General features: G+C 37.3%; 3 protein-coding genes and 1 long non-coding RNA gene across 11 annotated transcripts in view; 2 read left to right on the top strand and 2 right to left on the bottom strand.

Moving 5' to 3' along the window:
• The first annotated feature begins 2,033 nt into the window (after window positions 1-2,033).
• Window positions 2,034-47,184, top strand: LOC104684213 (neuroendocrine protein 7B2). 5 transcript variants are annotated; one of them, XM_039551975.1, is made up of 14 exons: window positions 2,077-2,275; window positions 4,680-4,750; window positions 5,079-5,175; window positions 5,687-5,937; window positions 6,382-6,542; window positions 6,650-6,796; window positions 8,688-8,762; window positions 9,412-9,579; window positions 10,809-10,944; window positions 18,323-18,555; window positions 32,534-32,683; window positions 35,637-35,749; window positions 40,492-40,545; window positions 44,137-47,184. In XM_039551975.1, the coding sequence occupies exons 1-14, from the start codon at window positions 2,147-2,149 to the stop codon at window positions 44,230-44,232; spliced, it is 1,881 nt and encodes a 626-aa protein (XP_039407909.1). In that variant the 5' UTR covers window positions 2,077-2,146; the 3' UTR covers window positions 44,233-47,184. The 5 variants fall into 5 exon arrangements, with proteins under 5 accessions (XP_019138944.1, XP_019138948.1, XP_039407909.1 ...); XM_019283399.3 differs by lacking the exons at window positions 18,323-18,555; window positions 32,534-32,683; window positions 35,637-35,749; window positions 40,492-40,545; window positions 44,137-47,184 and adding exons at window positions 11,261-11,369; window positions 12,152-12,299; window positions 12,691-15,346 and having other exon boundaries at window positions 2,034-2,275; XM_019283403.3 differs by lacking the exons at window positions 8,688-8,762; window positions 18,323-18,555; window positions 32,534-32,683; ... (1 more) ...; window positions 40,492-40,545; window positions 44,137-47,184 and adding exons at window positions 11,261-11,369; window positions 12,152-12,299; window positions 12,691-15,346 and having other exon boundaries at window positions 2,034-2,275.
• LOC109144080 lies at window positions 41,556-61,551 on the bottom strand. The gene is made up of 3 exons (XR_005601917.1): window positions 61,291-61,551; window positions 43,773-43,845; window positions 41,556-43,660 (listed from the first exon to the last, which is right to left on the bottom strand). It is a non-coding gene; the product is annotated as an uncharacterized LOC109144080 (long non-coding RNA).
• On the top strand, window positions 60,863-71,475 carry GREM1 (gremlin 1, DAN family BMP antagonist). Its single transcript, XM_039551976.1, has 2 exons — window positions 60,863-61,165; window positions 67,778-71,475. The coding sequence occupies exon 2, from the start codon at window positions 67,779-67,781 to the stop codon at window positions 68,331-68,333; it is 555 nt and encodes a 184-aa protein (XP_039407910.1). The 5' UTR covers window positions 60,863-61,165; window position 67,778; the 3' UTR covers window positions 68,334-71,475.
• A 12,154-nt stretch (window positions 71,476-83,629) lies between these two features.
• FMN1 (formin 1) overlaps window positions 83,630-144,179 on the bottom strand; it is a 188,556-nt gene continuing 128,006 nt past the window's right edge. For all 4 annotated transcript variants that reach the window (XM_010391382.4, XM_010391389.4, XM_010391377.4 and 1 more), the window contains 6 exons: window positions 142,741-142,861; window positions 129,395-129,487; window positions 106,578-106,629; window positions 103,323-103,472; window positions 94,174-94,258; window positions 83,630-93,117 (listed from right to left, as the gene is read on the bottom strand). In XM_010391382.4, coding sequence (XP_010389684.3) covers window positions 93,073-93,117; window positions 94,174-94,258; window positions 103,323-103,472; window positions 106,578-106,629; window positions 129,395-129,487; window positions 142,741-142,861 — 546 coding nt within the window. In that variant the 3' untranslated portion in view covers window positions 83,630-93,072. The remainder of the gene's footprint in view (window positions 93,118-94,173; window positions 94,259-103,322; window positions 103,473-106,577; window positions 106,630-129,394; window positions 129,488-142,740; window positions 142,862-144,179) is intronic.

The raw sequence follows: 144,179 nt of genomic DNA on the forward strand, positions 1-144,179 counted from the left end.
TATGTGAATTCTGAACAGAAAATACTTGGCATGAAAAGTTCTGATATAATTATCCGATCACAGCTCCCTCTTGTGTAATTCATAATTACTACAAAAAACTAAGTTGGAATAGAGATTGTTTAAATTAAATTTTATGGTAACTATTTACTTGATTCCTTTACTTTTATTTTTCTCATACTTAGAGAAATCTAGTGATGTTTTGTATTGAAATTTTGTTTTTCAGTTTTGTTGAAATTTTGTATTTTCATGCCATTTCAATGCCAGGACGAATAATAATACTTACAGTAAGGTTACACTAAAACCACATTTAGAGAAATATTGTTTTTGTACAATGACAGGATTTTGACATCCATAATCAAAATCATGGGGGTTTGCTTAAGAAAATTCATATCTAATGTGCTTTTTAATACTGCTGCTAGGTCTTTCTTCTATACAATTTGTTAGAGGGTTTTTTTCTGTTTCCATTTTGCTGACATTTGGAAAAATTCTAGCTATTCTCTTTTTATTCTCTAGTTTTTGGGTCCATAGGTGTTCAGAGCACTGTAATGACCTTGTTATCATTCTGTGTCTAAGCTTTGTGGTAATCTTTGTCTTTCTCTCAGTGAAGTAAGACTCGCTTTAGAACTAGTAACAGAATGCTCATAAAGGAAAAGCTGGAAAGCTTATTTTTGGTATGGTTTTTTTCTGACTACACAGAAAGACTGCATTTGGTTAACTGTAGTGTTGTTGGCACTTGAAGAGTTACTTCGGAATAGAAAATTTTTTAAAAAAAGCAAAGAAAAGAAAAAAGGAAGGAGTTCTTCCTATTATAACAGAGTGCAAAGCCCAGAATGACCCTGCTGGAAGAGTTGTCTGAGTTCACTGTACGGAACGGGTAAGGGAACCAAAATTTAGAAAGTACAAGCAAGCTTGGTGCTAATGGTTCAAGTGGTTAAATTGCAGAGTGTGGCTTTGTCTACAGAAAATGATGGAAAAGATGGATCCCCTCAGGCAGACCTGCACAGAGCCCGGTTAATGGCGGGGAAAGCAAGGCCGCTGGCGGAAGCAGATGGGAAGAACCTCGACCTTTCTTCTATGCCGATACGCAACACCCTGACCACCAGGTACAGTGGAGTCCAGTTTACCCACAAAACTGTGGTGGGCAGCTGTTTTTATTTGAAACTTATTTTCGGAGAAAGAGACGCTTGTTTCCAAGTAATCAACCAACCAAACCACTGACCCAACACCTGTGGGGTGAGGGGCGGGCACGTGTTGGGGATCACACCATCACACAATCACAGAATGAACTAGGTTGGAAAAGACCTTTAAGATCGTCTAGTCCAACCTATGACCTAACACCTCCTCATCAACTAAACCATGGCACTGAGTGCCACGTCCGGTCTTTTTTACAACACGTTCAGGGATGGTGACTCCACCACCTCCCTGGGCAAACGATTCCAGCGCGCAATCACTCTTTCCGTGAAGAATTTTTTTCTAACGTCTAACCTAAAATTCCCTTGGTGCAGCTTAAGACTGTGTCCTCTCATTCTGTCAGTTGTTGCCTGACCGACCCCCACCTGACTACAACCACCTTTCATGTAGTTGTAGAGAGTGATAAGGTCACCCCTGAGTCTCCTTTTCTCCAGACTAAATAACCCCAGCTCCCTCAGCCGTTCTTCAAAGGGCTTGCGTTCCAAGCCCTTCACCAGCCTTGTTGCGCTCCTCTGGACACGTTCAAGCATCTCAACGTCCTTCCTAAACTGTGGGGCCCAGAACCGGACACAGTACTCAAGTAGGAGGGGGTATGGGCTGGGGGGGATGATGGAGATGTGGGGACTGGGGGAGGAAGCCGCTCGCAATGTTCCACCCCTCCTAGCGCTTAGGCAGCCAGCGCGATCGCCCGAGGGCGGCGCGCGGGGGCCTTGGCCGGGCTCGGCTGAGAGGCGGCGCACGGAGGCAGGCGCGGCGGGACAGCCCCGCGTGGCCGTTGGGCGGCCGGGGCCTGATTTCGAACGGCAAACGGCCCAATCAGAGGCGCGGGCGGGGCCGCGCGCTGGGTTTGAGCCGGGCGGTGAGCGGGGCCGCGATGGCGGCCGGCGGCGTCTGAGGGGCGGCGGGGCCGCGCCGCGCTGAGCAGGGCAAGGCAAAGAGGGTGGGGGGCGCAGGGATGGCGGAGCAGAGGCGGAGGCTGATGCGGCTGGCGGTGCTGGAGGAGCTCCGGGCTTCGTACGGGATCAAGGTGAAGAGTGGGAGCTGCCTGGCGGTGGCCAAGGCGCCGGGAGCGGCGGCGGCGGAGGTGAGCGGGGCGAGGTAGCTCGGAGGGCTCCGGCTTCCCGGGCAGGGCAGAGCCAAAGCTCACATGGGTCCAGGGACTGGTCCTGTCGCCGGGAGCGCCGGGTGCGGTAGCAGTGCCATTCCCGTAATCCTAACAGGGCATCACCTCCTGCAGTGGGGAAAAGAGCTTTTTTTTTCCCTTTCCCTCAGCGTGCAAGTGTTCCATGGGGCCGTCATACAGCCGTGTTGTGACTGGAGAAGGTAATGACTCGGTGGCGCTGGATGCCCCGCCCCCGGCAGTTTGGGACTCGCGTGTTGCCGCGCGGGCCAGATGGCGAACGGGATGTGTTCCTCTTTTGTCCGTGGACTTGCTGGCCACTGAAACACACCAGCTCGCTCTGATCCGTGCAAGAGCTTTTTATGCTTCACTGTGATTGATGTCACTCACTACGGAATTCCAATCTTAGTAATTGTATTATTTCTTGGAATATAGCTACGGTGTTGTTTCTAAAAGCTCTATGTATTTTTCTTGTTTTCTTAGATTTTTGTTTTATTTGAAGGGCTTTATTTGCCCTTTTCTTAGTATAAGGCATAACTAAGTATTTTGGCAAAGACAGCTCTGGCCTTGATATGCCAGTGGTCCAAGAATGAAATCTGTCCTATTACCTTAAATACCTGTTTTGAGTTTGATGAAGGAAAAAAGTGTTTTCTGTCTCAGGGCTCTTATTTAAAACTGAAGTATTATAGTGGATGCCAGCACTGAAGTCCAATCCAGAGCACTGATCTTCTGGTAGACTCTTTTAATTTCAGAAGTGTGGACCACTCTCAAGTTCTAAACAAGATCTCTGTGCAACTGAACTTCCTCAGACAGCTTTCTGTAAGGCTGAGAAGATATTACACAATGCTGCAGTAATCCTTGGTCAATATAAGCCAAAGAAGTTGGGAAAACATGTACTTGAGTTCGGTTGTTTGGAAAGGGAGAAAGCAAGAGTAAAGTTAGAATTAGTTTTCTTCCCCTTGTCAATATCAAACATATAGTTCTAGACTTTCCCTTCTTTTTCCATTCGAAGGGAAGACAATGAGAACTGTGAACAACGTATGTATGTCTTGATAAAAGATGTCTGCGTTGCTGTCTGTAGTGCTTAAATTGTATGCAAGGAAGAAAATCTGTACTTAAGTAACTACTGAGCAAGGTAGGAAAAACTACAGAATAACATTTGTTTTGCCAAGGGATGTCTTATTTCTGCTGTGAGGGAACAGCAGAAATATTACTAGCTTTATTATTTCTTAATAAGAAATTAAATAACAACTTCTGATACTTCAAACAAAACCTAGTGAGGTGAGCATATCAGTTAAGAATTTTAAGTGTTGCATTCCAAACCGCTGGAATTTTCTAGTATGTAATCTTGTACATACAGAAAAAACATTTTCTCTTGGAGTTAATTTTCTTTTTGTAGTTTTAGTAGCAACCTGGAGCACAAGGACAGATGTGTTGCTTCTTTTTCTGACTCTGTAATATTTGCTTTCTGTAGGACAGATTAGATTGTGGTCTAATGGGTTAGTTACTGATTAACTGTTTTCCTAACATGGACAGCACGTTGAATTTCAGCTATGAATAACTAAGAGTTAGCATTCATCTCTAAGAACAAGTTGGGCATGATCCCAGTCCTCTTCTGGTTGGGAGAGGGACTGGCTTGCATGTTCTGTAAATATGAATTTAAAAAAAAATAAAAGTATAAGGTGTTACACAGGAATGTGGGCTTTTATAACTGACAGAACTGTGTAGCAACCTCAGATAAACATTTTAAAAAATTCTGTAGGTGAACATCAGTAATGACTGAGATTTGCTTATTTTCTAATATGTAATACACTTTAATGTCTTACTGTTAGGCAGTAGAAATAACAGTTTTTTAAGTACAAATGCTAAATATGAGGTTCAGAACAGTTTTCTAGATTGTTCTGTGGAGTTTAATCCTTCCCAAAAGAGCAGTCTTGAGTCTGAGATGAAGAAAAAGATTTTTTTAAAAAAAGTTATTTCAATTGTCTCATGTTGATTTTTAAGAAAAAGATTTTAGTCAATTGGAAAAGCTAAGGTGAGATTCCAAAACAATCTGGTTAATATCCTTACTGATTTGGGAGTCCTATAAGAAAACTAACTTCTTGTAAAATAAGAAGTGTAAAATGTACTGCAGAAAACCTTTCTACTCTTTCACAATCATCTAGGGTGTTACCTGGTAACTAGAATTAGCATAGTTTTAGATCTTTAGAGATCACAGTGCTTTTCCAGACAATATCTCTTATCTGAAAGACTTTGTTTTTTGTCTTAACTACCTTTATGTTTACTTGTTGCATGTGCGCTTTTTTCTAAGATGTAGTTGATAATTATATCAACTTTCAAGTAACATTATTTGAATTTTGTATTTTAGGGTAAAATCTTTGGAATATCTTTTCATGCGTTGCCACAATCACTTGTGCCAGAATATGGTTATATTCCAAGGTAAATTAACAATGTATATTTAGATTTTGTGCTTACTTTGCTCTCTTTCTAGTATTGAACCCTTGTCAGAAGGAGTGTAGTATTTGTTCCATGCCTGCTAGAGCTTCTGGGGGATATAAGAGTAGTTCCATCTGGGAAAGGAGGGATGCAGAAGTTAGATGGGGAATTCAGCACCACAGCTCTCATTCAGTTGTATTTCTTTATATTCTTCTCATTGGGGGAAATTATTCTATGTATTAAGTTTTACAAAAAATGGTGAAATAGTTTTTCTGGGAAAAACCCCAGCTTTATTGTGTGCATCAGAAGTATGTTTCTGTTCTTTTCTCAGCTTTCTTGTTGATACTTGTGAATATTTGGAAGAACATGTTCATACTGAGGGACTCTTCAGAAAGTCTGGATCTCTTGTTCGCTTAAAAGCTTTGAAGGTAATCTCTAAAGCTGTTATTTTTTTTCTTAATAAGCTGCATTTCACTTGAGCATGTTTTAATTTTTGGCCTCTTTTCAGTCATATTCAAGTTTTAATACTGGAAGTAGATTGGTAACATTGCCTCCTTTAGAAATGATAGGAGATCTAGTCCAGCAACTGACATGGTTCCCTTTTTTTTTTTTCTTTTAAATATTTCTCCTTCCAGGTGATGAGAATAGTTTGGGACTGAACAAACTCATTAGCAATTGTGCAAACTGGATGCTATGAGGATATTTGTTTAGCAATGCTCCCCTGGTGGAGGGAAGATGGGGAACCTGTAAATTAACACACATGGTCTGACAACATTGCCTGTGCCTCATTATAGATAATGTAGTTGGGTAAAACATGACTGAAACTAACAATGGGGAAGATGTGACTGTTGTGACATGGGCTAGAGCATTACTGCTTACATTTAGAAATCCGACAATATGTTGAAGACTTTAACTCATGTTTCTTATGAAAAATTTCAGAGTAAACTGGATCAAGGTGAAAACTGCCTCTCAGCTGCACTGCCATGTGATGTTGCAGGGCTTCTCAAACAGTTCTTCAGAGAGCTGCCTGAACCCATCCTTCCACCTCACCTGCAGGAAGGCCTTTTCAAAGCTCAGCAGCTTGGAAATGAGAAGAAAACTGCGACTGTGTTGCTGTCCTGTTTGATGGCTGACAGAACAATTGCAGCTTTGAGATACTTTTTCAACTTTCTGAGAACTGTGTCCTTAAGGTCAGTGTAAAGGGCATGCTTGTAATTCCCTTAACCACTTCTCTGTCCAGGCAAGTGCTGTACCTTCCTGTGAGTAGTTTGCAATTTTAACTTTCACATCTGCAGATACTCACTAAATTCAGTTGTGGTCCTTTATTTCATAAATCCAAGGTTTTCTTTATGAAACCTTAATTAACTGGAGACTTGACTTTGTTCAAGCTTTGTAAAGCAGAATTACCATACCTTGCATTCCCTAAAACTGAGGGGATTTGTAACTTCTTGATTTCAGTAACATAGTTGTGAAATTATCTGGCCTGGAATGCATAAATCTATACATTAATCTTGTTATGTAAGCACTCCAGTGAATGAATCCATTTTTATTTTTCTAACTGCATTTGTCTTATTTGGTCTTCTTCTCTGCTTATGTTGTGATAATTTGATTTTAAAAACCCTTTTCTTGTAAAGATCCAAGGAAAACAGAATGGATAGCAGTAATCTGGCAGTGATTTTTGCTCCCAACCTCTTGCACTCAAATGAAAATGAAAAGATGTCAGCTAGTACAGAAAAAAAAATTCGCTTGCAAGCTGCAGTCGTGGAAACACTTATTGACCATGCGGCAGAAATCGGTAAGATGATAAATGCTTATCAGCATGTCTCGTTGCACTGACCTGTCTACGGCTTTTCTTTTCAACTTTTAAGAATAATCAAAAAAAATACTTCTCGACTATTCCAGGACAAGTACCAGAATTTATATTGGAAAAGATTCCTTCAATGCTAGGTGTTGATGTCTTTCAATCGACACCCTCACTGTGGGGCCATGAAGACAGTGAGAATGAATCTCCCAGTGAATGTAAGAGGAGGAGGCACCGAAGTGTTGGGGGTAGGTGTGCTTTGTGAAACTTTCAAAACCAAAAATGGAATTGCAACTTCAGGTAGTCTGATCCTAAGCACTTGCTTCTTCCAGAAGCAGAACAGATGTTTGCAAAATTGATTTGGTTTGATCTGCAGGATCTATATAAGACTTCAGTAATCACATTATTGTATATTTACTCAGAGTTTTCTAGTCTCTTGTCTACTAAAGAAGCTATTTTGGTTTTGTTTGGATTTGTGTAGCCAAATTAATATTCTAGCTTTTTCTGGAGTCAGCTTCAGAGGGCTGTTCCAGAGGGCTAAAGGGGTTTTTTGGGGGGTTTTTTGGGTTTTTGTGGGGGTTTGTTTGTTTTGGGGTTGTTTTTTGTTTTTTTTTTTTTTTTGTTAATTTTGAAATGATACTTTAATATATACTTTGATAAGTCAGGTAATGAGAAAGCAGGGATGCAAATGGCAGGTGTGTTTTGAATTAGAGTAGTTAACTTGTGGTTTGAAGTGTAAATCTAAATTGGATGTTATTGGATACTGTGTGCTCTGGTAGCATGGATCTGGGATTTGGGGTGAGGCTTTTTTCAGTTTTCAACAGGGCTGAGTTGGAGTTTCTTGCCAGATACAGACAATCAAATGGTATCATCTCATTTCTGCACTCTCTTACAGGAAATACTATGGTTACATATATGCTTGATTGATTCAAATCCACTGCAAAGTGATCTTTTATGCATTGGTATAAAAACATAGGTACTTATTTAGCTCATGTACCTGGAGTATTAAACCTGACAGTAGTTTAAATTAAAGCTGTGTGATTGTATGTTTAGCCATGGCATGGTTTTTTTGTGTACTGAGCTCCTCTGCTCTGAAGAAGAGAGACCATCCCAGAGTTGCAAAGTGATAAACATGAAAGTCAACATCTTGAGGAGAAACAGTTAGAACTTGGTAGTCCTGTAGAATAGGTTTTGATAGTAGGCAGAGTCTTGTCTTTCTCCTGATGTAGATTACTATACTTGATCTGTTTTCAAATATGTCTTTAAGAACTATGTGATATCCATGAGACACCATAAAATAAGTACTACCACCTTGTATTTTGCTAAGCTTCACTGCAAACACATGCAAATACAACTGTAGGTTGCAAAACACTTGATAAAAATACTTTAATTTTGTACTTTGAAAAGCAGGAAAACTAGTAAAGTTTCATGTGTATACTCTGCTGTGTTTAATTTTATTTTTAAAAAAAACAAATCAACTCCCCCAAAAAAGCACATAGTTCACAGAAAAGTTTTACATTATTTCTTTGTAAGACCAAAATCTCATACTTTTTTGGACCTAACTTCAAAGCTCTAAAAGCTTTACAGCTTCAAGTTGTCTGTCCATTAGTCCATTAAAGTGAGGGTCTCTGAGACTTTGTAAGATCTCAATGGGTACTGTCTAGGTTTGCCTACAAGAAATCAGAAGGCATATACTTTTATAATGACCAGTAGACTTTTCTACAAGAAACTTCTGTTGTCTGTGCAGAATGGCTTTTTGTTGTTGTTTTGGGGTGGTGGTGTTGTTGTTGTTGTTTTGGGGGGAGGGGGTTGTTGTTGTTGTTGTTGGGGGGGTTGTTGTTGTTTTGGGGGGTGTTGTTGTTTTGGTTTTTTGGGGGGGTTCTTTTGTTTGTTGGGTTTTTAGTTTGTTTTTTTTTAATAATTTTTATATTAAGGAAAATAGATTTTTCAGCTATTGTGAAAGCAATAAAAACTATGTTGGTGGGAAGATCTGGGCTATGATTTTCTGTACATAAAACCCATTTAAACTGATTTGCTTTGTTTCTCCCTGAAAAGAAATACAAGTTAAACTTGAGTTGAAAACAGAGCAAGACAAGCTTCACATTTAAATTTGATTGCTCGGTGTGTCTTGCATTTCAGATATTGTTAGTGGAGCATTGAATAAATTTAAATCTAACAGAACACCCTCCACTACACCTCAACAAGACAGAAGCGGTAGGTATTGGTGTATTTGTACTGAGTAAAGCCCATGCAGTACCCTCTGGATTTGTTAACTGTAGTCAACAATTTTTTAAACTGAAGAATTAGAACTTATTTGAAGATAAGTGATTAAATTTAAATGGTTTAAAATGGAATATAGATACATATTTATTGAGGATACTGCATTTACTGTAATTCTTGGAGCAGCTACAATGACTGCAGTAGTGGGCTGTGTGGTTTAGCTCTGTGGGGATTGCACAACCAGATTTGCACTTTTTAGTTAAGGCTTCAGTGCAGTAGTGCAGCATTTTATCATCTTGGGAATGAATCTGCGAGGACTAAAATTCTTTCATGCTTACTGTTTCTAAAACTTAGGGAAGATCACTATACATTTACTTCCTCCTAATTACCTGTATTGTTTTGTTAATGTATGGGTTTGGATTTTCCTTTCTGGTACTCTAAACTTGCAAAAAAACCCAACAAAATGAAAAACCAAACCCTAAGCTATACTGATTGCTTTGCCTCTTCAAAATGCATGCACTTTGGCTAAGCTTTTGCAACAAGTTTCTTTCAGAGTTAAAAAAAACCACCGAAACAACCATTTACTTTAGTAAACTCTCTACCTTTTAAGCTGTTACTGCAAGTTTGGTTTTCTTAATTTCAGTCCTTTCATCAGTGACTCCGGTGGTTCTTACTCCAAGCACCAAGCGTAAACTTCCAACTGATTGCTCTCAGGGCTTGTCCAGCAAGAAGAGACGATCTTTTAAGCATAGTTTTGCGTTTGAGTTTTTACCAAGTAGCATTTTTAACAGCAGCTCAACACCAGCATCAGGTACAGTGCCATCACTTTTTCCTTGCTGCTTGAAGTGATTGTTGGCTTTTAATTTAAGAGTAGAGCCTTTTGTTCTTGCTAGACAGTCATTGATGCTCATTACTGAAGTGTTCCTGGCACTACTTCCCCATCTTGGTAAATTGTGTATGTTTATAGTCTTTGGTGACTCATGTTACATGGATTGAGCAAAAGCCGAATTCTTTCTTGTTTTCTGTTCTGTTAATCTCTCATACTTGCAATTCTGATGTTCTTTTATCTTTTTTGCTCCCTATGTATCAGTCAGGTTATACTCCTGTTTCTATCTTGGTGCACAAATCCGTGAAGACTGCCTATGCTTCCAATCTTTTGAAAGTTGTAGCCTTCTGTCTCCTAAATGCTTAAATAGCTGATCTCAGCTCTGTGAAATGTAGTTGTTGCTTTTATAAAGCTTCTTTCTTGTGTCCCATCACCCCTTGTTTTTTCTCTAGATGCTAAATTTCAAAACTCTAGAGAAAATTTTACTTTTGTTTGACAGGGCTTTAGCACCACTGTATTCTACTTGAGTGCTTCCAACCATCAGGCTATTCTGAAAATCCTGTCTTTTTTTCATTTGGTTCTTTAATATGGTGCCAACTAAGTTAGAATGAAAGGAAATTTCTAGATTGGCTGTTTTGCTAGATTCCCCCCCCCGCCCCCCCCCCCCCCAAGGGAGTGTTATAAAACTTAATGCTTTTTTTGTTAAATCATTTCATGTTCTCCATGAAATACTTGTTTCTACAGATAAGCAAACCAAGGCAACGATGTTTTATAAAGATAGCAGTGATGCATGTGTTTCATAAAATGTCCAGTAGTAAAAAAAGCAACTCTTTTCTTCATTGTTGCTTTAGCTTTTCTGGCTAGGTATGTAAAAAAAACCACACTGCAAATAATAATGAGACTGACTAATTTTTCTTCTTGAACTCTTAAATTTGAGGAATTGATCTGATGATAACAGTGTGGAAACTTATTTGAGGTAGTCATATCTGTAGCATGTAATTAATTGCATTCCAGCCACTTTTATGGATGCTACAAGCAATAGCTTTGTTTAATTTTAAAGTGGAAGTCAAAATAATTTCAAGCTAGCACTCCACAAAATAAGCAAAAAAATTGTGCTGTTTAAAAACATGTTCTTTATTGTGTTAACTCTTAAGTCTTTATCTGAAAAAATGTGACTATTTTAAGTTCATAAAAATATAATTTTGTCCCTGTAGTTCAGTTTGAAGCAAGTCCTTGTGTCTGTCTTGAGTCATCACAAACCTCACTATCTCCTTCAACCATGGGTGAAAATCATGTGTCCAGTTCGGGTAATAGAAGAAGCAAAAGACTTGCAAGCAAAAAGCTATACAGGTAATTAACTTTCAAAACCTAAAGATAAATTGGAAAGATGGGTCTAGACCCCTTGAATGATGACCTCTATCTGTATCTAAAATTATTGGTTTTGGTAAATTTTTGTAATCTTAAAATCGCCAGGTCTTCTGATGTTGCAAAATGGAGCTCAAAACAAAATAAGATCTGGTATAGTAGCTTCCTGTGTCTATTAAAAAAAGGTTACCAGGAAGGCAATAAAATAAGTAAAACTGGAGGAAGTAACTGTAAACAAGTATCAGGCTGTTTTCATTGCCCTCCTAAAAAGTTTGTCCCTTCTTCCCTTCTGTCCTTCCAGGGCTGAATCAGGAAAGACAGGTTGTTTTTCTCCAAAGATAAGCCGAAAAGAAATGGTTCGTAGGTCTTTACGCTTGAAATTTGGTTTGGGGAAAAGCAATAGAGAAATGGTAAGTACCCAGTCCTGTAGTTAGAGTGCAGATTTTAATCCAAAGTTTTGGGCACTACTTTTCAGTATCAGGAAGCACATACTTGTAAAGGAGGAATCCCAGGATTAACTGGACCTGCTTGCTGTCACGTACAAGAAACCTGAGGTTTATTTGCATAGCAGTAACTGATCAGCTTGTAATGTGTTTGGCTGGCATGGGGCATGCGGCTGAGGGGAGGGAACAGCTGATCTGAATTGACCAAGGAGCAATTCCATGCCATGTAATGTTAAGCTCACCAGTAAAACTGGGACAGGGATAATTTATGGAAAGTTGCCACTGCTCAGAGGCTTGCTGAGAATTGTTCTGCTTGTTGTAAGTGACCTTTGCATCATGTCTGGGTTTGGGGTTTTTTGTCTGTGGTGTGTGTGTGTGTCCCTTTTTCCATTTCACCTTTCCAATTCTCTTCCTCATCCTGCTGGGGAATGGGGAAAGTGGGCATGTGGCTGGGTGGGAGCTTGCCTGCTTGTTGGGATCAACCCACCACACTTGTGCTCAGTGGGTCTCACAGTTCCTGAGCTTCTGACCTTGCAGAGCCTGTGCACAGTCACTCTGTTCAGAGTGTGATTAACTGCAGGGAGGCTGTTCCCTATCTAGGTCTACAGAGAATCAAGGCAAGATGAAGTATGGCCAAGAAAAGGCTGCTGTGGCTGATTTGCATAGCAGTTTCCTGAAAGTTCCTCTGTAAAAGAGATTCCAAATTACAAGTTTATATAAAAGCAATTAACACTTTTTGTTTGTTCAAGAATATTGTATCAGGATGTACAGTTGGCAATAGATCAGAAAATATTGGAAGGCGTCTTGCAAGTCAGCAAGGTTTGGAAAGCAGAACTGAATGTGCAAAAAGAGATGTACTCTTCAGCCCATATGTCAATGAAAAGTTCCCTAAGAAAGGTAACTACCTAACTAAATATATTAGATGGGGGAAAGGTCTACTTTTTTTAACTTTGCAAATGCAACTTTATAAAAGCAATTGGATTAAAAGTATGCTTGTAGATAAGTCAAAAGTACCTTGTATGTTAGTGGCTTCTGGGGAAAAAGAATTGGTTTAGAACAAGCTTTTTGTGTTTCTAATATATTTTAGTAGTTCTCTTTTGTAAGTTAAGTGAGAGGAGATGCACGATTTCACTTATAATATAACCTTTTTTCACATTTCTGAAATTAAGGGCATAACAGCATCTTTAAATTCAGTGTTGCTTTGGTAATTATTTTCTAGTAAGAATTTTGTCTATAATTATTAAAATCACAATAAATTATTCTTACACACTGTGGTATTTATTTTAAGGTTCCAGGAATGTAAGCAAATCAGAAGAAAACTTGCTAACTCCAAAATGTCACAATAAAGTAGATCACCGAATGTCATGGAGTAGTCCTGCTGTTACTGATTCTCAGGTGATCAACAAGAATGAGCAAATGCTGCCAGGACACACTGAAATGGGAGTCAGCTCTTCAGAACCTGTTTTGGTGTTTGGAAAGCCACCAGTTACTCCAGATGAATTCAAATCTGCAACTGTAAGCAAACAAGACAACAACCTGGAGCTTGTACTTTGTGAAGACGAAAGCAATTCAACTGCAGAAACATTATTGAAAGTTAAGCAAGCCTTCTCTGCATCTGGGAGTATTCTTCACAATTTGATAGGTGATAAAAAATCATCCCTCTCAGTTGTAGCAAGTGAAGTATTAAATGAAAGTCCATGTCCCACAGGGCTCAGTTCAGCAAAAGAATCGTTAGTGGAAGAAGTTTCTGAAAATCTAGTAAATGTAAAATCCAGAGAGCTGTTGCACCAATTTAATCAATCTTCTGCTGCTGATAAACAGCAATCAAAAAAAGAGGAATTTGAAGTTTTGGAGAAAAGAAACTTCAAAACTTCTATTGAGATTGAACTTCAGGTCCCAAAAACAGATATAAAAAAAGGAAAAGAACTTCCTATGCCTCAAGTACTAGCCAAGGAAGATAAGTTGACTGTTGAGAACAGTTCAACACAAGATGACTTACACCAATTAGATTGCTCTGGAAGAAAAGAGAAAATAGAATTAATACACTCACAAACAGCTGAAAGCTGTATGGTAAAGTGCTGTGATTTGGAAGAGGGTACTGCTAAACCTTCTTTGGCAGGACAGCTTCCTGCTTCGCAATTGCCTAAATCACAAAATGAAATAGGCAACCAGTACTTGAAAGCTGAAAATTTGGATAAAGCTTTAACTAAAACATTGACTGTTTCTGACCACGGAAAGGTTTCTGACCACATACAGTGGTTCAACCAGCTTTCATTAAATGATCCAAATTCTGCAAGCAAAGCGAAACCACCTCTGAAGTTTCAACGTACTCCAGTTAGACAGTCTGTAAGAAGAATGAATTCCCTTTTGGAGGCTAACAGACAATCTGTAAGCTCTCAGGCGGTTAAATCAAGCAGTGTTGGTTCACCACTTGTTAAATCTTTGAGCTATGATTCTGCACTATTCCCCTGCACAGAAAAGCCCTCGAAGAATTCCGTGCGTTTGCCGCGCAGGAGTGAAAGCACGTGTAACCAAGTTTCTGTAGCTCATAAGCAGCTAGACTTAACTTCTAAATCATGTTGCAGGCCATTAAATCCATCAGAAAAGCCTGATGTTTCTGTCAGAACTGTTGGGATCCATGAACAAAAAGTTCATCCATCAAAGTCTGTTCTAGAAGATCTAACCAATCATGAAATGGTTAAATCCAGTTTGAAAGTTAATGCAAATATAAATATTCCAGGTGCTGCCTCAGAAAAATCTATGATTGCAAGAAGTGCTCCAGGAAAAGAAAGAGCTCGTTACAGAGGCTCCCCAAAGAATCCAATATCTGAAGTAAAACTACTGCCAACTGCAAAGCCAGTAGACTTATAAGATCAAATGTGACGGCTAAATGGGTTCTTCGCAACTTGGTTAACCTTTGGAAAAATCTAAATTTGTATGACTATTTTTTTAGCTCTTCTTATTTGTAATTTTTCATTTATTTTAAATGAATGAGTTGTGAAGATGTACAAATAGAAATTCGTTTTATATTGAGGTTTTCTTCATTTACTGAAACTTCTGTAAATGCTAGTCAGTTCAACTAAATTAATTTGACTTATAAAACAAAAATAATCTGTTTCTACAAATGTTTGTGCTAGATCTCAAGTTTTGATTATCTCAGCTTTTAAAAACATGCTTCATCTCCAAAACAGTTCTTGCAGTATTTTGATAAAGTATCAAGTTTAAAAACAGCTTCTCGAATGTTTAATATAAAACTAACGGACATATGAAAGGAAGTGTTTTGATGCTGCGTATTAGTAGTTAAATTTACTTTTTAGTTTTAAGTGTATTGTAGCACCCCTTGATACTACTAAGTTGGACCTCATATGAGCTCTATTTCTTTTGAGACAATGTTTCTTATTTTTACTGGAGTAAATTGGGAGCATATTTTCCTTGTTGAGTAGGTAAATATCAAAATACAATTCATGTGTGCACACACACTGGAGAATTATTAGAACACATGGAAAACAAATGTGCCGTTTATTCAATAATTGAAAAGTCTTACAACTTCATCCAGCGATGTGTTCTGCAGTAGGTACTAAGTATTTTCAGTTGTGAGTAGTAAAATGTTTTATCTTAATATGAGAGGGGAGTTTTAACTTATTTTTAGAGCTGTAGAATTATGTTAACTAAGCGGTGCAGAAGCTGGGTTTATATGCTGAAAGTGTTGCAAGAGACAAATGTAAGAAGCCATAGTATGTTAAAGGTTGATTTGCACAAGCAAATGTTTACATCTTTTGGAATGAAAACTGTTTGTCTGTCATCAGTTGTAAAATTATTTAAGAGTAAACACTTGAAACTGTTCGTTAGCTTTTTATATGTGTGAATTGCTTATTGGCAAAAGGTTAGAGCTGAGGCACTGGATACTTTTGGTTTTAATAAAACCATCGTTTTTTCCCCTTTTCTGAGCTTGTTCTTCTATAATGACTTGGAAGGTTAGAATGTGCTGTTACTTGCAGACTGTAGACACCAAAATTAGTAAGTCTGAAAATACTGAAGCCAGAAGTAAATCTGTTCTGGCTGTCCTTTTTGTTGATCTTAGATGCATGTTGGTGATTCTCACAACTAGCAAAAGGCATGGTGCAACATAGTTTACCGGCAGTAGTCTGAACTTCTTAAAATGGTATGTTAATCAAAAGAATAGTTCTTTTCTGCTCCCTGCCTCCTTCCCCATGTATCCAACAACTTGCAAGTTTAATTGGTTCAGCTGGTTGATCTGGTGGAAACCTCCTCATTCTTGGTACATTACTGTAAAATCTAATACCAGGGAGCCAGCCATGAGGAGATCTTAATAGGATTGCTTGGTATTGTGGTTAAGGATGGGAAGCTTCAGTTTCATGAAGGAGTGAATATATATGGCAATTCACCACCATCCAAAGAGGAAGCTCCTGTTCTTGGCACTGTACTCCTACCCTCTGCCTTCAGCTGGTGCTGGCAGATCCCTAAATAGGCTAAATGCAGACACCAGAGCACCATGTTCTGGATCATCTCACCGAGGTAGATAAGGATCAGCAAAACAACTTCCAGCTGTCCTGGCTGATGTAAGGAGGTAGGAGCTAGAAATAAGACAGGAGCTAAAGGCAATGTCAGGAAGAAAATGAGGTCTGACTCCTGTAATAGTGAGGTGTCATGTTGATTTTTGCTTGGAAGAGTAAGACTTGAGATTATTAATATGTACCAACTGTTTCAAATGCCAATGCAGCTTTGACAATGTTGATATGTTGATAACGATGCTCCTGTATGGAGCAGTAAGCTACTTTTGATCATCAATGGGAGCTAGTCTTGAAACATCTAAACTTAGATTCTTAGGGGGAATTTGCTAGGGCCCTGACAAAGAAACCTGTAGCAGAAAAAAAAAAAGTCAAAGTTTAGGTTGTTTTTAGAGGTTTTGCAGAACAGTTTGGACACACATCCCTTTATATAAAGTTGATTATGTTCTGCAGAAAGAAACAGTAGATGCCAACTGGAAGTTCCTACTGCTTAATCCTGCAAGTTACAGCTTGTATAATGTACCAGAGACCAGCAAAAAGAGAGTAATCTACATGTGCAAGTGTAGTTCATGGGACTGTTGTGGTCTTTGGGGTATAATCTCAGAGTTTTTCTGGGGATAGCTATACTAAACTGGGATGTGACACATTCCTGTCAGTAGCAGTGAAGATGTGATAGATAGAATAGCCTTTAGAGGCTACCGTTTTGCCAAGTGCTGTGTTAGATGAGAGACTTCATTTAGCAAGATCCTTTTGTAGTTGTCTTCTTAGTAACCTCTGCTCTGGATGATGTGTCTGGATTTGCATAATCTGGAGACATTTACCTGCAAATCCTTGGAGATGGTTGCCATGTTGCTACTCTGTAAACCTGCAGCTAGGTAACACTATCATCCCATAAGTAAACCATTGATCGTATTATTCCGGAGACAGGAATCACAGCAGGAAGATGGATACTCTCCCACGAATATGTAGTATCTTACTTCTGTAACAGTTAATCCATCCAATCCCTTCAGGTTTATTTTTAGAGTGTGAAATTAAAAAGGGAGGTTTATAATATCCCTCCAAGCTTTGTGTCTTTGTGTCTTTATCGGCCCAGCAGCTCCCGGCCGCGGGGGAAGGGGGGTGAGAGGCCGTGGCTGCGCACGGAGGATGCGCGGCCGCGGAGCCGCCGCACCCGCAGAGCCGCGCTGGGAGCGGGAGGTGAGCGGGGCGCTCCGGCCCGGGGGCTCCGCGCTGCTGCCGAGCTGCCCCGGGGGCCGGGAGGAGGGAAGGGAGCACGGCCCAGCCGGGCAGGGGCGCGGCGGTGCGGGCGGCGGAGGGCAGGGGAATGGTGCGTAGAAAGCAGATTTTTTCCCTCGAAACGGAGGCTGCAGAGGTTGATGGAGCGGGAGGGCTGCGGGGGGAGCGTGGTGCGGTGGGGGAGCCGCGCACAGGCGTAGCAGGGAATATTCCCAGCACTGGGGATTTCAGCCATTTTTGCCTCAAAGTCGTTTCCAGGTGCCTTGCGCCGGCGGCTGGAGCATTGGAGCATCTTTAAACCTCTGGCGTGGAGAAATCAGGCAGCTGTGGGTGTGTTAAGGAAGACAAGGGCAACTCGAGGGGCTTTTGTTTATCCAGGCGACTGGAAGTGATGCGTTTTAATTAGTCTCTGATGTGAGAGAGAAAGGAGCTTTAAGAAAACAAGCATTCTGACTAAAATTCAGCCTCTCAGAGGACAGTAAGTGGTACTTGCTTATTGGTTTGGGGTTTTTTTGTTGTTGTTGTTGGCTTTGGGGTTGGTTTTTTTTTTTCCTAATTAAACTAAACTGTGCAGCCATTTAGTGAAAGGGATTCAAGGAAATAAATAAAACCTATTTGCTTCAGGTGGGAAAGATGATGCATATAAAGTCGGAAGCCTTTTGTCTTTAAGTGCAAACAAAATATATCTAGGTTGTTTAGCAGCTTCTCATTATTGATTTTTCAGGCAATGCCAGAATAGAGCTTGGAAAACACAGTTCCTAGCTGAAGAATTCTCGGCTTTTAGACCAGAGCTTTATAAAATAGTATAATAAATGTGGAGGGGTGGATGGTGTAGTGGATGATGTATTCTCATCAAATGAAAAAGTGGATTCATTTTGTTTGCAGTGACTGTTAAATAATGTTATAGGAAAATGCAAATCAGAAAATTGATTTCTGAAGTTTGCTGCTTAATATTTCTTTTAGAAGAGAAGAATATATCCACCCTACTCCCTCCCCGGCTCCCCCTGCCCAGCTGGCTAGACTGTCAGCTGCCTCTAGAACCTGTGGTAGTAAACTATAGAGTCCAATAGTAAGATCATATGTTATTTCCACCACGTATAAAGGACTTTTTTTCCCCCACTATAGTTTATATTCAAATGCCTTTCTTTTTCACAGGATAAAAGTCGCTACCACTATGATAACTACCTTGCTTTGCAACATGATACTTCTGCTGGCGTTTGGATTGGCTTCAGCTTTTAGCCATAGCCCTAGGACACCTGACAGGGTAACTGAAGCAGATATTCAGAGGCTCCTCCATGGGGTTATGGAGCAATTGGGCATTGCCAGACCCCGGGTAGAATATCCAGCACACCAGGCTACAAATCTTGTTGGTCCACAGAGCATTGAAGGTAGCTAATTTCTATTTTGAGTAATGATGAATTTATTAGTATGCTTTGGTAATAATTTATGTTTTGTTTATAGATGCAGAAAGAATATCCTGAGCATAAAATCATAGACTTCTTCACCAGGTTGTTGCTTGATCTTTGTTTTTAAATCACCATCCATCTTCCACCTTTCTTAATGTAAAGTTTTTGGAAGAAGTAGTGGGGTTTTTTAATGTACAGGCTTTGCAGAAAAAGTTATGTTGTCTTTGCATTGTCTGATCTGCAGTGCCTCAAAACAATGCGTTTACTAAATTATTCGTGAATCTTGTGTATAAATATATTACATATATATTTCACATGAAACAGATGTGATCTGTAGAGCCCAGGTTTCATGGATTTTTAGAAACATCTGCAAACCAGAAGAGATTAAGTGTTTGTGGTGCCATGTGAGATAAAGGGATAAACCTTACACTGGGGGTGCTCCTCACCCTGTATCCATGAGTAGCATCTCAAAACCGTGTTGCAGGGATGAATGCTCTGGGCTCAGCTTCATTTTTTTTGGCCAACACCTCTGATCTCACACTGTGTAAGTTTTCCTTGGAATCAGTCTTTTACAGCTATATAAATAATCTGAATTATCTGGCTCAAATGTTAGGATATTGGGATAAAATTTCAGTGTGTTGCTATTTTAACTGAGCAAATCAGCTTTTATTTTGGCATGACAGCAAGAGGTTGAAGGTATGAAACTCCAAAAATTATTGTTTATGTGTGAACATCAAAACAGGGCAGAAGCCCCCAACCTTCCTCTCAGAATTAAATCAGACACAGTACAGTAAGACTGCACAGGCCATAAGTCTCTGTTCTCTATTTTATCCTCATTCTGATCTACATGCTATCCTAGCCAAACAGATACAATTGCTTTAATGGAGGCTGAGGAACAGATTAAAGCTGAATAGGCATTTCTACCAGATAATTGCAGACCTAAGTTTGTATATTTTCCAAAGAAACTTTGATGGACACATGTTTTTCTGCAAACTTAAATAACAGAGACTAAGTTTAAAGAGCATAATTTGGTCTGTACCCTCTTCTCCTTTGTGAGTGTTCATATGTAGAGAAACTTGGACAGATGGTAGAAGTGAGTAATTTTACTCTCCATTTTCCTATTTTCCCTAGATATATTTTAAAAAGAGAAACCTTAGAAAATATAAGCAAATCTGAATCTCTGGCAAATATTTAATCTCAGCTGTTTGCTGTCACTTTCTAATTACAATGTTAGGAAAATCAGACTATGCACCTCTTTGTCCAAGTATCAAAAGTTTTCTAGTGTTTGTGAGACTGAAGTAATGCTAGTTTTCCAGTCATCCATACAGTCTTCCACAAACAGCAGGTTGGACAAACATTTTTTTGCTGCTCCTTTTTTTTTTTAATAAAAGAAAGCATCTGTGTATGTAACAGAGTAAAACAGAAAGGTAATAAATCCAGTTGATTTATTTCCCCTCTTGCTCAGATGAGGATGACTCTCTTTTTTTTTTTTTTTCTTTCAATCCTACCACGGATATTTAACAGCTCATTGAGAAATTTCTGCAAAAGCAGAATGGTCTTGTGAGGTGAACACTATCAGTCAGTGTAGAAATAGACAAGTAAATCAGACCTTTGTATCAAATGTTGCTTTTTATAGTGTTCTGCAGTGAGTTTTTCAGATAGTAATCGCTTGCTCTTTCTTTGGTTTCTTGTGGTGATATGTGTCTATTTATAGATAGGTATGTCTAAAAGTATCTGATTAGAAACTTCAACCTAAGAAAGTGTTATTTGCAGTTTCAAGGCTAGTGTTGTCTTACATCACTGAACACAATATTTTCTCATACTGCTTTTTTAAAAAAGTACATATAATTCAGTCAATTTTCACCATGAGTTTATTTTTAAATATAGACCACGAATTATAGTATAGCTAATCCATCAAAACTTGCAATTCATTCTGAAAAAATAAAGTTCATATGTTTTTAAATAACATCAGTACCAGGTTTTGCATTCTGAAGAATTCACCCATGGGCTTCCCACAACATATTCACACTGTTACCACTGGCTAGTAATTCCGTGTGCAAGTGCTTAAAAAATTATACATTATAATAGAAAGGAAAAGTAAGGGGGAATGGAAGAAAGAGGCTTAACAATTATTAGAATGTGTCACAGCAAAATAGGGATTTCATCTTAAATACCGTCATAGCAAAGTGGTAATTCACTAACAACTCTTCTGTTTTCATTGGGATTTTTTTCCTGAAAGTAATGGACAGTAAAATTTGGCATGAAATGCTTATGATTTATCAGAAATTCTGAGCTGCCAAAAGTGTTGACTTCCAGCCATTTGTCAGACTGCAGGTTTCAGTGACCAATGTAAACATTTTAAAACCTGTTTCATTCCATGCCTGCATCCTCATCATTAAGGCCCTGACTGCTCTGGGGTGCATTTGTTTCTCATTTTTACTAGATACTGCATCTCAACATAAAAACAACCTTTCATCAATTAGACCTTAATAAATTTAGTATGATCCTACAGAAAACTGTTTTACTTAACAAAACTTTTTTGTCAGAACTGGCCGCAGCAGCACAGACCCACAGCAGTGTTGGTAGCTGTCACTGCCATCAGCTTCAGCTGAACCACAGTTCCAGAGGTACCACTGATTTTCAAAAGGCCAGGATTTCACCCAATATATGTGTACACTTGCAAGAAACATACTGTCAGGAAAAATTAAATTTTGTGGCTTTGGAATTTGGAAACAAATTTAAGCTGCCATAATATAAACAAGTTTACTCTTGCAACCTGATAATAATGAAATGTTTGCAAATTTGAGTGATGATTATAATAACATTTTCCATGTTATTATTATTTCCACAAATAAGAGCTTAATAATTTAACACGCAACACAAATATCATTGCTCTTAGTTCACAAGCAGATTTCCTGATCATGCTCATTTTCCATCTCAGCTTTCTAAATTTTTTTTCTGGTGTTAATCATTCTATTTTAACTTTGAAATGCTAAAAACCAGAAGGCGGATATGTTGCAAGGAATTGTTCATGATCATTCCCATCCTTACCTTCACACCCACCCTATCCCTTCCCCCCCCCAAAAAAGTTTAGGGCTGACTTGGCTGTAGAACATGCAGTCACAAACATATCCTATACCGAAGAAAACTAAAAGATAGACACTTTTCAGAAAATACATTTAGTAGCATATGTTCTCTTTTTGAAGTGACCAGATAGTTTTCTTGTTGATGGATAGAAAAAAAAATGTACAGCTTGTTAATTGAAAGGAATTTCTGCCTTTTATTGTGTTGAAATCTATAAAAGTATGGCTTTTTATTTTTCTTCTCCTTCCCTTTGCCTATGTCAATTTACTGTTACTTCAGGTCAGGCTGCTAAAATAGGAGTAGTGTCTACAAAATGCCTGATAAAAAGTTTAATTTACGGGGAAATTACTGAGAAGTTCAGGGAGCTGCAGAGGCAGTGTGAGCACTCTTCCTTTGCTAGGGCTCTGTGAGTTAAGTAGAATAGGACAGATATGTCACAGAAACGGGAATTTGCTGGCTGATTCCCTGGGCTCATGTACCGCAGCCAGCAGATGGTGCATGGCACGGCAGGAGCCAAACAGATCCTGCATGATGAATGTCAAGTGAAAATGGTTTTAGTATCTGAAAGGGGTGTCTTAGGAGCAGCTGGTTTTTGCTGGCCACTTAATAGATTTTTCTTTCTGTACATCCCCTGATTCCTAAAAGTAATAAACTCATATTAAGTACTCTAATTTCTCTAACAATATTCCCTCTCCTTGTTAATCCATCTTATCAGAAAGCTATATTGGAGTCACTTAGCAACATCTATAAAAAGAGTGGAAAACACAGAAAAGCAAAATAGGAATTTTTAATGAGTGGCTGTGTTTCTGTACTTACTGTTCTGCTTATCAATTAAATACTATGCAAGCCCTACGGGGATATAGTCAAGCTTTTATGGATAAGAAGAGGGCTGTATCTACATTAAAAGAGAACAAAAGGGTAAAATAAAGAAATGCATTCAACATTTCAAAATCACAGAAATTATTTTTTTCTGCCTGGCAGGGAGTTTATGAAGTAAGGAGGCCACACTTTTTTTCCTTTCCTTGCATGCTTTCAATTTTGTGCCAATATTTAAGGGGGTTTTTTTGTTAGTTATTGTTTGGTTTTCTATTGTTTTCCTTTTTCCTGAGGAGTGGAAGAGAATAAGTGTACAATGTAAATTTCAGGCCTATTACACCCTGCATAGGAGAACAGTAGAAATCCCACTTAAACACACGGGGGCACCAGTAGCTCATCTTGAGCAGTTTATAGCACTTCATAATTGGAAATGTGAAGTCTCATTTTCCTTTTGCAAATATCATTGCCTACCATAAATTCAATACAACAGAAAGCTTCCTGTGTGGTTTTTTTTGTTTGTGTTTGATTTAGTTGTTTTTATTTCTTGAAACCACTTCCAATGAAATGATTGTTGGTAAAGATGCTGGCATGACAGCCCAGAGTCTGAAGTTTTCAGTCTGCAGAGGAGGCAGAATGCTGTCAACCTCAGTGACGACATTAAACAATGTCTCTTAAATTGTGATCGTTTGTAGGTATAAGAAAAAATAAAAAATAGATGCCTCTTAGGGAGCCTTTTGATTCTCCTGCAGAGACTCCTCATAGCTATTGGAAACAGGCTGGAGTTTAGTTGATTATTTTGAAAGGAAATAAGCACATGCTTATTGTTTAAGAAAAATGTAGTTACTGTTTGTCAGGTTGAGATGATAAAACTCAAGAGAGTGTGGAACATTATGCAAATATGTCTACTAACAACTGGTAATTAATGGTTTGTCAGCACAGACTCTGTACAAATAACAGTCTAAATGAAACCTACTGTCCATAAAATTATGCAGATTACGCATGTTAATAGTGTCTATTTTGTTTACATTTTACTAATAAGAAAACAAAAGGTTTTCTTATTAGTAAATAAGTGTATTACTTTGCTGTCTGTTCTGTATCATGCCTGCAAGACAGGTACTTGTTTCCTACAAGAACAGAAAAACCTTTGTATTAGAAAGTTGCAAAAACTTTTGCTGATGAATTCTCTCAGTGAAACCAGTGCAGAAATGACCTTTGCACTCATTCACTTTCGGGCTAATGTGTGCTATGCTTATACCCCCAATATATTTGGGCTTCCTTGGGTGACTAGAGGTAATACCCATGTGGCTGTTGTGCTGTAGCTGGGGGTCAGCGAGCAGGGCAGCGCGGTGGCCGCGCCCCCTTTGCTGCAGTCGATGCGCTGCGCGCCAGCAGCCGCGGGGGCGGAGCGCGGGGCCGGCCGCACCCGGCCGAGCTGCGGCACATCCCGCAGCCAGCGGGGCGAGTGGGGCTGCTTCGTGCCATCAGCTCACTGCAAAGAGTCCACACCACCGCCTGGGACTTGGCTTATCGTACCTGTTCTACAGAGAAAGTCCTGCTGCAGTTAAAGCATAAAGTGCATTCACACTGCGACTGTTCTGCCGAAGCGCGCATGACTTTAACCAAACACTGCTATGGGCCTGACGTGTAACAAACTCAAATCCCAACCTCACTCCACTAGGCTCTGCTTCCAGGTTTTGTTTGTTGTTGTGGTTTTGGGTTTGGTGGTTTTTTTCCAAATTATCTAAATAGCCCAGAAAATATGATTTCAAAATTTAATATGGGTGTCTCAAATTTTTAAGATAAAAAGGAAGTGGCAAACCTACAGTTTTTCATACATTAATATGTAAATATCTGGATTTGTATAGATTTGAATAAAAATACCTATTTTCTTTGCATTTTATTCCACAAATTGTAGTTATTAAGTGTAACCAGAATTTGAGTATCAGGCAGTGATGCATGTCATAAGAGAGGTGCCTTAGAATGCTAATTTCTGAATTTAAAAGCTAATGACAGTGACGAATGACAGCAGTGGCTTACAGTGGATTTTCTTTGTCTGAGTGATATGGCACAGGTCTATGAAGAAATTGCACATAAAATGTTTATACCTCTAACTCCACAAACAGGAAAATGATGAGGTGGTGTGCCTTTATTTTTATTAAGGAAAAGTCTTTGAAAATTTGGCCTGTAATATCTTTGATTCCATATGAATTTATAAGCCATGACCAACAGTGAATAAGAAAGCCAAGCTGGTGTTTGTGCTGCTGTATGGAGGTCATACCAGGTTACCTCAATGTGTTTCACAACTTTCCCTCTTGAGAAGCAAGGGCAGGATCCAGCAAAGTTGGTAGGTGTTACCACTATGAGCTCTGCCAGGACTGAACTTTGGGAACTGCCCTTTCTCAATGCCCCAGAGCTGTGGGAGGGGTGCAGGCACTGCTCCTGTGTTCTCAGCGTGGCTGGGAACATGCAGGGGAAATTCTTAAATCTAGTGTGCTTGTCAGAGAAGTCAGTCAATGGAGAACACAAGAAGAAAAGAGTATTAATCCCTGTTTCTCTCTAGATCTCTGTTATTTGCATGTGGATCTGACTGAGGAACCTATTTAGATTTGAGGCTTTGAAACCTTTTCTTGAAACATCCTCCTCTCGTGATTGCAGAAGGGTGTGCAGGCATCACAAAGCTCTGCTGAGGAACCAAGAAAATAAAGTGACTCCAACTCTTAAAACCTCCTACTAACTACTGTTATGTGGTACAGACTACTGCTGCTATTCATAAAGTCATCTTTAAAAGGTGCCACCAAAGGAGAAAGAGTCCCATCTCAAGCAGCTTTCGGGAAAGAAAGATGGCAGGTCTGTAGGGATTTAGAATTAAGTAGATTGTCATGTATCTAAAGATAATTAATCTATTAGAGTGGGATTTGTAGCCACAATTATTTTTTTGTACATGTTAGTAGAGGGAAAAATCTGGTAGGAGCAGTAAGAAACCTGAAGAGGAGAGGGAGTATGATAGCTTCTGTATTGTCTGATGCTTTATAGTAACTGTATTTTCTAATATTGGCAGATGGTATAGAGAAATTTAATACAAATCTGTAAAATTCCATCTAACCTTGGAATATGATCCCAAAGTATTTAAAAAAATCTATCAGTGAAGATTGGCCAAATTATTATGAGCTCTTGTTTTCAAAGATTTTTTTTCCCTGCTTATCTCTCATGAGGAACCTGAGGGGAGACCTCATTGCAGTTACAACTTCTTCATGAGGGGAAGAAGAGGGGCAGGCACTGATTTTTCCTCTGCGGTGAGCAGTGACAGGGCCCACGGGAATGGCCTTAGGTTGTCAACAGGTTGGATATTAGGGAAAGGTTCTTCACCCAGAGGGTGTTTGGGCACTGAACAGGCTCCCCAGGGACATGGTCACAGCATCGGCCTGACAGAGTTCAAGAAGCATTTGGACAATGCCCTCAGGCACAGGGTGTAATTCTTGGGGTGTCCTGTGCAGATCCAGGAGTTGGACTTGATCCCTGTAGGTCCCTTCCCACGCTGCATATTCTGTGATTCTGTGAGCATGTTATGATTTTTACCTTTCTGCACTGGTTCTCAAAATCAGCTGCATTTCCCATGCTCCCACCTGAACTTTAAATTAAATTGCAGTAAGAAAATACTTTAAAGTTTATTTGGTTCCATGAAGAGATATTTCAGAAATCTAGACAAAGAAGAGACTCTTACTCTTCTTGATTTTGGCGTTGTGCCAGGAGATAGGATCTCTGGCACTCTCCAAAGGTTTCCAGAGCTTTTTTCTCCGTGCTTGTCATGGTGTGTGTGCTCAGCAGTGCTCTCAGCTGCAGGGATGAATGAGAAGAAGAATGTTGTCAGCTGAAGAAGCTGGTTCCTCCCCTTGGGATGCTTCAGTACATCAAGTTGGCTGAGTCCCTTTTGCAGCACCAAAGAGCAGCATTGGGCCTGGTCTCACCCTCTAGGGCTCTTCATCTCCCCACTCTGTTGCATCCTTGTTGTGTGCCAATGCTTTTATCCAAGTGCACAAGAAGCCTCATCTTGATGGGCAGTTTTGCATGGAAGAGCCTCTGCTTTTGGAGTTCTGAGGTATTACTGGCTCACCAAGGTGGAGGCCAGAGCCTTGTAGCTCCGCACTGGGAATGATCACAAGGAGGTCGTTTGGGGCAGTTGGGAAATCTGCCTGGTAGCAGCTGTCAGACAGGCATGGGAAGGTTTTAAACCTGCTGGAGAACCAGCTGGGACCTTGAGCCATATGCATGGAAAATGGAATTGGATGAATATGAATGGGGAAATGAACACGAAAATTTTCTGGAAGTTCAGTGGAGCGCTAGAGACAAAACCTGGATGTTCTGGATGTTTCTGGTCCATCCAGGCTTCACATTATAGGAGTGAAAGGAGTATTTTTCTATGAATGTGTTGACACTGATGGAGCATTTGGACTTCTCATGCAGCTGGTGTCAATGCCAGTGAAAAAAGTGTTCCAGTCTTTTGTTGGCACATTTACATTTATAGGATAGAAATAGTGTCCCATCCCTCATGGGATAAAGGAGGTCATTATTTTCCTTTAGTTGCCCTCCTTCCCACAGCCACATGCTGCACACGTGTTCAGTAGTGAGGCTTTGCTGTGGCAGTGACAGGAGGGTGCTCTTTGCTGGCTTTGGGTTTCTTTTTCACTCTGGTGTGTGGTGGCCGCAAGGCAGAGTGGCAGAGGAGCCCATGGCTCTGTGCTGCACGACGCACTGCCTGTGTAAAAAGGGTGAGCTTATCCATATGGTGAAGTGCAAAAGCCCCTGTTCAGCTGAAGGACAAGTTAAGAGAGGACTGTTCAACCAAGGCAGGCATAAGAGATTGCTTTTTTTTGCTTTGTCAGCAAGTGGGCTGCTGGATTTTTTTATTGTGTATACAATTTGAATAATAATGACATATAAGCTACTGTTATAAATTTATTGAGAGAGGCATGGACATTACTTTGGTCCTAACCATTTCACATTAAAAGCCTTTCATATCTTAAATATTTGTACTGTTTGTAATTAAAATATGGGATAAAATTGAATTATTTGCTGAAAGCAAGGTCAGTAATTGTATGATGTGTGTGCTTAAGGCTTTAGAAAAATTTATCCCTCTGCACAGAGAAAGAAAATGAGTCTTTATAGCTTTAAGAAACTTTGTGTCATTAAAGAGAAGACAAGCTGACTCTGGAATCTGGGATGCCTGAGCATGTATAGCTGTAGTGTTTTTGGGTTTCCCGAGGCATGCTCTTGAATGGTTAAGGAAGTTGGCTAGGTTTGCATTTTTCCATTCTTTGTTCTCCTATGCCTTTTCTTCTTCCCTATTCTCTTATTTAGTGGCTTCTGTGGAATAGACAAAATGTGATAATTTATAAGTCTTTCAGTTCCTCTCACTTCCCGTGCTTAATCAATCTCAGCAACCAGGACTCTCTAGGATGAAGCTAGTTGAAGAGGAACAAAGCAAATGGCATTGGGGCAGTAAACCCTTTAGAAGTGTTAGAAAGGGTAAGGAAAATGTAAATGCATTTTTTGCATTCGGGATTTTTTGAGAGCTTACATGGTGGAGAGTCCTGCAGATAATAAAGGAAAAGCATAAGTAAGTTAGTGGATGGTGTCTCAGTTTAACACATAAGAGCACTGGGAAGCATTCTGTCAAACCTGCCTTTGATTAGGGAAATGTTCCTTTTGAATGTCACAATAACACAACAAATGTAGATATGGCAAGATGACTAGGGATGAAAGTGCAGGCTAGTATGGGAAGCTGTCACTGTGAAAGGAAAAAGATGCATATCTGATTCATCGAGGAGACACTGTACACAATCTTGAAGATTTTTCCCAGTGATAAGAACAAATAGTCCAGATTAACAAAAGATTTTGCAAAGTAGGAAATATGTTATTGCATCTCTGATTAGTATCTATTTGCTCTCTTGGGAACCTTGGGCAAATGGGATAAGGTATACCAGGCTTCCCTTGCAGCTCATGTTTGCTTGGAGTTTGTACAGGTCAAGATAAAGAGATTCCATTTTTGCTCAGGGGGAAGATTCCCCTGTGAATCTGTGAGGGGCTTGGACACTGACTGAGGCATCTAGTATGACTCTCTAAGTAAAGGGCTTTAACTTGGGATTTGGGATTTATTTATTCACAACAGATACTCATGATCCTTCCTATTTTGTAACTCCTTGCTAAGATTGGCCCGACTACCACTTTTCTGAATTTGTAATTGGGGTAACTCTATCTTTACTGTGACACAGGAAATGGTTTCAATGAGACTGAAAAGCAAATTTGTCTTATTATTTCTCTTTAAATGTTCTGCAATAATATTTCACTTTTGAAAATCCATTCTCATTGACTTTCTTAAACTGACTCTTCTGGGGGACAGCACTGCCTGTTTATATTTGATATGGAGGATTGCTCCCCACAGATTAGTTCCAGCTGTGCTTTACACTACCAGTAGATGGCTAGCAGCAGCTAAAACTTCAGTGGACTAACAGCATTTCCACTGGATGTGTTTGATCAGGGAAATAGTCAATACTTGCAAGAAATTAGTTGCTCTTGGTGTTTCTTTTCCTGTTTTTTTTTTCCTCCAAGAACAGAGTGGTTATGTTGTCTGCATGGGTGGGAGACCCATACAGACAGTACTGCTCTTACAAAGAAATGAGCTGAAATGTATGCACTTCAAACTTTTAATCATTCCAAGGCTCTCTAATTGAAATGATACCAGCAGCTGATGAGCTGGTAGAATACTTTTCCAGAATTATAATAATGGTGAGAGGCATTGTTCTTTTTTTGTTTTCCACCCTGCAACAGTTCAAGACTAGTGCTAGATGACTACATATATGCATGTATTTTAAATAAAATTCAAAACTTAGGACAATACTGACCTTAGCTCAAGAGACCTAAACCTCTAGTTTATCCTGTAGGAATGTAAAATACCTAATAATAAATGCTCACAGAAATTCTGCATGTGAAAGGGAGCTGATTGTTTTGGGGTGGTTTTTTTGCTAGTATGTGGCACAGAAATCCTGTTCATATAAGTAAGGAGATAAGGGAAAAACATAGATTTATCTAGCTCATCCTTTCTCAGTACAAGGGTGCTGTCTCTACTATTCTGGATTTTTGATAGTCCAGGTTCAAATAATTTAACAATGGTGTCTCTCATAGTTCCTTTGGATAGGAAATTATGAAAAGTTTCTCAATATTTAGTTGCCTTTTCTTTTTCTTTCAGACTCTGCCTCAAGGTTCAAGAAACCAATCTTGTGCTATTTCTGTAGCTGACTGTGTATGTTTGTATCCCAATATTTTGACTTGGTAGCTGCAGTGTATTTAATCCTAATATGTTTCTTCAAACCAGTAATGTTATAATAACCAAAACTAATGCAACTAATGAGAGTTACTGTACATAATGCCCCTCCTTCATATATTCATAGCATTTCATTTTTATTATTGTAGTCTTTGCTGAGTGCACTATTTATCAGTTTATAAGGAATGAGCTTTGCTGATGCTATTAAATCACTCAAGTGTGCTAAATTATGGCACCAGAGCAGGTGCTATTGTCTGCACCTCTTTTGGAAAGAAAGGAAAAACCCTCAAATGATCCTGGACATTTATACCTAAAGGAAACAATCCTTTATATTAATATAAAAAGATTGGTTTGTACTCAGTCAAGGGAATTCTTGGCAGTCAGTTTAAACTTACATGTATATATAGCACACTGGAGCCTGCTAAGTACCTCTGTTTTCTTTATGGATGGAACTTTGGTGCCAAGAGGTCTGCACCACATGCAAGCACAGATAGGCTTCTATCTGATGGATTGTCCCATAGTGAACCACATTGTATACAGGAGGTTCAAACACGTATTGATTATGTGGTTCTGTAGTTTACAGCACAATCATAACCTGATGCTTTTAAGTACATACATGTAATCAATCTTCATGTGAAGGAACTCAGGACAAAAGAAGTATTTTATGCTGTACATTAGACATTATAGTAAATTACATTCGATTAAATGTATGTTAGACATTTTTTTAACCTCATAGCCATAACATTATTGTCATTTTTGTGTGGACTATGGACTGTAAAGGTATAATAAAGTCAGAGTGGCTAAAATGCTATTCTGGTTTTAGTATCAGGTCTTGTGGTCAGCTACAAGCAAAACCCCATATAACAGAGATACAATTTTTTTATAGGGGTAGTTTTATGTTCATTACATATCTGTAAAACTTTTCTGCAACACTGATACAGAATAAGAGACTTGTACTTAAGGGAGAGAATTACCACATTGATTAGATTTTAGTCTATTGTGTAAATAAAATGGAAATATATGTGCTTACAGACTAACTTGCTTCTAGTACTAGAATGCCAACATCCAACTGATCATTTGCAAAATTCATTTGCAAAATTTGCCTCAACTGTCACTTCTAAATGTAGAAATGAATACAAAATTTGTATTTTGTATTTGAAGGTCTTCTGTTAGCAATTTTTGCAAGTGATTATGTTAGCTTATAATGTTTGGCTGTATAAGAGATGATTTAGGCTGGTAATGTTCATTTGTAATTTGGGACAGGAGTACTTTAATGATCCTTTTGGAGCAGCTTTCATGTTCAGAGGCTTTATTCACAACTCTGGATCTATGAAAAATATATAAATTGAAAATAAGACTATTTGGTGATAATATGGTGATTTTGCTATTTACCCGACCAGTTGTGTCTGCATTCACTCTTTAACTCATATTTTCCAATTGTTCAGATGCCTTTTCCTCTCAATTCATTGTTAGTAGAATTTATATGTTGACTGTATGTTGTTATCCCTCATTATATACGGTTTAAAAAAAATATTGCTTTGCTGTCACACAACCATCTCAGCTGCTGCAGTGTGTGTGGTGGCTGGCTTTGTCAGGGAAAAAGAACATGCTCAAAACTAACTACTTATTTGTCTGAAATTCAAAAGAATAGTGTACAATAGTATTTTAAAAACTCCACAAGCAGTTGGGGTTTAGCCTGTGGTTGTATTTGGCCAGTAAGGCATGCAGAAAAGATCTGGGACAGATAATTATTAGTAGAGAGGCATAGAGACAGAGAGTGGCCTGAGCTTGGTTCCCAAATCGTTAGTGGAAGACCCTGCTTGTCAAAGGCAAGGCACCCAGCTGAGGCGTGTGGGAGAAGGCCACAGCACACCAGTTTTGGGTGCAGCTGCCCAAGAACAGCAGGCCCATCATTGTGTCCTCTGCCACTGAGTTACAAAACCTGCTGCATACTGCTGCTGTGACCCTGCAGTGATGGTGCTCTGGGTCCCACAGGGAAAAGGTAATCTTGTATGTAAAGGTGTAGAAGTCACTGACTGGGATGTTTTGTAACACGTTGACTACTGTGGAGGTGTATGTGAACAAGAATCCCCATCAACAACAGGGACTCTTCACCACTTTTCATCATTACAGCAGGAAATGCAAATCTACATTTAAGAATTGGTGTGATTTAAAAATATTTTTTCTAGGTGTACACAACCGAATTTGCTAGAATACCCTGGGTTCCCAAGGACCTTAATACCCCTTGGGACTTAATTTGTTAATATATTTCTAGGCTGTGCAGGTAGTATTTCTTTCCACAGTGTCATTAACTTTGTCTTCCTGCCACGATGCTGTCTTGCCATATCTTCTATTGTTAGTTGCTACAATGAACAGTATCAGTGAAGATGATTGTGCTTTAAATGTATCAGGTCTCATTACTGTCTCATGTTTCTTTTTCTTTGCATTTTCTTGCCTAAAACTTTCATAGTCAAGTTAAAAAACAGCCCTAAGATTAGTAATATGTGGTCGATTTTGTTTCCTGGTTTCATTTTTAATTATCTATTAAAAGTTACTGGATTTAGGTCACATGGTTATGTTTCTAAAAGAGATGCTTGAAATCTAAACTTGGATTTGTCTCTAAAACAATTATATATATATATAGATACTATATTTTAAATTGAAGTCTAGAGTACTTGCACCAGCTAAAGTACTTACACTTTTAACCTTGTAAAAAGACTGTGCATAAATTGTCTTTGCTAGGTGGTGCACACGAGGGTCTCCAGCACTTGGGTCCTTATGGCAATATCCCAAACATTGTGGCTGAGCTGACAGGAGATAACGTACCAAAGGATTTCAGTGAAGATCAAGGATATCCTGACCCTCCAAATCCCTGCCCTATTGGAAAAACAGGTAATTCAGCTGTAGCCTTTGTACCTCTGTCTTCATTGTACATCTTCCAGTCTTTCAGCACTGTACAACCCTTGATCAGCAATGGGGGTTTTTTTCATTCTCTACTCCAGGAGAAGAACTGTTGAGAAATTGGGTGTTTTAGTGTTTCAGATGAGGGTTTGGGTTTTTTTCTTAATATGTGCATCTTCTGTATTGCTATATAACTGCCAGAAAAGGTCACGTGGAAGAAATCATCTTGACCTCAGATTAGCAGATAGTGATATTTATGAAAGCATCTTGTTCCCGAGGGAGTTCATTTTTAAGCTGACCCCTGAAAAAAGTTATTCTGTACAGATGAGATTCACCCTTATTTTAGAGACTTTCATTGTGCCAAGAGGAATGAAACTGTCTGCCCTGATCTCCAACTCAGACCATGAGTCAATATTTAAGATACCTTGGCTCCAATCCATGTGTCTTTATAGCTCACTGAGGGTGCACCTATGCCAAGAAGTGGAGAACTACATGGATGTACCCCAAGGCATTACATGCAAGCTCACTCTGGCAGAGGGGCAGTGCAGCCTCAGAGAGCCAGACCAGGGCCCAGGTCTGGTGTCAGGTGTCCCTCAGCCTGCAAATGTGCAGGTAGTGAGCCCTGTGGGGGCTGTGCTGAGGGGTCACTAAAGCTGCCCTGCATGTGCATGATATACACATAACCTGAGAGAATGGATCTTTTTCCTGTTATTTGAGCCAAGGAATGACTTCCAGTACTGAAAGCAGTAGTAAAACACCCATTGGCTGCCTTGGGAACTGGAACTGGGAATGAGCACTCTATTTTTCTCTCATTTTTTATTTGTGAGCTAAGAGATCCTTTCAAAATGTTTTCTGTTTAGTCTTCTTTTATGTTATTTGGATAATGCGGAACAGTTGTCCGTATTCTTATTTAAAAATGTTCTAACTAGCTTAGAATTCATCAAAAAATAATATTTGTTATGAAAAGTTTTGTGAAGTGTTTTTGCATTTCGTTCAAAAATTTGACAAAATCTCAAATAGTCCTCTCTTACTGTTTTCTATTACAGCCCGTTTGGTGATGATGCCTGCATCTCTTGTGAAATAATGCCTCATCTTCCAATTTGTTCACTATAGCTGTTGTCTGACAAGTTGCAAATATGGGTTTAGATTTTCTCACACACACAAGCAAACACACGGACCTTCTATCTTCTGTGCTTGCCCATTAGACTTCTGTTCATGATTAGATAAATCAATTAAAAACATGGCTTCCAGGGAAATGCCTTTGAAAATCCCTTCAATTTTTCTTTCTTAGGTGAAATAAAAGTTGTTAGCTAAGCTAATACAGTCAGATCTGAACAAGAGGGAATTCGTAGGGAAGTGCAGCCTGCTCAGATAAATGGCTCTGTCATAGGTATGCTGTGAGTGAAGATAGTATCTACTAGGATTAGAGCAAAATGTTTTTCAGAGCCTTAAATGGAAATTCAAGTGGTGACTGTATTATGCATACAAATTACCAGAGGCCTTCCTCAATCAGGTCTGTGGATTTGCTTAATGGAAAACAATTTTTCCAGTCACTGTCTACATATGCACATTCCACAGTAGGAATACATAAGCCTGGAGCACTTGAGCTGAAGACTTCAGGATTAGCAGTCATAGAGGACACCCATATGTCCAGCTGCCCTTTGTGTTTTCTACCAAGAGGCACAAATGCTCTGAGGTCTACCACACTTCTGTTGTCACTTGTTTCTCTCTTGATAAAACCTTGTTCCTGCTGAGACTGAAATGATTTCTAAGTGTTTTAATAGTTTCTGAGTTACTTAGCCAGTATGAAGAGTTTTCCCCTATTTTCTATTGGCAATTTTATTTTTTCCCCATCCCAAGGAGAAAGGAGAGAAAGCTGGATCTGTTGGACTCAGAATAACCTCCTCAGGTCATTGAATCAACTCAATTTTAAGTCAAGTCTTTACTGTTTCCCACATCTAAGGGAAAAAGATAATCCATCTGCAAATTTTTTTACATGATGACACACAAGGACAGAAGGCAAAGTCCACAGGTGTGTGCTCTGGAGTGCCTGTGTTCTGGCAGATGTAGCTGTTTGAATGCCCAGTGTCATGCCCTGGCTGGTAGGATCTCCTTGGGTATGTTTAAGAGGAACTTGGACTGCAAGCTCCACATGCTGGCAAAGCAGTGAAAGCTCCAGGAGCAGACTCCATCCAAAAAGCTACTCTGGCTCAAGTTGCTGAAACTTTGTTTGAGCTAAAGATGACTTATTTTGGTAAAAAAAAAAAAGAAAAAAAAAAAGTTGATTTTTAAAAGGATATTATCTTGATGTGACACTGTCTACAAAACCATCCATTGTGGTCAAAGGAGGTTTCTGGACCAATCAGATTAGTTACAATCTACAGAAATGTCTTCATCATAAAACTTCTGCTACATAGTATTTTTATGAGATCTTATGATGCAGAAATGATTTTCAGCCAATTTGAACAAAGTAGCAAACCAGAAATGGAGCTCCAGGAAGAGCTACACAGTGAAAGAAATTCTGTCTTTGCTCACAGCACTGTTTTACCATGACCTTCAAAAGGACTGCCTTGCCAATTTTTAAAACTACCTGTGAGTGTTTAAAAAAGAAAAGAATATCCCTTTTGAATCAGAACAGGATGCAGTTCTAGGAAAAATCAAGTGCAATAATTAAAACAAAACATGAAGGAGAGGAACAGCTTGGAAAAGAAATTTCTTCGGTTTTGAAGTTTCATTAAGTTGTGAGGGTTTGTTTGTTTGTTTGTTTTAATAAATACATTCTGACAAACTCATTTCCAAAGAAAAAAAAACCTGGTATTTTCTAGTCATCCAGTTGTTTGGTTTTTTTTTTTAATTGCATGATTGCATTGAAGAAGTTTGCTGACTAATGTGGCACATATTGTGTGTTTCAAAGCTACTAAGCACTCAGTGCTTTCCTTTGCAGTTGATGATGGGTGTCTAGAAAATACCCCGGACACAGCAGAGTTCAGCAGGGAATACCAACTGCACCAACACCTTTTTGATCCAGAGCATGACTATCCCAACATGGGCAAGTGGGTGAGTACGTGCTTCTTGCTTATTTTTGTTGCATGTGGAACTGGGTATTGTCTGCTGTGTGGGATGCTATGAAACCATGAGGACAATATTGTCCTTAATGCTGGAAAAATTACCACTCTAAGGAAAATTTCTCAAAAAAGGTGAACTTGCCCCGAAAAATAGAAATAGTGCTTGTGCTTGACGAACAGCCCAGGAAAACCGAAAGTAGAAATCCTTGTTCTATTACCTGTCCCAAAGCATGATAGCTATGTATGTGCTTAATAAAAGCAAAAAACCACATTTCAAACTAGAGTGAACATGTAGCCAAAATTAGTGCAGATCTTAGGACAAGATTTCTAAACATAAAATGGCCCTAATCTCAAAGAATATCCAGGTTCAGTGACTATTCATTGTTCAGCTACTTAGATAAAAAATAGAAAGAAAACACAAATAGATGGAGTGCAGCAGCTTAAAACATCTTAAAAAAAATCAACGGTCAGACAACTTGCTTTAAGGAATCCTTTCTGCCTTAAGGATTTTGGAGGACTTGATGCTGCTTCTTCCTCTAGTCAGGTTATGCACTGTATTATATTGGAAACCTATCTGACACATCACATATAATAAACACAGTGAGCTACACTAAGGGCAAAAATCTTGCTCTGAGCATACAAGGACTTTAATAACTGCAGCTAGACTGTTTCTGCAAGCTAGAGGCTCCAACGAAAGCTCTGCCACTTAATCTTGGATTACATCAGTTAAAATGTCCAATCCCAAATCCATTTTCAGGCGCCAGGAAAACAGTAACAGTGATCATAATTTATGCTTGTAGAGCAAATAATGAAATCTCATTTTACATTGTTATAACACTTCACTTAAGATTGCACTAAACCAGTGTTCTGTAAGCATATATCGATAAATGGACATGTTTGGCAGTCTCTTCTCCTGCTGTAATTTTGAGACAATGATTCATCTTCATCATCAAACCAGTTTAAGATTTATAGTCTTAATTACTTATGTGAGTGCTAAATTTCTGGAGAGAATCATGCCAAAAATCCAAATTTTGGAAACTTGTTGCACTCTAAGTAATTACCATCAAAGGTTTTCATTTAAAAAACACCAGATGGTGAACTTTCTTATTTATGCCAGATAAGGCTGTTAGTTTTCTTATTATTCATAAGTACTTTATTTTCATAATACCATTCTGAAGACTACAAAAGCACTTCTGTAAATCTTTGGCCTATAGCAATATTTCAGAATCAAGCATACATACTGTGTTGTCATCAGCAACGTATATATTTAATAAATGATACTGAATCATTAGTGAATCCTGGACTTTTTTTGTATCTCCATCCATCACTACTAATTCAGGGAAAAAAGCTGCTCATGTATGGATTAAAACAATCTTAGGTAGTAAACAGCAATCCTATCTAGCTGCAGCTTAGCCAACCCCAGATCTTTTTAATTAGATATGAAACAGCTGGTCGTTTGCATGAGCAAATGTTCTGCCGAGATCCAGGAGAACAGCCCCAACCATCTCCTAATTACATGCTACTACATGGTAAAAATATAAATACAGTGGTATCTTTTTGTGGCTGGCTTTGTTATTTTTAATTATTTGGAAAAATAAGGTAAGTGCTCTAAAAATCAGCTGTTTGAGACCTTATAAAGGAGAGCTAAAGTAGATCAGACCTTTTAGGGCACTCACTGTTGTCTGCATTAAGTTGTAAATGACCACAGCTGGCTGTGGGCTGCCCAGCAGGTAACTGTGTGCATCCTCATCCTCCCACTGCCCCCAGCCCCTAAAATTCCCACTGTCCACAGCAGTTTGTTCCTGCTTCCCCTGTCGAAGAGCCCAGGACCAGATGCCCAGGGGCTGTGACAGCTGTGTGCTTACAGACTGTGTTTCCACCAGCTCCTGTCAGCTGTGTGGGCACTAGGCTGTCACCACCAGCTGCAGCCCTTGCAGCTGGCATGTCCTGGACCTGTGGAAGTTGGCATGTGCTCCCAGCTCATGGGGGAGCTTCTCCCCAGCCTTTTCCTACCACTGTGTGGTTGAGGAAGTGTTGCAGTTCCCAGTGACTTGTCCTTTCCAAGAACCAACATGTACTCCTTAGTGTAACCACAGAAAAACCCAAATTATATAAGCAGGTCAGAAAAAAAGGACCAGCTTGTCCTAATGGGACAGAAACAGGTTGGTTGGCTTGTTTTGGTGACAGTCATGCTTGCAAAGCTGTGGGACCTCTGCAGTATCCTGTGAACAACAGACACATTTTATAAGGGTCAAGCAAGTCTAGAAGCTGTCTCATGCAGCAAAGTGTACGGGTATGTAGATGCTAAATATTATGTGTAAATACTGCTAATATGTCTGCAGATACAAATATCTAAATCATAATAAATATATACTGGGTTAGGAGTGGGAAGTAAGAGGAAGAATTTTTCTGTCTTTGGGAAAACTCCCCCATATATCAATATGCTGACCTGTGGTAAGTCTCAGTAACAGACTCTGTTTACAGAGTGAGACCCACGGCTTATACTCTCCTCCCTTCTCCTCATATGTGGAAAACATAGAGAGGACAGTGGAAATAGCAGGACGAGTGACTTTTGGAGTTTTCTATCCATATGTACAACTACAGTTTCTAAGATTTCAGGGTTTTTTCCCCAGTTCAAACTTTTCCTTACAGGACACAGATACTTTCTGAGTGTGCCTTTCTTGCATCTTGTAAATTGGCCCTTTAGATGGTTTGAAGAAGTGTTGTTGGCATCCAGAAAGACTCGCACAAAGATAATTTACAATTTACAACCAAATCTAAAAACCACTTATATATTTTCTTGGTTGTAAGCATTTTAAGTTCCAATATTTTTCCACCCAAATCCCAACCTGCAGTCCTCTAATCCAAGTAGCCAAGGGGATGCAAAGGAAGCTCCAGGAGTGAGGGAAAAGTAGCAAATCACATGCAGCATGTCTCTACAAGAGGTGTATCTTTAACTGAAGAAACTCTGTGCCTTCATTCCTAACAACCTCTCAGTGAAGGATGAACACTTCATGGGCAAATTTTGGTGGCTGATGAGGTCAGGTTGTTACGCAGTGGAACAAATTTTCAGGATTGCTATTATCATACAAATATGTTCTTAGCTCATGCTCCATAACCATACTTGCTTTGTACTCCACATAATGCTACAGTAGTACTTAGGGTCTTAAAACATTCCCAAGCAGACTAAACAAAATATAATTTCTTTGAGCAGGAACAGTTCAATTGTAAGGAATTTTTCAGAATGACAGAAATAGTAGCTCCAGTAGTCCATGGAGTTCTTTTTATTTCAGAAGCACTCCTTTTCCTCTCATGAAAGTGTAAGGTCGAATAGTTTTTACAAAGAGAGGCTTTGGTGGTGCTTTGTTTCCCAAGGAGAATAATTCAAGCATCCTTGAGTTTCTTTAAAATGTTACATTTAGGTTTTCCTGAAGTGAGCTCGCATAAATGATTAGCCAAGAATGTCCCCCTTGGCCAGCTTCATCTCTGTTCCCTTTTGGAACAACTCAGACAAAATAACTGAGGTTGGACAAGAGATAGGCCTTGTGAATTTGAAGTTTAATGAACACAAGAAGTACAAAACATACAATTTTGGCAGATTTCATTGTAACACTTGAAAATGTTTGTTTTTTCTCATATCAAGGCTGCAGAGAAAGTTAGAAGTGTTTGGTGAATTTGTCTCGTGCTAGAATTACACTTTCTATTTATATAATCAATGTTCGGTCAGTTGTTTATAGCAGAATTAATGGCCTTGTTTATATAGTCTTCTGCTTTTATACATGTAATTCTTCTCTCCTTCCATTTTCAGGTTAGGGTTTGGTTTTGGTTTTCTTCATAACACAGAATTGAAACAAAATGTGTTGAACATGTGTGTGTTATTCCAGACTTTATTAGAATTCACTACTTATAAGAAATACAACAATATGTGGATGCACTTATGTAAACTATGGTCAGAGGGGGTTTTTGGTGTTGGTTTTTTTTTCTTTTTTCTTTTCTCATCATAACTTTCTCTTCTGCCAAGATGTTTCTGGCAGTTTTTAAAAGGTCTGCCATTAAAAATGTTATAGACCAAATGGTTTTTAGAAACTTTATAGAGGGCACTACTTAAACAAAGGAAGAGTTGGCGCTGAACTCCTTTCAGCAGAACTTTGCACTGGGAAGTGTTGATATCTGGAAGGGAATAAGCAAAGACAACAAAACAGTAGGAATGACGCCTATTTCTGTATTTAAAAGAAATTAGAAAATCCCTTGTAAAGCAAATATTTTTTGCTCCTATTCTTGTGTCACCTCAAACATATAGAAAGATATACCAGAGGCAGGACTCCTGCTACCTATCCCTCACATTCTTGTTTTTCTTTTTCCTTCTGCCTTTTCTTAAAAAAAAAAAAAAAAAAAAAAAAAAAAAAAAAATCTATCTATATATATATGTATTTATACCATGTATCACATGACGGGAACATCCAGACTGTATCAGCACATACTTGAAACACTTCCTGCCTAAACAGGGGGGATAACTTAGTGGAAAATTACTGGCTTTTAAATTATTGATAAGGCTGTGACTGCTCCTGAAGAACTGCAAATGTTAGCAGGAATATACAAATACCTATTTGTGGTTTATTTCTCCTGTAATACTACACACTCCTCTAGACTTGCTAATATTTAACAGCAAAAGCAGTATTTTAAAAGAAGAGTGTAATGGATTTGATGGCTGTGTTGGTTTTGTTTCCCTTACAGAGCAAGAGTTTACTCTTTGAGAAAATCAATGGTGGTCCAAAAAGAAGAAAGAGGGTAACTATCAGAATATTTTATAGCCCCTATATAATCTAGAGACCTAATAAAAATTAAAATTATATTCCTGAAGAGTTAGTCTAATGCATTCATATTATACTTTAGATTATGTGTTAAGTCAGGGACTCTCTGTGATAAACTACTATAGCCAGCTTCAGGACTGAACACTGGGTACAAGATTTATTTCTCTAAATAGCCTCTTACTTTCAGAAGATGCCCTTAAGTGTAGAACACTATAAAACTTCATATTATCTGTGTTTTAAAATTGATCCTATTTGCTTAAAACCATTTAAAATTATGTAAGTATCTCTAGAACAGCATTTGAAATTTCCTACTAAAAATATTAGTAAATTTAATTACCACTATTATGCATGTGAATATGGTTTTGGGTGTAAATAACACTAGAGGTGGTTCTTTAGCTGATCTACCTCGGATGAAACTCCAATCTCTGTGCCCCACTTGCTTGAAAGACAAAGATGGATGCGTTCTCATTGTTCTGCTCCTGTAACAAGGAAGGCAGTCCACACAGAGAGTTTCTGCACAGTCTGCCTCACTAATCTCTCTTTTTTGGTAGTGTCAGCCTTTCTTGTATGAAAAAAAAAAATCACTTTCACTGTGGCAGGGTCTACATCTTTAGTTTTGCTGCTGGTATATTATTTTTACAAAAAGGAAAAGTCTAGCTCTCTGCCAGAAAGTAGCTTCTCAAAATATGCAGCACCATTTATATTGTAGATGAAGTAAGTATAATTTAAAATAACATGTATAAGTGAAGATGATTTATTTATTTAACTCTCAAAATTTAAGTCTTTGCTAGAAAGGGAGAAGATGAGTTGATTTATTCCTGATTCAGACATCATTGGCAGTTGATGCTTCGACCATAAGCTAATGATCTGACCTAAGCTTAGCATCTGCCTCGTGCTTACATTTGATTTTTGAGTTTGTTAGTTGAAAAGGAAAAAAGGGCAGGCACCTGACTTTAATTTTTAAGTAAGTAGAATTTACTCTGGAAATAGTTCAGCAGAGTATTTATTAATAGCTAGAACAGCATGTTAAAGTGGAATTCATGCAAAATATACATGAGGAAAAAAAAATAGAACACTTTGTCTGTGAGCTGACAGACATTATTGGATACAAAAGAAGTACTAACTGGAAACACTTGACAGCTACATGGCCAGGGGTAGCCCAGAATTTTGAAGGTGAATTGCCTTACAGCAGATTTATTCTTCTAGCAGCGACATGTTACCTAATGCTAAATTCATTAGAATTTAAATTATTTTAGAGTAATACTGCAATGATTACTAATGCTTTAACAAACAATTCAGAATTTTCACTTTATCAGCAGAAGGTTAACCTAGAGCTGCTGGCAGTGGAGTGTCTTTTTCAAGAAAAATTCCCTTCCTGCCTTTTTTGCTCCCTGCCACTCCTCCATGCCTTTCTGCACACACAGAGTTTTGGGATCTGGGAACAGACTGATCTTCTGCATTTGAATGTCCCCATTTGAGGTTACAACAAGTCCTGTGTAACAGTGTACGCAGTAACCCTGTTATATACAGGGCTATAGTGACACAGTCACAGAGGCACTACTGGAGTCCAGAAAACCACATACTCTAAGCATGTGTGTATATTCATATATGTACCTATCTAAGCACATGTGCAAGCATACATACACATAATCAGTGCATATAGCAGAGGCATGTATTCACCATCTGCTGCTGTGCTAGTTTCCTTGCAGCATTTGCAGTGCAAGAAAAGGAGGTTTACAGTGACGTCTAATTTTAATGAACAATTCTCCTATTTTTAAAATTCTACGCTTGCAGACAGCCTGTTCCAGAAGTGTCAAGACTACTTCTGTGATCACTGAGTTGCTGTGGGCTCAGAGCTGTGCATGAAGGTGCTCGGGAACTTTCATTACTTCGAATTCTGCACAGCTGCACAGGATTAAACATATTTTAGTCAAATCAGCCAAAGTATTTTACATAATATTTTGTGCTTTCCTTTGATGGTTAAGAAGGATTAAAAATTTTATGTAGTCTCATTCTCTTCTACTTTATTTAAAAAAGTAGCAAGCAAGTACCATTCCAAAAAAAGGACCAATGAATCTTCCTAGGAATCTTCAAATAATTCCTAGAAGTTTATGCAACAGTTGAATTTGACTAAATTAACATTAAACAGAATTCTTTAAACAAACAAAAGCAAATCATTTACATATGTCTTATTTCTAACAATTTAAAGCATTGCAGTTAGTTTATTTTCAAAGATTTTTCCACATTCATTTCTGGTTCTTAATATTTTTATGTTCTTGCTTGCAGCAGGCAAAACACCCAAAACCCAACAGAAGTAAGCGAAAGGGCTGCTCTGTGCTATGATTAAGTATTAATAATAGCACCCACAAATCTGGAGAAACCCAAGGCCTTAAACTTGAAGACAGATAAACCCCAAATATTTTCCAGGGATTCGACAAATACTTGGGATAGCTGAAAAATAAATACGCCCATTCTGAAAGCCTTTTTTTTTTTTTTTTTTTATTTCTTAAGTTTTGGTGAAAGAAGCACAAAAATGTCTTAAGGAAAGTAATTTCTGTGATGCAGTCAGCCTGACAAGAATCAGGAGATACTGGAAAATTCGCATTCCTCCAAAGTTTGTCCTTAGGCAAACAATTTTCATTAGCATCTTCACACTAGAATTTTTGTCTGTATCTGTGTGAAGGAGACAATATATACTTGAATTTTGCTTACACTGACACTGTAACAGACCAGAAAGCAGGTGCAAATGATACTTAATACTGAAGCTCCACTAAACTGCTTGCCACTTCCAAATACAGTAAATACATTTTATCCCATTGGTATAGATAAAATTCAAGTATATGCTCTCTATGGTACTCCATCTACGATCTCCAAGCAGTTTTGAGACAGGATCTGTTCATCTTCAGCCTCACATTGTACTGCCTGCATGGTGCAAAGTGAAGTTAAACCCTCTCCAGGAATCTTCTTTCCAGCATTCCCTTGTTCTGGCAGTGGTACGAGAGCTATTTTCTATGCCAAAACCTTGTTTGGCTCTGATTCTTTGCCAGCAGTCTTTTATCTCAGCATCAAGAGAGGAAGCAAGGAGGGGTTTCCTGGAGAGGAGACAGGGTGAAGAAGAGGCTTTGGTCAAAATAGTATTGTGGTCTCTAATCTGTATCCCAGCACTATGTACATCAGGGACTAGTGATTTAAGCTGAAGCTTACCTGTACTTCTCTAGCAAGTTCTGTCCTGCCTCAAGAATTCGGGAGTTAGAACTGCTGCTGCTTCTCTGCTGAACTGAGAAAAGAACGAGTAGAGCAAAAAGGTAGTGTTTAATTCAGATTGTTTTATATTCTTGCTAGTTCACTTGTATTCCTTTCAGTGGGTTGAATAAAATTATTGCTCAAAAAAAAATATTAGAAACAAAACACTGACTGACTTTTAGATTTAATCCCTGGAAGCAATTTTTTTTCTCAAGTCTGCAAATGTCTGACAGATAAAAAATACATAAATATGTTCACTAATCCTAGTTACCTTTTATCTGTTTCCCTGTTTCTAATAAGTTTAAATAATTTTTAACTTTTGCAGAGTGTGAACCCGTATCTGCAAGGACAGCGACTGGATAATGTTGTAGCGAAGAAGTCTGTTCCACAATTTTCAGATGAAGACAAAGATCCTAAATAAGTACAATAAAAAGGAAAGATAAAAACTCATGCCATCCTCTTCTAGACCATGATATTGCTTATATATAATCATCTACTAAAATCCTGGTGAATGGCAGCATGCTTATTATTTATATAATTGTAGATGAAAAACAGCTGTATTTATAACAGTATGTTCTCCTAGATGATAAAAATACAGTTCTGCTTTTTGTTAAGTTACAGTAAAAGGACATTTCTGTTGTTTTTATTTTAGTCATGGAGCAAACTTTAAAAATGTTAGTCATTTTGATAGCTAATGTGAGGTAAATGGTCTTAATGAGAAGCTTGTAAATAGGAAGATGAAAAAAAATGCCAAGTCTGACTCCAACATTTCATCTTAAATGTTACTATGTTTGACACATGAAAGTTATAGTTTTATGTTTTGTTCACAAATATTGTTACTTAGCAAAGACAAAGTATTTATTTTACGCAGAGAATTTTGGCTTTTGGTCCATTTTAATAAACACTTAAGCAATCTACAAGGTTTGCAAAGTGACATTTTCCAAAATATTTCAGAGGCTCATTTGTCTCTGTTATTGCGGTGCAAATTTAAAAAGGAAAGAACTGCTTTTTGACCCTATTCATTGGACTATTTTTCTGTTAGTTTTAATCATTCCACACCCACAGCTTTCCTGAACACTTGAACATCTTCCTTATCAATGGAACTGTTATGTGAAAATTAATCTCCCCTGCTGTTCTTTGTCTTAGTAACTGAAGCATTTGTGCATTATAGTGTTGTTAAATTATGCTTCTGGGGCATATTATAAGTGAAGATGGAGACATTTGACTGTGTTAATAAGGTAGTGTCAACAACCTCTGAATCTAAATCCAGGATATGAAGGTCATTACAGTTGATCTTCTGAAAACCTATGCTACTCTAATAACACAGGTAGCTATCATTGCTCTTGAAGTTGTTCTGGGAAGCTTAAATTGCCTTCTTGCCCCTAGGAGACTGAAGAACTTTATATTCCAGGGTTCTCCTTTTCTGAATGATGAGAATATACCTGAATCTTTCAAGCCATGTGAATGGAGCATTGGAATTATGGAAAACAGCATTAGCTTACAGATAATATTACAAATCAATAGGAAAAAAAATAGTTTCCTTTCCCATCCTATAGAAAGACACAGTAAAATAATGACGACCTCTTAGAAAAAAGAAAAAAACAGTAAGAAACGAAAGTTTCTAGCTACATAAAATGAAAGTTGACAGGATGGCACATATATGACTGTCAATGGCATTTGCTTTTTTTGTCCCACCACTGAGTAATCTGTAATAAATTATGTATATAGAGAATTGGCCCTCTCATGCCATTTAGGGGTAGATTGAAAAATTCTTAACATTTTGGAATGGACTGTTGTGTCTTTCATCATATTTCCTTTTTTAAACAAATCTTGAAAAGAAAACTGAATAGTATGTCATGAGGTGGGGTTTATACTCACACATGACACAAAAATGAGGAATTTCTATGAATCACAGAGCTCCCTTGGCTTCCAGTGGCTGGAACAGGATGGGAGCAATCTAGCTGTTCATGGGACAGAACTTGTATTCTCTGAGTCTTAAGCTTACTCTTTTTCTCTGCACTGCTGCTTAGTCTTCACACAGGTATTGAAAGCTGCAAAATTACAAAGGTTGCTCCAGAACCAAGAAAGAGTCCATACATCTGTGCATAAATCTGGTGTTAAAACCTACTGATGCCCAGTGGCTCAGAGTGTGTCAAATGGTCATTCCTTCCATCTAACCCTGCTGCCAGCCACTGGTGTAGCTACAAAGCTTCCAGGTGTTTGGAGGCTAGATTGCCATTCCTAAGAAATTGCATGTTTCTTCAGACACTTGACTGTTTTATCAATACTTCTAAAGTAATCTGAGCTACATTCTGTCCTTATAGCTCCAGTAAAATCCATTTTATTCACAAAAATGAAACAACCGTGACGGCAACTTACTTTTTTAAGCTCTCATTAAGGACCAGTGCATAATAAAAGGAGGTGTGTGCAGTAAATAGGGGGCTTGAAAAGGGAGGGGCAAAGAAGCATTGCTTGTTTAATAGTATCAGTAATCCCATATGTAATTTTGTGAAGCACTTCAGGTCACTACAACCCTGTGTGGGGATGTGAAATCCAGCACTGCAAACTGGCCAGAACAGGGACACCTGGCAGGCTGCCTGTGGACTGCATCGGGCCAGAGAGGCTGCCCTCCTGTGTATGACAGATCTGCACAGTGCAGACAAAGGAAAAATATCAGAATTCAGACCTGGTTATGTCCTTAAATGCAGGAAAAGAAAAAAAAAATCTTTAAACTGCACAAAACAATGATGAGTCTTACAGGAACTGTCTGCTGGAACAAGTCAAGCGCGTGGTGGTGAGCAGCTGTCTGCTGAGTTCATCAGGCAGCTTGAGTGTTTCATCAGGAAGACTCAGCAGTACTACTGTGAAATTTTAATAAAATATGGCTATTGCACCATGATAATGATATTCATTATTCTAATTTCAGTTTCATAGTAGAACTGTCTTTCTGTATTGGGACTGGCTAGTCCCATATTGATTAAAAAAAAAAAAAGAAAAATCAAGCAAAAATCCTTGTCCCTCCTACTGCTCCAACAACAGTCCAAATATGTATATGTAGTTTTTTAAAAAGAATCATCAGAGTGCTGGTCTCTCAGAATCAATGAACAAAGATACCAACTATCCCACTCACTCAGAGTTCACCAAACCAGTATTTACAAGAATGTAAACAGCTGCACAGGTGTAATTGCCCTTTTACCTTTATGATGCATGTGAATTAAGGAGCATGTATATTGATACTGTTGTTTAGGATTTTCATCAAATTAAAATCTTTTAGAGTATTTTAAAATTTGCAAGTGTGTTAATTACCTTTAATGCATTAGAGACACAATGTGCTTAAAGGAAGCTATACAAAATAAAGTGTATTGCCCTGAAACATTGGTTTTGTCTGGTAAAGAAATATTTATGACTCTAGTTTAAAAAAAGCACTGTGTAACTGATTAGAGTATTTGAGTTGTGACACAAAACTTACTCTGAGGGTGCATGTGCATACACACACACGCTAATACACTTTTTAGAAGATAATACAGTCTGATAATAAACTCATTAGTAAAGAATATAAAGATGTTAACCCACAGAAGAAAGTAATATAAAAATGCTTAGTGAACTGCTAAGGAGGGGAAATAGTGATACGCTTCTAATTATGGGCACATTTGCATTCACCAAATGCAATAAAACCACACTGCTATCTATTCAGCAGCTCAGGAGCAATCCAAAGAAACTGGGTACTAGTTCTCTGATGTCAGAGTCCCAAGAGTCACTTACAGGACTGCAAGTAAAGCTGACCTGAAGCTTGTTTTATCAAAATGTGATGAAGCCTGTCTTCATCTGTTAAACTGAGGAAGGGCACAGGCAGAAAGATGACTACCAAGTCAATTAAATTTTTGGCTTTGTTGTCGACAGAGTAACACTCAAGCCCCTTTGTTTCCAAATGTCAGTAGTTGGGGAAGAAGACAAGTAGCTTTTTGACAATGAAGAGGAGACTTGCCTTCAAATCAGACCTCTAAACAGTAGCTCTAAGGAAGTGTTGAAAAGGCTTTTTTTTCATTTTCATGGTGTACAAAAAACTAATTTTTGAACATTTAAATTTTTTGGAAAAAGCCTATAACAACATCAACCCAAAACAAACTTGGAATCTTCTGGCCTGTTTGCTGGTAAGCTCACTAAACCAGTTCTCACCTCATCTGTAATGCTCTATTACTTGTAATGTGATATAATTTTTATGCAATTACTTATTTTTTGACACGCAAATAGACAACACTTGGATCTGTAGGACAAAGAGCCTAAAGACAACTTTTCAGATTTCGAAGTCACACACTCAGACTTATGGAGGGAGAAGGGCAAGGTAGGGAGATTCAGAAGATGCTACCACAACCCCACGAAAATTTAAAATGTCCAAGGAAAGTACACTTCCACATGATCCACAAGGGACATGAGTATGTCCACTATTTTATTAGCCAAGTGTCACTATCTGTAGGATTAAAGGCAGCTCGCCATCCAAGCCAGAAGCTATCAAGGCTGTCAGGGAGAGGACATTATCTCCAATTTTGAGACACCTGAATCCAACATTTCAGGCTAATGGACAATTTGATTAAATTATATTTCTGCCATGCTTGACACAAATAGGATGGCAATCCAATATGCCCTAAAGAAAAGACAGCAACAACAAAAACCCAACAGAACACATGGACTCCATTGCCATATGGATACATATGCGTACACTTAAAAATTCAGTTTTGTTTGAAGGCATGCAATTACCTTCAATACTCTTTAAAAAGAATAATATTCAGGAACTATCTCAAATAAGAAGTGTACTTTTAAAATACAGAATTACTGTGTCCCTTAAAAGGTCTGCCAGTTTATCGGGCCTAGGGTCAATGGCAGACTCCAACCATGAAGGCCACTGACAATGACTTGCTTACATGCAAACTAAATAAAAACTAAAAAGAAATGTAAGCAAAGGATGTGGAATTGCCATCATAAAGGTCCCTATCACTCACAAATGTGGCTGACTACCACAGGATTGGGAAATAGGCCAAGATTTTCAAATACAAGACAATGAAAAGGTCAAATGAACCATTTTCCGAGTGCACTCATGGTCCAGGTCTACCATGCTCAAGCCTTTTGCTGTTGAGTGAAGAAAGGCATTGAGCTCCAGTTCATCGTCCTAGTTTACCAGGAGAAGGAAATACGCAGTTTAAGTTGTCATGTTTGCTTTATTTATGATGCTGACTGCTTTGCTGTGATTACATGAATCCTGATGGTTGGGAGAGCTGCTAACCATGTGTTCAACACATGAGAGCGTAACAAACATTAAATACAAGTGTCATGAGAGTAGCATTATCAATTGGAACTAAAAGAGCTTTAAAAAAAATCCTATTTTATTAATGAGGTCAGTATTTGTATGTGGGGCAGAGGTAGAGATGATAGGAATTGAGAATGGCTTCAGACTTTAAAGATTAGGTAGACCTGAAACACCTCTTTTTAATTTTCTTCTGTAGTTCCTGTTACCAAAACACACAGAATGCAGCTCCTAATGCAATGCATGGTTGTCTTTTACATTTAATCACTTCATTTCTTTATCCTACTCTCTTCTAGAAAAACAGTGGTGGGTGTCAGTGGCTGAATTTCATGGTAAGCTGAGTGAGACAAAGAAGGAAGCACAGAGAAAAATAATGTGCTATTTGTTACTAGTCTCAAACTTTCCCTCATTCCCTAACCTGTGTCATTAAGTTAGAGACCATTAAATGTATAAACAGACTCCTTTTACTCCAGATCTTTGTTCCTAACCTAACCACCATATGACAATGTTACTTTCCTGGGAACCACCAAAGATCTCCATTACCGATGACAGGGATTTTTGGGTCTGGGCATATTTGCTAGATCACAGAAGGTGCATATGGCTTTGACGCTGAATTCAGTCTTGACAGCTTTTAATTCTTTATTCTGAGAAACAAAAAAAACCCCAAACCCTAGCAGTTCTTTCAGTGCAGTATCTATATTCCAATGCCCCAAGTCTTCTAAAAGTGGCTGAAATTCAAGTGGGGTAGCCTGTATGGGGAAATGTGGTTCTGATTCTTCAACTTGATAGAGAACACCTTTCTACACTGGAAATACAAAATACCACACTGTGACATTTTATATTTCTAAATGGACAAAACAGACGTATGAAAGAGCAAGTTAGGCCATCCAGAGAAGCACTCATACTTCACCATTGGTTATTTTTTCCCTTTCTTTAAACAATGCTGCAGTGACTAAGAGAATTGCAAAACTTTGATTCCAATGGATAGTGCAATGGCTGTAAGATTTATGGGCTTGAAAGCTGTGTTACGGCAACTGAAGAAACCTATTTTTAATGCTGCATAAACCATTGATCAAATAAAAAAATAGGATTTAAGTAAATTCTTTCCAAGGCATTGTTATAACAATGACAGCATGGCTGTCATAGTTTATGCATAGACCCTGGCTATTGGTTGAATTCCCAAACCCTATGACTGAGCAGCCACAGGACTCTGTGCATGCGTGGGTAACATATGTGTCCACAGTTAAAAAAGCAGAAAAGTATGTCCTGCTTCTGATTCTTTATAGCTTCATCCTGCTAATCCCACAGTGTCTCCAGCTTTGCTGCAGCCTTTCTGATGGTTACTGCTCTGAAGTTATGGTATCTTGGAAGATACCGTTTTCATGGACTCTCTTGAGTGCGAAGTTATCCAGTAGGCAAGCAATGTGCGCCATAATGATACACATTTCTTTCAGTTAAAAATACATTAATTATTTTCTGCTTTAGTAGTTGAGGCTATTTTCTAACTTCTAGTCATATTGGCTATTTTCTGCTGTGTTCTTACATTCTCAGCAGCAATCTCTAAGCCTTTAAAAGAACAAGAACCATCCACAAACTTGAAGATAAGGCCTTCATAAATCTCTCCTAAAGTATCAGCTGCTTGTTAAAAACACTTCGTGTCTATTTTGTTGTGCATCTGGACGTTCTTGATCTGGAGGTTTACAAAACTGGGAATGATTTCCAATTAAAAGATGGGTCAAAAGTTGCAAAGAAGTTAAGTGCTGGCTCCAGTAAAGGCCTAAGTATCCACAGCTGGATTTGTGTCCAACACAAATACCAAAGCCCAAGAACAGGCTCCTCAAACCTTGCCTCTCTTTCCTGATTCCTTAGGCACCTAAAGGCTATACACAACTATGTTTTCTTGTAATCATGCACCCCAGGTGACTGAGCTCCTACTTCTGTATACACCTAGGACTGTTTGAGACTCGGTGAACCTGCACAGCTCTATATCTATATGAGTCCTAAACCCAGCCTGAATCCACAAACTTGGCAATTCTTCCCCTATATTCCCTGAGGGAGCAAGCCTGGCAATGGCTCATCTCACATATGTCTACAGGACCAGGCATTGCACAAAATACCACAGCAGACATAGACAGTTTAATTAAAAAAAAAAGGTGTCTGTAAAAGTTACGGCAAAAGAATCAAAGCTCTAATGACACCAGAGAAGGCAATCAAGAAATGAACACAAATTTGTCATCTAGTGGCTCATAGGACAGGCTGAACACGAGGAAGGACAGGGTAGCTGCGTTCTAGCTAGTCCTAAAGGAGTGTTTGGGTAGCTAGGCTAAAAAACACAAGAGTAGTCTGAGAGCATGGCAAAGCCAAGTCAACCACCCACCCCCATCCTCCTGAGCAGACGGCTAATTTTGGCTCCTTGTCTTAATCTAATTGTTTCCTGAATTGTTTAACAGCCTCAGCAGGATAGGTGCAGGTCTCACACAAACAGGCTGCAGCCTCATGGCCAAGAGGCTGCACCTCTGGAGGTGCCGGTTTGAATGCCTCCAGTGAGTAGGTAGACAACACCACCTTTTCTTTTCTGATTCCTGAAACACCACCAGCCTCCTTCCACTCACTTTTTATGGGTTGTTTTTTTTTCTTTTTTTTGGGAAAGTTAGATGTATTTAGCTGCTACCCAGATTCTTGGAAGAATGTTACATTTAGCAAGACTTGGAAACTAGCAAGAGTTCATTTGCTTGACTGTGCATTCTTCTAGCAACTTTCAAAATATCTTTAGATCATTTTGCATCTGTTGAAAAGAAGAATTTATAAACTCCACTTCCTTACTCACTATTAGCATTCCAGTGACAAATTTAATCTTGCAATCATTGTAATGTATGGGATTTGCTGACCAAGAGCTCCAGTGAGCCTACGGGATCCTGTTAGTGTTGCTAACATGACATGTCTTTATACCAAGATGTGTCTTATTATAAGCATTTTCAACACTGAAGTTAAGACAAAATATGTTTATTCACACCAGCATCAATAATTCTCTTCAAGGTGGTTTCAGGTGGAATTTGCCCTATTAAAATACGCAGGTCCAAGTACTGAATGGGTTTTCAAAGCTTTTACATAAGCTGGTGGCAATATACTCAAAGCAAGAGGGATCTGAACTCTAGATCAAACTAATAATTTGATTGGAAAGACTACACTATAAAAGTACTTGGTTTTACAAAGTACTTCTCTAAATTAGAAACAAACAAATCACATTTGGTTATGGTGATTTTTTTCACCTGGGAAGGCGGTTTTGTTACACCTGATTACAGCAGTCACCTCCCCTCCTAATGCACAGAAGGCTTTCTAAACAAGTTGTCCTATCTCCACAGGATATGAAAATGATTTCTGCCTCCAGACAGCCTGTGCCCTCATCTGGATTTATCTCAATTACTAATTACATCAAGATAAAAACCACTATACTTTGTTCCTTGTATGTTTTTACATCATAGCTTTCTTAATGTAAAAACTTCAGCCTATAAGAAAGGCATAGCCAAAAGAATCCATAAACTCTGAATCCAAGAATTTAACTATATTAAAAAGGAGGGTTTCTTCTTTGCCTCGCAGCATAGGAGAATATCCTATCCATTTATGTACTCTCTTTTGCCAGATCAGAAGAATATTAAATGGCTAAGATGATTTTTTTAGTGTGTCTGATAACTTTTAGTGACATCAGCTCCCAAGGATTCTTTCCTCCAAGTGTTCTAGTATATTTAAAAAAAAAAAAAAAGTAATTTTTTTACTATGAATTCCTATGTTCCTTTTGAAACTCTGACAAGAAATAATAGCACCTCCTTCACAAGAAGTCTAGTCCCGTCTGGTTGAGAACCAAAAAGCCCTGCCACAGTCTGATCTGAAGTGTAACTGATTTGATCACTTGCAATTTAACTTCTTTGCTTACGTCTTTAGTGCATTAAGACTTCCTGGGGAGGGGAAAGAAAACTGTTTACATTTTTAGACTTTTTACAAGTGCATCCAAAAGCTCCAAGCGTTTGGTGCCTGATTAATTACAAACACCTAGAGGACTGCTCCCAGTCCTATTTACAGAATCTCTCCTAACATCAAGTGACTTAACACTTTTCCAGGCACTTTGAATCACATGGTACTTGTGACAGGGGAAAAAAATCATTCAATCAAACTGCCAATGAAAGCAGCTAGTAGAGAACTGCTGGGCAGTGTGGTTAGTCCCAGAATGTAAGATGACAGCTCTTTCATGGTTCTGAACAGCTCTACACAAATGGAAGATTGATCTCTGTTGTAGGTATGTTTGGAGAGTAAAGTAATAGGACTTGAAAAACTCTAATTAGAATTCAAGATAATGCAAGAAAGGAGAGATCAATGAATAAATATCCAACTGCCCTTAGCCAAACAAGATAAACAGGATAATTCTGACAAGGAAACGGACGAAGCAAAACAGAGCAGTTGTTGGAAATATCAAGAAAAAAGATTTGGCCCTAGGCTTGTGTGTGTAGTTTCCCAGAAGTGATTTTTTTTTGGCAATTTTTGAAAGAGTACATTTTTGGTAACCATACAGATTTGAAAAATAGACTATTTTTGTATTTTATTATTATTGTATTTTTAATTCTCAAGTCCATAAAGTTTAGCATTCTAATATGCTCACTAACTAGAAAGTCCTTTAACAGGGGAAAGAGGTATATATAAATTATTTCTGGGTCTTTTAGCAAGGCTCACCTGGCTCGAGTCTCTTGTTGTTTGTGCTTCACATAATACACCCTGAATAGATCCACTGAAAACAAAGTCAAGCATCTGGCAAGCCCCTGCAGAATTCAGGTCTGAATCTAAGTTCAGCAAAAAAGAGAAGTATGTGCACAAATCCACCTTTCTTACCAAAGCACTTAACTATCAGTTTGCATTTATGTATATAGTAAAAATATTATATAGGTCAACCAGCAGTTCTTTTAGGAAACGACAACTGGTTAAACGATTCTTTGTCTGCCTTTAAACATTTTTTTGTCCATGACAGTGAAAACTTGGCTTATTCATTGGAAATATCCTTTTCCTTTTTTTTTTTTTTTTTGGGGGGGGGGGGGGGGGGAGACTTACAGAAGTTAAAAGGCCTTCCCTATTAAAAGCATTTAGAAATTTCAAAATGGATGTATTCAAGCACACAGACACAAAGTATGTGGAAGCTGAAAAAAGTATGTTTTATCTTTCCAGATTAAGCTGAACTCTCAACTCCTCTTATAAATCACTTTTTTCGCAAGAAGTTTGGTACCCTATCAGCCTTAAGGATTTATGCCAAAATTATTCCTTTGAAAACTCTGCTCCTTGCTGCAGTTTTACAGGTGGGGAAATGGAGTCAAGAGGAAATTGGTGTGAGTGAAACAAGGTAAAGGATGAAGGTCGGAGGGGTGGTGGTGGTGGTGAACTTGTGCCTCTTATAGCTCTTCTTCTTGACAGAAAGACCATCTCAATGAAAAATAGCAGTGAGGAAGAGTTTTCTTTCTTCCTACCTGCATTAGTATTCTCTCTGGGAAGTGAAGCAACTGATGCTGCAGCAGTACAACCGTTTAACAGAGTTCTTTCTTTCCTGTAACATAGCAGCCATTTTTTGTGACACTGGATTTCAAGTATAAAATGCAGAAATTCTAAGTTGCTGTCTCAGACCAAAAAAAAAAGCTTCAGCTCTTTCATTCCTGCAAAGCGACATTTTTTTTATCTGGTATTCTGTTTATATGTGGTTATTTCCAGAAAAAGCAAAAAGAACAGATAAGATTTCAATTTTGAAAGGAGGGCAATGGGATAGTAAAAAAAAAAAACCAAAACCAAACCAACCCACAACAAAACAAACCAAAATAAAAGCCTTGCAAATCTCCTTACATAATAAAATACCTAAAATAGCTTTCCTGCCTCTCTTACTCTTCTTTTTGTTTCACCACAGACATAAGTGGCAGAGTCAGGAAAATGCCTACATCTCTTGACTTCCCATTACCTACCCTACCTGCCAGACTGACACTGTGTGCTCCACAGGTGTAGCACAGAACCTCCCACAGGTAACACCCTGGAACACAGGTGGTCACACAACAAGCTGCCTTTCATCACAGCAAGAAAAAAGTAAAAGGGACTATTTTGCCAGAACTGGGCATGAGATACCTATTCATGTCTTAAAAGTGTATGCAATCTGTCCAAGATGTTGGGACGCAGTAAGGTTTGGAAAGGGAGTTTTTCAGTTTTGCAGCATAACTGGAAATTATATTTCATGGCTTCATATAGTGAATTATGTATGTAAATAATACACTGAGCTCCTTAGATGGCTCTTTTCGTAATTCCCAGTTACAGCTTCATACTGTAGGGGCTTCTTATGTTCATACAAACCCAGTTTGCTTAGCTGAGTCACTTGTATCACATTGCTCCAGAGGTGCCCTGAAAGCAAAGCATGTCAGGAAACACCTCCTACAGCTTCAGGAGACAGAAGAAAAAGAAAAGCAAATCCATGAGAGCAGAGGAATTTTATGCCTTTCATTTTCTTGGCAAATTCTTTTATAGTCAACAAATACGTAAGATGCATCAAAAAAATTGTGAAAAGAGTTATAAAAAGTTTAGCTTGACAAATTATATTTCTTCATTTGGCATGAAAGTTTGTATTTGCTTAGCATCAAACTTCATCCTAATAAAATAAGCTTTTCTAAACCACTTTTGAAAAATAGTCACATATGGATTGTATTATGTATGTAGGTGTTTTGAGGCCAGAAAACATATTTTTTGTTCTCTGTCTGCAGCACATAGTGGAGTGGAATGCTGGTGGGTGACCATGGCTCCTAGGTGTGGAGATCATTACAAGCCCACAACCTGACCCTACATGCAGTATATGCTGAACAAGAAAGCTTTTCAAGCATACCAGGATACCATACTTTTCAGAGCAGAACCCAAGACTTTTAAATTATTTAGGTGATTAAAGCTTTTCTCTTGCACTCATTTATTCTTTTGATTTCTAATGTCCTATTTCTGAGGATTTTGAAATTATTCCAAGATCAAGCAATATTTTGAAAGTAAAAAAACCTAAAATACTTCATTTTCAAAAAAAGCCCTGCCCCAACGTAAGCACTTTTCCCTAATTAATTTTCTCTCATTCAGCTGATGGGAATCTATGTTAGAAAGTTGATGTTCTGTCAACACAAATCTAAAATACTGCTTTTTCAATAAGTACAGTATTTTCCAACCTCCATCATATAGTCATTAATTCTAAAACTCAGAAAGAGAAAGATTAAAATTCTTTAATTAAACAGAATTTTGCCAAAGTGAAGCACAGTCTTAAACTTGATTTTCTAGTACATTTTATGAGAAATTTAACTCAATTCAGAACAACCTCAGCCTTTTCTGGTACTACTTTATAAGGCTTGATATGAAGCACAATGCTACTTAAATTAGAGGGTTTTTCCATAAAGCAATCTGCGGTAGAAAAAACAGTAGAGTACCTGCAAAAGAATCACAGGCCTGGTGTATTAGTATGCTGTCTTAAAACCAACATGCACATCTCCTTCCCTCACCTAATGCCAGCTATTAACTGTTTGCCTACTTAGGTTTAAAACAACAAGCAAAAACCTGTTTTTAGTCCTTTACTTTTGGATATATCTAAAATGCACAGGAAACTGGATTCCTTGAGTATAAATTCTTTTCTATGACAGAACACAGAGTGTTCCTCCCATGTACAGCAAAGAAGCTCACACACCTCAGCAGGAATGTAATGATGGACATTTCCATGCATGGCCCACACAACACACACTACATAATATCTTGCTCAAGCCCCAAGTAATGAATCACTTCTGAGACACGGCTGATCTTACCCATCAAGTCAGGAAGAGAGCAGTGTACACCACCAGAAACTCAACAATATCCCACAGTGCAAAGACATCTCATCTGTGGGACTGAGTGTATGTCCCACAAAATTATTTACTAAAACCAGACATCTCTGCAATGCACACATCTTTTGCCTCATCAAACAGCTAACAGATAACAACTGTGCCAAGCTTCATAGCCTCACACCTCCACTGGTCAGCTTCAAATGCCCCCAGGACAGCAGGTGGCGGGCAGCAGACTGCAGTGTAAGTCAGTGCTTCGTTCTAGACTCGTTACAGCCCAGTTAGAAAAGTTACTGCTGTGTTGCTGAGACAAACCAAGCTCCTTTCTCTCCTTAACAGCAGAGTTCAAAATACCAAGCAAAGCAGTTCAGATGTGCCCTGTCTCTGCTGGACAGCTCACCTTACTCCGACCTGGAGGAACATGACTAGGAGTGAGAGATACTGGCTTTCTAGGTATAGCAGGCCCAGGTTCTCAGCTGTCACAGATCACCTGCATCTGCCTGAGTCATTAAAAACTATTCCAATTTACTCAAGAACAGGCTCTAGCCCCTCTGAGTTTTGGCCTCTCTGCAAAGGCTTTTAATAAGGTGCCAACTGTTCTGGCAGTAAGGATACTTTGAGTAGCGCTCAAAGTTAGCAGTAGCAGACAGGAGCTCAGCCCAATAACATTTTCCTCTGCAAGAATTAAGTACAGCACTTATTTTAAGCTTACGCAATTCTTACTGTTCCACTAAAACAAAGAACAACTCATGCAGTGAATACCAGCAAGAAAAGGGAGAGGAAATTTAAAAAAAAAAAAAAAAAAAGAAGCAAAAGAAACTCCAACCCAAACAATAGCAAGCAGGTAGTTGTAATCAGTCAGGTTCACAGTACACACCACTACCATCCTATGACATTAAAGCTCTTTATCGTTATACCTACAGCACAAAAACGTGCAGATTTCCATAGGCCTCTGTAATACTAAATAATTAAACAACATTTCCCCATCAGTATTCCAGCTCCAATTAGCAGCCGTGATGAGATACAACAGAATTTCAAGTGTGGGTATGGTAGGAGGAAGAAGTACTTCCCTTTCAGCACTGGGTGCCTTTTAACCAGTCTTTGGTTGGGATCTGACCAGCACAGCTGAAGCTTTGGAGCAAACCCAGGGAATGTTTTGTTAAAGATTCCAGCAGAAATAAAGAAATCTTCCAAGCTGGAAATTATTCCAAACACCTGAAAGAATGATGAGGGGAAAAGACATCTTTTCCCCACCTCCCTCAATCTCAAAGAAATAAAAAGAGACATAATTTTTATGTTCCTTTTAAATTTTTTTTTAAATTTCTACCTTCATTCAGTCCAGATGCAGCTGCAATTATTTATTTTGTTGGTACCCAAATTTATTTTTGCATTTCTGTGAATGAGTAAGCAAATACTTGCAGGAATAATTCTACTTTCCAACTGTCAAAGAAATCTGGATGCTAGTGCATACTTGGAACACTGCGGATTAAGCTAAGAGAAAGAAACCAGATGAGAAGATATGGTATAGAATACTCAACTGCAAGAAAGGAAGATGGATCTTGAGGAGGGAACACAACTTCTCCACCAGGAGCTGCTCCCTAAAGTGTTTCTTAGTGTGCTCTAGGTCAGAGTGAGATCTACCCCAGATCACCAACTCCGGCTAGATGCCTGAATGCAGTAAGGCGTTAAGTGGACATACCTGCTCTGCAATTGTTGCCCAGAAGTATCATCTAGGAAAGGCAATGCCAGAGTGGCATGTAAATGACTTGCCAGAAAAATACAGCAGAGAGGCAGCTTGCCTGCAGCAGTGCCTGGGAGCGTACGCAGTGGCAGTGCCATCATCAGCATCAACAGGAGCTCAGAGCAACTGCAGAAAGCACCTTCTCCAGCAACACTCGAAGGGTTGGACTGGCCCCAGAGCAGCTCCCCAGCCTGTCTCTGGGGCTGGTAATCACACTGAGAGAGACAGAGCAGAAGAGGCGTGAACAGACCCTTCCATATCAATACAACTGCTTAAGAGAAGAAAATGGAAAGGAGCATAAAGTCTGTCAACATACTGAGAGGTGGGAATTGTGACCTCTTCTTTGGATTCACGAAGGAAGGACCCCAATTAGTTAAAAACTCATAAAATAAAATAAAAATAATAGCACTTTTATGAGTAAAAAACCAGAAAATCCTAAAAATTCCCTAGGCCTCTCCTACCCATCTAGATGTCATATTCTGTAATTCTTTGCCAGTAATCCTGCCCCAATAATTGTTTCAGAATTTCAGTGGCTCCCGCAGACCAATTCATTTTCTCTCTCATGCTGCCACCTACCACTGCACTACGGCCACTTGCCCTGTGACTGAAGTGATTCTTTTTTTAACAAGCTGTCGCTAAACGTGTGTGAATTATTGTAATGGGCCTAATTCACTACCTTGCTAAGCACTCAGGCACTAAGTGAAGCCATGCTTTGGTCGTAGCAAAGAGCAGGCCACTGCTAAGTACTGTGAAAAGTCAGAAACTTGGCATCTTGCCTAGCTCTGGCATCCCTAATGTAGCAAATACTTCCATTTTAATTTGTCTTCCCCATCTGCAAAACCAGGGACAACAAAACTACCTCTTTGTCAGGTGAGATCCGGGCCTGTCTGAGGTCCAAGGTGGGCGCTGACTGCCGGTGACCGAGGAGCAGGGCTGGTTTGATTCACGGGCAGTAACTTGTGCCCAGCATCAAGGAGAGCACAGACCCATCGGTACCACCTACAGCGCTCGTGTCCCTGGCAGAGCTTTCCTCAGCTTTACTTTCTGCTGGGTGACGCTCGCAGCAGGAAGTGGCAACTGACAAACGCCTCCGTTTAATTAGCAAGCCCAAAAGTCAGCCCGTGGTTCAGAGGCTGCTCCTGCCCGTAATGACTCCGGGTAGCACTTCGTGCCTCCCTGGTATGAAGTCCGCAAGGGACGAGCGGCGGCACTGGCGCGCTTGGAGGACGGGGCGGCCGGTAGCACTGGAAGAAGTGCAGGCTTCTTTGCGGAGCTGTGGGGTCCTTCTACCCACCCAGGACTCTCCCCCTCGATGCCCCCAGCCCGACGCTGTCTGCAGATTCAGGGTACGCTTCGGGCAGCTGCAGCGCAGGGAGATGTTCCTGGCCACTGCTGGGAAGGGCTCGGTCCGCAAAACACTCAGCCCCGCCGCTTTCTGCCTATTTGCGAGCGACCCCTGGGTCTCCGCGGGGGCTGGCTCGGCCCGCTCCTGCTCGGCGTTGCGCTGCCCTGCGGCCGCCCGACGGTCGGGCGGCTCCGGCCCGCTCTGCGCTCAGCCTCGGCGGGACGCGCCGCTCCTTCGCCGTCCCTGCCCCTCGCGGGAGGCTGGAGGAGCCCGCCGCCCACCGAGAAACCTAGTGACGGGACACCCGAGGTGTCTCGTCTCTTGCGGGACAGACAAAAAAAAAAAAAAAAGACAACTCCCCAAACAAACCCTCACTGATACAGAGCCGTGAGCCTGTGAGCGCGGGGCTGCGGATCGGAAGCCACGTTTTTAACGCCCTCGGCACACAGATATTACCACAGAGGTTTTTTTCCAAAGCTGCGAAACTCTCAGCATACTGCAGAAAGTCAATTTGTAAGAGGGAGGGCCGCAAAGGTGGCTGCCTTCCTCCCGGCCAAGGCTCCTCGCAGCGGTCCCACTCACCCGGCCGGCTCACGGGCAGGGAAGCGCCCAGCCTGCAAGGAAGGGCGGTGGAGGCGGTGGGAGGGGGTAGGATTTAATTCTTCTTAACTGTCATACTTTAATGGGGATGGAAAATGTGAATTTTCTGTGCATTCCAGGAACAATTCCTTGGGGTGGTGACCTTTAGCACCGATTCTCTGAAGACAGGAAAGTAGTCGAGTGTTTATCTGGATGACTGAAAGCTTTCCCTGGTGGAAGTTTATGGAAGTGTTAAAAGGGGCGGATAACACGCGCTTTGGAGGCGCTTGTCCAATGATCTGGAGGGGCTTGGAGAGCAGATCTCAGCTGGCAGACATTTAAATGGGAGACAGCCCGGCGCTGCTGCAATTTATAGGCAGGATCCGAGACTCTCTCTCTATGGACTCCCGGGCAACTCCGGACTCCTACGCCACCCTCTGCACCGAGTGACCCGCCGGGCAGAGCCCCGAAGAGCCCCAGGGCCCGCCGAGGAGCCACCGCCACCGAGCCGAGCCCCGCCGAGGAGCCGCCGCCGCGCAGGTGAGCCGGGACGCGCCGGGACGCACCGCGCTGCGCGCACTCACAGCGGGGGCACAGACGGGTCCGCCAGCTGCGGAGTTCGGCCAGTCTCTGTGGGAGGCAAAATTTTAAGCTCTCTATCCTACCTTCAGGGAGGGGCAAGGGAAGGAGCCGTTCACCGGTGTCTAGCAAAACTCCGGGGCGTCCCTCCCGTCAGCGGGAGTGACGCGCGCCGACCTTGCCGCCGCAGTGCTGGGGATTAGGGCGCCGTTACATCTCTTTCCCCTGACAAGCACGGGGACTGCAAAAGCCCCGTTAGCTCTGCCTCTCATCTCCGCCTACAGCATCACTCCCGACAAATTGGATTCGGCGCCCACCCGAGACACGGAAAAATCCCGGCCCGGCCTCTGCACGGAGCGGGGCGGGGGCAGATCCCCAGGTGCCAGCCCCATCCCATCTCATCCCGTCCTGTCCCGTCCCGCCGAGCTGCCCTCTACGAGGCCCGCTCAGCCCCCGGCTCTGTCCTGGCCCGCCTCTCGGAGGATCGTGCTCCTGGTACCCCAGGAGCTCCCGGGGCGGGGTGCATGCCGCCCGGGAGACTCGGTGTGTGCCAGCGGGGCAGGGTCCCTTGGGCAGCGCCGCGCGTCCCTCACCGCGCCGCCTCGGGCGGGACCGGACCGGACGGAAAGCGGCTCCACCGCTGCGCTCGGCGACCTCCACCGCCTCTCCGCCCGGCCCGCCCACCTGACTCGGAGCCGCGGTAGTTCTGTCGAGCCGACGGCTCCGTGCTTCCATCGGCCACCGCTCCCTTACCCGCGCTGACAGGCTCCTCGGCCCGGCCGCGGTGACCTCCCTGCAGCGCGCCGGCCCGTGCGGCTCCGCGGGCGGGCCGCGCTCCTCTCGGCCCGGGGCCAGCGGCGCGACTTGGCGTAGGGCTTTTCCCTCCTGGAGGCGCCTGCTTGCTTGCCCCGTCCGTTTCAATACGATCCCCCGGGGGCTTGGCAGTCACTTCAGAGAGTTCGTGGGGTTAACCTGGACGGCGGCCGTGCCCCGTGGGAAGAGCCGGTCGGTGCCGCCAGCCGCTGCGAGGAGCGTCCGCGCCCCCGGGAAGCCGGGCCCAGTCGCTCCCGGCCCATGCCAAGCCAGACCAAGCCTGCGGCCTCTCCGCCCCTACGGCCGCCGGCGATCCCCGCGGCACAGCCAGGCTGCACTCAGCCACAGCCCCGTTTTACCTCGTCGGCTTGGGCGGCGCGGCGGGGCCCTCCTGCCGCCGTGCGGGGCTGGGAAGGTGTACAGTCTCCGACCCGCTGTGCTGACCCATAACGTCCCTCCCCGGCCAGCAGCTGCAGCCTCGCTCCTGGTGTCCCACTCGTGGCTCCTCTCGCTGAAAGAATGGCAAGCGAAGCCCGTTTCGGTCATCACGGCTGAGATGCAGCGCTGGGGAAGCCTCCTTTTGCATAGATGGGGGCTCTGAGGCACCAGCGTGCCTTTGGCTCTCCCTGCTGCTGACAGGACGCGGGGTTTAGTCACGCGTTTTGTGAGCGGCGACTTCTGGGTGCAGTGCCAGTGGCCCCCCAACCTCGGCTATCTCTAAGCCCATCCCGGTGGCCCGTGAGCTGTAGAAGCGCTTTGCTCCTGCCCCGCTCCTCTCTGCGCCCCGCAAGCCCGGGAATAACCAACGAGCGTGCGCTGGGTCTGTGTGTAAGTGACAAAAGGCACCAATGCCCGTAGGTCTCTGCTCTTCTTTAGCATTCAGGGCCAAGCTATGCTAAAACATTTATGTTGTTCTCTCGGCAATGCTACCCAGAAGTGCGTAGCTTCTGCTGAGGACTCTCTCCTTTTCAGCACGCACGACAGTGCAGAGAGAGGAGCAAAGCTGTTCCGGTTGTTTTAGGGCTCCGTGAACAAATGTGTCTGAGGGGAGTTTCGCGCTGGGAAGCTGGGAGCTGTCAGGCTGTGTGGGTGTCTTCAAGCAAGGCAAACTCGGGTTTGGTACCAGCCATGCCCACCATGATGTTCAGCTTCCTTGGAATCCCATAGGATGTCCTGCAGAAAAATACTTTCTTAAACGGGAAATTATCAAGGTTTCAAGGGTTTGTTTGTTTTAAAATTGCTGCGTACACTCATTGTATGTCTCAAAACCCCCATCCCTATGACTCTCAAGAAGAAATTTTCTGAAATGTAAATGTATCCAAATTCCATGAAACACAGATGTTAGTTTTGCTGTCTTGATTTCAGAAAAAAAAATACAGTTCTCTGGGAACTGTCATTACCATGCTTTTCTTTAATATTTAAAAATACAGATCTATGAACTATGAAAACATTACATAAGAGTGTTTTTGTAATTCAGATGTAATATGTGAGGCATAAAATTATTCTGATCTTTGGGGACATAAACCACTTCTGTTCTCGCAGCAGTCAAAGGGATTGTGTTTTGTGTCTTTTTTTGGCTTGTATTTGAAGTCCACCAGATAATAGTTGGGTTTTTTTTTTTAGTTCTAGTTTAGATTATTTTTCTTGTTTTCTGTGAAGGACAGGAGTCCATGGCTCATCATAATATTTTCCTAGTAAAAGTGGTTTACAGATGAAGTTACAGGCCTGTGACAATTTTGCTGTATATTTCAACCAGGTTTCCATCCAGATCTTTTAAACAAGTGGTTGCTTGTGCTAAAAATGTCAGTAGTAACATTCTGACTCTGCCTGTGAACTCACAGGGAAATTCTGTCTATGAACTGACATGTGGAGATCCTTAATTCATAGCAGAAAATGTATAAACGAAAAAAATACAGCTTAATTGTATGAAATAGTAAACCTGAAAGCATTTATATTTCTCTCTCAATAGTTGCTAGTACTAATCCACAAATTTCTTAATGTCCTTAATTTCTTAGATGATGAGATCTCAGGGTCTAGATAAACCACATGTAAAGTGATATGAATGTTAGGGCCCAATTCTGCTCCTGTTTGAAGTCAGCAATAAAACTTCTTTTGGCTTTAGGACTAAGAGCTTACAGATGATGAAAAGTGGAACTCAGCAGTGAAATATGGAAAGAATAGCGTTTTGGAATATCGTGGTATTTTAAAAAGTAAATATTAATTCTATTGTATCTCTCTGGATCTGAATGAAATAAGAGGGAATTGATCATTTTGGTTATGGTAATCTGTTTGTTCAAAGGATTCTCAAATGAATTTTCAAAGGGATTTCTGGTTACACCAATGTAAGAGCCAGTTAATCAAAAAATGAAAATTTTTCAGAAATGTGGAATACAAGTTTGTAGAGCTTGATCCTCACAGCTCCAGAGCTATTACTTCTGCAGAATTATGACTGTAATGAGGAGAAAAAGCATTTATTTCAGGAGAGATTTCTCTTCAGTAAAACTTTGGATGTGGTAACACTGATTTTAGTTAATTCTACTGTTCTCTTCTGTGTTCTACTTCTTTCAGTAATAAAAAACCCTGTTAAGGAAACATTGACAACTGCTAACTCATAGATAGATGAACCAATTCACCTCCTAATGTAAGCAAAGGTGTCATCTTCTTTTTTAAGCAGATGCATTGCCCTGGCACCAGAGGTGGTACAAGGTGCGCACAGTGCATTTCATTGCTTTCCTTCCTGAGGCATACCACCTCATTTTCCTTTGTATTTTGCATGTAAAAAATTAAAATCTTAATTTTTAAATAAATGTTTAAACAGTTATTATTAAAAAAGGATCCTGCTTAGCTGCTCTGTGGGGATCTTGAAGTCCACACAGCCCCTTCTGTATTTAACCTGTATTTATCCCTAAATGATTGGATTACTTTTACTTTTAGATGTGTGTTTTGGAGGTGACCATAACAAATGTTTCTGCTGAGTGGCTAATTTTCATTTGAGTTACAATTTCTTTTATGAGCATGTAATGCAGCTTCCACCTTTAAGGCTGGAAACCGACCCAGTGAAAAATTGCCTTTCTCCCAGTTTAGGATTACATTGAAGCACATGCTTGCATTTCGTTACGGATAAGCATGTGCTTAATAAAGTTGCATGAGTCTGGGACACAGACCTTACAATAGTGAGTATTACCATGAAATTTCCCCCAAATTCCCATGCCAAAGTACACCTCATTTTCATAGGACTAGACCTTGTTATGTCATCAATTGCACATCTATGGGGGAAAAAAAAAAGAAAACAATGTGGATGTAATCAGTTTTAAAAATAAAAGTAGTCTAGGAATATTCATGTTGGTGGAACCTCATCCAAGTTGTGGGACACTAAATAAAATAAACACCTGAAGTTTTCTGGCACTGCTTACCACCTAGCCATTTATTTTCAACTTCATGCAATTACTTTTTTTTTTTCTTTTAAGACTCTGGCACCATGTTGAGTAAATAAAGTGCATATTAAAATACTGGTGACTAGACAGTCGCCAGAGAAATAGGAATAGTTTTGAAAGAAATCATTCTGATCTCTTGAGGAAATAAGCAATAGTTTATAATTCTTTTAAAACTTACTTTTAAGACAAAATTTAAATTAAAATGAAACATGTTTAGATAACATTCAGGTTGTAATAGAGATGAGGAAAAACCAGCAAATGTGAAGACCAGGCTGACACGTGAAATTATGCTGCATTATTCTTTAATTGGAATTCCCAACTCATTTTTTTCTATGTCAAAGCCTTATGGTTATTAAAATTGTGTGTTCCATACCATATTTCATTTAGATACTATCAGCAGCCCTTCCAAATTTTCTGTTGGAGTCAGCAATAGTGTCATTCTTACACCCCTTCCTTGAAGCATGAAGCTTCTGCCAAACATAGGACATGCTGGTACACAAACATAAATTACTGAAATGAATGCTGAATGATATATCAGGAATTCTAGGTGCTCTAACACTTGGTTGACAAACACTAAAAGTATTAGGTCCACAAGCAACTCCTTGAATATAGTGGAACCCCCTATGACACTTTTCTACTTCAGGAATTCCTCTCCCAATCCATTTGATGAGAAAGGCTGTTTGAACAGCCTAACACTTATTTTCTCCATGTGGCTGAAAAGACCTAATAACTGAGAAATTTGCAGTTATGTTTTATAGCAAATGGTACTTACCCTGAGCCTCTTCTGAGTCTCTAGGTGGCCCTCACAGCACTGGCATTTGGCTGCTTTCCTGCCTAGTTGTGTGGTCTCAGGCAGAGCGGATAAAGCCGTCCAGGACAGTGCCCTTGGTTTCACATGTTTCTCGGGTAGTAACACAAGCAGGACTCTTCAATTCAAACACTAATTTTTTCCATACTGATAAAGCAAGTCAAATAAGGGATACAACTGCAGCACTCCAAGCAGGTAGAAAACACTGAGTTCCTCAGCATTGTTTTTCACAGTCCTTTCCCTTTTTAATGCCTGTGCTTCTTCATAATTTTAGTGTTTTACAGGGTTTTTTTTGCAAGGAGTTGTTCATTTCTGGTGCCGTCTTCCAAGCTCCCATGGGGAGGGTCCCTCAGAGACTTATTCCCTCATCTGTCTGTCGTGCTACTACATAGCTCCTTTCGGAAAATACTCAGAGACCACGGTACTTCTGGAACAGGGAAGTGTGATGCTGATGAGTTTCTTCCGTGCTGGTTGGTGGTTTGAGCTGACTGAATAGCCTCAAGAACTCAGAGATTTGGGAGGCAGCAGAAATGGTAGAATAAGGGAGGAAAGAAAGGCTTTTCCTATGCAATAATTAGGTTTGGAGCAGCCATACAGTTTTTAAGGACTCCACTTAAATGCACTTCCTGAAGTGGTCTTTTTTTGTCTGCACAAGGTCTATGATATTTAATGTCATATACAAAATTCTGCTGTCCTCCTACAACATCATTCTGTGTAAAATGAATAAAATTTAGGGATCTGAAAAATTCTTAGCACTGTGATTTCATCTGCATTACCTCTATCAAGGATTCAGAATAACGTGCAAGAAAACATAGTTTGAAATGATAGATGCATCTCTTTTAACCTGTACCTAAATATTTTTTTATGTTAGTTGCCTGACTTGTTGCACATCTCTCATCTTAAGCATCATTACACTCAGATGTATTGGACCCCTTTAGAGGTGCAGTGTGACAGAGCTTGGGAAGCTGTAAAACAGGCAACAGGTGTAAACAGCATATACATTATATACTGGATGTACATTATACAAGAAGCTGTATAAAGTTTGTCAGTGCGATTAAGGAACAAAAATCTAGACAGCGTCTGCTGAGACAAAGACTTTAGCCCTCTGGTATTGTAGATAGCTGTGTCATACAAATGGATCCATGTGTAATGTAAAATTTGTTCTTCCACCATTGCAAGCCAGGAGCAATCTTCCTATATGTCAGTAAGCTATAAGAAGGGATTGAGAACTAAGGTAATGCACATGGAGAAAAGAGCTGGAAAAAGATGGAGGATACACAAACAAAATTCTGTCTTGGCTTATTTTAGCCTCTGACTTTCAATAACTCTATTTGAAAGCTTTATCACTTGCTAATTTGGGAACAGCTTTTCAGTTGGTACAGGCCTGAATGCTTATTTTTCATAAGTGTGTGTGTGCACACATTTCTTTTATAGAATTGAAAATTTACTGCATACCTGTCTTCTGTTGATATCTGAAATCCACAATTGTGCTTTATTTCCTCAACTTCCTTCATACAGGATGGTCCGCACACTGTATGCCATCGGTGCCTTGTTTCTTCTGATGGGATTTATGCTACCGACAACTGAAGGGAGAAAGAGGAATCGTGGATCTCAAGGTGCTATCCCTCCTCCTGTCAAGGATCAGCCCAATGATTCAGAGCAAATGCAGACACAGCAGCAGTCAGGCTCCAGGCATCGAGAGCGAGGAAAAGGCACCTCGATGCCTGCTGAAGAGGTGCTGGAGTCTAGTCAGGAGGCACTGCACATCACTGAGCGCAAGTACCTAAAGCGGGATTGGTGTAAAACCCAACCCCTCAAACAAACTATCCACGAAGAAGGCTGCAACAGTCGTACCATTATCAACAGGTTCTGCTATGGCCAGTGCAATTCTTTCTACATCCCCAGACATGTCCGTAAAGAAGAAGGCTCCTTCCAGTCTTGTTCCTTCTGCAAGCCCAAGAAATTCACCACCATGACTGTTACACTCAATTGCCCCGAGCTTCAGCCCCCAAGAAAGAAGAAAAGAATCACCCGAGTTAAGGAATGCCGGTGTATATCTATTGACTTGGACTAAACTGAGAAAAAGTAGCAATTGCACTCTGACTGTACACAATCACTGCCAGCACGAGAGTGAGTGGTATGAACTAGCCTACCTTCAAGGCTGGGCAAAACTGAAAGGGACCTAGTGAATTACCTAAAATAAGCAAAACCCCCTAAAAAGAAGGAAAAAATTCATGTTAGGAAAGGGCACACACTTGTGTGTGTGCATAAGGGAGAAAATAGATATGGATGAGCAAATACATGAATGTTCACTGAAAAAAAAAAAGTAACAGGGGTATGAGACATTAAAAAACCCTTAATTACCCACAGCATGAATTAGGTTTCCTAGTGTATATTCACATTTTTGCCGCTTGCTGGGAAAGTGGGGCTGTGGCTTTTGCGAATGTTCACCTTTGTGCTATTTGCTTTTACTGTATTATGTGAAACATCAAAGTGAGAGGACAATATATGTCAAAGCATGAATCTATTCTTATATAAGAAATAGAGAAAGAGCAATTTAAAGTGTAGCAAAGCCATCACTGAAAATAGAAGCTGTGTCAAGAGTTTCTAACATGCTTCTTCAAAAAAATAGCTGTAATCCAAAAGCCGTGTCTGGAGAACAATGGGGGGATGTGGGAGTGCTGAAAAGTCAATATAGGTGGATGGGAAACAGATCTACAGCAACTTAAAAAGCAAAAGGTCAAAGCAAGTAGACAGGGAGAGTACAAAAGGGAGTAGAAAAAGGAAAGATACATAAATAGGAAGACACAGAGGAAGAGATATTGTCTTCTATTTACGTTTTGCTTTAATTTATATACCTAGTCATATATTACATAAATTAAAAAGAAACTATATACAAGGCTATAAATATACTTCTGAATTCTAATGGCTCTCTAAACCAAACAAAACCCATTCTTAGGCCACTAGATCCATTTGATGTCTTCTATTTCTGGTATCATTTATTCTTCGTATCTACATATATATGTATATGCAGTATCTTTTAGGCAGTGGTATCTATACATACATGCAATGAGTATGCCTACTTCATTGTGTGTATCCAGACTCCTCTTTTTCACACAGATACATAACCACAGCACAAAAATGTTGCTAACCAAGATCAAGTACAGAATGGCAGTAATTTAGTACATAAAGAGCAGAGCAAAAATTAAAACAAGCATCATGTGACTGCAAATGCAATAACCACACAAGAGACAAAAGACATGACATTCATGACTAGTAAACATTGCATTGTTATTGTTATTTTAGCTTTGCCACAGGCACGCCGTTTGTTGAAACAGAGATGCAGAACTCTGCCAGCAATGATCCTCTTTTTGTATCTTTTACCACAGACTTGTATTTAAACTGGATTTGGAGTAAGTAAAGAGGATTTCCTGAAAACTTTGGGCTGGCTGCCCCTCTCATTTGGGGGGGAAAAAAACATAAAAGGGGACACACTACTTCCGACAGCTCAATGACTCTCACCTGTGAGGTTATCTTATTGTTTCTTTCCTTCAGGATTAGGAGTTTAAACTTGATCAGGGCTGTAAAGTTTGGCAAGAGCAGAGAAGGTCCAACAAAAGAAGTTAGTTTAATGAGACGTGACCAGAGAGGCAGCCCATCCATGCATGTTGCCCTTGCTTTCCCGAACACTCGATGGGAAGCCTGAGGGTATCTTGGGTTCTGCCCTTGCAAGGGCACTTTCCAGCTGGGTGCTGAAGAGCTTTCAAGGTGCTGCACAACTCCCTGCCTGTGCCTGTGCCTGCGCTCTGTCCGTGCCCGTGCTGTGCCTGTGGGGCCTTGAGAGCCGGTCCTGTCAAGCAAAGGCATGTTCCTGTGCAAGAGTCAGGACCAGGCCTGAAGCCAACCTCGACATCACAGATACGAGTGAAATGGGAGTCAAGTCCACACTTACTGTATGATGAGTCTTTGAGAGTGCAGGACTCAGTTTCCCCACTCAGCAACAATATTCTCTAGCATCCACTATCAGTGTAACTGTTCTCTCTCACACTAGATGCTTCTCTCAGCCATAAGGTGATTATTTTGACATCATTTCTTGCCATAGAATGTTGAGGAAGATAATTCTGCCCTTAGTAACGTGCCCAAAGGGAAAGATATATGATGAGTGGCATGTAACAGATGCATCCTATGTGGCCTCATTTTATCAGTTGTCCCACCTGTTATATAGTGTATCACACATTTATTGGTGATATCCTGCATCTCTACAACTAATCTAGTTTTTCTGTAAAATCCACTGCTGTGAGGTTTGTGTTTGTAAAATTGATTGCAACTCATTTATTGGTACTATTAAAAATGCATTTCATTCGGTGTACTCTCACTCAGCAGTTTGACACATTTCTTCATGGATTTTAAAATCCAGTTTTAAAATCTGGAATTACAGAAAGTAGGTTTCCACTGTGTGGAATGTGAATAGTTAAACAGAAAGATATGGATATTTAATGTTTTTATTAATACAAATTCTCTTTCACTGATAATAGGCAGGGAATGTTTTCCTTTAAATTACTTTTAAAATTTTTTCCATAGGAAAGGGTCAACCTCAGTCATTGCTGGACTAAATTTTATACTAGCTTGGGTTTGTGTTCAATAAATGGGAACACCTTATGAATGATTTTTTCTTCATGTAAAGTTGACAGCAGAATTCCCATTTTCTTTGACAGTGACTGCTATGTCCCTAAACCCTTAGCTGTTAAGCAAAGCTTCAAACATTACTGACTCCTTTAAGTTTTGGCTAGAATTCTCAAGTAAAACTGATAAAAGTATTCCAGATCTTTATGTTCTAAAACTGCCTGTGCATAGATCATGATGGAACTCCCCTTGAGGCAGATCCCCTCCTCACCCATGTAAATTTTACACAAAGAACCTCTATGAATTGCTAGTTATTGCCTGAGAGTAAGAAAGTTCTGCTAACTTACAATTATATGAGATATTTAATATCAACCACAATATGTATTTAAATGTCTGCTTTATTCTAAAAACAATGGACTATATAACCTAAGGCTGCAGTATTTTCATGCTCGGTCTCACAAAGCAAAACTTGGTTTAAAATGAAGTTTTAATTATTTTGTAACTGAATAGAATTGGAGTTTTTTCTTCCCAGCATTTTGTACGTCATTTTAACTACTAGTAACAAATAAATAAAATATCTTCTCCAGCCTGTGCCTATTGTTGTTTGGCTTTTTGGTTTTTTTGGGGTTTTTTTTGGGTTTTTTTGGGGGTTTTTTGGTGGGTTTTTTTTTGTGTGTGGTTGGTTTTTTTTTTTTTTTTTTTTTTTTTTGTTTGGTTTTCTTTTTTTTCTTCCTTAAGTTTCCAGCTCTTTCTGGATCTGTTGTACTTTATCCTGACTTCTGTGGTTTCTTCTAATTATAAAAGGCTTTACATTATGACAATAAGACAGAGAGACAAGCAATGGCACCATCATTCAACACGGCTACTTCAATAAGGTTTTTAAATGAGATCTGTCACTTCCTCCTCACCCTTCCACAATTTATAGAAGGAAAATCTCAATCTTTGCTCACACTTTTCCCCTCGTAAACCATATAGTGACAGTTCAAAATATAAATCAGCCTTGAATTGTTGTAGAGTTAAAGTTGGAGTTGGCCTGCCTGCCTGCCTATCTCAGTTTCATGTCTAGCTAGTTTTAGAAAAAAAGAGTAAGGAACACCTTTACAATACACCACATTACAAGCTGCAAATAGGGACAGAGGAGATGAAAAACAATTATAAAAGAGAACAGGAAGATTTGTCCCTGCTGGCAGCACATGTGCAAGGCCAGGGTTGAGGAAGGACTGCAACCAGAGAGAACAGATTTCTTCAAACTTTCCACCCCTTTTAGTTTAGTCTTCCTTCACGTCTAGCTTTGTCATGCTTCTAAAAGTTACTGAAAAGATAATAAAATTAGCTAAGAATCATTGTTTTTGCAAGGTGATTGACTTTTCCTGGTCTGAGATACGGGCACAGTAGAGCAGAGTAAGTTTCCTTGAAAAGTTGTGTATATATATATATCTTTATTTGAATATTTAAACCAGATAAAAACCTCCTGGGCTTAGCTTTCTAGTACTCCCTGGTACCGAGGTCTCATTATTTATATATTAACATATCATTTCATTATAATTTATATTTTTCCTGCGTACCAGCTTTGAATTGAAGATACCTCCCATGTGCTTTATAGTTAAGTTACACTGTTCAAAAGAAGGTAAGAGAGAGAGAATTCACACACCTTTATCTGCTGTCAGGGATGCAGATAGAAACAAGACCATCCTTTTCTCTGTCCCCAGTGAGACAGGCTGGATCTCTGCTGGGGGTTTCTGTGTGTGCTCTGTCATCCATGTGCTGTGCCATTAATTCACGCCCGCATTGTCAGACTGAGGCACCAACAGAACGCTGCATTTGCCGAGCGTGTGCTTCCATGTGAGCAGCAGATGTGCACAGTAGGTGCACTTGGGTCAGCTGGACAGACAGCACCGTGGCTCTGCTCCAGCTGCCTGGCACCAGCAGTGCCTGGCTGGGAACAGGGACCTTGCCTTTGCAAAAATTATGTGGTAACTTCACCTTGTAATTTACCTTCTGCTGAGTGGAAAAAACCCCAATCCAAACAAAAAAACCCCCAAACCTAAACCAAATAAAAAACTCACCACCAAAACAAAATGAAAAACCCAACCCAAACAAAAAAAACCAAAAAGGAGAATTAGAACTGCACCCTTGGGGCTGATGTTCTTTTTCCACTGTAGATGTAAACCTACAGGTTTTAGTTACCATAGGTTTCCTGAAGAAGAACAACCAAATGAAAAATGATTAGATCTTATTCACTCCAAATAACTCAAACCTGCCTCAGAAACCACTTCCTTAATTACTGAGATACAACAGTCAATTTTTGCAGAAGAATGCCCAAAATTTTTTCTGAGTTGTCCTGCTTACCTGAATGGTTGCAATGCACTAATCAAAGGGGAGAGCTGCATCATCTAAATTTTAAGGGAGTGAAAATTTAATGTGTATTTGTATTTAGCCAAAACAATGGAGATATCACTGGTACATATTTTTAATAACCATCAGATTTATCTTTTTTTTTTATCAGCTGAGACTGAAACCAGAAATTCCCAGCAATGCACAAGTATCCCAAGGAATCCCATTGCAGATTTTTGATGCTACCTTGCAATGCACCTACATAAAAACATCTGAAGCCTGTCTGCACTGCCTGCCTGGGAATGTAGCTGACGACTTTAAGGTGCCCTTTGACAATGTGTGGCTTCTGGCTGCCTGAATTCTTTCTCTAGGTTTCACGGGTCTGGGTGCAGGAGAACAGAAACTTTAAGTGTCACTTGCTCCCTTTCCTATTATTTTCCAGAAGTTTTGAAAATAAAATTCATAATCCACTTTTTTTTTTGAATAATCAAGGAGCAAGCTATGAGAATCAAAGTCTATACTGATGTAAAAAAAACCTATTTGGGATTGCATTAGAACCCCCCAAACTTCTAGGTTGTGATAAGCAATAACTCCTCCTTGCTGTGGTACAGATGTAAATCACATAGCTTGGGGATGGGTCAATGGAAAAATTACACTGACTCACAATAAAAGTTCTGCAAAGAAAATTTGAACTTGGTACATTTGCATTTCTTTTTTAAAGAATGCCTTGTGCAAAAAAGTAGTATTTGAGTTCATATTACATGAGCACAAAATAACAAAGGTTAAAAAAATCTCTTTCTCTTTCCAGGATATTTGAGAGCTGTATCTTACCTTTCTGCCTAGTAATACCAATAAGGTTTCTGTCAATAAAGCAATTGGAAAGAATTAATGTGTAATTTACAGCTCATATGGGACAGAATACTCAAATTCATTAATCATAATTTTATTGTATGGCATCACTACTGAGCACTGTTGAGATTTTTGATTCATATAATGATGAATTTTCAGACAATATTGTTTTCCTTTTAGTTCAACTTTTGTAATTCAGTTTTTGAGGCGTAAGGACACACTGCTTTCTGTATTTAAGAGAACAGACATACTGTCAATCTTAGCTTTGTATTAGTGCATTGTTCTATACAGAGAATTAAAAAATCATGCTATATAGATGTAACATAAATGTATTTATCTCTCTAAACAAAGGTGTAAAAGCCAAGGTGTGCATTAGATATATTTAGAAGTCTGAAAATGTATACTGGATAAGATTACATATAAAACTATCGGCCACTGTGCCAAGCTTCTTAACAACACACTTTAGGAGTGATTAATATGGAATAAAGTCAGCAATGACACTACTTACAAGAGTAGTCTCAAAGAATTTCATTTTTAAGGATGGGGACAGGGTTTTGTGCACTCAGTTAAGTTTATTCCTAGACAATTGCACTTAATGGATGAAGTCTTGCTGAACTTCTCTCTTTAGTATCTGAAGGACCTTGAACGTTCCTTCGGAAACAGAGGTTCATGAGGAACATGATTTCCATTTTTGTTGTTAATTTGTTTCAACTTCATATGAATGAAGAGGCTAGAATTTGGGTGTGAAGTTAGATTTAGCAAATAAAAAGGAGAAAGAAAACTATGAGTACAATGGAAAGAACTTACTGAATGGATCTAAATCCAATGGTAGGTAATTTGATCTAATTTTTGCAGAAAGGCAAATGCCAGATGTTTGCTCCACTTTGATCTTAATAACACTTTAGGCTGCAGACAATAAGATTGGTTTAAAATTTATTGTCTCTTTGATTTCTTCATTCTAATGCTTTTTAAATTCTTTACACAAGACAGATCTATATATAGGCAACTGGGGTGGCATCAGAAGCATTGTGTACTTAAGACATTCTTGAAAACCTCAGTATGGAACAGTGTTTGCTTTTTTATGCATCAAAACAAAGCCAGATTTTATACAAGCAACATTCAATTTTCATTTTATTATAATGTCTCTTTTTATTTTGTGTATGAAGTTCTGACTGTCGCATCTGTGGCACAGCTCCTTATATGCTTTTATCTTTCAATAACCTTATTAAAAGTCAAGACAATATATTAAATCAACATTAAACAGCAGGAGTTGAAAGTTAAGCTAATCCATTCCTTTGCATTGGGAGTGTAATCTATGTAGATCTCTAATTTCACCATTTGAGTTGCTTTTAGTGTTTTTTTTGTACAGAATATTCTTTCTAAAAGAACAGCTGCTGCTGAATGGACACCAGTGAAAGCTCCTGAGGAACCGTAACATCCAAGAGGTGTCCAACTTCCCTTCAGTCTGGATCTTAATGTTCAAGGAGAACATTGCTCTGTGAATGTGAGTTGAACTCAGAGCTATTTTTTAAGTGGTCTCAGGTCTCACAGGATATCTTGTGTATTCACTACTACTGAGAAATGGTGAAAAGCAAGTAAGACTCAAAACAAACAGTAGAGCAAGAACAATTGTTAAAAAGAAATAAATAGAAAAAGAAAGCAGGTTGAATGTCTTATCATGATTCTCTGGCATAGTTCAGACCCATCTGTCCCTTAGATCCATGCATGGTGTCTCAACAATTGGTTTCACTCTGCTCAGCTCAGTAGTGTGAAAGTTCAAAAAGTCAGTCAGTTTTTCTGTGAAGGAAATTCTGAACTTTGTCTGGTGATGAAAATGCCATCGCTCAGCCAACTGAGAGAACAGCTACCCTGGCAGGTCTTCTTAAGCTGTCAGCCTTGATGGACTATCAGAAGTCAGCAGGCTCCCTACTCCTGTATCACTAAGTTTAGTTCTTGCAACAAACTGCTTTGTAAGCCAAAAGAAAAATTCCTTAGTTCAGAACCAAATATTTTAGTTCATTACCAGGGAAAAAACATTATACACAGATGCCCAAAAAACCTGTTTGTCTCTTTCTATCAGGTGAGCATGATAAGCGAGATGACTTGCTGTTACATCACCTCAAGAGAGACACTGGGTAAAAAAAAAGACTCTTCCAATGAGAATTGTTCAAATGCATCTTCATATTTTTTCGTCCTTACCAGTGCTGTAACTACAGATGAAAAAATACCTTTATTTTTCACTATTACATTGAAATAGTGTGCATAATTCCAAGGCACATTTTGCCAATCTTCTCCTTGACATGATCTACCACCTTGTGCCATTTGAGAAGGGGCTGTTTGAAAAGACTGTACAACTAATTCACAAAACATAGGGAGGTTTAAATGGTATTTGATTTCAATCTGGAAGAAATGATTTCCTAAAAAGACACTGTTTTTCTATAAAGGCATGGTGTTATGAAACTGAAAATCTTTTGCAACACTGGCTTTTTTGTGTATCATAGCTGAAAAGCATACAAATGCTACACAATGAAATTTAATGGAAGCCACACAAGGAAAGATTTTAGCCTCGACATTTATCTTTACCAACACATGGAACCACCTTGATCTGTTTTACTGTTGGTGCAAAACAAAGGTAGTGTCTATTTCACAGCAGAGGATAGGAAGTAAGAGTCAGTGTGATGAATGGTGAAAAGAAACAGAGGGCAAGAGCGAAGAAATATGAGCGTCAGGTACTGATCTCAAAGATGGGGTCTAGTCTGCTGTCAGAATGTGTCTAAATAGCTTATTAATACCAGGAGAGGTGTATTGGCATTAGCATGAAAGAAGGAGTGTATTTAGTTTGTACTGCATTGTCAGAAGTAAGCCATCTGCATAGAGTACAGTTTATATTTGTGAGATACTAGATAAATAGACTACACAAATACAAATCAAGCACACATCAATTCCTGTGAAAATATACACTTATTTCAAGGCATTTATCCAGCAGATGACACAGCAAAAATCTCTACCATCTCTATCAAATCTGTCAAATTCATTCACAGGGGGCATAGCTGTACTTCAGTGCGGCATAGAAATCCCACAGAAGTTTTAACCTCATGAACTTGTTACAAGTAATAATTCAATTGCAAAATCTTGAAGTTTATTCTTTAATTGGTATTTGTCAATGGGTGAAACAAACCCCACTTTCTCCCACAGGGAAAAATGGGGGTTACCAGGGAAATCTTCTTTTAGTCTTCTGTAACGATTGTAAATGCACCAATTTAGATTGGTGTCATTTTGTCTCCCCAGTTCTCTTCCCATTTAACCTCTCAGTCCCAACAGCAGCTTGGTTTCCATCTGGGGCTGACATGCTGGGAAACTGAAGACCAAAATCACTTGGTCAGGTGACACTGAGGAGTTTATGCAAGGGGGAACTCCTGGAAAGTGGGGTACTTATATCTTACTCTTGCTGGCAAGGGATTGAATTAAGGGAGGCCTGCAGTATCAGAAATACATCTGCGGGGCACCCTTGACATGAGTTCAACAATTTGGTGCTGAAATCTCTCTCTATCAATGTCAGTACAACCAACATCTTCTGGGAAGTAACCTGATTTATTATTACATGCCAGGTATTTTACTGGTATTTAGGGAGTGCTTCATTCAATGTTGCAGGTCTTGCTTGATTTAGGCACCTATGTTTCATCTCCAGCAACTTGCAATAAGTAAGTTTTTATTTGATTTATTATTTCTTTTCCAAAAAAATTAGTATTTGGCAATACTAATTAGTTTTGGTTCTGGAGTTTTCAGATTTCAGAGGCTTCATTAATTCAATTTGCTGATAAACAACATACTGTCTGATAGCTACAGAAATAGGTTCTCCAATAACCTACGGATTGTGTCTCTAGGAATAAACTATTCAACTGAAATGCTACAAAGGAGCTACAGACTGTAACCTTCCCTCAGGGCTCAGTGTTGGTGCAATGATGTGAAGTGTATACCTACAGTATTCATTCAGGTCAAAACAGCCTGGAAGTTGGGGTGGCAGCTCTAAATTTTCCAGCTTCAGCCTTAGTCTGGCTTTGTAAAAACCCTAACCTTACAGCACAACCTGAGACAGGACTGGTTTCATGCAGAGGACACAAGTTGCCAAAGCCTGTATATAGGGCTGTGTTTGACTTCCATAAGGTAAGGCCTGGAGTGCAGATTTCCCTCTGAGCTGAGATCGGATGTTACACCCCGAGGCACAGGTCAGTGTGTCCATCATGCACAGACGAGATCGTCTGCACCTCTCGGTTGGAGAGGGATGTTATTTTCTTAAGGAGCAGGATGTTATTCCTAGAGGTCTGCCCCTTGGTAGGGTCAAGAGTAATATTTTATGGTTAATGTTTATGATTAATTTTGGCTGTGGCCTTTCCTTTCAGAATTTGTATGGTGTCAGTTCAAGTTGGTAAGGGGAAAGCTTGACAAGGTTAAGGCGTGAACCGTATACTCACTTTTCCTTCCAAAGTAAATACTACAACAACAATGCACATGGGAACAGAGCAGCACATGCCTAAATCAAACCAGAAGATTCATACAGGGAACTAAAACAGTAGGGTCCAAGAGAGTGGGTTTTGCCTTCTTGTTTTTTTAGTCCAAAGGATACATTTTCAGAAAGATGCCTTGGGAATTAGCTCAAAACAATCCCGTAAAGGGCAGTTTGGCATCAGATTTCTTGTGCTCACATTACTTAAAAATTAATATTGTCTTCACCCCTGTTCTTTCAAAAGCTCTGCTGAATAAGATAAGGTAACTGATTCTCAACTGTTTAATGCTGTTTCAAGGAAAAGAACACACTTGCTTCTCAATGTGATCCAAGTTTACACTGATTCTTACATTTGGAAAATATCCCAATCAGCTCCCTAACTTTGACTAGGATCTTTAGATTCATATGCAACTTGTTCTCTTTTTAAGAATGTAAACTCAGAAACTGTTTTCCTTTCATGTTTTTTATTAATGTCATAGTTTCACAACAGGCTTGCAGGTCGACTTGGTTTGATATTTTAGAAGACACTTAAGACCAGAAGAGATGGCAAACTTCTTTTAAGATCTCAAGGTGTTTTTGTTGTGGGGACATAGCATATGGTCCCAAAGCTTGCTTTCTGTGGCAGTGTCATATTGTGAAAACCTCCAAAAAGACACTATTGTATGTAAGCAATAAAGACAACTTCAGAAGCGTGTGCATGAAGCTGTCTCAGAAACCCATCTTGGATCTGCATCACCATTTTGGAGTGCTGGAATGCATCATCCAAGGGGTGTGGTGGGGAAGACCATTGTGTGAGACTTTCTGATGATGACTTTAAATCTGGAAGAGAGGACAAAATTCTGGCCTTGGGCTCGTCTCTTACTCATTCTTAGGAAATAATTTTTGTAATCAGAGAATACATTGCACATTGTGCTTTCCTTTAAAATTCTATTTAAATATCTTTCAAATCTTTAATATCACTGAACTTCAGACCCTACGGGTAGCAACGTGACCTATAATTAAGACCCTATCTTGAATGCATAGCCTTTTCAGAACATTTGCATTGCACCACTGCATTCTCAAAGACAGGAATGGCTACGGCTGCTCTGAATCACATATAAAATGAGCACTGTCAGCCTTCATCAACACTTCAATGGAAATCAAAGATTCTCAAAGTAAAAAACAAAGGGGCATAACACACTTGTGTGATTCAGAGTCAATCAACAGCCCCAAATACTGCTACAGATGCTGCAAGGGAGATATGCAAAGAAAACTTTAAAGCATCACAGTGTTTCCATTTTTGAGCATAATAAGAGAAGCAAAAGATAAAAAATATAGACCACAAAATTTAAAAACGTTTCCCTTGACTCACACACATGGTCCTTTGGAGCTCAATTTATGGCCATTTGTGGGTTAAGCTTTTTGTAACAAGCTGATTTCAAGTTTTACTGCTCAGCTACTTATATATTTGTAGAATTCTCAGTGGTTGATTTACACTATCTTGATTAGTTATGAATCATATGGTGGAGTTTTGTGCCTGACTCTGTGACTAATTGAATCTGAAATGAAAACTTGTAAGTACTAACAAAAATACTTACAAGTATGACCAAAAATCTGGCTGAGAAATTTAGAGATCAATTTCTGGAGCAATTTCAAATGGCTTAAACATTTCAGTCTTGGAATTTGCAGTTTGAATAAATCTTATTATTAGTAATGAACAAATATTGGAGCTGGATAAATGCACATGAATCTAGCAATGGTTTCTTAACCAGGGAGGGAGAAAGAGGAAGAAAAATTTACAAAGAGGAAACAATGCAAAAGGAAAAAAAAGAAAGAAGTCTTAGAAGTCTTATAACACACTGTGACTGAAAATATTATTCCTCACTCACCCCTCACATTCTTTTTAAGAAGCTGCAGAGGGTTTTCATGAAGGCCCAGCATGCCTAAACAAGTTTCACTCAGAAAGAATAAGTTGTAAAAGTTAAATCACCACTCATTTCTTTTGAGCCTGTCTTCAGCTGTGATCTGTGGAGCTTTAGTTTCTCTTTTCAGGGGTAGATAAAACAGTACTGTAAGACCAAACTTGAAAACCCCAAACTTTTTCCAAGTGTCTGGGAATTGCCTGTATAAGAACATCATTTCTTGAAGCACCAGTCCATATAGTAAATGACCTATATGCAACCCAGGAACTTCTGAAGCCCAAACACCTGTTCATCCACCATCTTACAGGAAAGAATGGCACATTAATGAGTGTGTCAAAGATTGTCTGTAAGAAGCAAAAAGCCCTACAGCAAACAGACACAATGAAATGTAACAATTATATAGAAAGCAAAACCAAGACTTGCAAACTGTTTTGAACATTTTTTGATCCTTCCCAAAAACCTAGCATGCCTTTAAAACCAGGTCTCCCATTTGGCTGGCTTTAGGGCTTGCACTTTTTTTGCATCTGGAATCGCTTGGTTTGTTGACTCACGGTAGTAGCACTCTCAAAGCAAGGACTGCTTTGTTTGACCTAGTGTATTCATCAATATTTGCATTGCTAATTTCATTATTTAGTAAAGGACCTTGGGATTTGTCTCATGAAAGAGGTTACACATAGAAATCCCCAGTCTGCTTTAAGTCTTCTGGCAAACACATCTCAAATGCTCATTTGCTTTTAAATTATTTCAATAACTACAGTTATCCAGCTTTTACTGTTGATTTTGCACTAACTGTCCTTTCCTGAACAACAGATGTATGAAAATTTCATTATATATTGCTGACATACAGATATTAGATCTACAACAGAATCAATTTCTTTTGTCATATCAATAGAATAGCTTCTATTAGAGGTATGTATGTATACATATTTTAAAAAATATACATATGCATATATATGTATCTGCATATTTATATAAAGTAACTTAAAAATGCCCGCTTTTATTTCCAGATTTAACCCCTGGATAAATGTCTGTGATACTTACAGACATGAAACTATGCATCTCTGAAATTATTTAATTGTATAGATCAAATCTGCCTATTAATTAGAGGCAGAAATTTGCTTTAGAATATTTTAAATCAGTATATCACAAATTAATTCTGTATTTATGAAGTAACATTTTCAATAGCCCCAGAGCTGAAATACATTAACAAATAATAAAGAATTGTGCAGCATAGAAAATAAGATTTATGTTTGATGAGAACTTTGTATGCTCAGAAGAGTAGCATTTATTTTAGACCTTCAGGATTGGTCTTACAAATTTGGACTTCTGTTCAACATGTATGTTATTATTCTTGGAAATAAATTCACTTTATCTGATGTTTTTTTTCCCTGCATGTCGTATTTTTCTCTCAGAATAACACAGGCACAGCTCTATGGCAAATACTGCTCTTTGGCTAGATATTGTATGTTGCTAAAAAAGTCCTGCATTCAAAGGAGCATAAAGAAAGTTCAAGAACTTTGGGCTCCATCACTCCTTTTGGACCTAAGGGCCAAATTCAGGTTCTTAATGAACTAAATTAGTTGTTAATGTGAATAAACCATCTGTCATCTGGCATCTTGGCATATTAGGATTCCAAGCAAAAGTGCTTTTATAAAGTCCATCTTTTCAGTAGCACACCTTTTTTTTTTTTTTTGTCTTAGAGGACTATGAAACTAAGTAAATAATATAAGAAGGAACAGAGAGCAACTGTCTAGAAGCTGGATTGCTTTGCTCAGCTACTTTTAATTAAGATGATGTAACTAATTACATACTTGTTTAACTGTTCAGTACCTATGTAGATATTTCTAACATGCTCATCATTGTGACATCTAGTATGTCTTTATGGACTCCCAGAATGGTTTGGGTTGGAAGGGACCTTAAAGATGATTTCATTCCAGCCCCCCTGCCATGGGCAGGGACACCTTCCACTAGACCAGGTTGGTCCCAGTTCTTACGTGTCCCCTTCTACAGAAAATTGATTGCAAACAGTTCTTCATATTTGGTTAATGTCTGCACCTTGGTGATTATTTTTATCTGTCAATTTATCTTCAGTTCATCTATGTGGCTGAAATCCTTGCTTAGACTCTTGTCTTCTCCAGTCTTTCTATGATGAGAAATGCAGCTTTTCAACCCAAAATCCATAGATCATGCTGCTGTAGATTTGCTGAGTTTCTCCCCTTCCTCTTTTATCCTGTTTTAACCTGTGATTTTCAAGGTCCTTCACAGAATACAGTTGCTCTTACTCTCTCTTGACATGATCACTCCAAACTCTGTTTGGCTAAGGATAAGGATTTTCAAAGAATTACATTAATAATGTTTCCAGAAACATCTAAAACCAAAGCACAGTCTTCTGGTTTTAAATTTATGTGATGTGTGATGCTAAATTCCCCCTCAAAACTGCCTAAAATATATCTGTCTTTGAAGAGTTACTGAGTATCCCAGTGAAGAGGCTTCCAGTTTCTGTACTCCCCAAAAAAGGTCAGTTGCAGAATGAAATCACAGCATAATTTTCTACTTAAATTGTAATTGTTTTCTATTCTGACTATAGGAAAACTGGAGAAGTATACACTAATGATAGTAAGGTTTCCTACACTATCAATATGGTTATACAAGTAACAGTAAAATATAGACAAAGTTAAAATTCAATTTATAGTTTTTTCTTTCCCTAGAAAACAGAATACAAATATTAATGTCTGAAGACATGGATGATACAAACCTCTGAGATACTATTTTGTTATGATTTTGTGGGCAGTATGGTCTGAGTTACTGAAAAGCTTTTCAATATTAGACATCTGGAAATGAGACAAGTAGCCAAAAGTGGGATGAGACCTAAAGGAAATCTACATCTTCAGACGTGTGCAAATTGTTACAGCTGCAACCCCCCCCGCCCAAAATACCTTCAAGAAATTGACATCAGTAAGGTAGATATTCAAATTCCTTGCAGATCTGAGAAATACTGTCTTTTCTAATGACCACAATGAACCTGGGATATTAACTGTATCAGTAAAGCAGTGTAAATAAGAGAAGTTATTTAGACAGAATTTTTCAAACAGAGAAACCTACAGTATCCCAGTAATATATTTTCCATACAAAAAAGACAATTGAAAAAATTATCAAAAATACTGAGGAGGAAAATATAGTCTTTTATTTACAGTCAACGTCTCCTTAAGGATTTAGTTTAAAAATAAATACTGCATCCCACTACAGTAACTTTTACAAAGTCAATCATAGCACATCTTGGTTTTGAGAAAATTATACTTTCAGATACACAGTAGAAACACACACACACACACACACACACACACATAATTACAATGTGGAGGGGGGAAAAAAGCACCTGAATCTATTTAGCTTATTCTTTTAAGACATTTATAAGATACTTAATCAAGAACTACTCAAAGGAGTTTAATTCCTGAAAACCAAAAAACATCTAAACCGTATTAATATTCCATTACTTTTGCTTTACATATTGTAGAATGATAAATGCAAAGTTGATTTAAATTCAAAGGGCAGCAAATATATAATCACTGAGTGTATTTGCAAACATTCAAGCAAAGCTATGATTTTATTAAAGCAAATCCCATATGGACATCAGAGACTTAAATGCTGTTATGTCTGTGAAACTTGCTAGGTACACATAGAACATTAACAGCATTGCAAGAGAATTTACCATTTTGCTACATCTTCAAAGAGAAGTTAGGCAGCCAAAGAAGCCTCTCTTTTGATGATTTTGAGTCATATGGAGAGAAGAGAGGGAAGAGTACCAACAATAATAATGTTCAACAGCGCAAATATTTAACTCAAAATTATTGGAAAAAAAAAAAAGAGTTAAATGAAAGCTGAAAATCATACTACAGTCCTACTAAAAACACTTTCCAGTGGTCAAGTCTTGATTTTTCACATAATATTATTTCTCCATTTTTGCCTCCTGTTAGTTCTGAATATGGCAAGGCTTTTAGTGCAGAGAGCAACAGTTAAGTACAATGGCAGGGCCCACTTTTGTTCTTGAGGCTGATATACCCCCCACCAAAAATAGTGTCATTATACATATATATTTCTTAAAATATATGGTTCTGTTATTTCTGGGGAACATATAGTCAGTTATCATCTGGGCATTCACAGCTTTGCTGAAAGCACCTACAAGAAACAGTGCTTTTATCAACTCTCTGTGCAGAGTTCTTATCCAGTCCCATCTGCCATGGAGCATGAGTCTTCCTTTGCAACGGGTATCACTGGTGTCAAAACTGATGCAATACGACAAGCACATTTAATTTGACATAGCTTTTCTGAACTTGACACCTAAAAATCTGTGAAATTTCCTTCTCAAGTCTCTCCCTTTTCTGAGCTATATGGAGATGAAAGTGTGTTGTTCAGTCTACATGCCTGATGAGCATGCACACAGATTATTTCACTTGACTATTGTAGCACTCAGGCCCCCTTAGAAGCTCGTCCAAGACAAGGCAGCTTGACTGTCTGATACAGTATCATCTTTTAATTAAACAGAGTCCAAACAAACCCAAAAGAACACTTTAATAGGAAGTTACATGAGGATGGACTTCTTCAAAAGCAAATCCACAAGGAAGATATAGTGAGGTTTAATACTGTTGTTTCAATGGCATTGCAACATTTGCATTCTAGCTATGTTTCTGAGTATTTTTACTTGGCCCCTGCATAAATAATGGAAAATATGTGTAAAACACAATGCCAAAACACTCAGATGCATCTCCCCTATCACACATCTGGTCTTCCATGAAGCAGAAGTCGATTATGTAACTAAATGCACAAGTTCTGTCTCTGACTACTTGGAGAGATGGGCTTCCTGCGTGTAAAATGCTACGTAACAGAAATGCATGAAAACACTGTATCAATTATTTAACTCTATGAAATGCCATCGTGTTCAACTCAGGTGAATTACAAAGGTTCAGCTTGTGTGTGATAAAGCCATACTGGTCTTTATTTTGGTTTGGAGGTTAATTGACTTCTTCTCACCCAATAAGTGATCTTTTTCTTAGACATTTAGCAACCAGACATTCGGTAACCACGTGACTTTACTTTGAATAAAAGAGGAAAATTGAGGAATTACATAACCTGGTGAGGAAAAATGGTGATAGGAGAGGAGTTCTCCATGCCAGTTTGCTGAATTTGAACTTTACAGGGAATCTTTAAGGAATGGTAATACTTGAACCTCCTAATGTCTTTTCATCCCTTCTAAAACACACTGGACTGTAACACAAAAGAAATAAATTAGTAGAATGAGAAAAAAGTGTTGTTTTTATGTGGAATGAAATCAGTTTTACTTATTCATCTTCCTGTCAGATACAAAAGAAATCTAGAATAGAACTGTTTTGATTAATTACAAAATGGTATCCTCCCATGTAAAATCTAGAAGATACCCACAGCACAAAAAATCACCCTGATAGAAAAGAAGAATTATAAGAAGAAGAACATGGCTTTTATCCAGTTTATAGTGATTAGCTGCTAATGGCAATACATCCCTAAAACTACAACTAAGAAGTATCAGGTGCTATACAGTATCTATGTTAATTTGCTGACTATTGGTGCTGCAAGCTGTAGGAAACAGTGCTATAGCCATAGACTGCTACCCAGTTTCTGCAATTTCTATAACATATTGTTTGTGGATAGCTGCTCAGGATGATCATTTGTTCGACGACAATGGAATGTATTTACAGCACGCCAAATGAGAAAGTAGAAGTACTGAACTACAAGCTTGGTCCCTCTGGGAGAAGTCAGAGAGAAAATATACCATTTAAAGTACTCAAATGCATAATTCAGAGATTGAAAAATCATCTTGTGGAAGATTAAAAAAAATTAAAGGAACATTATCAACCAGTGAACAGATATTACAGGTCCTTTTTCTAAAGTCACTTGAACTTCTCCTATGAGGATGCCATGTGTCGGTACCAATACAGGACATGAATCTCAGTCTGTCAGTACTCTTCAGGTCTTTGAGATTACCAAATACATTACAGTTTAATGTCTATCACAAAAACATCCTGACATTTTTAGTATTATTTTGTGCCCCAGTTAACTTCTAATTGCAGTGAAGACTATAGTTATCAGTGACGACAGAATTTTATCAGGCCCTATGACACAAGTACTAGTTTATGATTAAGAGAGGCTGAGAGGGCAGATCTCATGGCAGCTAAACTCATCTCTAGGAAAATAGGAATGTTCCTGCTAGGACAACAGTGGGAAACCTCAAACACAGCTGTCTGTCAGGACTCTGATGATGGACTGCTCTTTCAGTGGTTTTTGTAGTCAATACTTTACTGGTCACAGCAAAATAAAAGAGAATATATAAGGGATTCTGCTCATATCAAGTAATCATATGATCAGTAATAGGCACAGAATGATGTTCACATACATGAATGCAGCATTTCTGAAATCTGTAGAACCTAATGAGTAGATACATACAACTCTACAAAATTTTTGCTAGCTTTTAGCTTTTAGCTGCTAGCTTTGAACTTAATCTGGAAATACGGATATGATCTCTTTCCCTTTTGAAAATCAACCATTGACATTATTTTCCAGCCTCCCTTCCAGGAGTCCCCCAGGGCAATCTGTGCTCATGGAATTCTGCAGTGTTAAGTCCTGAAAAACATACTGTTAGAAATTGATGGCTAAAGCAAGGATGCCATGCCAACAGCCTTCTCCTTCCTCCAAAAGAACTCCAAAACTTTTGCAGGCAGATCCTACCACAGAAAAGAAATCATGTCCCAGACTGGGAGAGTTCAGTACAGTTTTCCTAACAGGATTCTAAAAGATTTTATCCAGTCCCATGACCCCACGGTGTTCTCTATGGATATTTTTTACTGTGTGGGCCAGAGGAATACATACGTAAGTAAAACTGCATGCATACATAAGCACTATCAGCCTCTATAAAAAGGCTTCTTATTAACTCAGTATTAGCTTGTTGAAGGTGAAATTGAGGTGAAATAGTATGAAATGAAATTAACCAGAAATATCTAATAAAAAAAAAAGAAAGTGCAGCCTTTAATTTAGTCTGAGATGACACCTGGTAGAAGGAAATCACAGGAAATGCAATGCTGTTCCACACTAGGCAAAGGTTATGTCACTTGATAATGTCCTCCCAGGAAGGTGGAGCACTCTGTCACTCTTCAGCATTTTTACTTCATTGCTGCTTAAAACATATATTATCTTATATACAGTGCCTAAATTTCACTAACAGGTCCTAATTTAAAAGCTTGAATTCTATGAGGTATCATATCAAAATCATTTCAATCCAGTTGAAGCTTGCAAAATTTTGTAAGATAGTATTGTTTAGGTGTACCACATTTTCAACAAGTGGAAAAGAATCAATTTTAGTAACGTTGTTAAAAAAATATTTTTAGATTGAGAAAGTTGTTTAAAAAAAACCACAAGAGAAAGATCTTGCAGGCATTTTGAAAAAAACTTGCAAACCCAAGTATTTTTGAAGAGTTCTACCAGTTTTGCTTGCACAACTTCTGAACTTTAGATCTCTAAAATAGTTGGATAAAATTCTTACGGTTTAAACCTTACTGAGCAGTGGAAATCTTTGGTAATGGTATCAGCAGGTCATATCTAATAATTCACTAACAGGAGAGACACTTATTTAAATCTGGCACCACGCTAACTGTACCCAGGGTAAAGTCTCTTGCATATGCTCAAACCTTTGACTACTAAGGAACTAGGGTTTCTATGATTCTGGAATTTCTCACTGTGGAATCCAAAATGCCAGTTTTCTCAGACCTAGCTTGGGAATCTCCAAAACGGTGTTGAATTTCAGAGCAAACAAGTCTGCTGTCTTGTTAATACTGTAAGATGCCTCCAACAAATGTTAATTATTAATAACTTGTAATATAAATATTTATAATTTGACAGTGGTTTCCTGCATTATGTTGTTCTACACCACACTATGTGCAGTATTTTAATTTCAAAATCACAACACAGAGCTCTTTCATCTTAGATAAGAATATTCCATTACTGATAGGAAAAATACTTTATTAAGTCTTTTACATACTTATTATTATGTTTTTCTGTCTAGAGGAACTATTGGAACAGGTGAATCAATGGATAGGGGATGCAACTTGGCTACACTTGAGCCAAATAAGCTATATTCGACTACACAGACCTTTCAGAAAAATGTTCCATCCTGATTTGGAAACATCAGAAAATGGAGAAACCACAGCTATCTTTGCTAACTTCTTCCAGTGGTTATCAGCCTCAATATTAATAGTTCATTGCTAATTTTATCTGATTTTTATACTGTTTTGTTATATTTTTCCTTGTTGGTGCAACGAAACATGTAGTTCCTGGTATTTTTCTCTCTTTGAAGTAACTTATTGACTATAATCAAGTTAACTTTCTTTTTTAATTTTCTTTATATTTATATGCAAATACATAGGCTTACCTTCAAATGAAGAATGCCAAAGAGAACTCTTCAGACTGGAAATCCTGAAATTCTCTAACTGGCATTAATAAATTCCAAAAGTGTTAAAGGAAGAAAAAAAAAAAAAAAAAAAAAAAGAAAAGCAAGATCCACAACAATATTGAACAAGACTGAGACAAGGCCAAGAAGGGGCAAAAACTAGGTGAACATGATTTTCTGAAATTGCATGCTCAGATGGGTGCCTAAACACAGATGGAGGAGATGAATATTTCTAAATTATACATTGTTTCTGAAATTCCACATTCACACAAGATTAAGGCACCCATTTTTAAGATAGTGAATTGAAGCAATGAAGAAATAGTATTACTAAATAAGTGTTACACAGTCTTCCACTGCCCCATGTTCAGCTGGGAAAGATATTCAGATCTAAGAAAAGAACTGCTGTCAATTTACTGGAAAATAAGGGTAATAAGAACCCTCTCCACCACATGGAAAACAAAATACTTTATTCATGTTTCATGCAGAGAAAAAGCCAGACTGGTCAGAGATAACCTGGCTGTTTATATCTGGTTGGAGGAGATATCCTCAGCAATTCAGAAAGGTTGAAATCTTACAAAAAATGTATCCTTCCTACAAGTGTTTAAGATCCTCAGTTATTTTTATCTCTGCTTACTGAATATTCCACCTATTCTACTTTAAATTTCTATATATATAAAAACTGAAGATCACAGTTTCTGTTTTAATGCAAAAAATTCTAAGTTAAATATAAAAGTCTAAAATTCAATCTATACATTTACAACCCTATGATAAAACACAAGGCAAAACAATTGCATGGGTTAGTCATGGCAAAACACCTGGGTAGTTTTCAAAGTTTAGTAAAATCATAATGAAAAAATAGTTTCTATTGTAAGATCTCGAAGACACTAAAAGGTCTTCCATTTTAAAACTAGCAAGTGGTAGTGTTGTAAATAATGTAAAGGGCACTTAGCAGATTATTATCTACTCACCTAGACAGAATTCTTCCTAATAATTCGATTTATAAATCAGTACTGTATATTATTTTTGTGGGTAATAAGCACCTAATGAGTAACATGGGTTTTAATAGTGCTTTGCTTTGCAGTCTTTGAGAAGCTTGGCAGTAACAGAAGAAATGAAAACAAAACAAAATTCCCCCTCTTAAGCTACATCTACTTCATGGTCACAGAAGAGACTTCTGTGAAGTGTTGAGGTATTTTAAGTTACATAGACCAGAAGATTGTACCTGTCTAGCTATTGCTGCTTGGCTTGAGTCCACTCTTCACTTTTACTTCCTTGACAGCAATTTAGGCATGTACCAGAGACTTCTGTTCTATTCCATCTTTATAGTTTCTTTCTTTTCTCCTTCTCTCCTTTTATTCTCCCCAAACTAGGAAGCTCAAGGTAAAGTGAGGCATCAAACTAAAGCTTAAAGCTTAAAACATAACATTTGGTGACACTTGGTGACCCCAAGATGAACGCTGGTTGAAGCATATTTGTTATGCCTGGAGCATCTACAGATTTCATAAATAAACAGGTTATGTATATATATCTGTAAATATCTCCTCTCCAATACAAAATTTTAGTTAAAGCCAGCAGATATACCATTGTGGCTTCAATCACTGTCTGAAGACCCTTGTGGGTATCACTAAGGGGGGTAAGTGTGATATTTAGCTGATGAATTCCATCCAGGAGTCTTAAAGTCTTAAGAGAATGAGTCAAACAGTCTAGGTGTATTCTTCTATTGATTTAAAAATAGTTTAACTAGCAGTAAAGGATTTAAGTCATGGGTGAAGCTGGAATCAGAAACTCTGACGAGAGGAAAATCAATAAAATTGAAAATTACGAAGAAACAAGGTCCTGTGCTATATAAGTTTTGAATCTTCTAAAAAATAGCCTTAATTCACAAAACCTACGCAAATTGATAATCTGAAAAAAGAATTATAAATCTGATCAAGGAATGCTTTAAATGAATAATTTTAATTTTAATCCCTTTTTATATACATTTTTCAACATTTTAAAATGAAGTCAATTTGAACTGAAAAATGAAAATTCACATTTAGAAATTTTGAAACAGGATATTTCAATAAGTTAAAACCTTTTTTCCACAATATACTTGTAATAGGAATTTTCAAGACCATCCTTTTTCACAAACAGTGCTGCTCTTGTTGAATGATACTTCAAGTAAAACACTACATTGAAAAATCCTCAGTCAAGTCAAATGGCAATATACACTATCTTCATGATAGATAGAAAACTATATCAAAAATAAACACTGTTTGCTTAAACACTCATCAGAATTGCCTTGCTTGCTATTGTTCTTTGGCTTTTAAAGGCATTATTGCTCCTCTTGTTTATCACTAATAGTATTTGAAAGAAATGTACTTCACCTAGTTAGTGGAAGACAGACTACTTAAATCTTTGGAATTTTTTTTCTCTGCAATGGGACTAGTCAAACTACAAATCAAATTATTTTTGCTGGCACAATATTGACTGCTTTCATAAGAATCATAAGATTCTTACACATCTTGAGTGTACCTGAAGCAGGTAGGAACTCCCAAACCTACAAGAGAATCTTGAGTCCTTTGTTTTTATTTATCCAGGAATGAGAGAGATACTAATTTAAGAAACCTGCAGTGAAATCTCAAGTTAATTTATGAATAGGTCTCCACAACTGCTATTTTCCTTAATATAAATGTACACTGCTAGGGATTACTTTGCCTAGGTTTCATCTCAGTCTCTCTATCAAATTTGCTGTACGATAACTGATGTCTGTCTCATGTATATTCCTTCCTGTTTCAAAGAAAAGGCCTAACGGTTTTCCCCTAATAGCTTTTTGCACCTTTTTGCTTCACCTAATTTCTCTTTGTAACCAACTTCATACACCATTATCATAAAGTCAGTTTCTCTCTTGTGGACAGCAAGCAGAATCACTTCTCTGTTTTACCTTAAATTAACTTTTGCTTCAAGATTTCTCCTCCTGAGAATCCAAATCCTTAAAATGCAGTAAAAATCTTCAAGTAATGGTAGATATTCAGCAGGGTTATTTTCAGGCTCTGCTACTTTATGGCAATGGTTATAATGTTACAGGAGGACAGTAAGACCCTGCTATTTCTTTCTCAAGTTTTACTTATTATATTATGTATATATATATAAGTATATATGTATATAAATATATAGGTATGCTGGACACATTCTTCATACAAATATAGGGGGACAAGAGCAGGCTGCATAATGTATTTTAGAGTGAGATATTTGCTGTTTAAAAGCAAGCTTTCAATGGAATTAAAAGTTAAATATTTAATGGCAAATGCGTAACTTCATGGAGAGATATTATTGTATCTTAATGAATAATGACCTATTAGCTCATCACTTTATGGAATTGATATTTGCAATATATACTGAAATAAAAATATACATTTTATCATTTTTTCTTTTGAAGCTCAAAATTTAGGAAATATTAGATTAAAACCATAAAAATAATAGATCAGTTATGCCATCAATCATAAAACTGAAGAATTTGAGTATTTCTTTTTATGTGCAAAATATTGCTCCCATTTCAATGAATGGCATAAGCTGAAGTTTCTATAAAAATATTTATAGTAAAATACAGCATGAATCTATAATTACATTTAATCAGTTTTAGAAAGATGTATCCAATACTTAGATACTGTAAAATTGTTTAGAATCAGTCAATTTTACCTCAGTTACTGCTGAAGTAACAAAAAGCATGATGCAATAGACCTTTGTGAACTGAATGGCATATTTGCTTTCATCTACATAAAGCCCTGTAAATAACCTACAGGTTGTTAGTCATAACTTAACTCAGCATCCAAAATGCTCATTTTAGCTCTTCCATATTAATACATTATGCACAGAATATTTTAATTAACCATTAACAACAAGATGCATTTTAAGCAATGTAAGGAAGAGTTACAGAAAATAATTTTAACTTCCCATGTAAAAGCCTTCTTAGAATTCCCTCCATTGACCATACATACAAACCCCTCTGAAGGAACTCAAAAGTCTTTAATGGATTGCCCTGGGATAGATCAGCAAAGCAGAATTCAGTATCTAACATAAGGTGCTTCTTGGGCCATGGGTGTAGTAAAGCATCATGCAAGGTATGAAATCACTCCATTGTTTTATTCTTCTTTCAGTTGGCAGTCACACTGGCTTCCTTCTGACGTAGTCTTTCCTTCTGTTAAAGAAAAAAAAGAAGAGTTTTATTATAATTCTTGTCTGTAATTTTCCATCTCCTCTCAAGTTGCCATGAACATTTGGTCTAGAATACGGAGAAACAAGTCAGTTACTGTTTTCTTTAATTAAAAAATGCTTGGAGCACTCAAAGAAGGTGTAAAACCAGTTCATTACTTACTGTGGAAAAGCTGAACTTGCTTTAGCTACATACTTGTCAAATACTGTGTACCTTTAAAAACACACATCTGTGAAGACCAGTGCAGCTAGAGAAAACCAGATACATTTCAAATTCATGTGATTCTAATACCTTCTTGTGTCTGGAATGGTTTCTCCTGACATAAAGGCTCTAATTTAGCATTATCTAGATGATCTTGCTTAATGACCTCTTCCCCGATGAGTGTAGTCATTCGTATCTCTGCTGCCTGATCTGCAACTGATATGCTCTGCTGGGAATGGAAATAATAGACTGATTCCTCGTGTACATTTCCTCCCTTAGTCTCTTGCCTTGTAGAGTTTGAGAAATTCTGGTCTACCCTATGTGCCTTGCACACAGACAAAAAAAGGATTTATATACACCGCAATTTATTAGACGTCTTACTGTGTTGTATCAAAAACACTTGTGTACAGCAAGGAATAAAATGGGGATTTAATCCCTTCTATCACTATTCAACAGAGAAACAAGATTTTTAAGGTTTTGAAAAAAACAGACACTCCAGCCATTGGACAAATATATGCAGTGTGCTTCAATGCACTTTGAAGCACGGAAGAAAATACAAGAGACTACAGTACAAGGGAAGAAGAAACCACAAAAGCAGCTCTTTTTGTTATCTAAAATAGCAGAACCATGCTTAGGCACAACTGAACTAAATTTTAAACATAACTGTTGGACTACCATAGGGCATAAGCTTTAACATTTCTCCTTGGAAGAAAATCACTCTGCTGCATTTAAACTAAGAATACTACACTCTACAACAACAGTAGAAACCAGCCAGTATTCTGAATGACAAGAATGGTGTCACAAAACCCCTTCAAATGTTATATTGAAACCAGATCATACCAGGCTAGCTGTAGGATTGATTTTCTTCGTTTCAACTTTCTTCTCTGCAGTTAACTTGCTCACTGATTGCTGAGCGACTTTAATTCTGAAACACAGAAAAGATGTCATTAGATTTGATGAAATGAAGGGTGTTCTGGCTCTGCTTGGTATATAATTTGTGAGAAGCCCCACCAGTAACTTTTTTTAGGCACATTAACCCAAAAGCTACTATTTCTATTCAAAGGCACTTAATAAAGTACCAAAAGTAGATCAAAGTACATTTTCAAATGGAGAAAATCAAAAGCAAAAGGACAGCCTGTCTGTATTGCTCACTGAAAATGTCATCAGGAAAATTATTTCTCTGTTCCTGCAGGATCTGGATTTTATGGAGTATCTTTCCCACCAAAAAAGCTGTGGTATCAAGGCAAAAAGATCCTCCTCTGAAAAAAAACAAGAGCTAGCTGGCCTAATCTGTTGTACACATCGAATATGCTATTTTAGCAGGCCATTTGCCAGGCTACACATTATATTTTCTCTGAAAACCTTGAAAGGAAAGCATCTGCCACTTTTTTCCTAATGTTTTCCGTGTTGCTTTAGATGGCATTGACTGACCAGCCTCACTGATGTGGCAATAGAAGGTACGAGAGGTTCTTGTCTCAGGGTAGTTTAAGCTGTCTTGTGTACAGCTACAGACTAGTCTGCCAAAAGTACTGTAGAGACGAGGGGAAAGAAGAACACAAATCTGATTCCTCTGCTTCTTGCCTTTTGCTCTCAGGGTCTTGCATACAGAACCCTTCTTTCTGTGGGGATTTAACAAGAGCCCAATGAGGAGTTTCATCAGGAGGAAAAGGAGAAACGGAGAATTAAAGGGACTTGATTCTCCTTGTATGGGCTGGAAAGTGCATGGGAAATTATGTGCTAAACAGTGATGAAAAGGAAAGAAAATTCTTGGCACTCCTAACAGAGGATCTGCCCAGTGCTAAGTGCCTCTATAATACTGATGGTACATACACCTACTTTATAATTCTATATGCAAAATGCTAAAGCAAAGAGGTTGGGAGTGAATTTTTACAAGCAAGGGAACTCAGAAAAGCAATTTTCAATAATATACACCAAGTCAGTCGTTTACTAGAAGCAACACATTTCTTGGCATTCTTGAACTGAAAAGTTCTACTTTCTTCTCCTATTCAACTTTTTCCACTGGCAGAAATAATTGCTATGGCCAGTCAAAAAGTATTTAAAATACCATGTCCAGTTCAAACCACTTTCGACACACTCAATTTTTGAGGAATTTTGGAAGAAAAGCAAAAAGGAAAGTGGATCATAGCTGCAATTACTAATGTGTACTTCTTTGCTGTAATACTAGCAGCAAGCTAGATGCCTTTTAAAATACAGAACACATTCATAAGTTCATTACTGTCTTTATCAGTGTTGGAAATGTTATCAGTGTTGGAAACAAAAATTTCTTCTCTAGGTATTTTAGCCTCTACTGGATAGTTCCTGGTGTTGTCTCGCTTTCCAGTGCTTAAGAAGAGGAGGAAACAGTTACACTACTTTCAACCAAACTTATTTTCAACACTGTTTAGCTACAACTAAACAAGCTGTAACTACAACCTCAAATATGCACATACGAAATTCTGTATATTTTTTAAATACAGCTGGTGTATTTTTAGAACTTAGTGTTCCCTGTTTCTACATGTAAACAACTATGTGACAACACACCATTCCATCTTTTTATTTTTGTTAATCTGCACAGTTTACTTCTTAATGCTGGATGACTGCACCCACTGGACAGCATGCTATTCCTCACAGCTACAACGCTTATGCAGAGATGATGATGTATTTCAAGACAGTCTTCACGTTCAGCAGAATCACACCAAGTGATCAGCTTCTAAACTCTTCCCTATTTTGAGCACATTTTCTATTTGATCACATTCTTGCTGGTCCTAGAAGCGTTTTCAAATAGTTTTAAAATGTCTGGAGTCCACACTTTCATCCAAAGGGAGAATTACAGGGATTACAAACTTTTAGACTTAAAAAGAAAATTATGCCTGTCACTGATTTAGGCCTATCTCTGTGTATTTTATGGTATATTTGCACTATTTCTAGGAAACCTGGATTTTTAAAAACAGAATGAATAGTCTGGAATACAAAATAAAAAAACTCACTAACAGGATTTGAACCATGTAGTATCTGGCTCATAAAAATGACAGACTAATTATGTATTACACTTTGACCTCCTAGGGAAAAAAGTCATCACTAACATAAGACTGATGAGGAGGCACTATCAGAACTGTACTACATAATTTAAAAGGAATGTAATTTTTTGGATTTTTTAAAAATCATATGGCTAAACTTCAGGGAAGTTGTTAGCCTAGTAATTACATCAGTGAATCAATACTCTAAAGGTGCCTTATAAACAAAAATACTTCCTTGTTAAACATAGATAAGCTACTAGTACTGGCTATTGTGTTTGGAAGCACTATACTTGAAATAAGAAAAATGAAATCATATGAAAACTATCCAATTCAAAAATCACAGAAGTGGCTAACAGCAGAAGTTTAATTTTTTAAATTGTTTTCATTAAAAAAATCCTAAATATGAACACATATCATCCATTAAAAGCTGTGACAGCCTTCCAATGAAACTTACAAACACTCACAACTGTTCTTTACCCACGTCCAGCTCTGGACTCCTTAGCAGAGGAAAGACATGAACCTGTTGGGGCAGATCTCGAGGAGTGCCACAAAAATGACCAGAGGGCTGAAAAATCTCTTCCGTGAGGAAAGACCGAGAGAGCTGGGCTTGTTCAGACTGGGGTACAGATGGCTTCAGGAAAACCTTCCAATACTTAAAGGGGGCTTTTAAGAACGATGGGGACAAACTTTAAACAGGGCCTGTGGCAAAAGGAAAAGGGGCAATGGTTTTAAAATAAAAGGTAAATTTAGATTAGGTTTTTACTGTGAGGATGCTGAAACAGAATCAAGCACTGAGATGGAGGGCCACAATTTACAGCTCACAGTGACAAGGACAGTTCTGGACAGAGAGCACTTGAGAGGACAAACAGACCAGAAAGGATGGTAGAGTAGCTGAATCACAACACAAAAGACAAAGGTAACTGCACACTGGAACAGATTGTCCAGAAAGGTTGTGGAGTCTCCCTCACTGGAAATATTCAAGAACCATATGGATGCAATCCCATGCCATGTCCTCCAGGATGACCCTGCTTGAGCAGGTGACCCACTGTGGTTCCTTCCAACCTGACTGATAGGCTAACCTAGCAAGCAAGCATGAGGCAAAAACATTATGGAATGCAGGTCAGTTAAGCTTTCAAATCTGATGAGCCGCAACATGGATGTGTTTGAAAGAAAAGTTATTCTCCTTCAACTGTGATCAAAAGAAGTCAATACACATTAATGAATAAAGAGGATGTGGCGTCAATCTGAGCAGTACTGCACATTATCACACAATATGGAAAAAATATTGAATTAAATTATCAAAACTACGTATTTTTAAATATGAGAACCATGACTCCACTACTGCACATGTATCCTTACTATAATTAATGGGAATGTAATTGGTTTTTTCCTGCCTCTATGTGGCAGGCGGTGTCTTCCCCTGTAAACTGGATAAAAGCCAGGCCTCTTAAATTATAAGTTATTAGTGAAAAATAAAGATATTATTTTTATTCAAAATTACTTTTCTTTTGGACCTAGGGATGCAGAAACTTAATCTAAACATAAGCTGTATTTATTATAAAAGAGTTTCCTTTGTAAGCTCAGGAAAATAAGTTGTTTTCCTTACAAGCCAGGGACCAACCAGATAAACTGATTATCATTTTCACCTCTGCTTTCCACTCAGGTCAGACAGATGGTGGCGTGAAGTGGCACATTCTACCCTCTGAAATTCCCCTGTTAGGAAAACCAGAATTCATTGTAAATGAACCAATTGCTATTCATGTTCTGGCTCTGCTGTTGTGTGACAACAGAGACCAAATTATCTGGTTCTCTCTCAGCTTCTCAATATTCTGGAAAATCCATTCTTTTTGCTTCTACAGTTCCTTTCACGCAGCTGGCAGGTTATATGGATAGCTGTGGGTTATGAAATAGCTTGGAATGACAGTTCTGTGCCACCTGAACTTCCCATGACTACAAGTTTAAACTTCTCCTGTAAAACTGTTTTGGCATAAGAAAATGTTGTGCAAACAAAATTTCAGATATGGGTGGAGATGAACAAGTGAAGGTAGCTACAGTCAACATCAACTGTTCAATCTAGAGCCAAGCTGCATACCCAGTCCAGATCCTTAACACAGCTGAACAGTGACTTACTTCCCTTAGGACTAAGAAGAATCCCCAGAGCTCAAATTCCTTTCATGTGTTAAATGCCTTTCTACTCTCAGTCCTATTTCTGTATTCAGCTCATCAACTAAACCTCAAGTCACAGCACCATCTCCTGAAAACAGTTAGCCCATGGAATATAAGAGGTTAGGTTTCAGCCTCAAAATTTTAGAAGACAGATGTCTGTGTATTACCTGGCCTGGCAGATGATTTCACAGAGTACTTGGCTAGCTTTAAAATTAGGAGTCTTATACCATACTATGAAGTTTGAACATTGCCACTTCTACTACCATGTTGTACAATACAATTGCCTATCAAGCCTTCAGGCCTGTATCTTCTGGAAAGAACTTGGTCATTACTGATCAAATCTTTAAATTAAATTGCATTTAGAATAAATGTTCACTAACTAAATCAGTACAAATACAGTAAAATGTACGATGCCAGTGGATTTTGTCATCAAACCTCAAAGTGCCAGTATGTTTGATATGTTTGGTTTTTTCCTGGATCTACTGACAGTGGTTTATCTATATAAAGTGAGTGAGAAATTTTATCCATGTAGTCACAAGGAATAAAAATTGATTTTTATGATTTTAGGAAAGCTGGTACATAAGAAAAACCGATAGGAAGAAAAGGGCTACAGAACAAAAATACACTTCAGTACATCTGAGATGGCCACTGGCAGATACTTACGAGTATATAAAGACAGCAAAAGCCTACAGTGATAATCCCCAGAATGGTTTTGCAGCTGGAAACTCTTCATGTGTAAATCCCTCATAGATTTTTCTAATATAATTTTGTATTGTCACCATTTGGAAGGAATGCAAGCTTTTGCCATCTGTGACTTCTTGTGACAAAGTGTTTCTATTTTCAAGAAGAAATATATAAGTCTGTTCCTTAAATAATGATCATGGTCTTCTCCAGCTATTGAGACAAATTTTGGTTCTGTTTCTGATTTCTGACCTATTTGTATGCATATTCAATCTGAAAGAGATTACTTCATCCAGTACAGTAACCATTGTAGCGATCTTATCTTTGCAAGTGTCAGCAGTGAGTTAAATTAAGACCAGTAATTTCTTTCCTATTCAATCCTTAAAGGACAACAGGCATAAACACATTATTAAAATCTTTGTCACAATTCTTTTGCAAAACATTATCACAGTTTGTGATGAAACTCACTGCAAACTACTAGTATTTCTTCTGTATTTGTACTTCTTCCCTTTTTCAAACTTGTCTAGGATGTTCTCTTAAAATGTAATTTAACACATCTTGAATGCTCTAATAGATTTATGGATGGGCATTCATATATATATATATATATATATGTACAATGGATTTAAATTGTTATAAATACGTATTTGTTTTGGTTCTGAATTCATAGACGTGCCCACTGCAAACAAAATTAGTAGTTTAAGAAAAGGAAGTGACAGTGGAAATATATGCAATCTACCATGCTGTAAGTGCTTTATTGCCAAAAACTCCAACCTTTCTTTTATTCTTCAATTCAGTTATCATCTTAAAATTTCATAAACAGAAAAAAGCATAAAAGCAGTTGATGTACCTGAATGCATACAAATTGTAAATTATAAAGCTGTCAACAACAAAACTGTATTTTGATGCAAAACAGCACAATAAAAACAGTTTCCAACATTTGGTACATTTACACTAAGCTGTTCGTAACAGATGAAGATGTGATTGTCAAAGCAAATTTTATTTCATTGTACTTAAATTTTGGTATTGAAGGGAAAGTAAAGTATCATCATATTCCTATCAAGCATATGGTTGGGAAAATTGTTTTCATTTTATCCCTATAGTCATTTATGCATCATATAATACTGTATCATATCATATCATATCTCATATCACAGTTTGTTATCTATCTGTAACTGTGTCTTGCATTCCTAAATGGTGTGCAAATTTTGTCCAGGCAAGAGACAATGACTCAACTATATTTTGCAGGCAGCTAATTTATTTTCATGGTAGGTTAAATGCAGGGCAGCTCAGTTGAAGTGTTTTCTTTACTTTAAGAAAAAGTCTCATAGAAATCTCATTAGATTTCTACAGTTGTGTTACATTTGGGAGCCAAGTAGCTTCAGACAAAACACTCTTTGCAGCTGAGACTGTCATTTAGTTAAAGACAACACTCTTTTTTTCCTGAAATTCGGAGATTTTAAAGTTTTCTGTTATACAACACAATGTAGGTAGTTTGGAGTATAAAAATTTTTATTTTTGTATCATTGATCTTTTGACCTATTTTTACTACTATTAAGTTTAACCTAATCCATTTTTAATGATTTCTTTGAATGATAATTCTGTATAATTAAAATTTTAATTTTATGTGTCATATTTCTTGAAAGACAAACTACAATCCACTATTAACATTCCTATATAAATGTACAGAAACAAACAAACAAACAAACAAATAAATAAATGTGACAAGCTAACTCATACACATTTTACATCGGGTTTCTTCAGTTCCTGAAATTTGAAAGGCAATCCAGTTGGAAACATATTCACATAATGATATCAATGCTTCAGTTTCAGAACCTAAGTTTGAAATTACTGACTTACATTGATGTTTCTTCCTCTTTAAAATTTCCTTCAAAACAAAATAAGGGTTCACAATAAAAATTTCTGTTTTCTTTTTTTTAAATTAAATTGCAATCTTTAAAAATGCACAACAAATAGTGCATCCAATTAATTAGCCAGTTAAGGAAGACAGCTGTCCATTCCTGTCATTCTAAGGTTTTTAGTTACCAATGTGCACAATGACTCTTAGCTTGCTTTCAAACTTTTTTGGACAGCAGTTCATCAACTCTTAGTTTCATACTTTGTTATCCGGGACCCTTAAATGGTCATGACTTTACAAGACATTTGCCAGGTGATGAGAAAAACTTTTCCACCATTCTAATCTATTGATTTCATGATGTTCTTCTTTTCAGTGGCACAATACAAAACAATTTAGGATGATGAAAACAGCTCTTCTGTCATTCTAATTTACTAATTACACAAGGCTCATTTTAACAGCTCATTGTCTTGATGAATCACCCAGATTTTGAATGTAAAGGACAATGATTTGTCCTTTTGAGACTAACAAAGCTTTGTAAAAATAATTTGAAGTGAGCTCTGAAAAACAGTCTATATGATCCAGAAAGTGTAAGCACTTTGAAGTATTACAGTAACTGGTGCTCTACATTCTACTGGTATTGCTTTACATTGAACGTGAATAAAGGCATCCATCAGAGGAACCGATGATTTATTTGTTCTGTGTTTTTATTTGTAGATTTGATTGATTTAATAATTAAACCACAAGAAATTCTCACCTTCACACCCAAGTATGAAGGCACAAAATTTAGCAGTCTACTTACAATGATTTCTTGATTATTTCAAGAAAGTAAGGAAATTATGTACTGTTAAAACACAAGGCATTTCAAATCAATTTATTTGAAGGGATTAGTGAGGTGCTAGTTACAAAAAAAGGAAAGGATGTATAGTCTGGATTTTTTTTTCCTTGGGTAGTTAATTTCTATTCCTCCTAACTGCTTTTGGAATAAAAATAAGTCATGATTCAGCAGAAAATATATCCCTGAGATGATCTTTATCATGACCATAGCTATGTGCTGGGGACTGTTTATTTTACACAGTTTTTAACATGTAAACCAAATTTGTGTATTGATCTAGACACAAGGAAACAAAAGATTCTTTGCAAATGTTTGCAGTTGTCAGCTTCCAAAATCAATCAATAAATGATACAAAAAGCTACAACTTTCATGTGTTTTAAAACCATATGATCTGTAAAACAATGTTTATAAGGTTGACAATTGAGAATTCCTAACTTCTACATCTAATCTAGTCCTTCAAAAAGTCTACTTTACATGAACTTAAAGGCCCCACTGATTTGGAGCAAAATGGAAAATGCAAATTTAAATGAGTGTATTACTTTTGCTGGTACTTTTAAGGACATTTTAATCTAAATCTCTGTCAATTTGGAATAAGCACCCGAATTTAAATTTCACACTGAAAGTAATTGCTCCTTTTTCTTCCAAAGCACGACTACATTACCACTCTAGGTCTTTACAAATGAATTGTGATATGCTGAGCATGATGAACTTGTAATAAAATTGCTTTTTTGTGTAAAAGATTTTAAGCTTCTTTAAGAAAATCAAGAAAAGAGCATGGTGAGTTTGTAGTAGAATGGCTTTTTTATGTAAAAGATTTTAAGCTTCTGTAAGAAAATTAAGAAAATAATTGAAGGTTTTAGGTTTTTGGGTTCTTTTACTCTAACTAATAAAATCAGGAGACTGTTGTGAGATCTAGCGGCAAGTAGTTTGATGTCCTCAGCAGGACACCAAAAGTCAGAAAGTAGTGCTGTAAATTCAGTGTGGGGCTTCGACACTATGCTAAGTGTGGCCTGAATCTCTGGGGCTTCTCTTTGATGCAAGTGCAGTATATTAACTGGAAAAGCATTCACTTTTATTTGTCTGTACTGTCTGCGACAGCAATATCGCCTCATTTAGGCTAGTTCAACATGAAAATGCACAGAGAAGCAATCTGTTATAAATTAGCACAGCTCCCCTTTCATTTTACTAGCTAGTAATTGGAAGGGGTTACAAAAGTGTAATTTATCAGATTATATGTGTTTATCTTTTTGTGGGGACAGCATGCCTTTGGTGAATTTTCCTACGCACCCTGAGGGAATAATCTTTCCTTGATGTCCATTAGATCTGAAAGAAAACAATGACGCCTGTGAAATATAGGAGTATAATTTGTTGGGTTTGAGAAGCAGCAGTTTCCCAGACATCTAAAATGGTATTAATGACTTTATTAGAACCTTACCGTTCCTTGGAAATGCTTTTGCTTTCTCGTTTCCAAATGGTCTTGAAGTCACTGCAGAATTCGTACCACACCGTGAAAACGTAGTTTGGTGTGATCTCCTTCTCGCCAGGCTTTGGCTTTATCCCAAAGTATCCCACTGTTTCTTCAAAGCTGCAAGGGAGGGGGAAGAAAAAAAACAGTCAACATGTAAGCCCACTGGGGAAACAGTTTCTCTGATTTAGTAGTCAAGGCTGGTAATTACCATAACTTCCCCTTAGCCTTGGAAATTACACAGCAATCCATGTTAAGTATAACTAACCTTCCAACACCCACCTCTTTTCCAGAGGATAACTTACAGTTGCACAAGCCACCATAGGGATCTGTCACGCTGGCAAATCACAGGCATTCAATTATAACAGGTAAAACTTAGCTTCTTGCATTACAGGAAATGCTATAATATATTTATTTCATTTTATTCTGCTACACTCCATGAAGATCTTATTCTCCCATTTATCTTTACTGAAGGACTATGTAAGTGTCACATGTCAAGTCAGGAAAAAATCTCCAGGTTTGGTTGAAAATAATCTTCTAGTATTTAGGGAGAATTGGGAGTGGCAACAACCAAGCCACAGACAGTGCCAATACTCAGTTTGCAAAGGTTTTACTGAAAAGAATCTCCTTCCATATGTGTCAATAAACAAATAATTAATTTTACAAAAATACACTGCCAAAATTTAAATGCTTGAAAAAAGATTTATAATGGGGCTTTTACTGAATTGCTAAACAGCTGGATATTTTCAAAGTATTATTATATCACAGATAATACTTCCAAGAGCATTTTAACTCAATGTACATTTTTAACCTTTATGACATTATTTTGTATAGATAAAATTAAACAATCCACATGACTAGGTACTTATATAAATAAAAGTACGTTCGCTTTTGTTGAAGTTGAATCACTTTTCCCTGCAAATTAGATGCAACAATGCTGAAACATTTGGTGATATTTATTAAAAAGAATGCTATAATTTAAAAGTGAAGGTAAAAACATATTTAAAAGTAAGTAATTTTTCTTGAAATAATCATTTTATTGAATCAAGAGGAAGTTATATTCTTCTTCAGATTTGCAAGTAAGTTCTAAATCTAAACACAGCAGGTGTAAATCTTGAAAATAAGTAATTTTAAAGACCTGTAAGGAGTCTCCAACTATTCAACAGATGTTAATGTGAGCCACGGATGCAGCTTTGTCATCTTTCTTAATTTATATTTGCATAGTCCACATTGCATGATTTCATATGGAACTACCAAGGTTAGGCTCAAGGTTTTTTGACATAGCTTGAAATTAAAGCTCTTTAGCTAGGCTTGAAGAATAGAAAGTACCCATCAAAAAATAAAAAAGTTATCCCTCCAAAATAAAGGAATATATACTCTGGATGCTTCAAAAAGAAGCCTGGATTTTAGCCACATGAGCCAATATACTCTGGGTTTTTCTCTTTGATACTTTAAAGATATAAATGGATTCTAGACCATGCTGAAGAACATCGCATATTGTTCAAGGTGAGCAATTAATACAATAGTTTTTTTAATCCTCATATGTGATAACCTTTAACCTTTTACATTTCTTACATAGGTTTTGCATGAAACATTTAACTATATTTCAAGATAATGATGATCCATATTTAAAGACTCACAATGAAATATGTGTGTAAAGGCCATAATATTCAGAGTTAAAGGGTCCTGTGGTGACAGTATGAGGAGAAAATTAAATAAATAAGTAAATAAATAAATCTAATACGGCTTTAAGTATCTGTGTAAAACATTTTGGTTTTCAAATTCTAAAAATACTAAAATACCTTAGTCATAATTACATGGTTAAAACTATTTATTGTCTACTGGGCAATGTAATTTGCATTACATTCACTTGGGTCAAACACTCCTCAGCTGTTTATAGCACTCTGACTGGGACAGCTGAGCCAAGAGCAGCAAGAACAGAAACTCTTCTCAGGTTTGCTTTATGTAACAGAAGCCCCAGGAACATCATGCTCTCTTCTTCCTAACAGAACCATTCACCATCCCAGTAGGAGTGTGCAGAGGTGGGATCCTGAAATCCTGCACAGTCTCTCTAGACTGCCTTCATTCTGACACTTCTCATCCTCTCTTCCTTTCTTTGTCAGCCTGTCCCCCAGGACTATTCCTTTGCTTTCACCCACCTTAATCTGGCTTCCTGGGCTACTTTCTGCCTTTCCAAAGTAGTAATTTAAAATACTGAATGTTTAGTTAGCAATTAAAAAACCCAAACTCTGTGTTGGACAACTAATTCCCTAAGTCAACTGCAAATTAGGTGCAGATCCATACCCTGAGGAGTCTATTCTACTCTAGAAAGGCTACAAAGCAAGTAGAGTATGAAGGAGCCCTGTGCAAAGAAACTTAGGCTTGTAGCTAAGTAGAACCAGTCAGACACTCTTGAAACGAGGAGGTAAAGCCCCAGCTGACATCAGCCAGTTGTTCATCCAATTTAAGCATCTTCTGCAAGCAAATGGGAACAGTTCACCTAAGACCTGAACTGCATTTGGGAAGTGGCTATCTCCCTTTTCCTGATTGCCTATGAAAACTAACGTAGGTATCTCAGGTGGAGTGACCACAGGCTGAGAAAAGTACAGCTAAAATCCAGATTACCACAGATCTGCCTTTAGTGACCATGAAGAAAAAATATTGATACCAAGTTAAAAATTAGTTTACCCCAGTTTATTTACAGCAGGTCCATAGCTAAGATGGATGCTTCACTCTCACAAAACTCTAATTTCGTAAACACAAAGTATTAGTAATATTAACTTACTGAATTTTTACTGTCCATCTATAAATCAATTAATCACTTTCCATACTTTGACTCCTTTGGCCTAAGTGAGGCACAGATATTCAGGCAATAAAAACATTAGGATTTCAATGGTTTCTTAGGCAATTGAATGCTATATACTAAGTGCTGAAAATGTTCAGTGATGATGAAATACATTTTTACGTCACAAAGTAGTTAATCAGTTATTTATATACTGTGTGAAACCCCCATTCAGTTCAATGCTGATAGTAATGAAAACCTCAAACAGTACACTGTTGGATAAAAACTCAAACGAAGTTTTTCCTGGAAGATTACATAAGAGATTTTCAGAAAACATATTACTTCTTTGAAATACAGATCCCTTTGCCATTTAATATAATTCCTAAGTTCAATGATATCTTTGACCAAAACAAACTGTTAGAAAACACTAACAAAAACCTTACCATTTTTGAGCATTTTCCAAACTGTTCTCTTCTTTTTTCCGTTCTTCTTTAGCTGCCAATGAAAAACATTTTAAAGGTATAAATTACCATCTTACTGTTTCAGAGATCCCACAGATGAAACAAGCTCTTATTTTCAAAACTGCATAGTTTGTATACTAAGTATAATAAAAATGGTAAACACTTGCTAATTTTCAATTTTTATTTATTTCTTGTATATAATGAATGTTTCTACTGTACCAATATTGGATTTGAAAAGTAATTTAAAATCCATATTATAATATATAATGTTAGGCATTATCGAACAAAATGTAAATAATTAAACTTCACTTTCAGATTTTTTAAAAAGAAAATAATTAAGTTGTGTTTGTTTCTTTATTGTTGTAGACCAGAACTTACAAACTTAAACCTGCTTCTGCAGCATAAATAATTGCAAGTTCAACTGGAATTGAACAGGTACCAAACATAGTTAACACAAACTCTTCCACAGAGCTATCACATTTTGTTCTGGAAGCTGGAAAGTGAAAACACATGTACTAAATTTTAAACGTATGGCATGTACATGATTTTTTTAAAAAAAATCAGCCAAGAGTTCGAAATACAGTTAGTTAATCTGAGCCCTTCTGTTACAGAATGCTCACATGAACTGCTTTAAAGGATTTCATTTTCAAAAGATAGGCATTCTCTACTATTGAAAATGTTTCCTGACCTGGATACTCCAAGTCAAACCACTACTTTTTGTTGATCAAGCCTTCTTAATACAGAGGTGCAACTTCAGCTCCAGCAGAATAACACATATATAAAATAATACTATTGTGGAAAAGTTATTCCTACTCCACATTAAAATAATCCTGTAAGTGGTAACGTTAATAGAAACAGAATTGAGACACTTTTTTATACAAAGATACAGAACTTCATCTTTTTGCCTCTCCGTCTACAGGAGTGCCTGGTTGAAATACAGTCACAAACTTGAGTTCACAGACAAGGCCATTGCGTAATTTGTCCTGAATGACTCAATTTCATTATAAGACTACTGACAAAGAGGTTTGTACTATGATAGTTAAAAACAAAAATAAAAATTGATTGCTTCAGCACATTTGCTGCTAACAAAACAATTTAATTTCAACTCGTATGTTTCCCTACATTGGGTAGGTAAGTGTGTTGGAGATATTTATTCCTATTATTTCAATATGGCAATAGCCAGAAACAATGTTGTGTGCCCTCTGCAAGGAAAGCAATCAGTTCTATACCATTAGGTTCTCCACCTCATATCTTGGTGGCAAGACAGCTGCAAGTGAAATATACAGAGCAGCTCTGATTTATTGCATTCATCTCAAGGCCCCAAAAATTTGCCTAAAGTTAACCCAATATACTTGATTAATTATTTTCATTTTATACCATTAAAAGTAGAAAACATAGGTTGGAATTCTAATGATTCATTATGATATAAAATTAACTACATAAGCTGAACTGTTTATAAAATTGTTCAATTCATTATTACATTAATAATTTATTTCTGGTTTCCAAGGAGATGAAAAATTAAATAAGGCAAATTTCCCAACATAGCTACATTCCCAGCTACAACATAAACAATATCTTCAGGCCCCTGCACATGAAACACAATAACTAACAAGGACAACATGTTTATACATTTATAGCTAGGTGGCAAAACTTGATTTACTGCTTTTTGATCTTGCAAGAACAGGATAAGGAAAGACAGTGGAAAGAAGTTTTAATTTTTTATACAACGTAAAGAAAAAATGTGTAACTTTTAGGAAGAAACACACAAAGTTTACATTAATATAACAGTGTGTGTATTTGTGTACCAATGAAAGGGAAAAGAGGGAGGAAGACAATACCTGTCTTACATGACAAACAGTATTTTCCATATTTTTAACTGTAAACACGTCCACCCAGGAATTGTTTAAAAGTATTTATTTGAAATTTAGATGGTGAGACTTGTTAAGAAATTAAATTAACAACTCCATATAACAAATTCTGTAATGTGTAAGACAAGAAACCATAGCAATTCTCTTATCTTCCATAAAATTTCTAGCTGATTTTCCACTCAAAATTTGTAATATCCTGCTCTTTTTTCTCCTCCTCCACAACCCGCAATGACCAACACAATGTTGTCAGTATAGGTTCCCGTGAAACAATGTATTTTCCTCAGCAGAGTCTTCAAAGCCCCACAGTCAAGGTATCAATCCCTGTCTTAAATTTGTGGAATTACTGAAGGCAATTCAAATGAATTACATAAACAAAAGAACTTATTTCCTTTTATTTCTCTAGCAATGCCACATTTGCTTGCATAGGATTTGCTTTTTGCAGAAGTGGAATCATGTAATCCTTTCACCCTTAGACCCTGTGTTTGATTTCAATTTCACCAAGTTAAGAATATATTAACAGCCATATCAGACTAGCACAAGGACTCATCCAGCTGAATATCCTGAAGCAGGTGCTCAGTTCCAGTTATGGATGAGGACAAACACACTTCCCCCGAGTGTTCTCTCTGCCTCTGGGATTCTGTAGTTCATACAGAATGTTTCCTGCCTTGAACGCCATTGTAACGTAATTCTCAACGGATTCTCTCAGGAACTTGCTCATTCTTTGCTCAAGCTTTTATAAGGTTTTTAACTTCTACAACCTGCTGTGGCCCAACTATGTGCAGCACATTTTGCTTGTTTTGAAATGGACACCTGGCATCACTCTCTTGTATCAGAGAAAACCTGATTGCAGTGAACATTGAAATACGGCGTCTATTGGCATGAGCTTTTTGATTAGTAGGCTTATGAAGCAGATTTCCTCACTGTCCCCTTTTATTAAGCATTGATTTAGTTTGCAGGTAAGTTTTGGTGCTTGTAAACTGATTTCCATTAGGAGGAAACTAAACAGGAAGCTCCACAGCAAATGCATTCCAATACTTAAAAGGGACAAAAGGACCAAAGTAACATTTGAGCCTTCAGACAGCTTTGAACACATGAGGTGGAGATGTTCACCTCAGATTAAATCTAACTCAAAGTTTAAATCTCTACTGTAAACACACTGGCTTGAGCCTCAGACGCTTTGATCTGCTGACCCAATCATACTGCACCAACTTCTCAGGATGTAACTGTAGATGTTCTACATTACATGTATACGGATTACATTGAGGTCCTTCAAAATTTCTTCCCATAAACTGCATTTTGTATGGAGACACCCTTCTGTCTGGCCTTGACAATTACAGGGAATTGTCCCATGTAAAGTTTGCTATCTGGTCTCACTTCTAAATGCAAGTTCTTAATATGCTCTATTGTTTGGATTAGTCCATATCCTGAATAAAGTATCAGATCTGGATATTATGATCAGATAAGAAGTAGACAACCTTAGTCAATATAACATCTTTGAACACAGATACGAAAGCCAGGAAAATTAAGAATTTCTGTGTCTTTCTACAGACAAGAGCTTTGGAAGGAAAACTGGTGTTTACAAAATATGCAGTTCTAATTTGCTGCAAGTCATTTGTAACACAGCTAAAGGCTCTGAAGAACAGCCACTAGTCTTACTCATCTTGCTATCTGTATCTAGCTTAAAGAGAATAAATGGACTATGATCTTGTGAATTTGCCTTATGAATCAGGTATTTGTGATGACTTCCTTTTACTGAAGTGCAGAAGTCAGCATGAAGATTCATGATCCTCTAACAGTTTAAAAAGTGAAGTAGTACCAGAGGGAAATGGTAAAAAATCCCCCAATTTATTTTTTCCACATATTCTACTTGCTGAGGATGGAAGAGTACATGAAACACTATATGGAAAATGAGAAATTAACAGAAAATATTTCTTTTTAACAGGTCTAATGTATGCACAGCAGCTTCCAGTTACAACAGAACCAATACCTCCTCATGCATCAGGCTACTATGAAATAGATCTCTAAAGAACAAAGGAAAGAAAATACTGGATAGCAGCACAGACTGAAAATCGGAGGTGGTCAGTAACTAAAAGAGGCAAGCAGAGAATGATGATGCACTAAGAGGGGAAGACAAAGAAAGAAAAATGGGTAGCCAGGACTACACAAAAATCTCACAGTTACTTCTGCTCCTCTAGTGAAAATTTTAACACTCATTGAGTCTGACTGGATAAATTTTCTGGTATTTCTCTCTGACCTTAAATATATGAACGCGTGTAAGAAGGATAATTCACATAGGCGTACTGATTTAGTTGGACACATTACAATCTTACTACTTTCAGAATTGAAAGATCTGGTGCATAAAGATTTTACAAATTTTCTAACCATTTTGGAGCAGTGACAATCTTCAAAATTACAAGAAAATTTTAACAACTAGCAGTTAGGATGGAGACATCAGAACTCTTAATTTTATATTCCAAGGCTGAGTTTGTATGATACAAAAATATATGCTTTAAGAACTTTAAGAGACTGCTTTGTAAATAATAGTGTCTTCTGCATAAGAAAAACGTCACCCTAAAACAAGGCATTTGATTTTTTTTTTTGCCTTGAGGAAGAAAAGATGTCTTTTCTGACTCATGTCTTCCAATCAATCACAGATAAGTTTAAGACAGAATCTATGATAAGATGTAGACCCAAAAAAAATCCCAACCAAAACTCAACCTTCAAAGCAAACAACAAAACCAACCAACCAAAACAAAACCCCTACTGACATTCCTCTTGGAACTTTATAAAGCCTGGACAGAGACTGTTAAAACAGTGACAAAAAGTTATTATGACATTTCTAGTCTCACAGGAACCCATCTTCCTCATTAGTCAAAACTAAAACCTCTTAGGCTGGCATGCTGAAATGTAGTCAAAACATGAACCCCATCCTAGAAACATACTAATCCATGATTTAATGGCTGAGGAAGAAAAGTATATCCCCAGAGAGGTTCAGCGGGGTTCTCTTTTCCCAAAGTGAGAAAAGTCATATTCTATGACATTATCAAGTTAGGAGAACAAGCGACAATTGACCTTATTTTCTCGGTCTTTGTAAAGCACCAAGACTCACCACTATTTGAAAACAGAGATCCAAACCTCTTAGGTATTATCATTGCTGATATACTTGGGTGTCAGAAGTTCAGCCCAGAAGGCTCCCAGGCTAGAAATGTACTATTTCCACCCTCAAGTACAATTGTCATCCAAGAGAAATTTTTTAACAACCCTGTTTAATCAGGGACTTCAGAGAGTGGAAGAAAAAGCTCAAAGGTGTCCTAGGTGGGCAAAATTACCATAGAGGATCATCAAAAGCTCTACAGTTACACAGTTTTTCTGTTTCCGAACAAAATTCTTGACATGTTCAAACTACTAGCACACTAAACTATAGCAGTACAACAACCAGCAGGATTAGAGTGGGATAAAATAAGCCTTCTTTGGCTTTGATTTCAATAGATCTGTTAACAGTGAAAAGTTTTTGAACAGATTTAATTTTCAGAAATCCTTGACTCAGATATACTGGCCTACAAGCACTAGCATGGAAAACAAATTCTCATAGGCTAGCACGTGGCATTTCTTTGAGCTGCAAAGAACTATCATGAGCAATCTAAACCCTTTCCCAAGGGTTGCTATTTTAGAATCATCATGGGTTGACTGTGGCCAGTAGCTATGCACCACACAACCACTCACACACTTCGCCCCCCTCCCCCTCAACTGGATAGAGAATAGGAAGAGCAAAAGTGAGAAAAACTCACGGGTCAAAATAAACGCATTTCAATACATGAAGGAAAGGGGAAGGAAAAAACCAAGTGATACAAGGGCAATCTCTCACCACCTCCCACAGGCAGAGAGAGTGATGCCTAGCCATTTTTGGAGCAATACTACCTCCCCCAAAATCCTATCCCCTCCTTTTTCATTGCTGACCATGACATTACATGCATGGAATGCTGAGTTTGAGTCAGCTATCCAGGTTGTGACCCCTTCCAATTCTTGCCCACCCTGGCCTATCACTGAGGGGACAGAGTGAGACAAAGAGAAAGCCTTGACAATGTGCAAGTGCTGCCCAACAACAGCCAAAACACTCCTGTGCTATCAACACTATTTTAGCCACAAATCCAAAACACATCCCCACACCAGCTGCTATGAAGAATATTAACTCCACACCAGCTGGACCCAGTACAACAGCACACAGCCATACGGACTAATCGTACAGCCACAGAGATGAATCCTAAGATTTAGACAAATTGGATACTTTGGTCTGTTTATATACATAATCAAGGGTATAGTTAATTTTTTATTATTATCAAGGTGTCCAACAACTTGATTCAGCATGTTAAACAATCTGTAGTTTATAATACAGTATGAAGCTTTACTGTTTTAGCTGATGATTGCAAAGCCAACAGCATGGAGCTAACAATTCATAAAAGTGTTCAAAAGTATCATCAACACCCATTTAATCTTTTTATTCTTAGCACAATCTCACTGTCTAGAAAAAGACTGGGCTCTACATAAAAGGCCATGAATAGAATACATTACAAATGTTATAAATTAATGCATATTATATAACATGTGAATTTCGATTTCAATACCTGACACTGCCAGAATCTGCTTTCTTGAAATGTGAATTTTAAACGAATGGAAATAAAATTAATAGCATCTTTTAAACAAATTAACAAAATGTCAAGTGCAAATAAACAAGTATTCACAAAAACCCACATATGAATGCAAAAGAATGTAAAATCAGAAAATGGATTGTCTTTCCTTTTTTTTTTTTTCATTATCAAACTGGAATATATAGCTTTTTATAAAACATTGTTTGACTAGTAAGAGTGAGTCTGGTGGTCAGTATGAAAATTGGGGGCTTGGAATTGTTAAAGACATTTAAATGCAACTTCTAATTTAGTGTCATATGCTACCTAGGATGAAGTTTTTAATTTCATACAGACTGAATCTAATTTTAGAACTGTTTTACTTTCTGCAAACATATTATATAATAAAGAATATAGCAGCACAGAGTATAAAAGTTCTCAGAAATTAGGTACTCACAGTAAAAATGAATTTTGCAATTTCAGATATTTATACTTTTAGTTCTAATTATTGAGTAAATTTTCTGAATAATCTTAAAATTTTGGTAAAATTATGATGTTTCAAAAATTCTAGAGGAGTTATGTATCCTGATCTAGGAAGAGATATTCTCAGGAAACATCTATCCGTCTAGAGCTACACATAAAACCTGAATTTTCTCCTACTTCTACATTATTATATTGAGTTACTTCTAATATAACCTTGTATTTTGAGAAAAAGTATTACTTTTAATTTAGTTCTAAACAAAAGAAAGCTTATTACTTAGTTGATTTCATATATAAACATAGCACACATAAGAGAATACATCCAGTGTAAAAAATTTTCTGTTTTGTTTTTCTGGTTGTACAGTATTAAATCTCAAATTTGAAAAAAAGTATGAGTGCAGATAATTTCACACAGCTACTGTCTACCATTCTCATACTGGAGCTTTTTTGTCTAATAAAAATTTTTTATTTCAGAACTAATGAAAGAAATTGCATGTTCTATACATAGGTTCCTAGCAAATAATTTTCTAATATGTATTACTTGATAAACTGTCTTTAGCTAGTTAATAACTTCTAATTGGTAGGCTTTAAGAACTCAGGGAATTCAACAGACAGCCTGAAAATTCTGTGCAAGTATTTGATTGTATGACTAATATAGTTTCCTATTACAGCATATTACAATGCAAAAAATACCCAAATGAAACAATCCCATGCCCATGAAGAGATTTTTCTTCTATGCTGTCAGTTAAACAAGAAGGTCTGGGAAAATGGAATCAATGAAACTTGGGTCTACTGTGGGTCTGTACTTTAGTTAGTTCCCAGATGGATTCATTAATGTTTAATTAAGGAGTGAGTTCATGATACAGCCCTTCTCTCCCTGGAAGGCTAATAGGGTCAGTTTTGTCTATTTAGCCACATATTTTTATTGAGATTTTAAGAGCTTAATATCTCAGGATCTCTAACCCTGTCAAATTTGGTCAAAATTGGACAATGCACTAAAAATTATTGGCAGGGCAATAATCAACAGGCAGTGTGATCACATAAGCCTTGTTTCTTTTATCTCGTCTTTAAATTAAAAAATACCACATTTTTAACATGGAATTTGGCTATGCCATTTTTTTAGACACTTTTACTGGTATAGATATCTTAAACCCTTTCAAAACAATCTTCAGAACACTTGCTGCCATGAGGTCTTAATCACCCTTCCCTGAAACAGTTCTCACAAGTTTACTTTCCTCTGCAGTGGTACAGAAGTTGTTTTTAACTAAGAAACCCACACCCAATGATGAAAATGTACAAATGTTCATACAGTACAAAGAGTCTCTGTTCCATCTTGGAAAGCTGCTTAACAAACAAGTATCCCACAAGTTATCAGGAATATAAGTTATCAACCTGTATCTTAGGTATGCGTCAAGAAATAATTAATGTTTACCATATAGAAATTGTTAAACATTAGATTCAGTATTTTTAATGTTACAAAAACCTAACAAATTACTGACACTTGCACACACAGAGACACACAACACCAGCAGAACAGGCTGAAGCAACACATTCAAGAAAGTGTTTATTATCATAGGTAATAAAAAACCTAGGAAATTATGTTTTCTTTTAAAAGTGATAATGCTGTCTATAAATGTGCCAGAACAAAGTGTTGAAGGTCATTTTACCAGAACATTAAAACTAACTATGAAGAAAAAAAGTTGTATTTGTTTTCATAAACTCCTCTACTTCTTAAAACGCATGTTTCTTAGTATGATGCTTCTATTGTATTTTGCGAAAGAAGATTTTTAAACTAAAAGAAAATTAGCTTCCATACAGAAGGGTAATTTTTTAATTAAAACTAGGACTAACACTAATCTTATTTCCTGTATTCTAGAGGCATTAATTACGAAACAAAAATTAGTATTACATTTTCCAATTTTATTTATTCAATTAAATTATTTGCAACTCCATTCTGTTAAAATGTAACAAAGACATTAATCCTTCATTCTCCCACACTCGGGTTTCCAGATAATAAGTATTTTTTAAAGCATGTTAGTACTTAAACATTAGAAAGATACATATTCAAATACTACTTTCTTTCTAATAAACTCTTATAATGTTGTATTTTAATTCCAAGATTAATCTCTGACTAAATGTACCTAAAAGAGTTTACAGAACTGAAAAATTAGTTCTAATCCTTTCAAACAGATCAAGGTTAAACCCAATCTGTTCTGTGTCTGGGAAAACTAACTATCCAGATTATCTGTAACTACAATCTCTTTTTGTAAGCAGAAGTAAAATTTTTAAAGTCTGGCCCATTATTATACCAAGGACAATGTTTTTAAATAGTTGAATGATCACTGAAAGTCAATAAGAAGTAGGAGATCATCTCAAAAAAAAAAAGAATATTTAAATTAAAGAAAAAATAAACTTGATGGTGAACCAACTGCTAATCTGGTGGGTAAACAATGAATAATTACACAAATATAATGAAACTAATTTAAGAAAAGCTTTGCGAAATTTGTGGCCTGAAAAGTTTGAGGAGAGAAAATCCATAGCAATGCCTCCTCCTGTGGAATGATAACAATGATTTATGAAGCTCAAGTTATTTTTGCTGATTGAGCTCAGTCAAGATTGGTTTCACATGATCAGCTAAGTACAGAAATCCGTGATGTGTAGTGGCCCCACGTGTTTGAACACACTAGGACATGCTCTTCTAGGTGATCCAAACGTTGGGGGTGGGGGGTTAAAAGCTGCTGCTTTGTTTTCCCTACATTTTCCCCTCATTAGGATACACTCCTCCTGCAAAGTTAGCCACTTCTGGTGGTCGGGAGCAAAGTCTCATTGTAAATGCACAGCAGGATAGTGGCAAAGCTGAGATTAATTCTCCATAGATTTATATAGACCTTTCTCGCTGTTGATTGCTTGTACTGTTTCAAAGGTGCGTATGTTGCCTTTTTTATTGCTGGTTACTGACTTTATTCCAGCATATGGTGGTTGGCGCCATGACACAAAGTGAACATTTTATACTAGAATTAAAGTGGATATTTGACAGTTTCTGTCAGAAAGTTCAGAGCAAAGAATTTGTGAGACAAGATTTATTGCATATTTTATATGGGACACATCTGTTTCTTTGCTATGTTTCTCTTTAAACAGAAAAATGGCAATGAAGTTTCTTTAAGAAACAAAGACTGTCAATAAAAAGCATGAACAGAAAAACTACATTATTGAGAATGAATTTAATCATTCTGACCTTCTAAAAATGTGTTGCTTGGAAGTATGACAGTCACCTTCCCCTTTTTGTTCAGCCATATAGACAGTATGGATTTTCAAATACACAGCTACCCATATTTAAGGCTAAATAAAATAAAAATGAAAATCAAATTAAATCTATGTATTGATATTTGATATTCACATTTAAAAGTAATATTAAGGTAGATTTTGCCAATTTTTTTAGTATCTGTAACTGCATTTTAGTAATGTGAAATGTGTCAAATAAACACCCCTTTATTTGAAAATGTCTTATGAAACTATAGATCAATTATAAGAAGATATACAGCAAACTCCTACACATTTGTCTATTAATATCACCAAATGATATAGTTCGGTCCCTGAAGTTCAGTGTAGTCTTCTTAACACCTGAATCAAAACTGAATTTGAAGAACACCTAGTAGGATCTTTTTTTAAGAAAAAAAATTGTATGCATTAAACAAGACAGTAAAAATCTTTCAGCAAAATTCTAAATTTTTAACCAACAGCAGTATTGTTTATGAAGATTCATATTTAGTATAAAACCCTAAGATTCAGCTTGAGAAACACGAAGTTTAAAGAGGTAGAATTAAACAAGAAACAAATACAAAAAAAAGAAAATATATTGCTCAAAAATCACATATGCTTTTATGAAAAGGCATGTGTGTCTTATTAACTTCTAATTAAAGAAAACAACAATAGGAAAATCACTTCTGTTGGACTACATACATTCTAAAAAATAGTTATGACAAATAGTTAAAAATACTTATAGGCTCAATACTTTCTCAAACAAAAATGTTGTAATTTCCTCTACAAAATCACAAATATTTGTCAAATTATTTCATACTTCAAATGCATTAATTCTTGTTTTTAACTCAAAGATTTTCTAGAACTTCGATTTATGTAGGAAAATTTATCTAGCTACTAGCTTGAAAAGCCTGTAATTTGAAATAAAATGTAAAAAGGAGGCAAACTTGGACTTGGAATATTTCTCCTTCTTACCACAAATAAAATACAGGATACTAACATTAAAAAGTATTTTGTTAGGATTCTTTTTAATGATTTTTCTACAAGAAGCATCAAACTGCATTCAAATAGAAGGCATAGATATTTTTCTGAGCTTGTCTTTGTGATAAAGACATAGAAGAATATATTTGAAAAAAGGATCTCTCAATTTCTAAATAAAAACCTACAAACCTACTATTCTCCTTATGGGCGAAGGATCTTGGGAAAAGTAAAGCATATGTGACACATTAGTCAGGTCATTTAGTTAATTCCTTGAAAGTACTCAGATACAACCGTGATGAGAGAAATCAGAGTGTATCCAAAAAAAAAAAATCTCATGTTAGCTTAATTTAAGACTGGGAAAATAACAAGAGTTATTACTGCATCTACCTGATCTGTTTTGGTGTTTTACAGCTTGCTTATTTTCTGTTGGACTCTATGCTGAGAGCATCTGGAATTTTTTTCCCTGCAATGTATGTAAATGTTTTAAAATGTTTACATTTATCCCCGTATAAAAGGAAAGAAGAGGATACAAGTATTACATAACAAGACCAGGGAATGTGAGTGCACCAGCTCAGCACATCGCTGCAGACTTTCTGCTTCGCGGTACCTCTAGACCTTTATTATTACCTTCGTGTTTATGAGATACCTCCTATCTCTTGGAAATGGCTTTTACTCAATTATAACAGTAGATTTGTGCAAAAGACAATCCCAACCTTCCTATTAACAGAAGAGTTAAATGTAATTGTAGTCATAGTCTAAGTTTTATTTGACTACCACTTTTATTTGACATTGTCTATTAAACCCCACAGAAAAAATTTCTGAGAAAGATAATTAACACAAATAATCTGCATCTAAATTCATTCCGCTGTAATAAAAGTCATAATGAGCTTAATTCCCCTTAGTTTTTTTCTCTATTAGAACAAGAAAGCCTTGACTCAACTTAAAAAACTTAAAAAAAAAGTTTAAAAATCATATGCAGGTAAAAGCAACAATATACTTTGGAATTTCATTCATCTGCATCTATAACCACAGAATATTCTTTACATCAAATATTTAAAAGGCGACTTACTTTAAAAAAATTTCTGAAATATCATAAAATTACTGGCAATATTTTTAAAATTTGGAAAGAAATTTTAAATCCTGAGAAAATTTACTTCATTCACAATAAAACCAAACCAATATCAAATTACATTACAATGAAAAATTACTGGAATTTAAAAGGAAGAACAGCCAAAGTTCCCCTACCATTATTTCAGATAGACATCATAGAATCAGCTCTCCTAACTAAACCTGGGGATTCTCTGTCCTAGGAACTGCCCAATTACATGTAAGGAAAGAATTCCTGATGTGTAAAGCTTAATAATCTTTAATATATGCCCTATCCAGTTCCACTTCAAGTCAATGGTGGGTCAAGTCTTTTGTGTAAAATTGAAGTGAAGGAAACACACTGTAAACATTTACTGATAAACTGTACTGATAACTCTATAAATAATAAAACCAAACATTTTACAGAGCAGTTTTTCCTTCAAGCATTATATTCTTTAATGTTTGAAGATTTCTGCTTGGCCACAGAAGATACACTGTTCTGTCTAGTGAGGTATCCCTGCCTGTCCTAGGGCACCAGAAACCTCTATAAAACCCCTTTCTGTTCCAGAGAGGGCAACACTTTGTGGAGGGAACTTTCAGACTGTGAGACATTCCCAAGATGAAAGACTTCATACATATGCTTTGTACAAACAGTTATATTCTAAAATACGCTGTTCAGAAGCTGAAGTCCTTTAAAAATATTTTTTCACACTCTCAAAATGGTTGACTTGGGACAACGTTTAGATAGATGAAGAATTCTGATGCTAAAAGGTTTGAATTGATTTACACGCCATGAAAGAAGTATTGTTCCAATAAATTTCAGACATCTCTTAAGAGAAATAAAACTTCTGATTTCCCCACCTTAGTCAAGGTGTTCAAAAGCAGCATGATAAAGGCTCTTTACAGGACAAAGGTAAATTTTTAAATATTTTGCCCTGGCATCTGAAGTATGTAGACACAAAGATATCAGAGAAGTTGCAGGAAAGGTTGAATGATGACCTGAAATCAGACTTTTTTTTTTTTACATTTAGGAGAAATCTGTCTTTAATCACAGTTGTAATCTCACAACACTGTATCATCCATATGGTTTTACTCCGTCACTCCTCAATTTTGAGAGCTTAGTAGCAACCTGGTGCTTTGTCCTTTAACTAGCTTGAAATTTCTAACTGTCCTATGAACATTGTGACTGTTATTTCTGTTCTCAAAACAATGGTCCTGCTACATCCTGTTCAACAAGACTGCAGGTTTTACCTGTTCTTATTGCTTAAAACGGAAATGAGAGTTTAGACCATAAGAGAATCTAATCCAGAGAGTTTCAATTTCTTGATGAAATTTTTAGCATCTAGTATTTTCATCAATCATGCTCAAAAGCAATAAAACAAGATATTCATGTGCTTGCTTTGGAATTTGGTTCATCTGCATCTATAACCACAGAATATTCTTCACATCAAATATTTAAATGGCAACTTACTTTAAAAATTTTTCAGAAATATAATAAAATTATTAGCAATATTTTTAAAATCTGGAATGAAACTCCAAAAAAAAAAAAAATTGAGAAGTAGTATTAGCATACCAAAGCTACAAAAGTCTACAGAGAAATTCCATGTAACTGCATACCAGATTAAGCTGCTATTGTCATAATCAGTTTGTATTATATGGTGCACTGAAGGATATCTCCAGGCTTAATGGTGTGAAACTACAGAGCACAGGGGACACGCATAAAGTTAGAGTGACCAGTGTGAGGTTAGGTACTGGGGTCTCTTGAGACCAGGTGTGTTTGGGCCTTTCATTATTTAAGTGTGTGAATCTCTTCTATCCAGTCCTTTCCAATCCTTGACTGTGATCTCTCCTTGCAGTCGTCTCTTCGATGTATGTAAACAACTGCTCATAGGTCATATAATCTAAAGTAATGAATCAGTGAGCATCTTTATTTCCTGCAACAAAGCTTTGACACAGATTTAAATTCTATTAGTTCACTGACTTTGAATATCAGCACATGAAGACACAAAAAGAAAAGAAGACACATAGGAAACCATGCAGGAAATTCCTAAAAATACAGTGAAAAAAAGCAGGTGGACTCAAAGAAAAGTTTAATAGGATCCCTGTGAAAAGCCAACATCCATAACCTACAGTTTTGTTTACCTCTAAGTCTATGATATAGAAGATGGAAGAAATCCAGTGGAATTGATCAGAAAATAGAGGTTACAATGAGAATTTAAAGAGGATGTTGAACTCCAGATAGCTGATGGTGGTTATAGAAAGGCATCAGTAATTCTAGGAATAGATTTTATAATTATCATATACATCGTATTTTTGTATTAAATCACGAGTATTAACACTAACATTCATTATGTCACTTAGTTGCTATTAATAGGAAATCCTTCGCTATCATGATATGGCAGTGACTTTGTAACAGCCATGGTAATTCAGTATAATATACAATCAAATTGAAAGGAAGTTGGAAGGAACTGTTTTCTATAAGAGATTCCCTCCTTGTCTTCTAAGAGAAGATGACATTGCATTTTCAATTACCAGTTCTTCTAAATTACATTCATATTGCACATTATAATAGAGTGTAACCTTCCAATTTCTATAGTAAGTCATGATATAGTAAAACTGGTTACAGCAATTTGATGTATATCTGTTTCAAAAATAATAAATTGAAAGTTTCCTGAAAAGTCATAGCTGTAATTAACACCAATTTTCAGGACCTTGACATTGATAATTCTTCTGGTAGTGCAGGAGAAAATATTAATGTCAGAGCAAATTCTTGTTCTTTGAATCAGCTCATTGTCAATATTGCATTACTTAGGAAGCATATGGATGCAATCACATTCCAGGACAACTTATTTGGTGTCTTATGGACTGAGGGTATTGTCTAACTATACAATCTCAGAGTACCACAGCAATAAGGTTCTCTGCTTTGCAGACTCATGCCAATTTACGTAAATCACTCTTTCATCTGTTTAAATATGACAATCTTTGAGTGATGAAAACAGTTATGTCTGTCACAAACAGTTTGAAAGATTAAAGTAATTCTGCTCCTGGCATATAAAACAGCGTTCCAGATCTAAACACAAACTTTGCCTGGTCTGTAATGTCATTGCTGGGAAGCATAAAAAGTTTTAAGCAAACAATATCACTGCAAGGAAATATGACATATTTTTCATGTTTGACGCTGGACATAAATATCCTCCCACACTGTTTAATGTGAGAACTGCATATGTGTGGCAGAGATAATAAAACATCTCAGTGAAAACAAATTAAATGAAAAAGAAGTTACGATAAGTAGAACAGAAAAGAAAGCTTTGAAGTTAAAAGTCTTCATATCTGTACATTTTAGTCACAAAAAGAAGAATCAGTATTTGATATGCAGAGTGGATAGTCACATAATCTGGAAGGGACTCTTGTGCTTTGTAGGAATAGTTATCTGTACAGAGCTATTTTTTAGTTGACAGAAGCAGCTTCATAATTGCAGGTAAGAAAAATGTGGTCAACAGCAAGAACCTTGTAAGTTATTGCTCTTCTGCTGTTGTTTACACATGGTATTTTAACAGACAGCTGCTACTGAAATTTAGCGCTCTTAAAAATTATCCTTGATTTTCTTACTTCACTTGTTCAGCCTTAAGATATTTAAGAGCTTTACAAATAAAATGCAACACAAGTACCATAATCCAATATGTACATTCAAGCAGAGGAGTACAACACTAGTGGGAAGACAAGCATGTGACTTAATTTCATATCCAGTTTTAGAATATTTATCTTTCTTTCTGTTAACATTCTTCTTGGGGAGCAAAGCTGTAATTTTATTGCAGAGAAGCAAGAATTTTAAATAGTTCCCAGCAGTTTCTGGTATTTTGGGATGCCATTACAGACAAGCTCTATCAAACTGCTTTGAGTAACAACTTCAAATAGAATCTCTTTACCTGTCTTAAAAACAACAATATAATATTGTCACACTATGAAAGGAAGTAAGTGCCAGTGCAATTTTCCTCCTAATCTTTGACTGTATTAAGATGTATAAAGGTATGTCCTGTTGACAGTAAGAGAGAAAAAAGAAGTATTATTGTATTGTGAAAAAAAATGGTGTCTTGGAGTATTCTTGACTTCTGATTCACTACTACTAAATGACATTAACATCTTGCTTTATACTTCATAGACTGCTTTGAGAGAAAAGCAGCAATTTTGAGTGGAAATACTTTTTTTCCTGTAATATAATAAACTACGCTATCATCCTCCTACACTCAAAATATGTACGGCACTATAAACTGATAAAAGGTTGCTATTCCAGGGTTAATACAATAGGTGCTACTAGATGAGAAGCATAAATCACCATGTATGGGCACCTATAGCACAAGAACAACATATTCACATACTGAGCAACAAGTAGGAAACGATGAACAATCAAACTCAGTTGGCCAGCTGCTAGCTTTTATCATAGAATCATAGAATGGTTTGGGTTGAATGGGACCCTAAAGATTATCTAGTTCCAACCCTGCTGCCATGGAGCTGGTTGGAACAAGTAGACCAAGTGGTTCAGAGCCCCATCCAACCTGGCCTTGAACACTTCCAGGGACGGGGCAAACCACAGTTTCTCTGGGCAAATTGCTCCTGTGCCTCACCAACCTTACTGTAAAGAATTTCTTCTTAATATCTAATCTAATCTAAACCTACACTTCCTCAGTTTAAAGCCATTCTCCCTTGTTCTATCACTGCATATCCTAGTGACTAGTCCCTCTCCAGCTCTCGACCAGCCCACTTTAGATACTGGAAGGCTGCTGTAAGGTCTCCCCAAAGCTTTCTCTTCTCTAGGCTGAACAGCCCTAACTCTCAGCTCCAGCCATAATGGCCTTCCTAACAGAATTTATTTCCTATTTTCTTTCCCAATGGACTACCTCAACAATCCTCTGCGGTGCACTTCAACAGGCAAATGAGGATATGTGGATCAAAACTCCTGTTCTGTACCAGAAAAGCATTCAAAAGTGCATTGGACTGGATGCATGCCCAGGTAGCTACTGCAGCCTGGCTAAAATTATTGAGAAGAAATCACTCAGCAGTTAAGAGTGGATTTGCAGACTGTTTCCATATGGTTGCTAAGCTTGTCTGAAAAATTCACTAGCTCCCGACAGACTGCTGCAGTGACTAGTTTGGTCTATGACTCTATTTTTCTATTGCATAGTCCCATAGATAGCACAGTGTTGACCTTTTATGTAGTATACAACACACAGCAGTTGTAGCAAAGCAATTACTCTAAGCGATGTTTCCCAAATGTCAGGCTAGAATTCTAAACATAGTGCAATTTCTTCTTCTTTGGGATTAATCTCAATGACTACTCTATTTGACAAATCCCTCCCTCTCCATCTTGCTTGTTACCTTGGTCACTTCAGTGTATCATGCACCTTTCCCAAATAGCTTTGCTTTCCACAACTAAAGAATTTCAAAAACTGTTCTGTCTTGACATCAGACTACTCGCTTCCCAGACTCTGTTCTAAATTAAACAAATTCCTGTACTAGCACAGTCTTCATCACCAAGATGCTTTATTCTTAGAGAAATGAAGAGAAGCAGCTATGCTCTTGCTATGCTAACTGCTATGAAGCATAAAGACTCTTTCATTTTCACATTCCAGTACATGAGGGAGGAACCCAAGCACAGATTGAAGTTTTTACATGCTTTCTGACCTGGATCCACTGAAGAAGAATGTGGAAACAGATTTTGCAAGATCCTGCATGAATCTGTGCTATTTGTTTCTACATTTATTAAAATGGACAAACAATATGAAATAGTCAAGCAGCAAAATAAAAAATAAATTTAATTAACATTAGTCACCTAATCCTGTATGCCATTTGCTTTCTGGTTTGTATTATTCTTGAGGGAATGCACAAGGAGAATAAGAAACACTATGGAAAACACCAATGGTTAATGGCCAGCATTTCTTCTAGTGAGCTGCACAGTTGTAGTAACCAAAATCTTCTTTTTCTCCATCTCAAAATAGAGTATTTTGCATCTTTCTCATAGTCATATAACTATTCTGATTTTTTTTTGTGTGAGATAGTTTCATATCAACAGAGGAGTTTTCTTCTAAGAAATTCTGAGCAAGAATTTAATGAATTAAAGAACATTCCAGACAACACAATAATTTCATGATTTCAAAGGCCTTCTTGCATATCACGGCAATTTAAATGGAAAATAATTATGAACATCTTTTTAACCACCCCACACAGTAATTTCAATGGAAATACAGTAAGTGAATATTAATTCATAATAATTAGTAGGTCTCCATACTATAGAAAAACTAATATAATTTGTTGCGCATGATATAATTAGATTTACTAAAGATTATTTCAACTTTGAGAATAATCTAAGCCTTTTCCAAAAAGCATAGGCATATCAAATACAACTAGTGAAGCATTAAGACAGTTTACCTAAGATGTCTTTCATGTGAGATTCAAAAAGTACTTGACAAAGATTCTTTCACTACAATAACCAGCAAGAATCATTACTTAACCTTCTGCGTACCAGAAAACACGGCACTCTCTGAAAAGGACATCAACCAACTCTGCTAGCACCACATACAAAGCAGCTAAACTGGGAACGGAACCCAAAGCTTCTGGCACCTAATTCCCTGTTGAAGGCACTGGGCTACATTACATCCAGTTATACAAACCAGCACTGACATCAGCAGAAGTACAGTTTATCCCCTCTAGCATTTTAGAATGTCAGTCTCCATAACACTCTCAGTGTTTTTTGTTACAACACAGCAAGTATTAGATTTAATTGGTATTAATTATAATTAGGAAATGTAAACATTTCAGTATAAGCAAATCAGGACTTTTTTCCTTACAGTATTTCCAACTTTGCGTCGACTAGAAATGATGGGAATTGCGCGTGTGGGAAAAACCTCAATATCTATGAGTTCCAGCCCTATTTTCACGCCAAAAGTTTCAGAAAAGCATCTGAGTTTTGGATACTTGCTGTGAGCTGGCAGAAAGAGAACAGACAATTTTTTCTTATGTTTCCTTACCAGCCACAACTCTTTTTTAGATAAACAAAACTGAAAACAGACGCTTATCGGATGCTCAGTATTATCAGCTAACTCCTAATTTCAGAGAAGCAGCTGACTTTGCAGACACCTCTGAGCTTGATATTTGTCCAATGCCTATTCTAGTGACATAAATCAAGATGGGTTTCTGTGTTATTTTTCCCTATCTTCTGTGTGGAATTTTAGAGGATTTGCATTCTAATGCCACAGAAAGTACTGTTCACCATTATAAAGACTCAAATCAATCAGGTGACTGACAGAAAAAGAGAGTCAATCATTATAGAATTTGACAGCCTACTGAAAACTCATTTCAGAATAAGGTAGAGTAAGATGTCAAAAGATGAGAAGTTAAATTATACAAAATTAAGTGTGTCTGATTAGATACCATAAAGCATAACTTTATAATGCAGAAGTAGAACAAGGGAACATAATTAAAAGTGGACAAGTAAGTAATCCATATGCTCTTTCTAGTATACAAGAGATCTCACGAAAAAAGCGAGGTCCAATAAAAAATAATATATAGAACTCCTTGTTCCAGGACACCATGCAGGACTGTAACCTCTTTCTTTTTTTAAATATATACATTATTCACACACATAAGGATAAAATATATCTCAATTTCCACATCAATAGGCATAAACATAGAAAATATTTGGAAGAATATGTTTTTCTGTTTGAAATGATAATGCATAATTAAACTGCAATTTTATCTAAAGCAGAACTAGTCTTCTTCCAAGATCAACTGGGTATTTATATAATATTCCACTCATCAGAAAGTGGCGTATGATAAAAAAGGTAGCTCAGCATTGCAGGAGATACCAGGTACTGGATTGTCTTTATACTTTTTAAGACTGTGTTAACATGATTTGCTATTTCTTCTGCTGGTTTTAGCTGGTGGAGCTAACTTTTTTCACAGGGAACTCCTACAGTGCTGTAGATTGGATTTGTGACCAAAACAGCGTTGATAACATCCATGTTTTAGCTATTGCTGAACAGTCCTGCACAGCATTCAGGCCTTCTCTATTTCTAATGCTGATTTCCAGAAAGCAGGCTGGGGATGAACAAGAAGTTGGGAGGGGCCAAGCCAAATCAACCAAAGGGATAACTCATACCACATGACATCATGCTCAGAAATAAATCTTGGAAAAGAAGGAGGAGGTAGGGGAGAAGTTCGGAATTATGATGCTTGTCTTCCCAAGTAGTGGTTATGCATGATGAAGTCCTGCTCTCCTGGTAATGGGAAATTTAGAAATGTGTGCTCTAAATGGAACTCAGAAATACTGTGGGAAACAGGACAAGGGAAGTGACAAAACCCCCTGTACTAGACACTGGTGAGACCACACCTTGAATCCTGTGGTCAGTTTTACGTCCCTCACACAAGAAAGACATTGAGGTGCTGGAGTGTGTCCAGAGAAGGGCAACAGAGCTGGGGAAGGGTCTGGAGCACAAGTCTGATGAGCAGCAGCTGAGGGAGCTGGGGTTGTTTAGCCTGGAAGTATAGCCATGTGGGGGTCAGTCTCATCTCCCAAGTAACAAGCGATAGGACAAATGCATCAGGGGAGGTTAAGACTGGAGGTTGGGAAAAATTTCTTCACTGAAAGAGTTATCAAGTATTGAAACAGGCTACCCAGGGAAGTAGTGGAATAACCATCCCTGGAAGAGTTCAAAAGGAGTGCAGATGTTGTGCTTAGGGATACAGTTTAGTGGTGGAACAGGCAGCGTTAGGTTAATGGCTGGACTTGATGATTTTTAAGAAGCCTTTTCCAACCTTAATGATTCTATGAAATGGCTGAACACCTGCTCACTGATGGAAGGAGTTGATTGAATTCCATATTTTGCATTGCTTGTTCACACAGCTTTTGCTTTCGCTATTAAATTGTCTGTATTTCAACTCATTAGTTTTCCTTCATTCACCCTTCTGTCCCTCTTTGCCTCCCCATGGAGGGGCAGCAAGCAAACAGCTGTGTGGTGCTAAGCTGCCAACTCTGCATGAACCACAACAGTCCTCATGAGATCCAGGGTGCAGTGAGAATCTCAGAATCTGTGATATGATTGTGGAAGACACCGTTTGGTTAGGGTTTTGGCAAGACCTGGGTAAAATTGAATTACTACAATACTTTGGCAAGCTAGATCAAGAAACATGCTGGAGATCATAATGGTTCTGCAGAAATACAAACATATATATATACATGTATTACAATAATAATCTTGATATTATTGTCAAACTGTAAGTGAAAATTTCCAGTTAAATACATTAGAAAGACAATAAAACTGTCCTGCAGTGACATAAAGATTTCCATTACATTTTTTGTTTTAGAAGTTCTGTGGCAAGGAATTTGCTGCTTAAATACCATCCAAATACACTTGCAACTAAAAAAAATTTTATCAAATAAATATATCTATTGAGCTCCATGGCCTGGGAGAAGGGTAAAGGAGAGTATTAGTTTATTTAACAGTACAATTTAACTGCTACTTTTGAAACAGCCCATTTTCATTTGTATTTACACAAAATATTTACACAAGATAGCCTCATGAAACAAAGTTATTAAAAAGACATTAGGACAATCTTCATAAAAAAGATTAAGCTAATCAATAAATTATTACAACAATCTGAATGATCACTAATATTCTGTCTGGATGAGCATATTCAGATAGTTCAAATGACTTCTCAAATAGCAAATTATTAAACTGTTCACCATTTCTATGAGAAATACAATTAAATTCTTAACTGTCAAAAATACAGAATTTGTTTTGTTTACCTAAAAAGACTGTACTCCTACAAGGAGAGGGGGGGAAGTGTCTTCCTGTATATATTTTGCACAGCTCCAGAAGCAATGGTGCTGGCAGAAGCAGGTGATGGGGAACACAGTATGGGAAACATGAGGGAGCAGGACTGCTGTTTTCAACAGCAACCTGCATTTACATTGTTTTCAACTGGTGACTAAATTGTACTTTGGTTTTCACCCACCGTCTCCAGACTCTAAGCTAGTAAATAACTTTTCCTAATGCTTATTTCTGTCTCACACAAGACAAAATCTTTAAATATGAGTCAGTCAGTTCATAAGCTCCCACTAGTGAGAAAAGATGACATGTATATTGTGGACTTTCTCTAAAAGAGTGTCTTTTGCTCTAGTCTTTTATAAGTCTTTGAAGCTTTATATTTCCTCTGATAAATTTGGTCTGTGATGAATATATTTTTCATTTTGCCTACAAATAATAGTAAAGAACAAAGCACAAAATAACCAATGGGAAATGGGTGAGATCAAGGGAGTGATTATCCTTGACAAGTGACGTCTAAGATCTGTATAACATATATCAACATATATTAACGTATATTAGGCCCATTAGGAACATAATCCACAGGAATTTTCAGAGGAAACAGATACTTTATGCAGCTTACATTATACATAACTTTGTAAACCATTACACTATTTGGCAGTAAGTTTTTTTTCAGATGTGGTTACCTTTCTGGAAGAATTCCTCTAATTTCTCCTTGAAGGGCTGGAGATGCTCTTCAGAAGACTCTCTGCAAACTAATTTCATCTGCTTTTCAGAGGCTACAAAAAGAAGATGAGACACATTTATAGCAGAAGTAATGTACCAAAAGTAGATTTCACCACCATAGGAGTCTACGTCTAAATTAGTCACCTACACTTACTTTAGAGGTAATAAATAAGCACTAAGGAATCCAGCAATTACATTAAAATAAAAAATACCAATACTAGTTTAACATACTAAATAAAAAAATTTTGTATGTGTTAAAAGAGTAGAATCCATCTTTAGTAAGGAATTTGTCCTAAAACTCCTGCAATGTGCTAAGGCTTGCTACTAACACAGCCTCCCTCACACACTAATTCTAGATGGTAATTTAAAGCTTTAAAGTCTTTTCCTGTGGTGAGTGGAGGATGCCTTGTATCTGGACTGATTTTAATCAATCAGTGCCAGGCATCCTATACTCAACCATTTTTCCTGAAACAGATGCAGAAATTCAGCATTACTTAAGTATTCCATCCCCAGACCATGACACGAAACAGCTGAAGTATGTAAGAAATTTAACTTAAATGTAAGTGCAATTCGTTCACTATTTAATCTATCTGCTATTTCAAGAACTGATGCCATGCCAATTTCTAAAAATTTTTTTTTTTTTGCCAGTGAATTTTAACAGGCCTAGAACTTCTAGTAAACTTAGTGCATTCCAGTGTTCCACATTAGAGGTGATGGGAGACAGAAATCAAAATGAAATTAGTTTCCATTTAGCAACTGAATTTATGAACCACTACAAAATTTTTCTTCCACAACTTTTCATTCCCAAGAAGCTAAATTTAGATGGAAACTTATTTTGGAGTTAAACCTAAGACTTACAGTTTGGCTGCATGAACTGTATTCACACCATATTGCTACCACCATTAAAAAAAATTAATGCAAAACTGTGGAAACAAGTTGAGGATGTGTAATTTAAATGTCACATTAATTTAAATTTGCAATGTAGTGTAAAAAGTCAACAGAAGGTTGAAAAGATATGCATATATTTTATTGTGCAAGGAGTATTGTGCTTATAATACCCTTGGACCATCAGGATGTACTGAAAAGAACCACAGCTTTTCAATTAATTGAGAGCAGAAATGCATTAGGACAATTCTTATCAGAAAAATACTGAAAATACTCGTTCCCACCTAAGAGTATACTTTAATTTAGCAACTCTCCACGACTCATGTAGGTTGTGAAAAATGGCCTGGGCCACAGTCTATCTTTAATCTGTAGTTTTGTAACTTGTAGCATATGACGAACCTTTCAAATGATTCCGTGTGAAGTAAACGAATATTTGTTTGTATGCCAGATAGTAGGCAGAATAGAACGGTAATTTAGCCATACTAGATTGGGAAAGAAAGTCTTTTATTAGCTGCTCAGTTATGTGTCTTTAATAATTAAAATTAAGCAAAAAAAAAAATCCAAAATCAGGGAAGTTTATATGACATCTTAAAATTATTTTCTTGTGATACATGCTGCTTACCACTAAAAACTTGAACTTTCTGTGACTGTTATAATACACTGGTTATAATACACTGTGACTGTTATAATACAAAAATACAATATTTATGTCTGCAGAACTAGAAAGAGATTCCAATCAAGCAAATTGTTGAAGAAATTGTCTACTTTGGAAGACAACAGACATTAGAATTTTGTAGGTGGAAAAAATCTAGTAAAATAACTGAGATAGTATTTTAAGTTTCTGGCTGTAAGTTTGAACAAAGTAACAGCTAGAGGTTTGTGTTCTTCCTTTTTGTTTAAACAAATATACACAAAATAATGAGGAACTATTTAGAAACTATTTTGGATAAATATAAAATGACAAAACTGTAAAAGTAATATAGTATATATAATATGTTCAGGCATTTGGAACACTGCAAATGCCCATGATTATTACAGTCATGTAAGGTTGCAACAATTGTAAACCAGTAATTCTTTTATAATACTCTTACATAAATTTATATAAATCTATACAGAATTAAATTTCTATGATTATGTATTAGACTAATAAACTTGTAGGTACAGTAGTATCTAACACACTCTAATATACTCTGGAAAGGCATTTTCCAAAACATACGGTGTTGCTAATGCATCATCTGAAGCATTGAAAGCTTTCTTTCTACAAGCTTTAACAACACAAGATTTAGAAAGGTAGGTCCCATGTATTTAAGTGACCAAGACTAGGATAAACTGTTCTTAAAGTAAAAAGAAAGTACATCGAAACCACCTTCAGCAATTTTTTTTTTAAATTGAGATTACTAACATTAACCTTAAAAGGTTAGACGACAAAAACTAAGGAAAATCTGGTTAAGAAGTACCAACACATAGAGCATTACAGAAGAAAAATTGATTTGGATAGTGAATTCTTAAGAATCCTAACACCCCTAACAAGGAGATCAATATTTGGAATGAGGGGAGAGGAACAGTAAGAAGAAAGGCACAGAAATGAAGAGAAATTGGACAGATGACATACAATAAGTGAATCAGGATGCTGATTAAAACCCTAAAAGTTTGAGATGAAGTGAAATGGGCTGATATGAGTTTCAAATGCTTAAGTCATCTTGAAACAATGAAACTGAAAGAGACATAAGAAGTTAAGTAAATGCTGGCAGATTCTAGTAATTTACTTTATTGTAAAGCCTTAAAAAGAGATCTTTTAGGCTGAAGAACCTTAGAACGTGATCAGATTTGCTAGGGAATCAATATGGCAAGGAATGATGGAAGTGTGTTCAAAGGAATCACAATTCAGATACAAGAAAAGACATATTTTGAAGAGAAAAAAGCATTTAATGACACCATTAATGTGAAGTTCTTGATTAAAATGGCAGTTGTAATGATACATATTAAAGTCAGGTGGTCTTTGTCAAGCTGCTTTCGTAGTCATGGTGGAAGTCTACCATTCAACTGTATGACCTACCTCAGTTCTACACAACATAATAAAAAAGGTTTCTGGTAATTAGCACTCACTGAATTTCCTGTTATATAAGGCTTTTTGGTTAGTTGTTTTTTTATTTACTTGAAACATACTGTTAAAAAAAAAAAGTCATGCCAAACATTATATAAAAAACTCCTAAAACTGGGAAGTCTAGTTCCATTGATTGCTTTGATTTTCCTTGATGAAAATACTATAACATGAGTGAATATTACATCTATTCTTTTTATTTTGTTCTCATATTCACTTAAGTAAAAACCTTTTCCTCTTTAAAAGAAAATTATGTCAGCAAAGTTTTTATTAGAATGATTTGGAGGTAAAGGGTCCTATTATGCATTCCTTTTAAACACATACTGAAAAGCTGAAAAAATGTATGAAATTCTGAGGAATATGCAGGAATTCTGAGGAAGCTGACAGCTATAACACCACATATACACTTCTCTCACCATCTCATTCCAAAATAATCTTTGGGGAAAATAAAAACCTGTTTCAGCATTACTGAGTTCAAACAGATGCAAATTCTCCACTAATGTAATAAACTTCTGGTTCTTTTCCTTGGTATGAGCTGTATGTTAGTGAAATTGAATTTAATATGCTACTTTGAAAATTGTTTATTTCTAAATCAGCTATTGCAAAAAAAAAAAAAAAAAAAAGAAGGAAAATACAAGTGTGCAAAAGTATTTGAAAGCCCTTACAAATTGTTGGATGTACATCATGCTTCACCCACTACAAATCTTGGCCACAGAAATGGAAAGCATTAGCAAAACATTAAAACAAAGCTGGAAACTGCTGATTATCAGTTTGCCACTGTCTTCAGATTTAATGCAGTACTTGGCTCAAAAAGTTCTTTAAAAATCCCCAATATAAGTGAAAATATTTACAAAATAGAATGTCTCTCACTTAATGTCTATTGGGAAATAGTCTTAAAACTCCACAGACACTTGTAAATCTGTCAAAAGAATCATGGCCCATAAACAAACTTTCACGTAAAGAGCATTTCTGTGTCAATCAGACACGATTTGGAATTTTTTAAGCACCATTTTTAAAGTAAACGCAAAACCAGAAATAGTTTAAAGTTGATAACAGTAAATTACTATTTACTCACCAGAACCCACCAGCAGCATTTACAGGAATCAGCCTGACAGCAAAACCAAGTATCAACACCATGAATTCCTATAAACCTGTCACTGACACTATCCCCTATGAGTTATGCCTTTGTAAGAGCTGCTAAACCTCCCCTGCTCCTGTCCGTTCAGAGTATGGCAGGTTATACTGCCAAGCTTGCTCTTTTATTTTGTTACAATGCAAGCATCTTTGACATAAGGATTACTATTTGATAATTCTTTTTTAGAACCCTGACCTTTTCTGTTTCGAAGAACACTTGAAATCATGAAATTGATTGCAAATGAATTTAATGTAGTGCTAAATAACCCCAAATTTCTGTATGAGAGAATCCATGATATTTTACAGTGCAGAAACCTGTTACACTACATGGATCTACACACCCAAATAAAAACCTAATAAACCTCAGATAAAATGCATAAATTTGTATTGTTCAGCAAGTGTGATACAATTTTCTTATGATTTATTTCCTTTGGTTTTGCTGTATTAATTTTCTTGCTTGGAAACAACTTGCTTGGAAACAGCTAAATAGTTATTGGAGGTGAATGTTTACCCATTGGACACTGTTGCAGGATCTGGTTATATTCTCTTATTATACACACTTAGGTACCTACTTACTGGAGTTGTTCACGTGATATTGTTAATTTAATACATTTTGCACTCTCTACAGCTTTTGCACTTGTAAATAAACTTGCATGTAAATTTTCTTTTTAGATAGAATTTCAAATAATGTACAGAAGGGAAGACATTCATCTTGATTCCGTGGGAGCATGGTAAGAATTTTAACAACTTCCAACTGCAAGAAGCTATGCTGCTGCTGACTCAGAAAAGTTTCAGAGACAGTATTTGCCCTTTTTGACACATATTGATACATGTACACACATCAATAATAGGAACACACAAATGTTCAATCTCTATCACCAAAGCCAGAGCTGTGAAGTGGGGTGAGAAGTTTTCTGAGACAAAAATATCTGAGAAAAATGTAAAAGGGCATCAGATTGTGGTAGGACTCTGTTTTCAAGCTTTGTTTTTATGGTCTTAAATAAAGGTCAACAATTTAATGCATAGAAGTATTAGCACACATAAAACTAAATATACCATTCCAACCTATTAATTGCTTGTGTAGCTACTGTTCTGTGAAGATATTTTCAGCTAATTTAGAAGAAATGTGCTTCTACATACAATTATCTTCTTCACATATTAATAATTCTCTTTTCTTAAAAAAATAATTTCAGAGGATAGAAGATAACAAGAAAAATGTCCAGTCTTTGTCTGAAGCACATTTCCTCGTGACACACAGAAACAAGTATTTGTTATGTTGTCTAGCTGTCATATATAAATGAGACAGAAAAAACATTTCAGTACTAAGTCCTAAGATGTGGAAAGTGGCACACAAAACACGCTGTAAAGTTCACCTGTTCTGAAGGAGACAGACATCTTGACAATTCTCACAAGTTTGATCAGATATTCTACCTTTGTCTTTTGAGGGGGCTTTATTTTAAGTTCAACAACATTTTGAACTTTTAAAGTTGGTGATGGCATACAGAGGAACTTTCAGGTCTGCATTAGTTTCAACTAACCTAAAAGAAAATTTTTTAGCTCCTTGTTTGGTGAAAGGGCATCAATATTTTACATAAATCATTTAAAAACCTTTCTGTTAAAATTGTTTCCCAAGACTACATTTAGCAAAATGAACAAAGACTGCTAGTAAAACTAAATATTTTTCACACCATAGCAACGTATCTGAGCCTCTGCTTAATGTACTCCTTCTGAAATGGTAGTTTACATTCAGGGCACCCTTCAGCAGAGAAGCACAGTGCAAGGGACTGAACAGTACATATAAATGATTATAATGACTAAAGCCTCATAATTTTCCAGTCAAGTCTTTGTAAGATTCCTTTAAGTGATTCCAGCACACATGATTAGTAGAAAATTTTTGTTAGGTGTCAAGATCCAAACATACAGAACTCCACACATCATTAAGATCTGTCAAGAGCGTAGAACTGCGTGCTAGCAGAATCTGCTGAGAAACTGGAACACTTCCCTTCTCTCCGAACAGTACAAAATAGTGAATACTTTGAAACTGAAGAGTTTTGTCTGGGTAATTGGGAGGGAGACAATATTTTTAAGAAGCAAGAATAGTATTTTCATCAGGTGAGCTAGGATTTTTACAGTGCTAAGAAAAAAAAAAAAAAGACCTTTCAAACACTCAAACATTTTATCACTTAGCATACTGAATAAGGGATCAGATAGAAGAGATTTGGGCAATGGCTGAAACAGTTTATGAGCTGAAACTAGAAGCCAGAAGTGATCCCCTATTTTCCTCTCTATTGCCAGATCTCTGATTTTATGTGCAAGACAGATCATAAAGTTCGACCTAATTAATTTTTCTACCAAGTAGGTAGAAGTTTGATTCAGCTCGAGCATTCAGCTTAGATTTAAAATCACGTAAATTCATAAACTACCTGCAGTATTAGCAGGAACACTTCTCGAAGTGCTAATTAGCCCTACTATTACTAATTTGTATCCCACGGTCTGAACTAATGCACTTTCAATCTTTGATATGTGACTGTCTCAATTCTAGCAGAAATCTGTCTTGTCTTTTACTGCACGCTTCCGCAAAGAGGAAAAGCTGATGAGGTCCATAAGTATGAAGTCACCATTCCTCCCAACACTAGTATTTAACACTCTCCAAACTACATAATTCGTTATCCATCACACACATTGATGGGGACAATATTCCTCCTGTTCCCAGATGTATACTACCTGCTCCCAGAAGCATCCTTCATAGTTACCTAACTAATGCTTAACATGCACACGTGTTTATTTATTTAAAAGGGCACACAGAAAACTGCACAGAAAATCTTAACTGTGGTATTCCCAAGATTCATTTTAGAATCTTAACATTTGCAGAATGATTTTTAACAAGAAATTTCCGAGAATTCTTTAGCCAAAGAAAAAAAAAAGTAAAAGAAAAAATTAACAGCATGCCATTGTTTAACCAACTGAAAGCTTTCTCCCTGTGCCTTTGTGCACACATGCAGACATCTGCTTTCAGGGAATAAACTCTTCAAAAACATTACTGCTTTGCTCCTCTATTATATATCTGAATGCTATTTAAAGCATTCCATACTATCTTTTTAAATCAAAACCTAAAAAATCTAATGAAATTTTAAGAAACGATCCACTTAGAAAAATTCCTACTAAATGTATTCACATATGAACATTACCAGTGGAACACTGTCAAAAAGTTACTTTTATTATAAAATAAAATCCAATGCACATAGAGAAAATGCATTTTTAATGCCTGTGTTGGATCTTTCTAAATCAAAACAAACTGAAATACATCTCATCCTGCTAAGGCAAGAGACTATTCAAAAAGTGCTCAGAAAACTCTGAGAAAGAAAAGAGGGTCAACTCTTGCACAAATGAACCCCAACTTTTCCGGTACAAAGCCATCATTTGCTCTTCTCCTTACATTATTCTGCATTGCCTCAAAATAGATAATGTAAATATTGGACTGTGCAAAAACAGTGAAACCACATACAAAACAACATGCTTCTTTTATGCTATTACCTAAAGAAATAACACATGCATTTATTTGGCTCCTCATGTTCCACCACACAGTTCAAAATTCTACTTGCTTGCACTTCCAAAAATTTAAGGAACATATAACTAACATGAGGAAAAATGAAGCAAGTAGGTCCTGTAAATTATCATATAACTTCTCTGCTCCTGAAGATTTTTTGACATGTATGTTAGTCAGACATTTAAGCCCCTCTTTTTAATTGACTTAAAACATTTTATTTAAATTAAACTAAGGCTTCAATTGGTTGAAAATATTTTAGAAGAGCATGCTTGATACTTTTTGAATACTATCCTCCTGTAATGAATAAACAATCATCTGTTATTGAGAAGTAGCTATTGATACTACAAGATATTTAGAAAGTTAATACTCAAACCTGATACAATACTTAGAATTTTCATGATGTGCTCCAGTAACCTTACTATCAAGGAAATCAAACAATAGATAAAACCCCTTGACACTGCAATCCTTGCGCTATTGATTGATCCTTGAGCTGTATCATGATTACACTAGAACACTGGTCCGCAGAACAGACTTTACTGAAGGCTGTATTATGCATGAACTAAATAATTCCACCTGACTAAATGATAACACATCAAATTAATTTCTCCATCTATGCATACGCAGAAATCCAATGAGAGCTGAAGTTACCTCAATCGATTAATTGAAAACATCAATTAATCTCTAGAACAAAACCAGTCTATAGTTAATTAAGGGACATTTTGTTGCAAAACCCTTTCACTCAGTTTGAGGACTCTGACGGGAAAAGACATTTTGGAATTTTAAATTAACTTCTTGTGAATAATACCGATTAAACTTTTCTGCCTTCGTATGTTTTCCTATTGATAAATATATTTCCTTATAATCCTTGATAACTCCAGATGTTTTTCAGTACTTTAAATTTGGAAAATCAGAGTTTTAGTCTGCATTAACTGATTATTTTTTCTTTTAGCAGTTTCCTCCTTGACTCTTTATAGTAACAGTTGCTGAAAGCATCGAGAATGAGTGACCTTTTTCAACTTCCATCCATTTCTTATTTCTAAATTTTCTTCCATGCTTTGCAATAGAAAGTGATACCTAGCTACCTGAAGAGGCACTGAATGAGAACAGCGTAGATGCAACAGTTCAGTCTGGTCTAATCAGCCGTGCTAAGAAACAGTGTTTAGAGAGTGACATGACTGGCATGGTGTTTGCTAGTCACATCCTGTCCACTGGACCTGTTTCTGTGAACAAGAATGTATTTTATTTATACATGAATATATATACATATCTGAAAAAGACTATTTATATTGTCCTGCCATTTAGGAATGAAAAGTAAATCAAGCACTTGAAAAAGAGGCAGGGGAAGCCAAGTATGTTCAGTCCAGTATAGAGAAAGCAGGCTGGGGATCTAGATTGTCACTTCAACTATATAACGAATAACTAGAGAGAAGACAGAGCCAGACTTTTTGAGGAAGGCACATCTAAAGAAAATGGAGCAATAGCCACAAGTTGCAGTGCAGGAAATTCTCACATGGGATAAAGAAAAATATTCAAGACGGCAATGAAGCACTGGAACAGGTGCCCAGAGAGGTGTTGTGATTTCCATCCTTAGATTAAAAACTGAGCTGACTATGGCCTTGTACAGCCTAATCTAAATATGAAGTTATTCCTGCTCAAAGGCTCTGGACCACAGGACCTCCAGATGTACATTCCAACCCACCAATCTGCACTTCTCTGTGATTTTAAGATACTTGTAATGATTCTGTATAAAAAACAGTGTGAAAATGGCCAACACAACATTGAGATTTCTCAACTTTTCATGCATAGATTTACTTACTTCTCTTTTAATCTTTTCATAAGGATGATGGAATTTTACAAAATGGAGTTGTCATAAACCCAAGTTTTGGGGAAGTTCTCCTATTTAAATGGGGAAATGTTGGGGTTACATACTTATGCAAGATACAGATCTATCAACAACTAGGTTAAGAGGTGCCCAACGGGAAACCATGCCTTCTGGCTCCAAGTGACTACTGCACAGCAGATCCATAAAGTCTCCATTTTATTTTAGATTAATTCCTTTCTGTCATGCATGTGTGTGCAAACACCTACAGATACACTCACACACAGTTAAGTTCATAAAAATTTAAAACATATATACAGTACTGAAAAAAATATTCATACGAAAATTGTAACCAATATTTCTACTGGTGGCCATGAAAGTGGGGGAAAGTAAAGGGTATGTGGATTTTCAGTGGAATCAGAATGTTACAATCTCATAGGAAATTTAATTAATTATGAGAAATAGAAGTGTGACTCTTGAAAATCCTTAGAGTGGACACCTTGGTTTGCATTTCTAACAATTCAATAAATATCATTTGTTAAGGTCAAGAATACAAAAAAGTTATAATGAATATCACAGTAAATTACATAAGGCATCTAATATTGCTTTCTTTTCAGTAACAGAGCAGCATAAAATTTTAAAATTTTATGTACTGTATTGCAAAGAAGAGGAATGAGTATGACAGATGGACACAAGCTACAGTGCAATTAATTTTGATTTAATTAAAATTGTTCAGCTTTGGACATAGATTAATAGAAGGATTCATGGTAAAACTTATACTAGTCTATCAAACCTTGGTAAAGTGGCTTTCTTTCTGAAAATCTTCTTATGATTACACATTCAAAACATTCTGTTCTAATTCCAGAAGAATAGCAATTTCAAGAATACCAACTGGCATTGTCCAAATTAAAAGGTAAATCATGTTTGGTCTCAGGGGAAGGAAAACGTGGAAATCATTCATTGCCCTAGACAAGGAATAAGGTGTCTTAAAATCTTAAGCAAAGCAAAACCTTTTCTTTCTATAACTATAAAGATTACTGGAAAGCTAACATGTGTTAAATGAATAAATGTATCTGCTTATGATACTGTGTAATATTTGAAAACCTTGGAAATACACCAACAAGACCTGGAGCAAAAACCTGAGTTTACAGAAATTTCTTTCTAGTGGGATGTCAGAGCGGAGCCAGATTTCACTCCAAAATTTTCATCTCACCATCTAATACTCACTTCTTTCCTCTTAAAAGCCTGTATCAAATGCATATCTTTGTTTCTCATTCTTTTTAACCTAAAACGGTCATGATTAAAAAGTTGTTCTGGAATATGTTTTAAAAACCTGTTGGATTAAGGTTCTCCAAAAATTCTTTTGAATTTTTGATTCTAACTTCTGTCTAATCCCTTCAGAATAAAGTTAGTTGGCACCTTTAAAGTCTAATCTGAAAGATTTCAAAATAGCAAATTGTATGGAACTCAATCTGTTTATCTGAAAAGGATGAAAGGGTTTGTGCTCCATCTAGATTTGAACTTTCGGTTCCACAGTGTCTACATATTTCAAACCAGAGGTTTATACCATTAAGACACAGCACTCACGATAACTCCTTCTTTCCTATGTTAATATCCATGTTAGAAACATAAATGAATGCCTTGATAAACTAGTGAAATACTAGTTTACAATATTTTTAAATACTAAATGACAACTACTATGAAAAGTAGCTATCAAAATTGCCGTTTCAGTTGCAAGAAGTGATAGACTTCTTTTTTTGTTAATCATTCCTTACAAATCCCAGAAAAAAAGGTAAGTCACTAACAGGAACATTAGTTCATTCCCTAATGACACAATGAAAACCCCTCTTCCATTTATTACCTTTGTCTCATCCCACTTCCAAGGTAATCTGCTTGAGACTACCTTAGCCAACAAACTGTGAAATAAATCCAATGTACCCTATGACAGAGGCAGCCCCGGTTAATATTGTTCAAATTATTTACATCTAAAGGGCCGCGCCTGTCTGGATAGCTGGGCCCGACGCTTCTCTGGACTTGGTTTCTGCTACTCACATCTGTTTCAGCTTTAGACTTTCACTGGTATTCTGCCAGCAGCCACAACTTTTTAATGGCTACAATAAACTACAGAGACTCATCAAATCTTTGTTGTACGTGTTAAAATTATAACCTCTTCAATTAAAATTTTGATTTAAAAATTAACTAGAGCATTAACTGAAGAAAAAAATTTGAAAGGGAATGTTTGAAAAAGATAAAGTCTTATATAAGTGATTATTTCTTTGTTTAAATGTAAGAGAAACAATCACAGGAATGCTTGTTTGAATCTGTTGCATATTTCTAAGTGATAAAATACCAACATCTGAAAACATTTCCACAACCTTTTTGGTTTCAAATCTTTGTTGTCATTAACTTTGTATGTTAATTGCTTTGGCTGGGTTTAACATACACCTTCACAAAGAATTATGAAAACAACCTCAACATAACAGTTTTTCTAGATTTGCTATAAATCGCTACAAAAACTTGGTTTAGAAAACAGAAATCATTGATTCCAAGAAAGCTGAAGTTTTTATTTTAAGAGTTAAAGAGTTTAGCTTTTCCTACTCGCTGTCTGTCTTTGCAATGTTGAACAAATATGATGTGAATGTCCCAGCCTCAATGCAGATCCTGCACGACTAAGATGTATGACAGCAGGACTACATGCTGAAAAAGTACAAGATCAAACACAGATCATGTTTCTGCAAAAACTAGCCCAAAAAGAGGGCAGGCCAAGGGGCTTACAGGGCCAAGCGATGAGAGGAGATAGAGCACTCACTTATGCCCGGGTCGAACAAACAACAACTGATACTTTCCTACCACTATTAACCTTTGAAATTATCCTAAGAATGGCAGTGACCTAATCCAGCAATTCCTAGCTGTAAGGATAAACTATTTTGTAACGGTTTTCAACACCTTATATTGAAAAAATTTGAAAACAATTATCTTGTTCAACACTGATTATAAAAGGACTCCTCCATTCTGGTGCAAAGATGTAAATCTAAATGTAGAAGTTTTTACAGGTTTTTATGCAGATTCTCTTCCTAAACTCCATCTTCTACACAGAACTGCCTTAGTAAAGTAAGAAACTTTTCTGTAACAAGAAAAAGGCTTAAAATATTGAGTCATCATTTGCTGAATTTATTTTAGAAAATTGTATGCAGCACAAAATAGAAAAGAAACTGCTTGGAATACTTAAGAGAACAACCCTTCCTACTTTATTTCCACTCAGTACCTTGATTGATAGATGAGTTGGGTTTCTGAGCCCCTCTTTATAATAAACATTTTTAAATGTTTATTTTATGTCCCAGGGTGAAAATATTTTGAACTGGAGCTTTCCATTTCCCTTTGCTCTGCCTTGGCAAGCTGTGTTTTATTTCTACATTAATAGTATTCAACTCTTTCTTGTAGCTTTTAAATTGTTGTTATACAAGTACTGAAGAAAGTATTTATGTTATGGAGCTAACAGATATCTACAGTTAAACACAAAGTTCTGGAGAAGCCAGAGGAAAATTGACACATAGCTAAAGAAATATTCAGAAAGATTTCTTTAGGGGCCTTTTGATTGTAAAAGGGAAAATTACTTTTCAGGATCTCTACTTTCATTTTTATTAAGTCATGAGTTAAATTTTTTTTTCTTTCTAATTTATGTGAGTAATTTGTGCCACAGTGTAAAAACTCTAAATGAATCAACACTATAAACCTAATTAGCAATAAGAAAACCTCATAAAGATCACATTTTAAGTGGCACTTTGTTGTTAGCAGAACAAATGTGAAAGTTCCCAGTTACCTTCTAGATCTCTCTTCAGTTTCCTTAAGTCTTTTATTAGGTCTTCAAATTTAACTTGGGAGGCCTGGAAAAAATCCTGTGGTTCTGGTAAAGGAAAAATACTCTTGTCTGTTCCTGCTTCCTAAACAAACAAACAAACAAACAGGCCATTATGAAAATTGAATGCACTTCCAGTGAAATAAAATACTTTTTTTTAAAAATTCTCATCTATGAAAGTGTTATAAAATCACAAAAATAACATATTTTAAATCATTCTTGCTAAAACAACATTTCATTCAAGATTAAATACTGACCATTCTGAGTATTGAAACTTCCTTTTAGATGTCGTAAAGCAAACTGTGCTCAATTTGAACTTTGAAACATTAAACTCACAACATTTCAGTTAATTTTATGTCAATAAAGGTTTAGATAAGGGATTAGAAGTTTCTTAAAAAAAGATAACAGGAATGCCCATTTTAATGCAAGAAGTGATCTTATGCCCAAAAGTTTGTGGTTTCACTCTCACAATTCATTAAAAACACACACACTTTATAAGCATTAATTGAAAACCCTATTCATACATTTCCTCAAGCAGTTCACACAGATAAAAAGACACAGTTGAAGGTTTATGTGGCCAAATAAATCACAGGGGTTAAAGTCTGTATAGAACTCCTACATATATATTTTATTTTTAGCACCGTAAGAAAAAAACAATCAGAAGTAAAACAAACAAACAGACAAAACAAAGAGAAGCTCCGCCAAATGAAACAAAACAAAGCCAAAAAAAATCCCCAACCAACCAACAAAAAACTTTACAAGGTTCAAAGCAGTATCTCCAGTGGAATTTTAAAAAGTATGTATAAATGGTATTAATATGACATTGCTGTCATAAGTACAAGCATATACTACTGAGTTTAAAATATACATATACCTTCATAGATTTCAGTCTGTAATAATGGAAAACTCATAGGTTGGAGAACCAATTGTTTTGTGAATGGGGAAAATTATTTTATTATTATAAAGATAAGAACATTTTGGTGGAGAAAGTGCAATGCATGATTATCACACTGTGTTTATTTCCTCCCAAGGAAGATACACTGTTTTGTTTTACAAAATTCTCTGAAGTAAAATTACAGTATAGTAGAAAGTTTGCAGAAATATTTAAATAAATTAATTAGAGAGCATAAAAATCCAAATCCCCCAAAAAACCCCAAACCAACAAAACCAACAACAGAAAACATAAGAAAAAAGAAAGAAACAAACAAACCCAAAAACCCTAAAGAAAGAAAACTGATACAGATCTACATATCTCACAACTGCTAACTCATCAATTCAACAACCTTATGTACGAATTTAAAAAAAAGGAAGGAAAAAAAAAGCAATCACATTCTTAAAATCAATTAATAGCAACATTTTCATTTAAAATACAATAGTTTAAATTTTCCACTCAATAAGTTTGG

The sequence above is a fragment of the Corvus cornix genome, chromosome 5 (genome assembly GCF_000738735.6).
Source record: "Corvus cornix cornix isolate S_Up_H32 chromosome 5, ASM73873v5, whole genome shotgun sequence".
Classification (NCBI taxonomy): domain Eukaryota; kingdom Metazoa; phylum Chordata; class Aves; order Passeriformes; family Corvidae; genus Corvus; species Corvus cornix.

Bases quoted from the DNA above. Each gene is read 5' to 3' on its own strand.
- LOC104684213 (XM_019283399.3), top strand. From the start codon at position 2,147: ATGGCGGAGCAGAGGCGGAGGCTGATGCGGCTGGCGGTGCTGGAGGAG. The intron at 6,543-6,649 runs GTAAGATGATAA...CGACTATTCCAG, and splicing joins TGACCATGCGGCAGAAATCG to GACAAGTACCAGAATTTATA. The intron at 9,580-10,808 runs GTACAGTGCCAT...TTGTCCCTGTAG, and splicing joins CAGCTCAACACCAGCATCAG to TTCAGTTTGAAGCAAGTCCT.
- GREM1 (XM_039551976.1), top strand. From the start codon at position 67,779: ATGGTCCGCACACTGTATGCCATCGGTGCCTTGTTTCTTCTGATGGGA.